Source organism: Lepus europaeus, chromosome 2, assembly GCF_033115175.1.
Source record: "Lepus europaeus isolate LE1 chromosome 2, mLepTim1.pri, whole genome shotgun sequence".
NCBI lineage: Eukaryota > Metazoa > Chordata > Mammalia > Lagomorpha > Leporidae > Lepus > Lepus europaeus.
Window position 1 is genome coordinate 96,246,731 of NC_084828.1, and position 141,621 is coordinate 96,388,351.

General features: G+C 46.1%; 5 protein-coding genes across 7 annotated transcripts in view; 3 read left to right on the plus strand and 2 right to left on the minus strand.

Annotated features, from left to right (window-relative positions):
* Window positions 1-11,376: 11,376 nt before the first annotated feature.
* CRYGS (crystallin gamma S) lies at window positions 11,377-17,542 on the minus strand. The gene is made up of 3 exons (XM_062177671.1): window positions 17,270-17,542; window positions 12,073-12,315; window positions 11,377-11,736 (listed from the first exon to the last, which is right to left on the minus strand). The coding sequence occupies exons 1-3, from the start codon at window positions 17,288-17,290 to the stop codon at window positions 11,461-11,463; spliced, it is 540 nt and encodes a 179-aa protein (XP_062033655.1). The 5' UTR covers window positions 17,291-17,542; the 3' UTR covers window positions 11,377-11,460.
* Window positions 17,543-19,630: 2,088 nt separating this feature from the next.
* Window positions 19,631-57,526, minus strand: TBCCD1 (TBCC domain containing 1). 3 transcript variants are annotated; one of them, XM_062211187.1, is made up of 8 exons: window positions 57,377-57,526; window positions 50,258-50,636; window positions 42,515-42,670; window positions 37,420-37,786; window positions 33,349-33,535; window positions 32,696-33,193; window positions 27,290-27,440; window positions 19,632-20,427 (listed from the first exon to the last, which is right to left on the minus strand). In XM_062211187.1, exons 2-7 carry the CDS (start codon window positions 50,591-50,593, stop codon window positions 27,311-27,313), a joined length of 1,674 nt encoding a protein of 557 aa, XP_062067171.1. In that variant the 5' UTR covers window positions 50,594-50,636; window positions 57,377-57,526; the 3' UTR covers window positions 19,632-20,427; window positions 27,290-27,310. The 3 variants fall into 3 exon arrangements, with proteins under 3 accessions (XP_062067181.1, XP_062067171.1, XP_062067160.1); XM_062211176.1 differs by lacking the exon at window positions 57,377-57,526 and adding an exon at window positions 54,390-54,435; XM_062211197.1 differs by lacking the exons at window positions 42,515-42,670; window positions 57,377-57,526 and adding an exon at window positions 54,390-54,435 and having other exon boundaries at window positions 19,631-20,427.
* Window positions 57,527-57,986: 460 nt separating this feature from the next.
* On the plus strand, window positions 57,987-76,126 carry DNAJB11 (DnaJ heat shock protein family (Hsp40) member B11). The gene is made up of 10 exons (XM_062211212.1): window positions 57,987-58,250; window positions 63,312-63,468; window positions 66,089-66,186; window positions 68,380-68,512; window positions 71,982-72,124; window positions 72,615-72,697; window positions 73,305-73,362; window positions 74,327-74,438; window positions 74,866-75,025; window positions 75,681-76,126. The coding sequence occupies exons 1-10, from the start codon at window positions 58,183-58,185 to the stop codon at window positions 75,743-75,745; spliced, it is 1,077 nt and encodes a 358-aa protein (XP_062067196.1). The 5' UTR covers window positions 57,987-58,182; the 3' UTR covers window positions 75,746-76,126.
* Window positions 76,127-96,016: 19,890 nt separating this feature from the next.
* Window positions 96,017-103,487, plus strand: AHSG (alpha 2-HS glycoprotein). The gene is made up of 7 exons (XM_062211222.1): window positions 96,017-96,323; window positions 98,362-98,472; window positions 99,274-99,358; window positions 99,670-99,833; window positions 100,969-101,070; window positions 102,098-102,181; window positions 102,754-103,487. Exons 1-7 carry the CDS (start codon window positions 96,111-96,113, stop codon window positions 103,138-103,140), a joined length of 1,146 nt encoding a protein of 381 aa, XP_062067206.1. The 5' UTR covers window positions 96,017-96,110; the 3' UTR covers window positions 103,141-103,487.
* Window positions 103,488-119,647: 16,160 nt separating this feature from the next.
* Window positions 119,648-141,621, plus strand: part of FETUB (fetuin B) — a 22,324-nt gene continuing 350 nt past the window's right edge. Inside the window, exons 1-7 of the mRNA XM_062211232.1 lie at window positions 119,648-120,039; window positions 120,381-120,491; window positions 122,251-122,338; window positions 124,607-124,776; window positions 125,504-125,602; window positions 140,664-140,747; window positions 141,481-141,621. The exon at window positions 141,481-141,621 is cut by the window's right edge and continues 350 nt beyond it. Of these exons, the coding sequence (XP_062067216.1) occupies window positions 119,815-120,039; window positions 120,381-120,491; window positions 122,251-122,338; window positions 124,607-124,776; window positions 125,504-125,602; window positions 140,664-140,747; window positions 141,481-141,621 (918 nt within the window). The 5' untranslated portion in view covers window positions 119,648-119,814. The remainder of the gene's footprint in view (window positions 120,040-120,380; window positions 120,492-122,250; window positions 122,339-124,606; window positions 124,777-125,503; window positions 125,603-140,663; window positions 140,748-141,480) is intronic.

Genomic DNA, 141,621 nt, shown 5'->3' on the forward strand with positions numbered 1-141,621 from the left:
ATCTGGGACATGAGCAGAGGCCCCAGGCAGCAGGTGGAAGGGACAAAATGGCTTTGAGAAACCCACAGGGGGTCAATTGGACAGGATTTTGTGAGCAACAGGATAAGGAAAGAGAGGCTGGGGTGGGGAGAGGGCTGGGTCCTGAAGCCGGGACAGAGAGTGGCTCTGGTGGCAGAGATTGGGAAACAGAAGTGGGAGTGAGAGGCCGGATCCCTGGGGCAGGTGAGTGTGAGGACCAGGCGCTCCCTAAGAGGAGCTGAGAATCTGGGCGTGGGCAGGAGGCTGGGCAGACGCTGGCCCTCGGCCTTCATTTTCCTGCTAAATAGGAGGGGGAGGTATCTAGAGACTGGGCTCCGGGAGAGTGAGAAGGAAACGGCGCCAGCGGGAGTGGGCGAGGGAGCTGGGGAGCTGGTGGGGACGCAGGGGAGACTGCCAAGCACGGGCTGTTTTCTCCTGCCCTGACAGCTGCTGTCAGTCAGGGGAGCAGATGGAGTGACGAGGGAAGATGCTCCCAGCACAGCAGCTACACCCTGGGAGCACGAGGCACCTCTAGGGACGGAATGGATTTCTCTGAATCCGCAAAAGGCCACTGGGGCCTGAGGGAGAGCAAAAGAAGAAACTCTTGGGCCCCCCTTCCCCCCGCCCTTGCTAACCCTTGCAAGCCAGGAACAAGAGCACAAAAAAAAAAAAAAAAAAAAAAAGGTGGAGACTGGTATACCAGTTGTCTAAATGTTTATAAACTATAAATTAAGCCATACCCACTGGTGGCCTGCATTCCCAGCCAGGGCCTCAGAACCTATTCCTTGCAAGGATCACCCTTGCAAACCAGAGGCTAAGGGAGCCAGGCTCCCCTAGGGGAACTTCTCCTGGGGGAAGCTGGGGGCAGGATAGGGCAGAAGCTAGCCCTGGGCTCAGGACAACCAGCTGGTGACACTCTGAACCTAGGGTAAAGACCAACACAGTGCAGATCTCCAGGAAGCCACCTCCCATGTGTCATTTTGCCAACTCTGGATTTTCAGGAAGTCTAAACACCTCCCTCAACCACATCATCTGAGAGAGAAACAAGTGCACAGTTATCCTGGGAAAATGGTCTGGGTAGACACTTCGGGCAACTTGAAACAACTACAAACAAAAGCAGTCTTCCTGGAAACAACTAAGCGTCCTTTACATGAGGAATGGTCAGACAAAACAGGCTACATCCATAGGACAGAATACGGCTCAGTAATACAAATAAAGAAAAAAGAATTTGGACCACGGAAACATTCTCTATCTTGATTGTGTTGGTGGTTACCCAGCTGTGTATGTTAGTCAGAAGTTACCAAGCCACACAATCCAGAAAGGGAGAGTTTTAGAGTCTCTAAATGCTATGTTAACAAAGCCAACTCCCCAGACAAGTAGGGACGTCAACGCGTAAAGCCAGCAGGCAATCCGATCTGCTTTCTCTGGTTGCCCAGGGCAGAGGCTGTGATTTCTGCTGCTGAGCATCTGGAGCCAAACCCCTAAGCAAGGGGGTCCAGCCCAACCCAAATGACCCTCTCCTCTAATTTACCTTCACACAAATAGGGAGAGAGAGACAGAGACAGGGGGCTTTCGACAGGAAAGACAGAGACAGGAAAGACAGATAATGCTTTGCAGTTTGGAGTTTGTGGTATGTAGGCTCCTCTTACCTCCCCAAGGCAAGGAAGGGCTTCTCATTCCAGGACAGGTTGAGAATGTCACAGACTGAGGGAATCTATTTTGATAAGTCTGGGCTTTTGTCACCTTCTAACACCCTACACATTTTCTCTCGTGCATCTCTTAGGTAGCAATGTCCTATGGACATGGATTTTTAAAATCTTTGAATTGCATCTAAAATTATTTTTTTAAGCTTTATTTATTTATTTTAAAGGCAGAGCTACAGATAGGCAGAGGCAGAGAGAGAGAGATATCCTCCATCCGCCGACCCACTCCCCAAATGGCCACAACAGCAGGAGCTGGACCAATCCAAATCCAGGCAGGAGCCCGGAGCCTCCTCCCAGGGGTGCAGGGGCCTAAGACTCAGGCTGTTCTCCACTGCTTTCCCAGGCACATTGGTAGGGAGCTGAATTGGAAATGGAGCAGCCAGGACTTGAACATCCCATATGGGATGCTGCCACTGTAGGCCAGGGCTTTACCTGCTATGCCACAGTGCCGGCCCCAATTATGGTTTCTTTCATTGTAAATCATCTAAAATTATTTTAAAGACTTGTTATGTATTTATTTATTTGAAATAGTGACACCAAGGGAGGGGGAGAGAGAGAGAGAAAGAGAAAGAGAGGAAGAGAGAGAGAGCGCTTCCATCTGCTGGTTCACTTCCCAAATAGCAATAGCATCCAGGTCTGGGCCAGGCTGGAGCCAGGAGCCAGGAACTCCATCTGGGTCTCCCACATGGGCGGCAGGGGCCCAAATGTTGGGTCATCATAGGCTTCCTTCCCAGGCACATTAGAAGGGAGCTGGATCTAGAAGCAGCCCCATTGCTCAAACCAGTGCTCCGATATGGGATGCCAGCATCGCAGGCAGACACTTAACCCACTGGACCACAGGGCCGGCCATCCGTGTGTGTTTTCGATAGTCCCCTAGGTAATCATTTTAAAGTTCAATTTTTGCTCTAATTGGCCATGCGCTGGATCTGTTTCAGAGGGAATATACAAAACGGGGTCAGGAAGCCCCCATTTTGCCCGACAGAGCTGCCTCTTCTGTCTCCAGGATGGGGACGGAGGAAAACGGGCGGCAGCGTTTCCGCCTGGCTTTGTGGGGCACACTCTCAGACACGCGTCCCCCGCCCCCAGTCCGCCTCTCCCGCTCCCACCTGTTTCACCAACATGACTTGAATCACAGGGCCACCAACCCTGAAAGTATGACAGACATGGGGGAATGGCAGCCTTAAGATTGTCCTCTTGGGGCCGGCGCTATGGTGCAGTGGATTAAAGCCCTGCCTGCAGTGCCGGCATCCCATATGGATGCCTGTTAGAGTCCCGGCTGCCCCACTTCCGATCCAGCTTCCTGCTAGTGTACCTGGGAAAGCAGTGGAAGATGCCCAAGTGCTTGGGCCCCTGCACCCCCACGGGAGACCTGGAAGAAGCTCCTGGCTCCTGGCTTCTGATGGGCACAACTCCAGCAGTTATGGCCATTTGGGGAGTAAACCAGCAGATGGAATACCTCTATCTCTCTCTCTCTCTCTCTCTCTCTCTCTGCCTCTGCCTCTCTATAACTCTGCCTTCCAAATAAATAAATATTTTTTAAAAAATTGTCACTGTCACAGGGAAGACGTTTGCCACAAACACCTGGTATAGCAGAGGGCTACTCTTGACCATAGGGCCCTAGGAAGTCATATAATAACCCTCCCCCCACCTCCGCCACCGCTGCCGCTGAGTCACACAGCTTTTCCGTAACTCAGTTTATTCATCTGTAAGATGGGCATAATGATAACTTGCTTTTCTCACTTAGCCACAGTGAGGCTCAGACGAGGTGCTGTGTGTGTCCCAGAGCTTTCCAAACTCTGAAATAGCAAATGCAGATGTGAGCCGAATGGCTCTAACACAACGTGACTCCCACAAACACCAACACCCTTGGCCTCCTGAGCATGCCTCCAAAGCGTGTTTGTAACCAACCTGCAGGAAGCCCCCCTTCCTTTCTCTTTCTGGCTTCTCCCTCCTCCTACTCACAAGCACACAGTCTAAAGGGTTTTCTTTCTGTCTTGAGCACTGGCTGGGTCCTGGTGCACAAGTCTGGCCAGGGTCACAGGTCTGCCATGGCTCCAGGCAAACCCCACAGCGAGCCCGCACTGAGAAACCACGGAGGTCAGCACAACGGCCAAGTCCCACCATTGTCGGGCCCACGGTTCAGTGAGCAGGCTAATGGGGCCTGCACAGGGAGAGGGCTGCGAACAATGGCATCCAATCTCTGCCTGCTGCGCTCTGAGAGGTAAAGTGCTGGAAGGATTTCCTCTGAAAGCTAATCAATTCCAGAACCACTCAACCAGGGTGCTGAGTCGCTGTGACTGCTGACTCACAAAGGGGCACCGTGGTGCCGGGAAATGGGACCGGAGCGGGAGGAAATGAGATCGCTCAGCTGACAGGAGCCCTGGGGGCTAGCACAGGGCCTGGCAGGAACACAGAGGGAGATGAACGTCCCCTCTCTGGCCGCAGCCACGCCCCTGGGCTGCACCGAGCTCTCTGGCCCTCCTGCACCCCCCCCCCCATCACCTTCCCTTCACCCACCTGCTCTCCAGGAAGGATCTAGAAGGTCACACATAGGCTTGTAAGTCACCGATCACTACAGCAGGCAGGTACTGGAGAAACCCCAGACCACGGGTGCCCAGTCTTTCACCACCAAGGAACCCTCTTGTGTCTCTTCTTTGGGGATTCCCTGTTTGGAATATCTTATAAAATCTGCCTACTCAGTGCCTACTGCTTTGGGTCATTCACTGAGCTAAGAATTTTCCCCTCGGTATCTCATCTAATACCAACAACACTGCCGGGGAGTAGAGGTACTTCTCTGTTTCACATTTGAGAAGGCTAAGACTAAAAAAAAGTTTGCCCCAAATCCTACAAGAGAAGAGAACTAGAATTCAACCTAGGTTTGTGTGACTTTTAAGTCCCCACGTGCTGCCAGAATTTAAAAGGAAATGGCTTGTGTGTCCAGAGATTACTCTCGCAGGAATACCCCCAAGAGAAATGAAAATATGTGTCCACATAAAAATTCACACACCCATGTTTATGACATTAAAAACGACTCAAATGTCTATCAAGTGATGGATAGACAGACATGCAATTTCCATACGATGGAGAATTAGTTAGCCATAGAAAGCAGCAAAGCAATGACACATGCTACAACTTGGATGAACTCTGCAAAATTATGCTGAGTGAAAGAAGACGATTATAAGAGAGCATCGCTGGGCTGGTGCCATGGCTCACTAGGCTAATCCTCTGCCTGCAGTGCCGGCACCCCGAGTTCTATTCCCGGTTGCTCCTCCTCCAGTCCAGCTCTCTGCTGTGGCCCGGGAAGGCAGTGGAGAATGGCCCAAGTGCTTGGGCCCTGCACCCACATGGGAGACCAGGAGAAGCACCTGGCTCCTGGCTTCGGATCGGCGTGGTGCGCCGGCCATAGCGGCCATTTGGGGGGTGAACCAACAGAAGGAAGACCTCTCTCTGTCTCTCTTACTGTCTAACTCTGCCTGTCAAAAAATAAAAAAAAAATTTAAAAAAGAGACCATTCCTTACATGATTTCATTCACACGGAATGCCCAGGAAAGGCGAATACAGATACAGAAACTAGATGAGGGACTTGCTCAGGACCGAGGAGATGGGGAGCTGTGTAAGGCAGTGATCCCTAGAGGGGGTAGAACTCCCTGCTGAGGTGACGAAATGTCATACATACACTTGGACATGTGATGACTTTGAACAGCCCTTGTCTTGACTATTGAGGAACAGTTTTTTTTTTTTTTTCATACTATTTGTTGAATTCTTAGTATAGTTAGTCTTATATGTATAAAGTTAATTGAAAATAGATCTTAGTAAAAAACGTAAGAATGGGGATAGGAGAGGGAGGAAGAAGGGTAGGAATGCCGGTAGGGTGGGAAAAATCACTATGTTCCTGAAGTTGTATTTATGAAATGCATGAAGTTTGTATACCTTAAATAAAAGGTTTCTGGATAAAAAAAAATCATAAAAATTATCTACGGTAACAGTTGCACAAAACTGTGAATGTTCTACAAACCATTGCCTTTTATCAAGTGGATTGTATGACAATTGAATTATACATCAATAAAGCTATAAAATGAATCATTGGGGCCAATGTTATGGTTCAGCAGATTAAGCCACCACCTGCATCCTATATGGGCATCAGTTTAAGTCCCAGCTGTTCCACTCCCAATCCAGCTCCCGACTAATGCACCTAGGAAAGCAGCAGAAGATGACACAAGTGCTTGGGCCCTGCACCCGCATGGGAGACCCGGAAGAAGCTCCAGGCTCCTGGCTTCAGCCTGACCCAGCCCCAGCTGTTGCGATCATCTGGGGAGTGAACCAGCAGATGAAAGATCGATTTTTTGGTCTCCCCCGCCCCACTCTCTGCAGCTCTGCCTTTCAAATAAATAAAATAAATCTTAGAAAAGACAAAACAAATCACTCATGCTATGGCCGACTAGGTACTGTGACTCTGTCTCTTGATATTTAGGAAACAAGCTGCCTCTCACTGTGGAAGGAGCAAGAGCTTTGGAACCAGAGCCCTGGCTAGAAAGCCCCGTCCCATTAAGCTGGCATGGGATGTGGGAAAACTGCCAGCCCCTCCAGCTCCAAAGGGGCTGGTTTTGCACTCTGCAGTGTGAGTGGCCCGGTAGTGGTGGAAGGTCTCTATGAACAGAGACTTCTCCCCTCTCCCCTGCCTTGAAGCCACACTCAAGGGCCCCTTTCCTCCTGCATGTGCCAGAGGCTGGCCAGCCAAAGGGTGGGGAGGAAGCTTGGTGACAAGCTGAAAGGCCCGGATGAGATAGAGAAACAATAGAAAGAGGTAAGACAGCAAGAGGGATTTGTGTGACCTTAGGGACAGGCCTTCTGCCCATGGAAACTGATGGGTGCTGGAACCAGAGCAGAGGTCTATGGGACAGCTGAGAGAAGACCAAACCCTGTGAAAAGTACAATATGGCTCTGCTAAGATTTTCATTTTATTTGAAAGGCAGAGAGTCAGAGGGAGATGTTCCATCTGCTGGTTCGCCACCCAAATGCCCTCAAAAGCAAGAGCAGGACCGAGCCAAAGTCAAGAGCCAGGAACTCAACCCAAGTCTCCCATGTGGGTGGCAGGGACCCAAGTGCCTGAGCCATCGCCTGCTGCCTCCCAGGGTGTGCATGAGCAGGAAGCTGGAGTCAGGAGGCAGCTGGGACTTGACCCTAGGCACTCTGACATGGGATGTAGGTGTCCCAAGCGATGTCTTAACCACTGAACAAGATGCATGTCCTTGGCTCTTTTTTAAGGTAGTGTTATGGATCGCATCATCCTGGGGTGTTTCTTCCCAACTAAAGTATCTGCCAGAAAAGCAGAGATACTTTTCTGAAGAGACTAGGGAATGGAAAGAGGTATAAAAGAGCTAAACAAGTTTTTTTTTTTTTTAAAAAGGAGAAAGAAAAAGAAAAAAGATCAAGCAGTGTGGTCATATGTTACTTTAGTACCAGGAACTAGTACTAATCTTGAACCACGTAATCCTGGCGGTGAAGTCCGGTGGCTGCTCATTATTTCTTAGACCCCAGAGTGTAGACTCACTCTCCTACTAGAATTTATTTGTAATTCTCAAATCACCGCCTGCGGTGCTTTCGTGATCCAAATGGAGTGGTGAGAAATCCAGGTTGTCCAACGAGCCTGTTCTCAGCTGAGGCTGAACACACACTCCGCCTCCTGGTTACAGCCCCCACCCGGTAAACAAGTGCCTCGTGTGCTCCTGTGTAGCACCAGGTTCTCCATGTTGTTGTGCTGTTGGCTGACTTCGCTGTTTAAAATGGAGGCCGGCTGTGGTGCAGGAGGAAGTGCTGCCCGTGTGCCCGCGCCTCAGAAGGCGGTGGCGTCTCCACCGACGACGCGCATGGAGATGATCTCCTTCAGCACCAGTGTCGGTGCTTTGGCCTGTGAGTGCCATATTAGTGAACCAACAGTCCAGGTGTTGATCGTTTGACAAAATGTTGGGACAGGAGGCTCACAGGAACCCAACCCTCTGTTCCCTGTAGGGGCAATAGTTCAGTATTTGCCATTCAGTGTTTGAGATGTCTGTATAGGGCGTACCTACTGAAAATAACAACAAGAATCGACTGTACATAGGATGTGTGGCTTATTCATCATCTCATTTTAATGCCCGCAAAGTGTTCTATCTTGGCTTTACATTTAAGGAAAATGAGATTATATGTGTTAGATTACATACTTCAGAGCTAAAGAAGGGAACGCCCCAGCCCTTGAACAGGAGCATCAGGTCTTAGGCAAAGGAGGCCGGCCCTATATCAGGGCTGGCAGAAAGACACAGAGAGAGCTGGCCTTAGCTAACGGCGGGATAAATCAAGGACCGCACATGGTCCCTCTGATGTCGTCTGCGCTGGTCAGACTGCCATCAGCACAGGAGAGAGGCCCAGCACCGGGAGGAGTCTGGGAACCGGTGCATCAGGAGAGAAGCAATGGAAGGAATAGGACTTGTTCAGTGAGGAACAGCATGAAGGCAACTGGAGGAGCCAAGGGGCCACCTTGTACTTGAAGAACCAGATGGAAAGCAGAACCAGGACTACAGGTTGAAAGCTGATTGGGAGCAGGTCTTGACTCAACATGAGGAACATTTTCCTACAAGCCGAGACTGGAAATGGGTGGTCTACAGGCCGCGGGCCCTGGACACACATGTCGTTGGCTTGCAGTGGTTTTGTTGTTCTTTGTTTGCAACATGTAATGAAATGCCTATCTGCAGGAAATGCATTCCCGTTCCCACGGCCTGGACCACTCCCTGTGCTCTTAGCTCCATGTCACTTGCCCTGCCTGAAGTAGGCGTGCCGATTTACTAAATGAATAGTTACACTGAATTTTAGGCAAATGACAATTTCTTAGTGATGTCCCATGCATTACCTGGGCTCTAATGATACTGCGTTTGTATTCTAATACTTGGGATTTACTGTATTTAATCCAGCAAAAACCCTACTCTGGAGGCTTTACACGCGGCCCTGGGTGTTTCACTGTGAGGTGGTGATGTTCTCCGACTGGCACATTTCCAGAGAAACACCTGGCATGGCAGCAGGGCTGAAATGACTTTAGGCGCCTGCTCATTGAGATTCCTCCATTTCAGAGCGACAAAAGGTAGGAGGTAACTGAATAGGCAGGTGCTGTTCTGGGTGTGGTTAACAGGTACAATGCTGGCTTCTTGTTCTAACAACAGCAGAAAGAGCTGAGATGGACTGACAGATGAGGACATCAAGTGTTGTTTTGACCTCTCATAACAAATCTCCCAGACGAATTCCTGTAAGTCCAAGTTGATCGGTGTGTGTGTCAGCTGGGGAGGAGGGTGGCGAGCTTTCTGGATGAGCGAATGAAGCAAGAGGCATTTAACACCCCCGAACGATCATTGTTTTTATCTGTCAAAAGCCATCTTCTGTGGTGGTTAGTCATCCTGACACGTGTTTGCCTATCCTGCTGCCAGAATGTTTTTCTGGTTGTTTTGAACAGACTGTGACCAGCTCGCCAAGGAACACAGCGGCAGTTGGTATGAGAGAAGAGGCTGACGCTAACTTTCTCTTTATCACAGCCTCTTTGCTTGGTGGGAAGTGAGGGGCAGGGACCTCTGAGGTCACTTCCAGAAATTGTGCCATTAAAACTAAGTGGCGAGGCCAGCGCTGTGGCACAGTAGGTTAATCCTCTGTCTGAAGCAGCAGCATCCCATATGGACACCAGGTTGAGTCTCAGCTGCTCCTCTTCCCATCCCGCTCTCTGCTATGGCCTGGGAAAGCAGTGGAAGATGGCCCAAGTGCTTGGGCCCCTGCACCCATGTGGGAGACCCGGAAGAAGCTCCTGGCTCCTGGCTTCAGATCGGCCCAGCTCCAGCCATTGTGGTCATTTGGGGAGTGAACCAGTAGATGGAAGACCATTCTCTCTGTCTCTCCCTCTCACTGTCTGTAACTATACCTCTCAAATAAGTAAATAAAATCTTAAAAAAAAAAAAAAAACAACTAAGTGGCAGCAGCCTGTGGTCACTTGGCTTTCAGTGTGCTCCTTCTGTCGGCTAGAGCTTGCAATGGGACTAACGGGACTTGAGAGAGCACCTGGCTCAGTTCTCGTTTTGGACGTAAGGACAGTCAGCTCCGTGGTGGGACGACGAGCTCCAGGCCTGGTGGCTGCAGGCAGCTCGTGGGCTTTGAACTCTGCACAGTTCAACAGCTGGCTTCTGCTCCTCTCCTTGCTTCACTGCGCCTCCCTCCCTCCCTCCCTCCCTCCCTCCCTCGCACCCACTTTTCTCAGACGCTCTCACAAAATACAGGGCATATAACAAATGAAAACATCCGGGGGAGAGTATACACTGCAGTGGAGCACACACAGAGGGAGGTTTAGCAATGCAAATTCGTCCTGGGGAAAAGACCCTAGAAGACTTGGGCTTTGGCGCCTCCTTGAAAGGCAGGTGCATCCAGCATGCGCCCAGGTTTATGCAAATGCTCACTCCAGTGATGCTGTTTGTTCAGCACTCTCCTCTTCATCCAGATTAAGTAATGAAATCTCAGGGTTATTCAAAGCAAGCATCACTCACCTAAGCAACACTTCACCATAGCGAAGTAGGATCAAATTGTCTACCATGCTCTTTCTTTTCACAGAGAACTCGAGCTTACTGTTGAGACGGAACTGACCCAAGTCTCGGAATCTTACACAAAGGACTGCAGGTGACTGAGAGCTGTGCTATCTTCAAGCAATGACCCTGTCCTCACTGGTTATTCTTTTCTTTTTTTTTTTTTAAGATTTATTTATTTATTTGAAAGGCAGAGTTACAGAGGGGCAGAGAGAGAGGGAGAGAGACAGAGAGAGAGTGTGTTAATCTGTCTTCCATCGGTAGGTTAACTTCCCAAATGGCTGCAACAGGCCAGGGCTGGGCCAGGCTGAAACCAGGAACCAGGAGCTTCTCCTGGGTCTCCCACACAGGTGCAGGGGCCCAAGCACTTGGGCCATCTTCCACTGCTTTCCCAGGCCACAGCAGAGAGCTGGACTGGGAGTGGAGCAGCCAGAACTTGAACCGGTGCCCATATGAGATGCCGGCACGGCAGGTGGCAGCTTTACCCACTCTGCCACAGTGCCGGCCCCCTACTGGTTATTCTTGACAGGTATTCTGTTTCCTCAGCTGGACCCTCAGAAGACCCTGTCCTTTCTACTTTTTAAATTTTTCAAGGGCTTTCGCTTACATTCCACACACAGATCTCTACTAACATGCATGGAGCGAATGAGATGGAAATGAAAAGAACAGTGGCCTTTGATGCAGAAGTAGCCTGGACCAAACTCTGACTCCTCCATTCATTCACCAGCTGGTGAACTTGGCCAAGTTTTTAGACCAAGTCTCACTTCCCTGAGAAATCACCTCTCTTCCAGAGCTGCGGAGAGAAAATGGGGTAATGTAGGCACTCAGTGGATGGCAGTCACCATTGCTGTGCCTGTTGCCTTGGTGTCGACCAGAAGGAAAAGGAACTGCCACATAGCACTAGGGGTTTATATCCTTTTAATGCAGCCCCAGTTTGTTTGGCCCAAAGATCTAGACTGGAAATCTGACAAATGAGTTGCTTTATGCAACTGTTTGCTGTAACGGGCGCTGCACGGCAGATCCCAGAAAGCATTTAAGAGAGGTGTGACAATCAGCAGTGGGATGCATGTCAATTATTTTATTTAGGATGTCTATTTGGACCACAAGGCTAGCCAGCATTCAGACCCCAGGAGGAGGCCCACGGCTCCGTCCCATCACGACTCCACGATGCGGCGGAACGACTGCACGGCCGGGGACACCGCACCCCAGTCGACGGGCTTCCGGTACTCCTTCTTGTCCAGCAGGTACTGCCTGCCACGGTAGTTGGGCAGCTCGTAGAAAACCCAGGCCCCGTCAAGCACCTTACAGGAGTGGACCTCTCGCATGTGAAACTGCTCCATGATGGAGGGGCAATCTTCAGTGGTCTCATACATCTGACCGTTAAAATCCCCCTTCTCAAAGATCTGAATCTTATACTGGCCTCCGCTAGACTGGAAACAAAAACCAGGCGGACACAAACAGCAACCATTACGGAAATCACCGGCGGCTCAAGAACTGGGAGCAGTCTGCTTCAGAACTTCTGAGCCCGGAAGCTCCAGGAGCTGAACCCCACCCCCACCTCCCACTGCAACAAAGCCAAGTGTGATTCCGCATAATCCCCAGAGAGGAAGAGAAAGCCCCACCCAAGCAACGAGTGCATTCGGTCTTGCAAAGAACTAATCTAACATTGTATTCAGCAGCCGCCAAAAGCCAGCCAGCCAGCAAGAGGTAGGAAAAGTTGGACGTAAAGGCAAAGAGAGCCAGCCCGTGTGCGCCCCCCGCCTCACCAGGTGGAGGGCTCTGCAGGAGCTGAGGCGGTCGTTGAGGCCCATCCAGCGCTGGTACTCCGGGTAGTCCCCCTGAGGTAAGATGTACATGTACCCGGCAAAGTCGGGCCTCTCGTACACCGCCCAGGTGCCTCCCTCCACCCTGATGGAGTTGCAGCGGCTCAGGAAGGTGTGGAAGTCCGAACAGTCACAATCGCAGTCATAACGGCGGCCCTGAAAATTCTTGTCTTCGTAGAAGGTAATCTGGAATACAGGACAAACGGAACTGAGTGGGGGTGCCTTTAGCCACAGAAGAAACAAATATTCGGAACATACGGCCAGTTGTAGAAATTCCTTTCACCTCAGTTCTGAGAGAATACGTGATCCGACCTGGCCTCATGTTTGCTCTCTCACAGGCAACTTCACTTGTTATCAGTAGGAATGAAGGTTCAACATGAAGCAAAACACGTGAGTGCTTTCATACAAACCAGCAGTTTATTGTCAAGTTCTCGGCTTCTTCCTGGATGGTCCCACAGCCCTCTGTACTTAGCGCATTACATTATAAACAACACGTCTATGTATCTATCCCTCCCGTCAGACTTGTACCAGGCTTCTTCCAAGGGAGGGACCACATCTAATTTAACATGGATCTGCTGTGCCCAGCACTCGACAAACTCTCAACAAGTGCTTGATGCAAATGAGCTCCAAATGCAGAAATCCACGCCAGGTAATATGGAAGATATAATAGAGAAAAAATAAAATTGATTTTTGCTTCAGAGAGCTTATTTCAGATGGACACTATACAGAGCACACACAAAGGAACAACTTCTTATGACTGTATTATTAATGTATGGCCAGCAGAGTAGCTGTGAAGTAGTAGGATAACAAGGCAAGAGGCGTCTGGCTTCAAGCTCTTAGCAAGCTTCTACCACAATGCCTGAGGGGAGCCTCTGATGGCAGCCATGGGAAATAATGAGCCAGAAATAATAATCCTGGACTCCAGAGCTACAGCCTCACAGTCACCCCCACCGCCTTAATCAACTCACCTGTCCGGGTGTCAGCTTCCGGTTTGCCAAATGCAAGGACTAGAGAGCAACTTGGAAGTCCTGACTGTAAAGCAAAACTCAGGAGCTTTTCTGGTTGAAACGGAAGATAGAACTCCCAGGACTCCTAGGTATTCCCAAAGTAACTTCTAAAAACCTCCGAGAAAGCCACAAATGGACTACAAAGTTTGTCCCTTCTTGCTCAGTAGTTCCACAATCTAAGATCAATTCTAAATTATACTTTGAAGCCAAACCGCAAGTGTCATAGGCTGCAGGGGACCAATTTCCTGGCACTATGCCGCCACCTTGTGGATGATTTGCTTTATTGATTTAAAAGAAACAAAAACAGTGTGAGAGCCAGGTAATCAAGCAGGTGTTTTACAGAGGCAAAGAAAACGGGACAAGCATGTTCAAAGGAAGGAGTAAAAGAAAGTGGCCCCTTGTAAGGACAATAAGTAGTCCACCAAGCCTGCATTTGACTAAGGGATGAAGACGTGGGAAATAAAGTCAGAAAAGTGAATCAGGAGCCATGCTCAAATTTCTTCGGTGATTACGTGGGAGTGGTACAGAGTAGTTTGCACCTGGAAGTAGATGTTTGGTATGGGCCAAGGCAAGAGATGATGAGGTCCGACCAAAAGGCACTGCAGTGTGGCTGAGGATGAGGAAGAAGCACGTGTAAGGAAAGGAGGAAGAAACTTTGAAAGACTCACCAAAGGGCACACCCTGGCTGACGTTTTCTAGAGAGTAACACGTAAGAACTTTGTCCTTCCAGCTTCACCTTTCCCTCTTTACTCTTTTGTTTCTCTCCACTCTCTTACTTCTTGTTCCCTGAGTTTCCTTTCCAGGGGCTGGTGTGGCACAGTGGGTTAAGCTGCTGCCTGTGCTACTAGCATCCCACATGAGCACTGGTGTGAGTCCTGGCTGCTGCACCTCCAATCCAGCCCCCTGCTAATATGCCTGGGAAGGCAGCGGAAGATGGCCAGTAACTCTGCCTTTCAAATAAATTTTTAAAAAAGCTTCCTTTCCCTTCCTGTCCTGAATTATCTACTTCATCCCTTTCCCTTTTCCCAAATGTGTTCTTCAGCTTCCTCCCCCATCCTCACATGGCAAAGATGGAGAAGAGTAGAGGACTTCAGTTTATGGATGAAGAACAACAACAACAAAAATCCCAGCACCACTACTTACTGGCTATATGACTGTGGACATTTAGCCTTCCCTAAGGTTTCTACCTGCAAACTGGGATACCAATATCCACTGTGGCGGTACGGCCTGAGGATCCAATGGGATAACGTCCATAGAGCACTCCGTTTAATGAATGACTTGTGATTGCCAGTAAGCTTTTGCTACACTTGTTTCAGGTGAAGTGAAGTGGCTTGCCCAAAGTTCCCAGCAGTTGCAGGTAAGTCAGTGGACCGCAGTGCAAAACTCCTGCCTAGGGGTCTGTGGCTGCCTTCCTGTCTGCACGGCTAGCTCCGCTTAACACGGCATTTACCCTGGTACACACTGAGGCCCCGGGGCTTCTCCCACCGCCTGTGGAGAGGGCTTTAGAAAAATCCAGTAACTTCTCTAAGAACAGATGGATTTGGGGCAGCGCTGTGGCGCAGTGGGTTAACACCCTGGCCTGAGGCGCCAGCATCCCATATGGGTGCCAGTTCTAGTCCTGGCTGCTCCACTTCCAATCAGCTCTCTGCTATGGCCTGGGAAAGCAGAAGATGGCCCAAGTGCTTGGGCCCCTGCACCCACGTGGGAGACCCAGAGGAAGCTCCTGGCTCCTGGCTTTGGATTGGCACAGCTCCGGCCGTTGTGGCCATCTGGGTTGTGAACCAGTGGATGGAAGACCTCTCTCTCTCTCTCTCTCTCTCTGCCTCTCCTCTCTCTGTGTAACTCTGACTTTCAAATAAATAAATAAATCATTAAAAAAAAAAAAGAACAGGTAGATTTGAAATTCTGTAGTCCATATACTTAATTTGCCTTTGGTTTCTGACAAACTGTTCATGCAAACAGAAGCTTGGCCAGGGATGCGCAATGAAGAGTGAGATCAATATCACGCTTCACTTCCTTGTTTCTCACCTTCACTGCCCTCTGCACATTTGCCGGACTGAGATCAATATCCGAGAAGTGGAAATACACACAGCACTCTACAAGGTCACCACCTATTCACCCCCTCACTCCCGCCCCCGCCCGATGGACCAGCAACCACCCCAAGATTGAATCCAGTCGCGCATCATGTTGCTCTGAGATCCAGGACCAAGCTCCCCTTCCAACTCTCAGAGCCAGACAATGTTGCACCTAGATATAATGGATTTCTGAGGAACCACCATGAAATGAAGCCTACTCTATCGTCAGCTGAGAAAATTTGACCTCTGGACCCCTTCCCCAAAAAAAAAATCACAGCGAAGGCTAAGAAATATGTAGATTTTCCTAGAAATTATTACAGAATCCCCAACATTTTCAAACTTTTTAAAAATAGCCTACAAATCCAAAAACAACAGAAAGAAAACTGACTTGAGTATCCCTGAAGTAACAAAAATATGCTTAGTGAAATCCATTCCTTTCACCAAGCTCTGATTAAACTGCTAGCAAGGTAATGGAAAGAGAGAAGCAACAAGAAGTCATTGACTGTGTCCCTCGGCCTATCTAACAGGTTATTTAACCAGATAAGCAGCCCAGCTCCGGGAACTAAAGGAAATACACTGCTCCCACTCCGGAGAGCTTTGCAAGCAGGGCACGTCAGCATCTGCCCGGGCGGGCGGTTAGGCACAGCTTTCCTGCAGGCGTGGGGAGGCTCCTCAAAGGACGCCAAGTGCTTCAGCAGGATGTGCGTGGCAGATTTTCCAGAACCTCAGAGCACTAAAGACACTGCTTCTCTCTCCAGACCTTCCAGACGACAAGGATGGTGATCAGTTCTACTTTCCACGTGGAAAAAAAAAACCACGCATTAACCAATTACATTATGTATTACTAGGTACTTCTTAGCACGATGCCAGGGGAAGTAGACAACTCGGCCTGTGTGGAGTTTTGCAAAGGTGTTTGGTGTGAACCTAAACACGAGGAAGGAATCGGACAAGTGCAGATGCAGCGCTTGCTACAAGACACCTGTTCCAGACTTTGAAAAATGTCAGTGTCTCAAAAACTACAGAAAGTGAGAGGTGGGGGATCATTCCGGATTTAAAAGGCTAAAGAGACAACAAATGCAATGTGTGATCTTTGGCGCTCCCATCAAGAGAAAAGCTGGCCAGCTCCAAGGGTACTTTTGAGAACAACTGGAGAAAATGTGCAGAGTCTGAATATGGCTTATATTTATGATAAATCTTAGGAATCAGGATACCATGTTTACATATAGGGGAATTCCTAATTTTTAGGAGCACACGCCCAAATACTTAAAACAAAAGTATAATAAGTATGCTATTTTTTCAAATGCTGTAGTGAAGAGCCGGAGAAACCAAATATGGCAAAATATTAACCATTGGAATATATATGTGAAGCATATACAAGTATTCATTCCATATTTTCATTTTTATTCTCTCAAGAGTTGATGGATTTGAAAATTTCTAATTTGTTGCCTTAGGCTCACTGGGGAATGGAAGAGCTAAAAATAGAATAAAAGGTCTATTCCCTCATTCCCAAAGCCCTGCGACGTCAATTTCCAGCCCAGCAATTATGAGCCCAGTATTTCAGAGGCAGTTTCCCTAATGTGAACGAGAACTCTGGGGAAAGGGTAAGAATCGCTGTCTGAAGGAGGAACAGGGATGTCATTCACCTTATTTGCCTATCCTGCGTGGTCTATAAGAACACTAGTGGTTGAGACTAAATTTCAGAAACAGTTAAGCGACTGCTGAAAGCTTTCTACTCCACATAATCTTTATCAGCATGTTCCATTCCTGTGGAGGAGATTCAGGGAAGAACAGTGGCTGGAAGGCAGAAATCATAATGCTATTTACACATCATCTGTATAGTATTCCACATAGCACCATATGTAAATCCTTAGTAAAGTCTTTGGAAATTCTATTAAAGTAGGAAATACAATAAATATGTCATTTTCTCTTTACCCCGGTCTCGGATCACTATCATACTCACCTCTGGGCAATGAAGCAAAAGCTTTTCTCCTCACTTCTGTCAACATACCATTAGGTGAAAAGTGGGTAGGCTGAAAGTCAGTATGACTATTGACTTACCTTTGTTCCAGTTTTAGACATTTTCAGTTCATAGATTGGTTTCCCCAGTGCTGAGAAATCCAGGGGTAGCTACAGGGAGTCAGAGGCACACACACATTTATAGTGGGCTGGTTTCAAACCAAACATTTGCTTAGTCATGAGAATTGGATCCAAAAATTGAGTCAGTCATTTGGAGGCTATTGATGGTTTCTAGAAAAACAATTGGGATTATGAAATAAAGCAAAGCTTCACTACCCCCTTTAATGCTTACCAAGCCCTGTGGCACTATAAGCTTTGCTGAGTCAAGATACCAAATCCCAGCCAAAGTTTTGAAAATTAAAAACAAGTTCTCTATACCCTGGGCAATTTGTTTTTTGTTTTTGTTTTTTTTTTTTTTTTTTTGCAAGTGGCCTCTTTGAAATGTCTAGCGTATTTTTTTTCTTCAGCAAAGCTATAAGCTTTAGTAAGTCAAAAGACTACCCTCTACTTCTGGACAAAAGTAAAATGTTCCAAAGGCAAGAACACTTTATGACAACAAAAGGCAATGCATGATCTTGTGTTTGGGGTACAAATCACTATAATGGACATTTCTGGGACAATTAGAAAAAAATTTTAGGGGCAGGTGTTAGGCACAGTCGTTACATTGTTTGGGATGCCAGCGTCCCACAGTGGAGTGCCTGACTTCAAGACCTGGCTCCACTCCTGAATCCACTTTTCCGCCAGTGTACACCCTGGGAAGGCAGTAGGGATAGCTCAAATAGTTAGGTGCATTGTGACCCATGTGAGTTCCTGGCTTCAGTCTGGCCCAGCCCTAGCTTTTGTGGGCATAAAGGGAGTCAATCAGCAGATGGGAGATCTGTCTGTCTCTCTGCCTTTCAAGTAAACTTTAAAAAAAAAAATGTAATATGGTCTATATAGAATCTTATTATACCTATGTTTAATTTCCTGAATTTGATCATCTTGGTATGACTAGGTAAAAGCCTATCTTTGATTTTAGGAGATACATGTTAACATATTTAGGGTAAAGATCCAAAATGTCTGAGACTTACTCTCAAATTGTTAAACAAAAGTAAAATACCATATAGAGGGGGAAGCTTTGTGGTGCAGTAGGTCAGACTACCACTTGTGATGCCAGCATCCCATATCAGAGTGCTGGTTTCTCTGCTTCCAATTAAGCTTCCTGCTAATGTGCCTGGGAAGGCAGTGGATGGTGGCCCAAGTGCTTGGACTTCTGCCACCCATGTGGGAGACCTGGATGGAGTTCCTGGCTCCTGACTTTGACCTGGCCCAGTCCTGGTTGCTGCTGCCATTTGGAGATTGAACTAGCAGATGGAAGATCTCTCGATCATATTTAAAACAACAACAACAACAACTACAGAAGAGTGGTAAAGTATGGCAAAATGTTAACAACTGGTAAATCTACACAAAGGGTATGTGGAAGTTCACTGACCTATTTTTTTTTTTAATTTATTTATTCAAAAGGCAAGAGATAAAGAGATCTTCCATCTTCACTTCCCAAATGGCCACAATGGCTGGAGTTGAGCTGATCCAAAGCCAGGAGCCAAGAACTTCTTCTGGGTCTCCCACTTGGGTGCAGGGGCCCAGGGACTTGAGTCATCTTCTGCTTTCCCAGGCCATAGCAGAGAGCTGGATTGGAAGTGGAGCAGCCAGGACTCGCACCAGCTGGGATGCTAGCACTGCAGGCAGTGGCTATACCAGCTACACCCCAGCGCCAGTCCCAACTGACCTATTCTTACAACTGTTCTTTCACAACACAAATTAAAAAAAAAAAAAAAAAAAAAAAGAGAGAAAAAAAAGAACTCAAATCAACAAGGTTACCACAGTATGCAGAAAGAGAACTACTAAAGAACTCCTGAATTTGCAAAGGGTTAGCTAAGCACAACTTGCTTCCTATTTTGTATTCTTTCCTGCCCTTGATATCATATTGACTCCTGTTCAAAGAACATTTTTTAGACCTTAATACATGTATATCTCTGGGGGTGAGATTACATCTGATATAAACTCAAAGAAACAACAAATCAACTATTCTCCACTTTAATTTTCCTGGTCAAGTATATTCTATTCAAAAGTATCTTCCTCATGTTTTTATTAACAAAAGCTATACAACAAATATATTTACAAATAGGAGATCTGTAAGATGTATTATAGTCAATTCAAAACATGGCAAATATGCCTAGATATGAGGATTCCTAGGAAACAAAACACATATTTAGTTTTCTGAATTTCTAAACTTTAAAAAAAAGCATCTGGTTAATATAATAAATTTCATTAACATACAACAATTTCCAAAACACACATACTATTCCAGTGTTTATTTGGTAAAAACTTCAGTTAGAATTAACAAATATTCTGAGGAATAATTTTCACTTTAGAAGCAGCAGCCCTTTTTTGATATAATTACTAATTAAATGTCCAAGTATACGAATCAATGTTGTTCAACAATCAGATTTCATTTCATTAACTTGATCATATTTCCTTTATCTGAAAGAACAGGCTTACCCAATCAAACATAAACTTTACTTTATATAATGTCACAGAATGACACTGAAAAGTTTTGAGAATTAAAAATATTTTTTATTAAAAGGAGCAAACTACTTTTTCAAGCTTACTGAAAATTTGAAACAGGAAATACAAAATAAAGACCTTACACAATTCCATTAAGTTTCATACTTTAAGATTAAAATATCTTTGTATAAAACTATCTCTGCTATTTTTAAATACCAACAAATCATACTTTCATTCTAAGTATTTTTTCAGAGTAGTAATTTCCTTTTAAGTAGTTACAAAGAACTAAAAAACCCTTTTTGACTCCAGAAAGGAAGTAATCCTTTCATAATACAAATTAAAATATAAATACAACTGTAAACCTATAATTACATTAATATTAACATATATACTATGGGGCTGCCTTCATCAACTTTATCAGTTTAGCATCAGAAAGATGAGTGTTCTGATGTTCTGTAAGCAATATGTTCACTAGAAAGTCAGAAACTGAGCTAAAATTCAACCTGAACAGTAACAACTGAGTAGGGAATGGCAATAAGGAAATGACTTAAACAGAAAAAACCCCTTGAAGTCTCCTGAGCAGGAAGAGCATCTTCCCCATTTAGTTCTCAGATGAGAACACCGTCCTCCATCCATCCTCTGCTTTTAGGGCCCTGAAGATAAAAAAAAAAAAAAAAAAAAAAAGAAAGAAAGAAAAATGAATATTAATCACTTTCTTTTGCCTTCATATAAATAATAAGGAAAAAAACCTTATGTTTACAAATCACATAAACTATCAAGGTCAGATAATAGTTTAGAATGATAACATACAGAAAGTTTAAAGTTAATTTTCTCTTCTTTTTAAGATTCATTTACTTATTTCAAGGTCAGAGTTACAGAGAGAGAGAGAGAGGGAGGGGGAGAGAGAGAGAGACAGAGAGAGAGCTTCCTTCTGCAGGTTCATTCCCTAAATGGCGCAACTGCCGGAGCTGGGCAGGTCCAATGCCAGGAGCCAGGAGTCTCTTCTAGGTCTCCCACATGGGTACAGGAGTCCAAGGAGTTGGGCCACCTTCTGCTGCTTTCCCAGGTGCATTAGTAGGGAGCTGGATCAGAAATAGAGCAGCTTGGATGTGAATTGGTGTCCATATGGGATGCTGGTGCTGCAGGCAGTGGCTTTAACTTGCTATGTCACAGTGCTGACCCAATATACTTCTCTTTTCTAAGCGTCACATTAATTGGCAAGCTAGGAGAATTAAACTTTTTTTTTTTTTTTTTTTTTTTTGACAGGCAGAGTGGACAGTGAGAGAGAGACAGAAAGAAAGGTCTTCCTTTGCCATTGGTTCACCCTTCAATGGCCGCCACGGCTAGCACGCTGCGGCCGGCACACCGCGCTGATCCCAAGGTAGGAGCCAGGTGCTTCTCCTGGTCTCCCATGTGGGTGCAGGGCCCAAGCACTTGGACCATCCTCCACTGCACTCCCGGGCCACAGCAGAGAGCTGGGCTGGAAGAGGGGCAACTGGGACAGAATCTGGTACCCCAACCGGGACTAGAACCCGGTGTGCCGGCGCCGCAAGGCGGAGGATTAGCCTATTGAGCCGCAGCGCCGGCCATAAACTATCTTAAAATTACAATTTTCAGATTTATAATTTTTTTAAGTTTTGTGAGGACACAGCTTTAACATTTTATATATATTTGTTTATTTGAAAGGCAGAGGCAGTCAGTCAGAGAGCTCCCATGTGATGATTCACTCTACAGATGTCCTCAACAGCCAGGGCTGAGCCAGGAGCTGGGAATTCTATCTGGGTCTCTCCTATGGGTGGCAGGAACCTAATTACTTAAGCCACCACATGCTGCCTTCCAAGATGCACATTCGCAGGAATTGGGTTGGGGGCTAGAGCTGGCACTGAAATCCAGGCACTCTGATACGGGAGGTGTATTAATTTCACTCCAGGCTCTTGTCTCGCACCAAGTCAGGCATTCTAAGTACAGACAAATATAAGTTACAAAAACTGAGAACAAATTTTATTTAAAAGATGAGAACGTGAGCACACCTATACATGTGAGCATGGGGTGCCCCACACAGAGAAGTACCCATTGTGAATGGGCAGTGGTCCAGACGGCCTACAATGAGGAGGGGTGGAGAGGGAAGAGGAAGGGCACCTGAGTAGCACCTGCAGCAGTCATCTGCTGCGGAAGAGACGGCCACCTCCCAGTAGCTGGCCACTTCTGTGAAGGGGGGTGGTGCCCGTACAAGCATGAGGCCACCTGGGAGTTACATGGCAGATCCGCAAATCCCACGTGGAGCTAAATATCCATTTGTTCATGGGGTCCCCCTTAGGATCCGAATGAATCAGATGCATCTCGGGAAAGGGGGCATTTTGACTGAGAAGTAGGACAGAACTGCATATGGAGGCTTGCAGCAACTTCTAGCTCAGCAGACCCACACTGCCTACCTGCCTATCCCACATCAGCAGGTGTCGCAGGTGGTATCCTAACTGCTGTGCCAAATGCCTGCCACAGATCCACAATTCTTAGTTTGATTCTTAGTTCTTATACCGACTAGACAATGAAATGCTTTTTTTTTTATTAAAGATACACTTTAAAAATAAACAATATATAAACAAGAATGTCTTTTTGAGAATTTGGAAAACTGAAGCTCCTTAAAATGTTAAACATGTGTCCCTACAGTTCTATCCCTAGGTATATACCCGTGAGAAATGGACATATATGTCTATACAAAACTATGTACACAGGGACTGGTATTGTGGTACAGCAGGTTAAGCTACCGCTTGCGAGGCCAGCATCCCCTATCAGAGCGCCAGTTTGAATCTCAGCTGCCTGACATCCAAACCAGCTCCTGGGCGCCTGGGAAGGCAGTGGAAGATGGCCAGGTGCTTCAGCCGCTGCCATTGGCTGGAGTTCCAGGCTCCTGGCTGCAACCTAGCCCAGCAGTGGATCTTGCAGCCATTTTGGAGTTAACCAGTTAATGAAGTTCTCTCTCTCTCTGTCACTCTGCCCATCAAATACATAAAATGTTGAAAAATAAGTAAAAGCCTGTACACAAATGTACAAAGCAGCAATATTCCTAATAGCTGAAAAATAGAAACAATCCAAATGTCTGTCAGCTGATGAACAGGTAAACCATATAATGGAATATTATCCAGCCATGAAAAAGAATGAAGTCCTGACACACGCTACAACATGGATGAACCTTGAAAACATGCCAAATGAAATAAACTAGTCATAAAACACGACGCTGGAGGATTCATTCCATTTACATGAAATATCTATATTGGGAGTTGGAAGAATGGAGATGGTCTTTATTTTGGGGGTAATGAAAATATTCTGGATTCATTAATGGCAAAGACTACATACACAAACTTGTGAGTTACTAAAAGCCACTAAATCCTTTCCCTTCAAAGGCAAATTTTAGGGTGCGGGAGCTGTGGCACAGCGGGTAAGGCTGCTGCCTGCAGTCCTGCCATCTCATATGGGTGCCAGTTTGCGTCCCGACTGCACTACTTCCGATCCAGCTCTCTGCTATGGCCTGGGTAGAAGATGTTCCAAGTCCTTAGGCCCTTGCACTCGTGTGGGAGACCCGGAAGAAGCTCCTGGCTCCTGGCTTTGGATCAGCCTAGCTCTGGCTGTTGTGGCTATTTGGGAAGTGAACTAGTGGATGGAAGACCTCTCTGTCTCTCTCTTTGCCTCTGCCTCTCTGCAACTCTGCCTTTCAAATAAATACATAAATAAATCTTTTCTTTTTAAAAAGGCAAATTTTATATTATGTGAATATCTAAAAAAAAAAAAAAGAAGTACATTTTCTTCCACCCTACATACCCAATCTCATTCCTCAAAGACAAACTCCATTTACAATTTCTTTATATCCTTTGAGAAATGTTTAGGCACGTAATCGGCACATAAATGTCTATGACGATCCCTATTTTTTCAAAACATAGGCAACATTTAAATTATTCTCCTAAGCTTAGAGATTATTCAGTATCAGCACATACAGATACACTTTATTTTTCTTAAAGGTACATTCTGTGACACAGACGAAATCAGTTCATCAGGCACCTAGCCTGTAGGGAGGAGCATCCGGCTTGTTTTCAGTCTACAGATATTTTAAAAGATGCTACAATGAACAATGTTTAAAAATAGATCTTCACAGGTTATAAAATTCCAGTTAGATAGGAGGAATAAGAGACCTACTGTAGAAAAGGTGACTATAGTTAATAACAGTATGCTGTATTCTTGAAAAATGCTGAGTAGATGTCAAGTGTCCTCACCATTAAAATGACAATTATTTAAGGTAATACATATGTTAATTGGGCATTCTACAGTGTGCATATATTACAAAACATCACATTGTACAGAATAAAGGTACAATTTTATCTATCAATTTAAAAAATTATAAATTAAACAGACCTTTATATTCATAAATATATCTATAAAATAAATTTTAAGAAATAAAACTGCTAAGTCAAAGAGTATTGGGGCCGGCGCCGTGGCTTAACAGGCTAATCCTCCGCCTTGCGGCACTGGCACACCAGGTTCTAGCCCTGGTTGGGGCACTGGATTCTATCCCGGTTGCCCCTCTTCCAGGCCAGCTCTCTGCTATGGCCCGGGAAGGCAGTGGAGGATGGCCCAAGTGCTTGGGCCCTGCACCCGCATGGGAAACCAGGAGAAGCACCTGGTTCCTGGCTTCGGATCAGTGAGATGCACCAGCCGTGGCGGCCATTGGAGGGTGAACCAATGGCAAAAAGGAAGACCTTTCTCTCTGTCTCTCTCTCACTATCCACTCTGCCTCTCAAAAACAAAACAACAACAAAGAGCATTGGTATTTTTAATTTTGATTTTGTCAAACTGGCCCCTAAAGAGGTAACGTACGTTTAAACTTCCCCCAGTGGATGAAATGTCTTGCAAGTGTGTGTACCACCAGTTTTTGATCGCTGCCAATCAAAAAACAGTAACTTTAATTTTAAAATTAAAGTATTTATGTCCATATTTCTCTATGATCTACTACCTATTCATTTCCTTCGTTTTTATTTTATTCAATTTTTAAAGGGACTTTATTTATTTAAAAGGTAGAGCAAGAGAGAGAGAGAGAGAGAGATGGAAAGACACAGAGAGAGATCTTCCATCTACTGGTTCACTCCCAAATGACTATAACAGCCAGGTTTGGGCCAGGCTGAAGCAAGGATTCAGGAAATCCATTCTGGTCTCTTATTTAGGTGGCAGGGATCCAAACACTTGGGCCATCCTAGGCTGCCCTCCCAGACACATTAGCAGGGAGCTGGATTGGAAACAGAGTAGCCAGGATTCAGACTGGCACTCAGATATGGGATACAGGCCTTGCAAGCAGAGGCAACCTGCTGGGTCACAAAGTCAGCCCTATGTCCTTTGTTTTTTGTTTTTTTTTTTTTTTTTTGACAGGCAGAGTGGATAGTGAGAGAGAGAGACAGAGAGAAAGGTCTTCCTTTTTGCCGCTGGTTCACCCTCCAATGGCCGCTGCAGCCGGTGCATTGTGCTGACCCGAAGCCAGGAGCCAGGTGCTTCTCCTGGTCTCCCATGCGGGTGCAGGGCCCAAGGACTTGGGCCATCCTCCACTGCCTTCCCGGGCCACAGCAGAGAGCTGGCCTGGAAGAGGGGCAACCGGGACTAGAACCAGGTGTGCCGGCGCCGCAAGGTGGAGGATTAGCCTGTTAAGCCATGGCGCCAGCCGTCCTTTGTTTTTCAATTGTTAGTCTTTAAAAATACTTTACAACAGCAAAGTAAACAGTTTCTATTTTTAAAAAGACTACCACGGGGCTGGTGCTGTGGCTTAACGGATAAAACTGCTGCCTACAGCGCTGGCATCCCATGTGGGCGCTGGTTCGTGTCCCGGCTGCTCCACTTCCAATCTAGCTCTCTGCTGTGGCCTGGGAAAGCACAGAAGATGGCCCAAGTCCTTGGGTCCTTGCACCCATGTGGGAGACCCTGAAGAAGCTCCTGGCTCCTGGCTTCGGATCAGCACAGCTCTGGCTGTTGCAGCCAACTGGGAGTGAACCAGTGGATAGAAGACCTCTCTCTCTCTTTCTCTCTCTGCCTCTCCTTCTCTGTGTAACTCTTTCAAATAAATCTTTAAAAAAAAATGACTATCACATATTTGGATAAAACTTAAGTAAATGTCTGTTTCTGTGTTCTCATCTGTTTAATACATGGTCTTCTAGTTGAAGTAGCACCTTGACATAGGGACTCCATTTTGGAGAACCTGAGACTCCATTCTGGGAAGGTGCCCCCCCACACCGTGAGACTCTGGTCTGAAACTATGATCTAAAACAGCTGGACAATAGCAGTCCACTACATCACACTTGGCAGAGCATAGAAACCCTCAGCATGATCGCTCAAGCTTGGAAGTGGATGGGCTACACCTGGGTTAATGATAAAAATGTAATTTGTCTATACATATGATTAAAACCAATACCTGGATTAATGTCAAGATTGTAATCGGAATTGTTAAGATTGTAACTGGTGTTGTCAAGATTATAATTGATACTAGTTTTGCATAGGTTTTAGGTCAGCTTGACCCTGGTAACCATGTATTCCACCCTGTTCCTAGCAACCATGAATTCCCCTCCCAATTTTGTGGTTTTGCCTTTATAAACCCTGTTGCTTTGGGCTTCAGGGTCGAGAGTTCTTTAGGGCATGAGCCCGCTCTCCACCACCGGCAATAAAGGACCATCAAATTTTATCAATGTGTGGAGCTCCTTTGTTTGCACTCGCTCAGGCACAACATAGTCTTAACCAATTTAATCAGTTCTACTAATGTATTACACTTACACATGCAATTAACAAAGATCAGTAAATTCACTAATTGTTCCGGGGCAGCTGGGAAAGAAGAAAGATATATTACAGAAGGGGAATAAAATGTAGAGCTATATGAGGGGGAAAGTAGTATCTTTAGACAGTACAACTTACGTCAAGCAAAAAAGCACAAAAGCTAACACTTAGGGGCTGGCACTGTGGTGGAGGTAAGGCACTGCCTGCAGCGTCGGCATCTCATATGAGTCCCGGCTGCTCCACTTCCAACCCAGCTCCCTGCTAATGACCTGGGAAATCAGTGGAACATGGCCCAAGTACTTCTTCCCCTGCACTCATGTGGTAAGCCCAGGGGAAGCACCTGGCTGCTGGCTTCGCCCAGCTCCTCAGTTGCGGTCATTTGTGGAGTAAACCAGCAGATGGAAGACCTCTTTCATCTCTGTCTCCCCTTCTCAGTCTGTAACTCTGCCTCTCAAAGAAATAAATAAATCTTTTAAAAAAGTAACACTTCATATTCATATTTGCTCAAAATTCTATAAACTCTGCCTGAATATTCTTGTTGGTTTCACTATAAAGTATGGTAAATATGAGTATTTAATAATCTGTGTACACTGGCTGGAGTGGTAGAAAGAAATCTAACAATGGTTGGTAACATAATACCGTGTGCACTGGTGTGTACAGGCTTGGAAGGATTCCCCCTAAGAGTCTGGCTGAAGTGGCTACATTAGAAATGCTTACCAGTGTTTCGACATAGGAGTCCTATCCTGCAGCTTGTTTGGAGGCTACTGTAGGGGGCACAAGGCTGTCCAGCTGTTGGCGATGTCCTGTATTAATCAACCATTCATAAAACTTGTTCTCCACAAGAACCTGGAACTGCTTCCTTTGATCCCTAAAATTTCAATGTAGAGCAAAAAGAATATGAAAACACTAATTCATATAAATTTTACTCCAAGTGACTACTCGATGCTTTAATGAGACAATGTTAAATAATTTTTTTCTAGTTATCTTTGTTCTTGCTTTGCTCAGAATACATTGGACTGACACACACACACAAAGAAAATAAATGGGCAGATACAATGCCTTCTTTATAAACTTACTGCCGTATGTTCACTCAGGACCAAGTGAGTGCTGGTTGGGGTTCTGACTGACAGGATAAATGTGTCAAGAAAAGAAATAAGGCTCCTAGTCAAGCAGGTTGATACTGCATGCCTACAGAGGGCACCATTCACACTGTGGATCGGATATTTTAGTAGAGAAAAATGACAAGTAAAATAAACAAAAGATACAAAATAAAGTAGCTCTAAGTGCCTTGGAGAACAACAGAGCAGGGTAAGGGAAAGGGGGATATCTGGATGCTATTTTGGCCAAAGAATGGACAAAAACGTCTCTAAGAAGACGGGTGAACAGAGGTGTATGAATGAAGAGATGGAAGAAGTTAAATGATTATCTGACAAGGATTACTAGCAGAAGAACAAAACTTACAAAGGCTATAAGGGGAGAATATAGAGGTCCTCAAAATGTGTATTATGAAAATATGTATTTCCCTTTTTTTGCACCAACAAATTTACCTTTTAATTCAGCTTCTTCATAAACTTTTTGAAGTTCCAGCATAGTTAGCAAGAGAACAAAGAAGAGTAGCTCCTGACCGCCAGGAATTAGCTTAGCACTACTAACAGGCCTTGGTGTAGTGAGGACGTGGCCTGGAACAATTCATTACAGCACCAACATCAGACAAGGCCATTCTGGGATGATGAGACACCAAGGTAAGAACCAAACCACTCTGCAATGCCACCTCAGTCTGGACAAAGTAATTCTTGTGAGGTCCAAAGCACAAAAACAACCAGTCACCCTTTCCTGGTTAACAAGTGCTGCTTCTGTACATTATAGCTTTAGCTTCACCAGATTCCTCCTGTCCTGAACATTATTAAGCTACTGTATCACAGTTACTTATTCTTGCTTCTGTGTAGCATCTGAATCCACAATGCGCTGCCTCCTACACCTCTCCCCCAAGTCACCTAACACAAACTCAAGTCTAATTATACTCCTGAGTTTTTTTTATTATTATTTAAATCGCTCTCCCTGTTCCTCAACCTTTTACTAAGATGAAACAGTTCTTTCCCTCCTTGGATCCAGTCAATACAATACACCTTTGTTTTACTGATGTCATTGGCCAGAGGCAATGACTAAGTAATAGCAAGAGGAGTGTTTTATCTTGGGATGGAGTGAATGAACAGAAGAATGGATGAAAATGAGGCAGAGAGAACCTGGTAGGTATGGTAAGGGTTTGGGATGTATTATGATGTATTATGAGAAGCTATGAGAAGGGGCAGAGCAGAGAAATGACATGGCCTAATTACTATCTTTTAAAATTTTATTTGAAAGTCAGAGTTACACACAGAGAAGGAGAGGCAGAGAGAGAAAGAGAGAGAGAGAGGGAGGGAGGGAGGCAGGGAGGGATAGGTCTTCCATCCGCTGGTTCACTCCCCAACTGGCCACAAAGGCTGGAGCTGTGCTAATAGGAAGCCAGGAGCCAGGAGCTTCTTCTGAGTCTCCCACAACAGGGCAGGGGCCCAAGGACTTGGGCCACCCTCTACTGCTTTCCCAGGTCATTGCAGAGCTGGATTGGAAGTGGAGCAGCCGGGACTCAAACTAGCGCCCATATGGGATGCCGGCACTGCAGGCGGCGGCTTTATCCACTACATCACAGTGTTGGCCCCCCCCCTAATTACTTTTTAAAGGCACTGGGGCATAACAGGTAAGGCCGTTATCTGTAGTGCCAGCATCCCAAATGGGAGCCGGTTTGAGTCCTGGCTGCTCCACTTCTGATCCAGCTCTTTACTGTGGCTTGGGAAAGCAGTAGAAGATGGCCCAAGTGCTTGGGCCCCTGCACCTTCATGGGAGCCTTGCAAGAAAAGCTCCTGGCTCCTGGCTTTGGATCAGAGCAGTTCCAGCCTTTGCGGCCAACTGGGGAGTGAACTAGCAGATGGAAGACTTCTCTCTGCCTCTCTGTGACTCTGCCTTTCAAATGAATAAATAAATCATACAGTCTCCAACTTATGATTTTTTTACTTTTCCAGGGTATGAAAATCACACACATCCAGTAGAAACCACACTTGGAGTTGGAATTTTGATCTTTTCCTGGACTAGCAATCCGCACTGTGACCCTCCTTTGTGATGTTAGACAGTGGCAGCCAGCAACAGCTCCCGGTAGCCATGCAATTGCGGGGGTAGGTGCTCTACATGGTGCTGTGTGGCTAAGCGCTGATGTTTGGGAGATCAGGTGTATTAAATGTATTTTCGACTTAATATTTTCAATTTCTGATGGGTTTATCAGAATGTGACCCCACCATGAATCAAGGAGCATCTGCATTTCCAGAGTTAAGCTGACGACTTTAATTGTTTCTAGTGTCTTCATGGATCTCACTGCTTGACAGCAATGATGCAGAGGCAACATTTATTATTACTGCTTACCATATTCCACACTCTACACATGTGTGTAAGCTTTTCACATGTGGAAGATGTACGCATCTAAGTACAAAAACCATTGGAACAACAAACTGCTTTAAAATTTTTTCCAATGATCATCTATATAATATTAGAATATTAATGAATTTTTTGACATGATACAACAATAAAGAAATTAAGTTGAAAGAAATTAAGACACTAGATGCATTTAAGGATCAAGCTGAGCAGGTGTGACTCCTGACCCCTGTGCGACTCTGGGTAAAGTATAAGGGAACTTCAAAACGTCTGTGGAAAAATGGAATTAAAAGTTTATTCTGGAACTAAAAATAAATTCATTTTGGTACAAAAACAAATTTGAAAATCATGCATAGATTTTCTTCATAATATGCATTTTCTACAATTTTTTTTTTTTTTTTTTTTGACAGGCAGAGTAGACAGTGAGAGAGAGACAGAGAGAAAGGTCTTCCTTCTCTGTTGGTTCACCCCACAATGGCCACTGCAGCCAGCGTGCTGTGGCCAGCACGCCGCGCTGATCCGAAGCCAGGAGCCAGGTGCTTCTCCTGGTCTCCCATGCGGGTGCAGGGCCCAAGCACTTGGGCCATCCTCCACTGCACTTCCAGGCCACAGCAGAGAGCTGGACAGGAAGAGGAGCGACCAGGACTAGAACCCGGTGTGCCAGCGCCGCAGGCGGAGGATTAGCCTATTGAGCCGCGGCGCCGGCCTACAAAATTTTTTACTTCTGCATTAATCCCTCCATTCTTCACTTCTACATTTGTAACAGGGTATTGTTTTGAAGAATAAATGAGTTAGTACTAGAAGGTATTTAGCAAAGTACTTGGCACATACTAAGTGCTCAGCACCTACTACCTATTATTATCATCATTGTCCTTATGTGACATGCTGGAATGAAAATAACTAATCCATAGCAATAATGTCTTAGTAGCTCAATCCGTGAGATTACAGACCAGGTGGAATGTTTATAACAATACTAGCAGTATTACAACAATGGACTTCCAGGTAAAGCATGTATTATGACTGCTAATGATCTTTATATTTTTTTCCCAAGTAACAACTGTTGCAAGGAATCTAAATGTTATTATTTAACCACATAATACATTTTCATTCCTTAATCTATTTGATGAGAACAAAGCTAAGAAAACACATACAGAAGATAATATGGCTAGATCAAGATATTTTTCAGTTACTATTTCTCTTAAGATGAAGTTAATATTAACAGATCAGGTCTCAAATATTCTGGGTAAACAATCTCATCCAGAAGTCGTGTCTGACACACATCACTAAACAGGGTCTCACTCACATAACTAAATATAGTAGGGTACACACCACATACCACTAAACACACAAACGTGACTACTATGTTATCTTAATTAAATCTTCACATTAATCTAATTGGATAGAAAATATACTTATATGTTAACATATACCACAATGAACAGCCAGAGAGGGTAAACAACATACTCAGGGTCATACAGCAAGTGGCAGGGTCAATATTAATTCCTAAATCTGAGTACTTTCCACTACAATATAGACAAAGCTAGCCAAAGAATAATACTAAACCTAAAATCTAATTAAAAAAAATACTTGTTGAATATTATTGTTAGTGGTGAATTAAGCCTGATTATAGAACAGATTGAAAGCATGTCCTTGTAAAAATTAAAGAAAAAAAGCAAAGGAGGAAGGAGGGAAATTGGGGGGAGGAGATGTGAGGGAGGGAAGTATCTTCTTGGAACTGTACCTATGAAACACATGAAATCTGTTCTCTTTGTAGTAATAATTTTTTTTTTTTTGACAGGCAGAGCGGATAGTGAGAGAGAGAGACAGAGAGAAAGGTCTTCCTTTTTGCCGTTGGTTCACCCTCCAATGGCTGCTGCGGCTGGCGCATCTCGCTGATCCAAAGCCAGGAGCCAGATGCTTCTCCTGGTCTCCCATGTGGGTGCAGGGCCCAAGCACTTGGGCCATCCTCCACTGCCTTCCCGGGCCATAGCAGAGAGCTGGCCTGGAAGAGGGGCAACCGTGATAGACTCCGGCGCCCCAACCGGGACTAGAACCCGGTGTGCCGGCGCCGCAAGGCGGAGGATTAGCCTGTTAAGCCATGGCGCCGGCCAGTAATAAAAAATTTTAAGAAGAAATAAAAACATGAAAAGGATCCAATTAAAATAGATATTTTTCACTCATCATCCATCAAACAGTAGGTTTGGCTCATCAGAAATTCATCGAAGTTTGACATCTGCCAACTAAACTTAAGCTTCTTTAAAGAAGGGAGTCACCCAGGGCAGCCGCCAGCGCGGGAGTGGAGGCGCCACGGCCCCAGGACCCAGTGTCCCCTGCGGGCCCTGCCCCACGGCCCTGTGACCAGCAGTGAGGCCTGGCTCTGGAGGCCCCAGGGCAGGCCTGTTGTTGTGTTTTGTAAACAATAAAGCAGAGGGGAATTGAAAAAAAATAAATAAATAAAGAAGGGAGTCTAATATTTGAGTATCCACTCGTTCCCATCCCCCAAACCAACACTGCCTAGAACACTGGGCTGATATTCAAGTCTTAACAAAAGATACATAATATCTTTTTTATTATTTTAGTACAGCTGCAAAAATGTGCAGATTAATTTCTTTTCCTATAGAATTTCACATAAAATACAAACTACTACTTCTAGACAACACTCACTTTGTCAAACGAGCCTCCTTCACGGTTTTCTGCCAGATTTGAATCTTCTGTTCTCTTAGGTCCAGTGCTTTCTGATATGCAGATGGAAGACCCCCAGGTATCTCTGTTGTGTCCCCTTCCATTTCAAAGGGAGTAATAAATACATAGAATTCAGAAGGTGGTAAGAGTCGGAAGACACTTGTATCACTGTTCTCTTTGCACACGACCATTGGATTATCCCAATAGTTAGGCACTGTAGCAAGGCCAGTCCTGGCCATATGGTCCTCAAGCATCGGGTAATGGGTATGAAAGGGGGCAAATGTTACTCTCTGGTTTCCAGAGAGAATAAGTGGGCGTGTAGGCGTCAGAATGTGAAAGATGCAATCTGTTGTAGAAGAGACGGAAAGACGACGGCAAACAGCAATGACTTTAACATTGTCACAGCTGTAGAGGTGAAGAGCAGTCTCTGTAGGGCCCAAGACAAAGGTGCTATTCCTGCACTTCTCAATTGTCACAGATCTGAAAAATGAAAAGATGAGGTAAATTATTCTGCATAAGAAAAAGACAAAAAAAAAAAAAACTGACTTAAGAAATATTCACTGGTAGCAAAAAAAGCATTCATGCTAGCACAAAGACACGTCGGAGTATCAGAACACTAGGAAGACCGTGCCTACCGTAAGGGAGAAAGCAGATATATAAAAGATTCATTGCAGCGGTGAATCTTCACATGTGCCCCCAGCAGAGTATCTGAGCTCTTGGCCAATGTCTGTTTGCAAACCTGGCTCATCACCACCATGCGGTGCCTCCTAGGGGCCACATGAGTATTGCAGGCAATCTTAGCTCTTCGGGCTGTACCTTCAACTATTTAAGAAAACATGAAAATAAATGAGATCATTTCAAATTAAAGAAAAATAACCATAGAAGGTTACACATGTCTACACTTACCCATGTCTAAAAATGTGATACATGGAGAAATAAAAAGTTAGGCCTAGGCTTTGGGTAAACAGATGTTATATTATTCTCTGTTCCCTTTTTTGTATATTTATAACATTTCATAATCTTTGTTACAAAATAATCTTTAAACCTATAATCCATTAAAGATGGCCTGTAGAGCTAAGAACTGTTTTCAGGGGCCGGCGCTGTGGCGCAGCGGGTTAACGCCCTGGCCTGAAGCACCAGCATACCATATGGGCGCCGGTTCTAGTACCGGCTACTCCTCTTCTGATCCAGCTCTCTGCTATGGCCTGGGAAAGCAGTAGAAGATGGCCCAAGTCCTTGGGCACCTGCACCCACGTGGGAGACCCAGAGGAAGCTCCTGGCTCCTGGCTCCTGGCTCTGGCCGTTGCAGCCAATTGGGGAGTAAACCATCAGATGGAAGACCTCTCTCTCTCTGCCTCTCTTCTCTCTGTGTGACTCTCTGACTTTCAAATAAATAAATAAAATATTTTAAAAAAACACAAAGAATTGTTTTCATATCTATCCCTCAAGTTATGTAATGTGTGTCTGAGGTCCTTTTGCTGGTAAGAGGCAATACTGGCCCATCTCCAAATCTTCTCCAAGATAGCTTACTTTGTCAGTCCAACCATAATAACCTCCCCAGGTCGCCATAATATGAATTTTATACCCCCCTTGCTTACTTCCCAAATCATTCCATGAGCTCTATTTGAGTTCACGTGTTTATTCCAAGGATTATTATTATCCTCCTAATACATTGTCTTACAAAAACCAACATGCAAAAAACATGTACAGGTTGCGCTCCAAGTCTAGTGAACCGGACCCCCTAGTGAACAGTACTGGCCAAATGTGGGGAGGTCACAGAAGTATGCTGTTATCTTTCTTTTAAAATAATTTTACATGTCAAGAGGTGATCATTGACAAAAGTGTTAATTGTTAACAACAGGAGTCACTGTGCACTAACTTCCCATGCAAGACTTCTGTCCTCAAAGAGTTGTATTATGAGAGTTAACAGTAAAACTTGTTCTCAAAGATAATTTTGTTTTAGTGTATTAAGTGGAAGATATTCTTTTTTTTTAAGATTTATTTATTTATTTGAAAATCAGAGTTACACAGAGAAGGAGAGGCAGAGAGCGAGAAAGGTCTTCCATCCACTGGGTCACTCCCCAGTTGGCTGGAGCTGTGCCGATCCAAAGCCAGGAGGCAGGAGATTCCTCTGGGTCTCCCAACACGGGTACAGGAGCCCAAGGACTTGGGTCATCTTCTACTGCTTTCCCAGGCCATAGCAAAGAGCTGGATCGGAAGTGGAGCAGCTGGGACTTGAACCAGCACCCATATGGAATGCCGGCACTGCAGGCGGCGGCTTTACCTGCTATGCTACAGCACTAGCCCTGAGGATACTCTTATGTCTCATAAGTTTTACTTATGCCTAAGTGTCCAAATCCATTCCTTTTTTTCTTAGGTGCTTCCTTAATTAATGATAAAACTTATTCTCAAGGACTAACTTTCTTTTAATATATTAAATGGAGGATATTCTTATGTCTCATAAGTTATAGTTATGTCTAAGTGCTCACATAAGATGTATCATTCTTGGGCACTTCTTTAAAGTTAATTCATTTTCTCAAAAAAAAAAAAAAAAGTGAAATTAACTCTGAGATGCAATGACTATGAACAGCCCTTGTCTCGACTATTGAGGAACGGTTCTTTTTTTCTTCCGTGCAAACTGTTGAACTCAACTTAGTATAGAGTTGGTCTTCTGTGTATACAGTTAATTAAAAATGGATCTTAGAGGAGAATGGGACTGGGAATGGGAGAGCGAGGAGGAGGAGGGGTGGCAGTGTGGGTAGGAGGGCATGTATGGTGGAAGAATCATTATGTTCCTAATGTTGTACTTATAAAATGAATGAAGTTCATATTCCTTAAATAAAAGGTCTCTTTCGGGAAAAAAAATTTAAAAAAAGAAAATAAAAAAATAATTTTGGGGCTGGCACTGTGGCAAAGAGGTAAAGCTACCGCCTGCAGTGCCGGCATCCCTTATGGACACCAGTTCAAGTGCCAGTTGCTCCACTTTCGATCCAGCTCTCTGCGATGGCCTGGGAAAGCAGTAGAAGATGGCCCAAGTGCTTGGGCCCCTGCACCCACGTGGGGGACCCTGAAGAAGCTCCTGGCTCCTGGCTTTGTATTGGCGTGGCCATTTGGGAGAGTGAACCAGTGGATGGAAGACCTCTCTCTCTCTCTCTCTCTCTGCCTCTCCTTCTCTCTCTGTGTAACTCTTTCAAATAAATAAATAAATATTAAAAAATAATTTTAAAATGTTGTTTTCTTTTAAAATGATTATTTCTATTACATAAGTTTATTTTATATAAACTTATATAAAATATATATAAGTTACACAAACGATTATATAGTTAACACATGATTATTATAGGAAATACCAGAAGATAAAAATCATCTGTAATCCTACTACTTATCACTGTTAATATTTTATTATAATCCTTGAGTTTGAATATCCTTTTTTTCTTTTTTTCCCATTAGCACCTACCCTAAGAATGTTCAGAAACTCACTTGGACATATATTCTCTTATTAATACGAAGAATTATGTAGGGACCACTGCTGTGGTGTAGCAGGTAAAGCCACTGCCTAGAGTGCCGGCATCCCATACAGACGCTGGTTCAAGTCCCAGCTGCTCCACTTTCAATCCAGCTCTATGCTTTGTGGCCTGGGAAAGCACTGGAAGATGGTCCAAGTCCTTGGGCCCCTGCATTCTTGTGGGAGACCCGGGAGAAGCTCCTGGGTCCTGGCTTTGAATCGGTGCAGCTTTCAACTCTTGTAGCCATCTGGGGAGTGAACCAGTGGATGGAAGACCTCTCTCTCTCTATGCCTCTGCCTCTTTGTAGCTCTTTCAACTAAATAAATAAATGTTTTTTTTTTAAAAAAAGAGTTATATAATCTTTCCCATATTTTATGGAGTCCTTATATATCTGAGAGTCTTTGACTTCATACTAGAACAACAGTTGGCTGGACATACAATTTTTGGATTATAATCTTTTTAAGATTCTTTAGATGGTGATTCTTGGCATTATAAAATTATGACACAAAACTGATTTCCTTTACATTTATATGGAAGCTTATTTTATCTTTGAAATTCAGAGATTATAGAAATGCATTCTGGTGTAGTATTTTTTTTCTTCACTCATTTTGCCTGACACTTGCCTCAATAGTGTAGGCACCAAAGAAATGTGTGCCCAGTCCTTCCTCTCGTCAAACTTAACATCTGAGCTCACCTATGTAGCCACCACTGGACTCTCAGGAAAGGAACTAACAGGCAACCATGGTCAGATTCCCTCTACTGTGTATTTAAATTTCCAACTTGGAAACATCTACTCTGTGTCTATGTAGCTAAGACCTCATCCCACACCAACTCTCTGAAGTTGCTACTGTGGAATAGCCAAATTCTGCTGTATTGTTTGGAAAACAAGAAATCCTCAAGTGAGTGAGTACCTGGCGGTGAGAAGCAGAGAGTCAGAAAAGTGAAAAGTAAAGCAAAGACAAGACTGACTGCAGTTGGAGTTGTGTTAACTACAACCGGAAGGACCTTGACTAACAAATCAACTCTCATGAGACTGTGGCTGCCTTGGCAGAGAAAGTCACGTAAAAGATATTTTCCTCTTTTATAGCAATAGTGTTTTTAGGTTTCCTATAGAAGACGTATGACCTTTAATACATCAGAAAACCCTAGGTTTCATAACTTGTCATTCAATTTACTATAAGTTAAAATATTTAAAAATACCTTGGTGAGCCCAAGCCAATTTTTTTCCAGACTTGAGGCAAGCAGATGTACCAAATGGATTTTCAGTCAAAGAGGCTCTCAACCAGGCTTCCAGCTTGTAGAAAGAGAAAGTCTTAGAGATCTTTGAGAAGCCACTTTCTGTGTGCAGCGGTTGCCACAGCGCAAGTTCATGAAGTGGATAGATCTTCCTGGCTCCAGTTACTGTACCTTCAATAAGAAAGCTCAGTGCCATGACACCTTCCCGAGAGACTAGACTACTATGGGTCGAATGAAACGATTCACTGAGTTGTTCTGGATCTAAAAGCAGTTCAAGGAGATCTGATAGATGGTAAGAGACAAAAGCTTGGTGACTGTAATCATTCCAATTCTAAAAAAAATCAAAAGAAAGCACTGTTAACAGATCAAAGAGATTCCAAGAGATCTAAAATTTTTACATTTTAATTATTTTGTATTTTTACTCTGCTTCATGCCCAAAATAGAATTTAGGTGGCTATATAAATCTTTCTGTGTGTTAGATAGTATAGATTCTCTTCCCAGTTTAACTCAAAAGTAATAAGTAATTCTTAATGTGTGTCAAGCATTGTTACACATATTTTAACATATTTAATCTTTCTTTTTTTTTTTTTTTTTTTGGCAGGCAGAGTGGACAGTGAGAGAGAGAGACAGAGAGAAAGGTCTTCCTTTGCCGTTGGTTCACCCTCCAATGGCCGCCGCGGCCGGCGCGCTGCGGCCGGCGCACCGCGCTGATCCAATGGCAGGAGCCAGGTGCTTATCCTGGTCTCCCATGGGGTGCAGGGCCCAAGTACTTGGGCCATCCTCCACTGCCCTCCCGGGCCACAGCAGAGAGCTGGCCTGGAAGAGGGGCAACCGGGACAGAATCCGGCACCCCAACCGGGACTAGAACCCGGTGTGCCGGCACCACTAGGCGGAGGATTAGCCTATTGAGCCGCGGCGCTGGCTAACATATTTAATCTTAACAAATATCCTAAAATGGATGTCATTATCATTCCCACTATAAAAATTAGAAAACAAAGACATAGGAAGGTTAATAAACTTGCCACAAAGCTAGCAACTACTCTAAAAGCTTCAAAACAAACATAAAACTAACCATCGTGGACACTCATTCAATGAAGCACTAGATTTCTTAACCTACTTTCTCTAATTACAGAAGGAAGTTTAAATTCTGTGAAATGAAGCAAGTGGTCTTACAGAGACTAGATTTAAGAAAAGCGTAACTTTGGGAATAACTTGGAGTTGACAGATGTTTGAGTGATTTGGCTCACCATTTGACAGCCATTTTCTGAGCACCTCTTATTGGGCATAAGCAATGTTAAGTGATGAATATGCAAACTGAGTGAGAGAGTCTCTGTAGTGAGAAGACAACACAAACAACCACAACACAGTGGGTTAAGACCTGCAGTAGTGATGTGTAAAGATGCTCTATGAGCATGAGAGCAACAACTAACTCCACATGGAAAAATATGTCTGAACAGGTTTTTTTTTTTTTTTTAAGATTTACCTATTCATGTACTTGATAGAATGACAGAATGAGAAGGAAAGAGAGAGAGGGAGAGAGAGGGAATCTTCCACCTGTCAGGTCACTCCTCAAACTGCCGTAACAGCCAGGGCTGTTCCAGGCTGAAGACAGAAGCCAGGAACTCCATCCAGATCTCCCACATGAGAGGCAGGGACTCAAGCAGTTGAGCCATCATCTGCTCCTTCCCAGGCATGTTAGTAGAGAGCTGGATCTGCAGTGGAGTAGTCAGGCTGGTGTTCTGCCGTGGGAGGCAGGCGTCCCAAGTAGTGACCTAATCTGCTGCACTACAACATCGTTCCTGAATAGATTCTTGACAGATGTCGGCAGTCAAGCAGACAAGGAAAAGAGCATCGCAGGCACAGAGGACAGCATATACTACAGTGCACAGGAACAAAAGAGAACTGCAAGTCCCAAGTGGAGTACAGGAAGCGTGCCGGGACATAGCAGCTGAAGTTAAAATGGCAAACTGAAAAACAGAGCAGAACTGGAACTGGAAAGCCATGTGGCACTGGGTTCTCTCTCAGGATCCAGTATCTCTCTGCATGTCTGTTCTGTTCTCTTCTTTTTCTCTGATGACAAGCATCTTAGGCTTTTCTGATTACCTCAGTTTCTAACCCCTCATAATTCCAGGTGACTTACGAGCATAGAAGCAATCCTGGTGCTAACACCACATGAGTTTTCGGCTCAAGGATCCATCACCAACTGGTAACTTGGTTTTCTTGAGGACTGACTGCTCCACATCATTTCAGATCAGACTTCATGTAATTTCAAATACATAGCAATGAACAGGCCACTCTACTAAAGTGTCCATCCCTGATCCAATAAGTTGTTGGGAGAAATCATGCCATAGTACAAACCAGAGTCACCATTTACTGATGCTTACTATGTAGTAAGTCCCCAACTTAATATAGGAGTGAATTATCTGGCCGGCACCGTGGCTTAACAGGCTAATCCTCCGCCTTGCAGCGCCGGCACACCGGGTTCTAGTCCCAGTTGGGGCGCCAGATTCTATCCTGGTTGCCCTCTTCTAGGCCAGCTCTCTGCTATGGCCCGGGAAGGCAGTGGAGGATGGCCCAGGTCCTTGGGCCCTGCACCGGCATGGGAGACCGGGAGAAGTGCCTGGCTCCTGGCTTCGGGTCAGCAAGATGCGCCAGCTGCAGCGGCCATTGGAGGGTGAACCAACGGCAAAAAGGAAGACCTTTCTCTCTGTCTCTCTCTCTCTCACTATCCACTCTGCCTGTCAAAAAAAAAAGGATTGAATTATCATGGCTATTTAAATAGTCTTCACCATTTACACAAGGTTTAGACAAGTTAACAAACTTGCCTAAAGTCATGTGATTATTAAGAGGTAGAACTCTATGTGAATGCAGGCTACCTCAGCTCAAAACACCATCTTCGGGGGCCAGCACTGTAGCATAGCGGGTAAAGCTGCCACTTGTGATGCCAGCATCCTATATGGGCGCCAGTTCAGGTCTCAGCTGCTCTACACCCATCCAGCTCTCTGCTAATGTGTCTGGGAAAGCAGCAAAAGATAGACTAAATCCTTGGGTCCCTATACCCAAGTGGGAGACCCAGCAGAAACTCCTGGTTTCGGATCAACCCAGCTCCAGCTGCTGCAGTAATTTGGAGAGTGAACCAGAAGATGGAAGATATGTGTGTCTTTCTGTAAACTTTGCCTGTCAAATACATAAATAAATCTTAAAAAAATAAAAATAAAAAACCACCATCTCCTAACAGTGCCCATTCAGCAGGAACTATGTGTGGATAAAGTAGGCAGTGATTGACTTCTTTCATCTATCTGGACTGGAACATTCTGAATTTAAGGAATAGTTATGGGCCTCTATATGAAGGGGTGAAAATAAAAGGCAAGATCTCTGGGATGGTGCCAAACTTGGGAGTCACTGAGACAGACGAAGTCATGGGAACAGAAAGAATGATACTGAATGACTACATCAAGCGAGAAGATTGTGACAGGAAAAATCATGGGGCAACAACAGAATTTAAGGGCCAAGGAGAGAAAAACTTATGAAGAAAAGTGAGATGGAAGAATCGGAGACAACACTATAAGTTTAAAAGCATCAAGGACTATAAGGGAAGACATATTTATCTAAAAGGAGATTATAAAAATATCAAAGAGATTTTCTGAATGCCATAACAGTTTTAAGGAGCCAGCACATACTAAAATACTTCCACAAAACAAGTAAACACATTTTGATTTTCTTTACAAAAACAGAAAGAAAAACACAGTAAGGTATTTTTTGAAACTTAAAACGTGAGGCAGTTAAACTGAACTTCTGGATTGTTACAGCATATAAAATTACTTAAGCATGACTAAGTACTATGAGAAGAAATTTTTATAATTTTCAGATTTAAATAAATTTTGCAAATACTACATCTTCCCATTCATACTATCTTCCCATTCATACACTTAAGTAAGTGAATTCAAGTTTATTAATATTTGCAAAAACGGGGATGCTAATACTATGAATGTTTTCCTAAGCAATTTTTATATCAGTGAAGGAACTGAAATCACTTCTCTAATTTGATTAAGATAGTACATATTTTGTTTAATAATTAGGAAAAAATAGTAAAAAACAAAAAAATAAACCATTAAATCACTGGCTTATATAAAGAACCCAAACATAATTGTTTTTTAATTTTTTTTTTAAACTTATATGAAAGGCAGATAGAGAGAGAGTGCAAGAATGGTTCCCATTTGATGGTTCACTCCCCAAATGCCCACAATGGCTAGGGTTGGGCCAGGTTCAAAGATAGGAGCAGGAACTCAATCCAGGTCTCCCTCGTTGGTGGTAAGAACACAATTATTTGGACAATCCATCGGTTCTGCATCAGTAGGAGCCTGGAGTCAAGAACCAGAGCTGGGTATCAAGCCCAGGTACTCCAATGTGCAAGATGGCCATCTTAAGCACTCCAGGAGTGGGGGAACTCTTTTCTACCAAGGACCATTTGGACACTTAAATCATTTGTGGGTCATACAAAATTATCAACTTAAAAATTAGCCTCTGTGACGCAGTGGGTTAAAGCCCCAGCCTGCAGTGCCGGCATCCCATATGGGTCCCAGTTTGAGTCCCGGCTGCTCCACTTCCGATCCAGCTTTCTGCCATGGCCTGGGGAAGCAGTGGAAGATGGCCCAAGTCCTGGGGCCCCTGCACCTGTGTGGGAGACCCGGAAGAGGCTCCTGGCTCTGGATCAGCTCAGCTCTGGTTGTTGCGGTCATTTGGGGAGTGAACCAGCAAATGGAAGACCTCTCTCTCTCTCTCTCTCTCTCTAACTCTGTCTTTCAAATAAATAAAATAAATCTTAAAAAAAAAAAATTAGCCTACTATAGATTTATTGAATTTTGAGTCCAACCTCTGGTTGCTTTGGCAGGGCGAGATCAAATGATTTTGTGAGTCTTATATGGTCTGCAGATTAGACAGTCCTCACCCATGCATTAAGCTAAATGCCTGCCCCCTTCAAAGATAACTTTGAATGAAGGTGAACTATCCCCCTTACAAACTGTCCGTTTCAGACAAAGAGATCAGATACAAATAGTACCTTACTATGACCATTTGATTTTTCAGTCAGATCAGGAGACTGAGATCTATTTCTGGGACTAGGCCACTCTTCTCCAATCAAAGATGTCCTCAGGGAGACCTTGTTTAATTGCTGAATGTATAGGAAGAGCAGAAACTGCAGGGTGTCCACTGATAGCTGTCCACAAAGAAAACAAAGGAGGAATACATATTAAAACAGTATCAATCACTAGTTTACAAGTAAGCGGACATTGTAAACTAAACTCACAAGTTTGCTGGTCTTAAAAAACAAATTTAGAAGCATTGCTAGCTTTTGATACCTGTGTCTCTGCCACCCAGATACAGGAATTACTAAAACTAATCCAACAGGAGCCATTTACCTTCCCAGAAAGCTGTGCTGCCATCTATGACCATAGAAATCCTCTCTCAAAATTTAAGAAAAGGGCTGGCGCTGCAGCTCAATAGGCTAATCCACTGCCTGCAGCACCGGCACACTGGGTTCAAGTCCTGGTTGGGGCGCCGGATTCTGTCCCGGTTACTCCTCTGCCAGTCCAGCTCTCTGCTGTGGCCCAGGAAGGCAGTGGAGGATGGCCCAAGTCCTTGGGCCCTGCACCCCGCATGGGAGACCAGGAGAAGCACCTGGCTCCTGGTTTCGGATCAGCGCAATGCGCCGGCTACGGCGGCCATTTGTGGGGGTGAACCAACAGAAAAAAAAAAGGAAGACCTTTATCTCTGTCTCTCTCTCTCACTGTCCACTCTGCCTGTCAAAATAAATAAATAAATAAATAAAAATTTTAAAAAATTGAAGGACAGGATGAAGTACAAACTTTCTTAAAGTATATTATTTCAGAAGTTAAAAAATAAAAACTGGGGCCGGCACTCTGGCGTAGCAGGTAAAGCTGCCACCTGCAGTGCTGGCAGCTGGTTCTAGTCCTGACTGCTCCACTTCCGATCCAGCTCTCTGCTATGGCCTGGGAAAGCAGTAGAAGATGGCTCAAGTCCTTGGACCCCTGCACCTGTGTGGGAGACCGGGAGGAAGCTCTTGGCTTCTGGCTTTAGATCTGGCACAGCTCCAGCCATTGTGGCCATCTGGGGAATGAACCAGCGGATGGAAGACCTCTCTCTCTCTCTCTGCCTCTCTGTAACTCTTTCAAATAAAATAAATACATCTTTAAAAAGAAAAAAATGAAAACTTTGTAATTTGAGTAGATATATGAATAGGTGTTAGAAAGGAAAAAGGAAATTCAGTGAAGACTTGTAAGTTTAACCCAAGGTTATGAAGTTTATTAAGAAAGTTTAAGACATTAGTGCAACACCTGAAATTGTATATGTAATTTTTTGGTTTATGTGCCTTTTGCTGGTCAGTAGGCCTCAGGTTGTCATAAAATTATTTTAAAAGATTTATTTATTCATTTCAAAGGCAGAGTTACAGAGAAAGAGAGAGAGAGAGAGCGAGAGCGAGCGAGCACAAGAGACAGAAAGGTTGTCCATCTGCTGGTTCACTCCCCAAATGGCCACAATGGTTACGGCTGGTGAGACAGAAGCCAGAAGCCAGGAACTTCTGGGTCTCCCACGTTGGTGCAGGGGTTCAAGTACGGGGTCCAGCTTCTGCTGCTTTCCTGGGCACATTAGCAGGGAGCTGGATCAGAAGTGGAGCAGACAGAATTCAAAATGGCACCCATATAGGATGCTGGTGTCGCAGGTGGCGGCTTTACCCTCTATGCCACAATGCCAGCTCCCATCAAATTCTTAAAGGAGTGTTTGACTTAAAGAAAAAAAAAATCACTACAGCTTGATATACATATAAAATTATTTCTTATTTGAGGAAGGTTGTGGTTTGAAGTTTTTGATTATCCTCATATACCCATTACTATAGAAATACAGGAGAATCAAAGAAAGAGAAGTGATATATCAGTCTACAGCCAGATTTACCCTATTTCCCAAACTAGATAAACATTACTATCATTTAATTTAAAAATATAAATTCTCAGAATAATCTAGACCTATTCACTGTCAATATGGAGCCCCAAATCAATGTATTTTATAGATTCTCACTTCCTTAAACTTTTTGAAATAACTCCAGAAACACATGCAGTTGTATGAAATAATACACAGCCGCCCTGTGCCCTTTACTCAGCTTCCCCCGCTGCAAACACCACAGCACAACGTTACAACCAGGATACCGACACCAACACATTCAAAACAGAACATTTCCATCAACACAAAGATCTCTAGTGTTGCCCTTTACAGCCATACTCTCCCACCACCCACAGCCCTTCCTCAGACTCTTGCAACCACGTATCTGTTCTCCAATTCTCTAATTTTATCTTTTCAAGATTATAGAAATAGAACCAAACAATATGTAATCTTTTGGAATTGACTTTTTTCACTTTAGATAACTCCCTACCTTTATACATACTTCTATTTTAATAGTTATTTGTGGGTTGTTTTTTTTTTTTTTTTTGACAGGCAGAGTGGACAGTGAGAGAGAGAGAGAGACAGAAAGGTCCTCCTTTTGCCGTTGGTTCACCCTCCAATGGCCACCACAGCGAGCGCCAGTGTTCACGTCTCCATCCTTAAAAGAAGCCCTACCCATGGCCAAATGGTCTTCCTTACCTCCTGTGAGGTGGTTTCTTTTCCCCATCTCATTGACTTTAGGCTTCGCCATGTGTCATACATACGTCTAGCCAATGGAATGAAAGCAGTCATAGCTTACATTACATCTGGGCAGAAGTTTTTAGATTACATCTGAGCAAAACTTTTAAGAAGCATCATGAGAACCCAGAAATAAACTCATACATACATGGTCAACTAATTTTTCCCAGGTGGAGTTAGTTATTCCTGTCCTGCTCACAGAACCTCTTCACAGATCTCTGCTGCAGGTCTTATCCCCCTGTGTCGTGGCTGTTTGTTGTTTGTGCTGTCTTCTCACTACAGAGACTCTGAGTTCCCTGAGGACAGGTCCCAGGTCTCACTCAGTTTGCATATTCTTCACTTAACATTGCTTATGCCCAATAAGAGGTGCTCAGAAAATGGCTGTCAAATGGATGAGCCAAATCACTCAAACATCTGTCAACTCCAAGTTATTCCCTAACTTCTCTTAAATCTAGTCTCTGTAAGACCACTTGCCTCATTTCACCCCACAGAATTTTCCTTCTGTAATTAGAGAAGGTAAATTAAGAAACCTATTGCTTCACATAACAAATGTCCACAATGGTTATTTTGACGAATGATATGAAGCTTTTAGAAAAGTTACTAGCTCTGTGACCTTACTAGCTGTGTGACCTTACCATACCTCCATTTTCTTGTGCATAAAATGGGTGTTAGTGATGGTATTTTGGATATCACTCCAAAGCACAGGTGACAAAACCAAAAATAAACAAGTAGGGGGCCAGCACTGTGGCACAGCAGGTAAAGCAGCCAGCTGCAGTGCCGGCATCATATGGGAACTGGTTCGAGTCCTGGCTGCTCCACTTCAACCAGCTCTCTGCTATGGCCTGGGGAAGCATTAGAAGATGGTCCGAGTCCTCAGGCCCCTGCACCCACATGGGAGACCTGGAGGAAGCTCCTGGTTTTGGATCGGTCCAGCTCTAGCTGTTGCAGCCACTTGGGGAGTGAATCAGTAGATGGACGACTTCTCTCTCTGCCTCTCTGTAACTCAGCCTTTCAAATAAATAAATAAATCTTTTAAAAAAAAAAAAAGTGCAGTGTTACATCAAATTAAAAAGCTTCTGTATACAAATAAAACATTCACCCTTTTAAATGACAGGCAGCACTGGCATCCCAAAGGGCGCCAATTCAAGTCCCAGCTGCTCCACTTCTGATCCAGCTCCCTGCTAGTGTTCCTGGTACAGCAGCAGAAGATGGCCCAAGTCCTTGGGCACCTACAACTCATGTGGGAAACCTGAAGGAAGCACCTGGCTCCTGGCTTCAGCCTGGCCAAGCTCTGGCCATTTGGGGAGTGACCAGTGGCCGGAAGAGTGCTTGCTCTCTCTGTCTCTCCCTCTCTCTAACTCCGCTTTTCAAATAAATAAAATCTTTAAAAAAAAAAAAAGAAAGAAAGAAAGAAAGAAAACCAACCTATTGAATGAGAGAAAATATTTGTAAACCATATGGCTAATATGATAATGAGGTTAGTATCCAAAATAAGTAACAAACCCCTACAACTCAAAAGCAAGAAAACTAGTCTAATTTAAAAATGGTCAAAGACTTGAATAGACATTTCTCTAAAGACATGCAAATGGGCAGCAAGTATATGAAAAGACCCTCCATATCACTAATCATCAGGGAAATGCATGTTAGGATGGCTATTATTAGAAAAACAAAAGATTTAACAAAACTGGCAAGGATGTGGAGAAAAGAAAACATGTTATTCTGCTGATTGGAATGTAAATTGGCACAGCTGTTATGAAAGACAGTATGGATGTTCCTCAAAAAGTAAAAATGGAACTAACATGATTCAGCAATCTTACTTCCATTTATATCCAAAGGAACTGAAATCAGGGTCTTGAAGAGATACCTGTACTCACATGTTCGATGCATTGTTATTAATAATAGCCAGTACATGGAAACAACCTAAATGTCCATCAGCTGAAGAATGGGTAAAGAAAATCTGTGTGTGAAGGGGTATCCCCAAAAGAACATTACTCAACCTTTACAAAGAGGGAATTCCTGCCATGTTCAACAACATGGATGAATTGGGAGAACATTATGCTAAGTGAAATGAGCCAGATACAGAAAGATAAATATTGTATGATCTCACTTCCACGTGGAATCAGAAACAGTTAAATTCACAGCAGAGTAGAATGGTGACTGCCAAAGGCTGGGAGAAGGGGCAAATGGAAAGGTCATGGTCAAAGTTTACAAAGTTTCAGTAATATGAGATAATTAAGTCCTGGAGATCTTTAAAGCATAATGATTATAAGTCATAGTTTAGAATTTATATACCGTATGATATACTTGAAATTTTCTAAGAGTGTAGATCATAGTAGGTTAAGAGTTGGTAATCACAAAGGAGACGAGAAATTTGGAGAAGTGATGAATATGTGTATGGCCTTGCTGTTGGTGACGGGTTCACAGTATATACTTATTCCAAAACTCATTGAGTTGCATATGTACATTAAATAAGAAAAAATGAAGCATTACAAAGTTCTGCCTCCTCTGTGACTATTCTTTTCTGTGGCCAGAATAGTCATAACCTACAGAGTTTGCTTCTGCTGGGCTCCCAAAGGAGACTACACAGCCACTCCCCAGCCTGGAAGTGTCACAGCTAAAGAGCAGCATGCATGCAAAATGTGCAAGAAAGCAGCCTTCCTTCCTAAGACACTAGAATGTTTTTTCCTGCAAAGCTGATTAATAATGACTCTAGGGGCCAGCACTGTGGTATAGCAGGTTAAGCTGCCTGCGGTCCCGGCATCCCATACTGGCACCGGTTTGAGTCCTGAATGTTCCACTTCTGACCCAGCTCCCTGCTGATGACCTGGGAAAGCAGCAAAGGATGGCCAAAGTGCTTGGGACCCTGCACCCATGTGGGAGACCCAGAAGAAGCTCCTGGCTTCTGGCTTTGGATAGGTCCAGTTTCGGCCATTGTGGCTACCCGGGGAGTGAACCAGCAGATGGAATAACTCTCTGTCTCTCCCTCTGTCTATAACTTTGTCTCTCAAGTAAATAAATAAATCTTTAAAAATAATAATGATAGGGGTCGGAGCTGTGTTCAGTGGGTTAATCCTCCGCCTGCAGTGCAGGCATCCCATATAGGCACTGGTTTGAGTTCCAGCTGCTCCTCTTCCAATCCAGTTCTCTGCTATGACCTGGGAAAGCAGTAGAAGATGGCCCAAGCGCTTGGGCCCCTGCACTTGTGTGGGAGACCTGGAAGAAGCTCCTGCTCTTGGCTTCAGATAGGCCTAGCTCTGGCCATTGCACCCATTTGGGGAGTGAACCAGTGGATGGAGGACCTTTCTCTCTCTGTCTCTCCCTCTCACTGTCTGTAACTCTACCTCTCAAATAAATGAAATCTTTAAAAAAAAATAATGATAATAATGACTCAAAAATACAGAAGCAAAGGGGCCAGCGCTGTAGTGCATCAGGTAAAGCTGCTGCCTGGAGTGCCAGCATCCCATATGAGTGCTGGTTCGAGTCTCAGCTGCTCCACTTCCAATTCAGCTCTCTGCTATGGCCTGGGAAAGCAGTAGAAGATGGCCCAAGCCCCTGGGCTCCTATACCTACATGGGAGACCAGGAAGAAGCTCCTGGATCCTGACTTTGTATTGGCCTAGCTCCAGCCATGTGGCCATTTGGGAAGTGAACCAGCAGATGGAAGACCTCTCTCTGCCTCTGCCTCTCTGTAACTCTGCCTTTCAAATAAATAAATCTTGTTAAATTTCTTTCTTCTTCTTTTTTTTTTTTTTTTTTTTTTTTTTTGACAAGCAGAGTTAGACAGTGAGAGAGAAAGAGACAGAGAGAAAGGTCTTCCTTCCATTGGTTCACCCCCCAAATGGCCGCTAAGGCCAGTACGCTGCGCTGATCCGAAGCCAGGAGCCAGGTGCTTCTCCTGGTCTCCCACGCGGGTGCAGGGCCCAACCACTTGGGCCATCCTCCACTGCCTTCCCGGGCCACAGCAGAGAGTTGGACTGGCAGAGAAGCAACCGGGACAGAATCCAGCACCCCAACCGGGACTAGAACCTGGGGTGCTGGCGCCGCAGTCGGAGGATTAGCCTAGTGAGCCGTGGCGCTGGCCATTCAAATAAATCTTTAAAACACAGAAGCAAAGATCTGGGAGTCACTGCTTGGGTAACAGCATCCCAGAAATTCATCCAACCAGGTACAACTGTGTTGCACTACTACAAGAATGTGAAAAATAAAGTTACTGTTTTAAGCCCCTGAAACACTTGCTATTGTAATTATCCTACTTATTAATGTACTTCCTAATTAATATACTCTGTGAAGCCTTTTTCTTTTTTTTTTATAATTTATTTATTTTATTTATTTTGACAGGCAGAGTTAGTGAGAGAGAGACAGAGAGAAAGGTCTTCCTTCCGTTGGTTCACCCCCCAAATGGCCATTATGGCCAGCACGCTGCTCTGATCCAAAGCCAGGAGCCAGGTGCTTCTCTGCAGAGAGCTGGACTGGAAGAGGAGCAACCGGGACAGAACCAGCACCCCAACCAGAACTAGAACCCGGGGTGCTAGCACCGCAGGCAGAGGATTAGCCTAGTGAGCCGCGGGGCCGGCCTCTGTAAAGCTTTTTCTAATAACTGATATGAATCATTCTCTGTTTCCGTACTTTATGCCTACCTCTATTGTTTTATTTATTATCACACTAGTAAACAGCACTTTCTTACACACCAGCTTTCCTTCCTGGCCTATGAGGTCTATGAGGGCCAAGATGCCATCCTAATCATCTCTGAATCCCAGCACATAGCAGATGCTCACTTAAAAACAATCAGCTGCTCTGACCATAACATATCAATGGCTCATAACACTCACTCATCCCAAAATATTGTTAAAGTCAATGAAAATATTTCCCTCTTTTAATTACAAGAATCTTATAATGTTACTGCTTTGGGAATAGGTGGATTGGAATTGTTAAGTAAGGATTAATTCACTGAGTACATTAAATACTGCCAAACTGGAACTGCTACAACTCAAACGATACTTTGGGATCACAACAGTCATCAACCTAAAACCTCAAACTACACAGAGCTAGCCGAAAACACCACGGATGCTTTATTTCCCAAATTTAACACACACACATACACCCAACCATACCTGGTTTCTCTGCTTTTCAACTTCATCCTCAGATGTGCAGTTGGACAGAAGCTCAGACCATTCCAGGCGCTCCTCAGGGGTCTTCACCGAAAGACCCTCAAATATTTCAAAGTAAAGCCATGCCACGTCCTTAGCCAACTGCAGCTTCCCGCATGCGATGTGCCTCCATGTGGACCAGTAGAGGCGTGGGTACGCTCCCTCGCTGGCCCGCGTGCGCACGTAGGTGGAGATCTTCCTGAGGTAGTGAAGGCTGAACTTGGAGGGAGGGGGGATCTGCAAGGCACCCACTATAAAGGGTTCCGCTTTTACCCAGAGGAGAACTCGGGACTGATCCATACTAGCTCTGAGGACATCTGGGTGAAAAGGCTTCTTTGCATACCTAGGAAACAAAGTTTCTTCACTGATATGAAACAAGTATCCCTCACACATTTTCTTGGAAGATGACCCCCTCCCTTAACTGCTTTTAAATGTACTACATCATCAGTTTAAAAAGCAGCTCGGAAAAGAACAGATCTCATTACAACCTATTTGAGGAAAAAAATGATCTTACTTGAATTGTTAGAAATGGTTGTTTTAGGAAAGATGTGTAAATGCTTTCAGTCTGAGGGGGACCCCCAGCTTAGGACAGGAAGATGGAACAGAGGGTGGAGGGAGCCATCCTATCACAGGAAACCTTGCTGTACCCTGAGTAGAAGCACTGGTCAAAACGGGAATACAATGTCGCAGAACGCAATCACTTACACATAGAGAATGGTTTAAGACTTGAATGTTAGCAAACCATACAAGATCAACAGGGAAGGGGCCAGCACTGTGGCTTAACAGGCAAATCTGGTGCCCATATGGGCGCTGGTTCATGTCCTGGCTACTCTTCTTCTGATCCAGCTCTCTGCTGTGGCTTGGGAAAGCAGTGGAAGATGGCCCAAGTGCTTGGGCCCCTGCACCCACATGGGAGACCTGAAGGAAGCACCTAGCTCCTGGCTTCAGATCAGCTCAGCTCTGGCCATTGCAGCCATTTGGGGAGTGAACCGGCAGATGGAAGACCTTTCTGTCTCTCCCTTTCTCTGTAACTCTGCCTCTCAAATAAATAATAAAAAACTTAAAAAAAAAAAAAAGGTTCAATAGGAAGCCTTAATATAAGGTATAAACACAAGCATCAAAGATAGATCAAGGGGCCGGCGCCGTGGCTTAACAGGCTAATCCTCCACCTTGCGGCGCTGGCACACCAGGATCTAGTCCCGGTTGGGGCGCCGGATTCTATCCCAATTGCCCCTCTTCCAGGCCAGCTCTCTGCTATGGCCCAGGAAGGCAGTGGAGGATGGCCCAAGTGCTTGGGCCCTGCACCCGCATGGGAGACCAGGAGAAGCACCTGGCTCCTGCCTTCGGATCAGCGCGATGCGCAGGCCGCAGCGGCCATTGGAGGGTGAACCAACGGCAAAAAGGAAGACCTTCCTCTCTGTCTCTCTCTCTCTCTCACTATCCACTTTGCCTGTCAAAAAAGAAAAGAAAAAAAAAAAAATAGAACAAGGGCAATTAAGGCATCTACATTCCCTGTTTCAGTGACACATCTCTTCTGCAATATTTTATCATGCTCAGTTCAGGTGTAATATTTTTAATTTTGTTTGTTGTTTTGTTTTTGCTATACCTATGATACACAATTTTTATGGAATATTCATAAAATTAAAAATAAGGGAACCAGGGGCTGGTGCTGTGGCCTAGCAGGTAAAGCTGTCACCCGCAGTGTCAGCATCCTAAATGGGCACCAGTTCAAGTCCTGGCTGCTCCACTTCCAATCCAGCTCTCTGCAGTGGCCTGGGAAAGCAGTAGAAACTGGCCCACATGCTTGGGCCCCTGCACCCGGGTAGGCGACAGAGAATAAGCTCCTGGCTCCTGGCTTTAGATAAGCCCAGCTCTAGCCGTTGCTGCCAACTGGTGAGTGAACCAGCAGATGGAAGACCTCTCTCTTTTTCTGCCTCTCCTTCTCTAACTCTTTCAAATAAATAAATAAATCTTAAAAAAAATAAATAAGGGAATCGGCCAGCGCCGTGGCTTAACAGGCTAATCCTCCGCCTTGCGGCGCTGACACACCGGGTTCTAGTCCTGGTTGGGGAGCCGGATTCTATCCCGGTTGCCTCTCTTCCAGGCCAGCTCTCTGCTATGGCCCGGGAAGGCAGTGGAGGATGGCCCAAGTGCTTGGGCCCTGCACCCGCATGGGAGACCAGGAGAAGCTCCTGGCTCCTGGCTTCGGATCAGCGCAATGCGCCGGCCGCAGCGGCCATTGGAGGGTGAATCAACGGCAAAAGGGAAGACCTTTCTCTCTGTCTCTCTCTCTCTCTCACTATCCACTCTGCCTGTCAAAAATAAAAATAAAAAAAATAAGGGAATCATCAGTCTCAGCACTAACCATTTTATTATGCTTCCTTTTTGTCTTTTCCTAAGCATTGATGTGTTTTTAAATTTTTACGAGGATTCTTTTACCTATTCTACTTTAGTGTATGTCAAATTTTCTATCAACTGTTTTCACCATTATAAATAATGCTATGACCACTACTTTTCTTAATATTTCCTGCATTAGGAATTACTTCCTAGAGAAAATTTGCAGAAGTGCATTTGTGAAGTATCTGATATTTCTGAAGCTCGTGATATTTAGTCCCATTACTTTCCAAATGATTTTTATCAAACTCCACCATCTCCACTTCATTGAGCACCCTCAGCAGTAAGTAACATCAATAAAAAAAAAACCTCTCTGGGGCCGGCGTTGTACAGCCAGGGGAGTAAAGCCACCAGCTGCCACAGTGGCATCCCACATGGGCTGCTCCACTTTTGTTACAGCTCCCCCATTAAGGCCTGGGAAAAGCTGGGGGAAGATGACTCAAGTCTTTGGAAACCCGAAGAAGTCTTGGCTTTGGCCTGGCCCAGCCCTGGCCATTGTGGCCATCTGGAGAGTGAACCAGCAGATGGAAGATCGATCTCTCTCTCTCTCTGACCCTCCCTCTCTGTAACTCTTTCAAATGTTTTTTAAAAAAACTTTTCTTATGACTGATGCAAAATGTTTTATTGCTATAATTTTGGCATTTGATTCTAATAATATTGTGCTTCTCTTGAGAATGATCTGTTCAAAAAATTACCATTGGATACTTTCTACGGGCCAGGTAGCACAATAAATATTTTGCAAACCTCATATCCCCCTGGAGATACCTATGATGGTCCTCATTTTCAGATGAGAAAACCGAGGCATAGAGAAGTTAAGGGATTTCCTCAGCTGGCACACCCCTGGATTAGAATTTAGGCCAGCGGATTCTATCCCAGTCGCCCCTCTTCCAGGCCAGCTCTCTGCTATGGCCCGGGAGTGCAGTGGAGGATGGCCCAAGTGCTTGGGCCCTGCACCCCATGGGAGACCAGGAGAAGCACCTGGTTCCTGGCTTCAGATCAGCGCGGTGCGCCGGCCGCAGCGGCCATTGGAGGGTGAACCAACGGCAAAGGAAGACCTTTCTCTCTGTCTCTCTCACTATCCACTCTGCCTGTCAAAAAAAAAAAAGAGAGAGAGAGAGAGAGAGAGAGAGAGAATTTAGGCCGGACTTCGCGATGCTTTGCTGCGGACCTCCTCTGGGCACCCAGCGTTGGGAGAATCGGTGGCGTGAACTCGCGGGAGGGCAGCTGGCAGCCGCCTCCGATGACAGCAGTGGCTTGGAGTCTTTCCGATCAACCTGGACGAAATTACGTGAGGGAGACCCGAGCTCTAGTACGGGAAGCAGGCTGGCTGCTCCGTGAGGGACTGAGCTCCGGTCCCTGAGGGCGCAACCCTCCATCTAACTCGGAGCCTGGCGGTGGGGGCGCGGTGCGTTTAAATTCGTGATCAAAACCTGGGGCTCCTGCCCACAGGGAGGAGAGCTTTTTCTAGACCGGAGATCCGCGGTGCGGCTGAGGCTTCGCCGCCCCCTCGGATGCGGTCCGGGGCAGGACCCGCCTAGTGCCGCCGAGCGCCTCGACCGAACTTGGGGAACACGGACGTCCCAGCTGACAGGTTAGGTCGCCGACCCGAGACCCGCCGAGCGCCAAGGCAGCCTCCCCGGCCCGAGCTTGGAGTCTAACCCGCCCAGCCCGCTCTCCCCGGCGTCAGCCCACGCGCGGTTACCTGCAAAGGCCGGCGCCGCTCCGCCGACCCGCGCGTCCCGCTCGCCGGCCCGCCCGGCGTCTGCCGCCGCGCCCATCGCGCAAGCGTGAGGCCTCGTACCATCGAGACCCGGCGGACCTTGTTGCTAGAGCGGCGCCTGCTTCTGCGTCTGCGCAAGACAGGGGCCGCCAAGTCCTGGAGGCTAGACGTGGAGTCAGCCCCCCCCCTTCCCCAGTCTTTGCTGTCGCGTCTTTGAATCCAGGGCGGAGGTGGATTCCCATTGTCCCACAGAACTGTGGCCAGCGAGTAGCGGCTGGGAGGTTTACGCGCTTTGATCAGCAGTAATGGCGGTTGGACTTTCAAAGCGCTTTCTATCGGACGCGCACTGTGTAAATCACCTTTATGTGTACCTCAGGCTGCCTTAAGTACACTTGTTCACTGCTGGTGCAGCTAGGGCGTAGGGAGGGGAGAGTAACGCATCCCTAAGGTCACACAGCAAAAAACGGAGCCGAGGTCAAAGCCGGCGTCTAAAGCCGGACGCACTCTCGCGGCTTTCCCGCTGTGCCTGCCTCCCTGAGGCTCTTTAGGATTCCACCCAGCAGAAGGCACCACTCCTGCCTTTACCCCTCCATTTCGTGACGTCAGACTTTTCCCGCTGGCTTAATTCGTGTTAGCCTCTCTAGGTGTGAGAGATGCAAAGGTAAATCAGACCCTAAAATGCAATTCCGTTCCCCTTTTATGTGGCCTCTCTTCCTGAAAGCAGAGACCTCAGATTTAAACAGAGCAGGTTTGCGATGCAGGCGGCATCATGCACTAGCTCCGAGACCCTGAGCAATTCACCACTTGTCTACACCTTGATTTTCTGCAACAGTTATTGTTTGTGGAGCACCAGCCACTGTGTGTCTGGCATAGCGCTGGCGCACAAAACACACAAAACCCCTGCCTTCCTGGTGTGTATAACAGAATAGACAATACTGTACATATTAAGGAATAAAAAGGGATAATTTTGGATAGTAATAAACCTGTGAAGGCTGAGGGCAGGGGTACAGGATATGTCCCTTTGCGGTGCCAATTGAAGCTGAGGCCTGAATAAGAAGGTAGCCACACAGAGTCAAGCAACTTTTACTCAAGACTATTTGAGCATGAACTCTGTGCCAGGCACTACTCCACGGTACTTTATATAACTATTAACAGAACAGCCTAGCTTCAGGCTTTCATAAAACTACCGCTTCACTGTCACAGGATGGGGGGCAGGGATGAAAATAAAAGGGAGCGGGCCCGGCGCTGTGGTGCATTGGGTTAAAGCCCTGGCCTGCAGTGTTGGCATCCCATATGGGCGCAGGTTCAAGACCTGGCTGCTCCACTTCTGATTCAGCTCTCTGCTGTGGCCTGGGAAAGCAGTAGAAGATGGCTCAAGTGCTTGGGCCCCTGCACCCATTGGGAGACCCAGAGGAAGCTCCTGGCTTCAGATTGGCACAGCTCCGGCCGTTGGGGTCATCTGGTGAGTGAACCAGCGGCTGGAAGACCTCTCTCTCTCTCTCTCTCTCTCTCTCTGCCTCTCCTTCTCTCTCTGTGTAACTCTGACTTTCAAGTAAATAAATAAATCTTTAAAAAGGAAAAAAAAAAAAAAGGAGCAATGTATGAGTAAGGAACTCAGTAAGGACTAATTTTAATTGGTTGATCAGGGCAGCCTTAGGTGGCAACAGCTGATCTAATATCCAATTTTTTAAGCGGAGTTACCCATGTTAAGGTCACGGTGAAAGGTATTTCAGATAGAGGGAAGAGCTAGTACAAAAGTACTAATGTGCTTGGTGTGTTCAAAAAGAAAAAGGAAGCCAGTTTTGTGGGGATAAAGTAAAGAGTATAATAGGTAAGGGGTACAGATCATATAAGGGTTTGTAAACCAGCATAGAGTTAGGGTTTCATTTGAAGCGCAAAGAAAAGTCATTCAAGAATTTTAAGCAGGTTAATGACATGACTTGACATAATTTTTAAAAACATGGAGTAAAGAACATAAGCCGGTGCCGTGGCTCAATAGGCTAATCCTCCGCCTAGCGGCACCAGCACACCAGGTTCTAGTCCCGGTCGGGGCACTGGATTCTGTCCCGGTTGCCCCTCTTCCAGGCCAGATCTCTGCTATGGCCCAGGAGTGCTGTGGAGGATGGCCCAAGTGCTTGGTCCCTGCACCTGCATGGGAGACCAGGAGAAGCACCTGGCTCCTGGCTTCGGATCAGCGCGGTGTGCCAGCCACAGCGTGCCGGCCGCGGAGGCCATTGGAGGGTGAACCAACGGCAAAGGAAGACTTTTCTCTCTGTCTCTCTCTCTCACTGTCCACTCTGCGTGTCAAAAAATAAAAAAAAAAAAATTTAAAAATTAAAAAAAGAAAGAAATTATAAAGAGGCCGGTGTTCTGGTGCAGTGGGTTAAGCCGCGGCCTGCGACACCAGCAACCCTTAGGGGCGCCAGGCCAATCCAGCTTCCTGCTAGCAAGCCTGGGAAAGCAGTGGAAGATAGCCCAAGTTCTTGAGCCCCTGCATCCACGTGAGAAACCCTGATGGAGTTCCAGGTTCCTGGCTCGGGCCTGGCCCATCCTGGGCCACAGCCATTTGGGTGCAAATAGAGTGGCTGCAAGGAGACTTGCTAGGAGGCCCCTGCCACGTGAGAGATGCTGAGTGGGCCCAGAGGCGTATTCATGGAGATGCAGAGGAGTGGACAGGTTCAAGATCTGGATCAGTTATGCAAGAAAGGGATCAAGGACGGCACTCTGCCGGTGCTTCTGTTTGTTTTGCCTGAACAAGGTGGTGCGTTTATTGTGATGACCAAACCTGGGAGGAAGGCGGGGAAGGCAAAGAATTCTCCTTAAGACTGTTCTAAGTTTTGATTGGTTGCATGCTAGACGTCTTACAAAAACATTTCCCGTTAAAAATTCCCAACACTGCCAGTACGTGTTTTGTCTCCGCTGTGTTAATTAAGAGACTTGGGCTCAGACTGGGGCGGGGGGTGTCTCACCGCTACGGCGTAATGGAAGACGAATCCAAGCTTAAATTAAGTCGGTCTGTCTCCACGGCCGCTGCTCTGTCCCATGCCTCTTGTCTATGTAACCGAGACGATTTTCGGGGTTGTTAGGAGAACCTACAGTGAGATCTGCCAAGCAGCGAGTCCTGTGTACTGTTGGCTTGGAGTCCCCGTCCCCGCCCATTCCGCCGCAGTCCCGCAGCTCTGGCCTGCAGCGCGGAGTTCCCTATGAATGAAATTCCGAGAGTTCGAACCGAGATAAAATCTCCCTCCCACAATTGGCCAGTGCTGCTGGAGGAGCCTCGTGATTGGTGGGAAGTCCGAGGAGGCGGGCGGTTGGGTCCTGTATCGCAGGTGCCCTCTCTAGGTCCCACCCTACGCCTTTTACGTGGTTTCTACGACCCCGGGGAGCCGGGGCTGAGCGGATTCCTGCGGCGGCGCGGTCCTCTGACGTTTCCTCTTCTAATTGGCCGGGAGCTGAGGCTGCAGTTCTGAAGCGTAACTGGCTGTGCGCGCCGCCTCGGAGGTGAAGTGTACTGTGCTGATTGGCCCTGAGGTGCCGGCCGCGTGTGATGTCCTGGCCAGTGATTGGCTCTCGCTTGCTGGGGGCTTCTCTCGCCGGGACTCGGACTCCCGGGAAGTGGTCTGGCCGGGAGGGGGCCAGCCAGCTGTCTCTGCGGGCCGAGCGAGAGGGCCCCCGGCGTGAGACGGCCTCACAGGGCCGGGTGGGCTGGTGAGCGGACGCGGCGGCCGAGGAAGCTGTGAGGAGGGCTTGGGCCACGGTCCGGCGTGGAGGAACCATGGCCCCGCAGAACCTGGGCACCTTCTGCCTGTTGCTGCTGTACCTCATCGGGGCCGTGATCGCCGGGTGAGGAACCGGCACCCGCGGGCCCGGGCTTGGAGCGTCAGCGTTTGCTGGGAAGCGGCGGGGTGGGCACTGAGGGGGCGGTAGGAGAAACGACTTTCCCCGATGAGGGAGTGGCGAGAGGGCATCGCAGCGGGGCGGCCGTGAGTTGGCAGCGTGGGACAGGCTGGTGGGTCGGGGGGAGAGCTGTGCGTGATCCCCGTGGGAGGCTTTAGATCCCAAGGCTCCGTAAAGCTAAATTTGCCCGGAGGAGTGGGAGTTGGATGCAGTGCCAAAGACGGCGTTTGGGGGCGGAGTGAGTTTGCGGGGGAGAAGGGGGCTGTGAGCGGAAGCAGGGTCGCCGGGTGCTAGGGAGCGAAGGGGCGCCCGGCGGTGACTGCCAGGCAGAGATTTGAGAGTCGCTGTGCCCTACTGAACCGAAAAACGGAGCCTGCGAGGAACCACGGGGAGGCTGGCATTAAAGTGAGAGGGTGGTCATGCCGGGCCAGGTGAGCAGAGCAGTGGCAAAGCCATGCAGGGGCTGAAGGAATTGGGGTCGAGGAAGCAGACAGAACCGCTGGAGAGCCTTGTAGTTCCCAGCTTCCGGAGCCGTTGAGTCTAAGCCGTCCTCATGCGCCGCTGTCTCTCTCCATGGTACATCCTGGAGAAGCTGACTTGGCTTTTGAGCGGGAAGCGAAGTTCTCCAACAGGTAGTAAACTGGGATTCTAGCCCACACTTGTGAACTCTGTAACCTCGAAGGACCCAGCTAAGTCCTCATCTCTAACATGAGAATAATAATGTGCTACCCTTAGGCATGCAGTAGGAACAGGTGAGCTCTTGAGGGTCCTCCCAGGCTTTAACAGGACCCTAAAAACCTGGCAACCCAGGAAGTGGTGTGCCAGGGTCATATTTTGGGATGCAAGGAAGAGCAGACCTCAGTTTCTAGCAATTTAGAGGTTATTCTAAATGGGAAGGTACTACCTAGTAGGACTTTAAGTGCTTCTTACTCTCTTAAAAGATTTTAAAATGACTTTGTTGTCATTTTTCCTTTTAAACATCTAAAGTTTCTGAGAAGTTAACTTCTAGATAATGTTTCTGATTTTTTTCCTTGGTATGTTTTTGTTAGTAATTTTTACACTTAAAGTAGCAAGTAAGGTGTTTAATAAAACATCAGTATAAATATTGTTAATAGTGGAGCTTTGAATTTTGGTTATTCATACAGACAGCTCTTAAGAACTGTAATGTTATAACTACCGTTGCTACTGGTGCTTTACATCGTGGTTCTTGGTAAGGGCTTCTCCTAACTATAATTTTGACACTGAGCCATACCAGCCATCTTTTTCCTGCATTTTTTGAGCTGTCATTTAACCATTTTCATATCAAGTACCTTCTAAGTAAGCCCCACTCATTATACTGTTAGCCCTTTTGCTATGAATTTTAGCATTTCTTTTGTTTGTTTGGTTCTTATCTCTAGAGATGCAAAGTATACATTCTGAGATTGGAGGAAGAACACCCATAATTAAGACTCCACGGAATCCCTTTGGGTGATCATTTTAAAAACTAACGCATGAAATAATTAAATGACTTTATTTCCTAAAGTGTAACCAAGAACTGTTGAAATTTTTTTTTAAAATATTCTGTCATGTATCGTCAGGAGCTTGACATCCTGAGCATTTTTCCCTGGTGTACTTTCTTTTTTTTTTTTTTTTGTTTTTTTTTTTGTTTTTTTTTTTGTTTTTTTTGACAGGCAGAGTTAGACAGTGAGAGAGAGACAGAGTGACAGGTCTTCTTTCTGTTGGTTCACCCCCGAAATGGCTGCTACGGCCGGTGCGCTGCGCCAATCCAAAGCCAGGAGCCAGGTGCTTCCTCCTGGTCTCCCATGCAGGTGCAGGGCCCAAGCACTTGGGCCATCCTCCACTGCCTTCCTGGGCCACAGCAGAGAGCTGGACTGGAAAAGGAGCAACCAGGACAGAATCTGGTACCCCAACTGGGACTAGAACCCGGGGTGCCGGTGCCGCAGGTGGAGGATTAGCCTAATTAGAGCCATGGCGCCAGCCTCCCTGGTGCATTTTTAAATTATCATTTAAAAACAGGTAGTTATTCACGTGAACGGCAGTGTTAGATTTTCCATCTGCTGGCTCACTCCCCAAGTGGCCACAGCAGCCCAGGCTGGTCAGGTGGAAACCAGGAGCCTGGAACTCCATCCAGGTTTCCCATGTGGGCACTCCGATATGGGATACCAGTTTCGCTCCTGGCAGCTTACTCTGCTGCACCAAAATGCTGGCCCCTAAAATTCTTAGTTGAGAGCGGGCATTTGACTTAGCAGTTAAGAAGGCCCCATCTACCATTGCAGTGCCTGAGTTTAATGTGTGGCTCCAGATCCCAGTTCTAACCTCCCATCAGTGTGGACCCTGGAAGGCAGTAGAGGATGCCTCAAATTATTGGTCCTTGCCACTCACATGGGAGACTAGATTGAGTTCCCAGCACCTAGCTGCAGCCCTGCCCCAACTTCAGCTGTTGGCAAGCCTTCGAACAGTGACCCAGCAAATGGAAACACTTGCTCTCTCTCACTCTCTTTCTCTTTCTTTCAAATACAGATTTTAAATAAAACAATAAAATGACTGTTACTGCTAAATCTTTATGGCTGTTGTGAATAACTTTGCCATCCCTGTTACTGAGAAAATATTTTTAGAGTAAATTCTGATGGCTCAAATGACTCTGGCAGAAGGAGCAGACTTTTGTGAGCATTATTATTATTTTTTTAATTTACAACATGATTTTAGGATTTATTTTGTTTGAAAGAGTTATAGAGGCCGGTGCCGCGGCTCAATAGGCTAATCCTCCGCCTTGCGGCGCCGGCACACCGGGTTCTAGTCCCGGTCAGGGTGCCGGATTCTGTCCCGGTTGCTCCTCTTGCAGGCCAGCTCTCTGCTGTGGCCCGGGAGTGCAGTGGAGGATGGCCCAAGTGCTTGGGCCCTGCAACCCATGGGAGACCAGGATAAGCACCTGGCTCCTGCCATCGGATCAGCGCAGTGGGCCGGCCGCAGCACACCAGCCGCAGTGGCCAGTGGAGGGTGAACCAACGGCAAAGGAAGACCTTTCTCTCTGTCTCTCTCTCTCTCTCACTGTCCACTCTGCCTGTCAAAAAAAAAGAAAGAGTTACAGAGAGAGAAAGTGAGAGAGTTCTTCATCTGCTGGCTCACTCCCCCAAATGACTGCTATGGCCAGGGCTGGGCTAAATCGAAGCCAGCAGCCAGGGGATTATTCTGGGGCTCCCATATGAGTATAAGGTCCCAACAACTTGGGCCATCTTCTGATGCTTTTCCAGGTACATAAGCAGGAAGCTAGATGGGAAGTGGGGCAGCCAGGACTTGAACCAGCACCTTTATGGCTTGCCAGTGTCACAGACAGTGGCTTTACCCACTACACCAGAACACCAGCGCCAAGCATTCTTATTTCATTCAAGGAATATTTGTTGATCTTTTCAATAGGCCAGGTATGATCCCTGAAAGTTTATTATAGTCTGACTCAATCTTTCCGTTACCACTACTTACAAAGTTCCCTTTTACAATTGATTGGATTCTAGCACAGTCCCTAGCAATAAGTTCAGTAGATCTCCATCTTTTGTACCACTTCATATTATATGCGTGGCACAGCTGCAGAGACATACTGGTTTCTGTATATGGGCTTTAGCCATGTCTGTAATAAAGGCTTAACTTAGACAAACTGCAGTAACTACTAGGAATAAATGCAAGATTGATAGTCTTTTCCCTTTCAGCAAAACACACCACAACTCATGCATCCAGATGAGTGTTATTCTCTCTTTAGATTTGTATTTGGACTTGGCATAACCTCTCTGTTTTAACCTCTAAAGGTAACTTCAATCACTTTAACAATTCCAAGAGCAATACTTTTAGGACATTTATGTGACATCATCTTTTTGAATAATGAAAATCATACTTGGAGGTTATTTGAGTTTTAGAAATAGTCAAAAGTCATTTGGAACCACAATAGGGACAAAAGGGAGAGTTAATTTAATATATGGTTATCATCCCAAAACAATGTCTGATCATAAAATAAGAAAATTGTTTTCTTATCTGAATTGCTTTAAAAAAAAAAAAAAAAAGGTTTATTTAGAAGTCAGAGTTACGCAGAGAGAGTTCATTCCCCGATTGGCCACAACGGCTGGAGCTGTGTTGATCCGAAGCCAGGAGCTTTTTCCAGGTCTCCCAAGTCCTTGGGCTCCTGCAGGACTTGGGCCATCTTCTGCTTTCGCAGGCCATAGCAGAGAGCTGGATTGGAAGTAGAGCAGCCAGGACTCGAACCTGCGCCCATAAGGGATGCCAGCACTGCAGGTGGTGGCTTTACCGCTACACCACAGCACCAGCCCCACTCTTGTCTGAATTTCTAAAAGGGGAGTGAGTACCGCAAATGTTTCAGATAATCTAACATTGCCCAAAAAGTCCATAGCATACCATTGTGATCATTTCAAAATGTAAGACTCCTTGCACATTCTGATGTGTTCTATTTGAGTCATTCTTTTTGTGTATAGAGTATGTGTGTGTCACATATACCTTCATTTTTGTACTTTGCTCAGAAACAAACCTAAATGTAATGGGGGTGGGTGCAGGGAGGAGCTGTTCACTTCTGAAAACTGTAAGGAATAGGGACAACCATTTAGCCTAATGGTAAAAATGCCCACATCCCACATCAGAGTACCTGGGTTCAATTCCCAGCTGCACTCCTGGCTCCAGCTTCTTGCCCATGCTGACCCTGGGAAGCAACAGTGATGGCTCAGTTGAATTCTTGGCCACCCATGTGGGAGACCCGGATTGCAATCCCAGATCCTGGCTTAGCTGTGACTCAGCCCAGCTATTGTGGGCATTTAGGGAGTGAACCAACAAATGGGAGTGTGCTCGCTCGCTCTCTTTCTGCCTCTATAATAAACAAATAAAAATATTTTAAAAATAAGACAATAAGTTTGTGATGGATTAAAAATTAATTTAAAAATTAGAGAATAATTTTTAAAATTACAAATGTAAGACATAACTCTTTAATGAAATATTCTCTTCCACCCTTCTCAGGCGTGATTTCTATAAGATTTTGGGGGTACCTCGAAGTGCCTCAATAAAGGATATTAAGAAGGCCTATAGGAAACTAGCCCTGCAGCTTCATCCTGATCGGAACCCTGATGATCCACGAGCCCAGGAGAAATTCCAGGATCTGGGTGCTGCTTATGAGGTAAGTCAGGAAAAAAGATAACACATAACAGAGAAACACTCTCTTTTGGTCACTTCTGGTTTTAAAAATAAGCAATAGGTGAAAGTGATATTTGATGCTACTTTTAGTAGATTTTACATTCATGTTAGTGGATACCATCTCCTGCCTTTTTCATGTTATTTATTTTAATAAGGAGAATAACGTTTAAAAAGAATGAATAAATGTGAGTAAAGTTGAGACATTGATAAGTAGACTAACTGATTGATCTGTTGATCAATGAATTGGGAGCTAGAGCCAGATTGAAACAACTCTTAAGTGAGAGTTGCAAATGCCCATGCGCATTTGAACCAGAAGGACGTAACGCCGGGCAGGGGTAAGATGACACAGGACAATGGATGGTCTGCGTCCATTGGGAGCAGTAGGAATTGATGAGGACTAACTAAAGCCCTTTTCTCCCATTTCAAGGGAGAAGTTACTCAGCCCAGCCAGTTTTTGCCATATACACATGCAAACACTGTTGCCAGATCTAATTTTTTTAAAAGAAATTGTACATATAGGTTTTGTATAAATTCTCCAGATTGTAAAAATTTTGGCAGCTTGATCAATTCCTTTTTTTTTTTTTTTTTTTTTTAAGATTCATTCTTTGAAAAGCAAAGTGACAGAGTGAGTAGAGACGGAGAGAAATCTTGCATATGCTGGTTCACTCCAAAATGGCTGCAACAGCTAGGACTGGTCCAAGCTGAAGCCAGAAACCAGAAACTACATCCCAGTCTCCCCCACAGGTGGTAGGGGCCAAGGTACTTGGACTGTCACCTGCTGTTGTCCCAGACACATTAGCAGGGAATTGGATCAGAAATGAAGCAGCTGGGGCTCAAAACAGGCGCTCTGTTGTAGGATACAGGTGTTGCAGGTGGTGGCTTACCACTGCACGACAATGCCAGCCCCTAAATTTCTTTCTTATGCAGATCAAATAAAATGCATAGTTTGACTTTTCAACCTCTAATCTAGAGGTCAAAACATTTTCATGTGTTTCATCTTATTTAATCATCACTAGAACACCGTGAAATATAGTAGAGCTGGGTCTACTTTTATTCTTGTTTTTTTTTTTTTAAAAAAAGCCACACAAGGGGCTGGCGCTGTGGCACAGTGGGTTAACACCCTGGCCTGAAGCGCCAGTTGAAGACCCAGCTGCTCCACTTCCGATCCAGCTCTCTGCTATGGCCCAGGAAGGCAGTGGAGGATGGCCCAAGCCCTTGGGCCCCTGTATCCATGTGGGAGACCTGGAAGAAGCTCTGGCCATTGCGGCTAATTGGGGAGTGAACCATCGGATGGAAGACCACTGTCTCTCTGCCTCTCTTCTCTCTGTGTAACTCTGACTTTCATATAAATAAATCTTTAAAAAAAAAAAAGTCACACAAAAAAATTAACTCCAGAAGTCATCAAGATAAAACTTTTGTTGTTGTTGTTAGAGAGAGAGAGACAGAGAGAAGGGTCTTCCTTTTCCGTTGGTTCACCCCCCAAATGGCTGCTACTGTCGGCGCACTTCGCCAATCCGAAGCCATGAGCCAGGCGCTTCCTCCTGGTCTCCCACTCGGGTGCAGGGCCCAACACTTGGGCCATCCTCCACTGCATTCCTGGGCCACAGCAGAGAGCTGGACTGGAAGAGGGGCAACCGGGACAGAACCGGCACCCCAACTGGGACTAGAACCCGGGGTGCCGGCGCCTCAGGCAGAGGATTAGCAAGTTTATGTATATTAAAGAACGATTTAAAAATTTTTATTTTCAAAGGTATATATGTGCAAATTTTAAAGAGTATGGAAACTTCCTTTGTTTTTACATTCTTTAGTATCATAGAAATAGTAGACTCAATGCGAAGGCTTCTAGCCATCAATGTGAATATAGTTTTCTAAAACCATTAAAACTTAGAAAATTCTTCTTCTTCAGTGAAACTGACCTTGAGCAACTTTCATAGAGCAGCGTCCCTTACTCATCTCTCTCTGGTTCAGCCTTAAGATATTGTGAATTTAATACACGTGAAAAAGGCAGATAACATTCTTTGAAAATGGGCTTCTACATATACCAGAATGTGGAAATACAGAATATAGACCTGCTCTGGAAGGCCCGGCATCTGACTCCTTGACGTGCCAGTCCCCTCACGTGTGCCGGGGGTTGTGGATGGTGCGGACATGTGGGATCTGTTCTGATTTACTGCTCTGTCACTGGTGACAATCTGTCATGGGCGTGTCCTGGTTTATAGTTTAGAAAGATAATACAGCTTGCTGGTTAACAGCTTAAGCACTGGATTCAAACTGCATGGGAAGAGGAATCCATCTACCTGTTTCCACCTGGACTTTCACAGCCACATCCCTAATCTCAGATACGATTGTTAAGTGAGTCTGAGGTTTGATAATATTAAACTAAAAACATGAATCGGACAATGTGGAATGGACAATATATCAATAATTTAGTCTGTTAGGAAAAATAACGTATAAATAGGCTTTAAAAGCATGCATAATGAAAACTACATTTCCCTAATATCTTAGTTACAATGTCAGAGTCAAAAAACAAAAAACATACATGTGAACCAACCTTAGCTAAATATTAACTCATGATCTTTTCCTCTGCCGGCTTTTATCCCCAGGTTCTGTCAGACAGTGAAAAACGGAAACAGTATGACACCTATGGTGAGGAAGGACTAAAAGATGGTCATCAGAGCTCCCATGGAGACATATTTTCACAGTGAGTGATTTGCCCATTTGCCAAGCAATCGTGTCTGAGAGTGGATCACTTAGTGTTTATTAAAAAAGAGTTATCTGTACTCCCTAGTTCAAAAGCTTTTGAAGATGAGTAATCCCCCTTGGGAGAAGAGAGTTGTTTCACAAACTTGAGGAAGAGAGATGGCACCAAGAAGGCTGTCCATATAGCTAACCATATCAGTTAAATCAACCCTGACAGTTTTGGGTGATAGATGCCTGAAACCAATGCATCATCACCTGTTTGCTAGCTTTGAATCTCTGAACATTAAGCAAAAATTTTTCTCATAAGCAGAAAGAATAAAAGAAAAAATTCCCACTGCCGTACCCAGAGCTGCCTTTTTCATCCTGTCAATCAGAAGGGGATGCTGCTGATAACAAGCGTTGTGGGAAGGAATTAGGGTAGAGGTTGTTCATCTCCTGGCGTGCACAGGTTTCTGGGAGTCCTGATGGCTGGAATAATAAACACTTCTAACCACTTTTTGAACTCTGTTTGATGATGCCTGTACCAGGAGATCTTAATCTTGGGTTTCAGATCTGAAGTTATAAAAAAAGATGTTTGAATCTGCATTTTTATGGAGAGAAATTTCATTGCTTTCTTCAGATTCTCAAAGGGTTCTGTGAAACCTTTTCTAAAAGAAGTAAGATCCTTGTTGCATACAATAGCTTCTCCCATTTAGTATTTGGGGAGGACAGTAGATTTGAGGACTGATAAAGATGTGTATGTGTAAGAAATGTGATTAGGATGACTTTCTCTCCACCAGGACTGACATGATTGTTGTGTCCTACTAAGCAAATGCTTGCTCCCATTGGCTATTCATAGTGGTACCAAGGGATGCCAGGAAGAAAAAACTCCTGCCATCACCACCCTGTCCTCCCTCCTTGCTGTCTAAGATTTAGGGACTCTATTTACCAGGGTTGGTTGGTGAAGAAAGAAGCTATATAGTTGTCATCATCACCGTGCTAATATCTGAATCTTCTGTGTAACCACCTGTATTGGTCAGTGTTTTGTTAGTATAACAAAAACTGTGAGGCAGCCTAATTTATAAAGATTTATTTTGGCTACTGTTATGGAGGTTCACAGTCTGAGCTCAAGCTGTCCCCATTGGTTCAGCCTCCCATGATGGTGCTCTTACATTTGGAGCTCAGGACTCAGTGGCAAGAAGCCTGTGTATCTGTCACATTGGTGTGGTCTTTTTTTTTTTTTTTTTTTAATATTTATTTATTTGAAAGGTAGAGTTATAGAGAGGCAGAGGCAGAGAGAGAGGTCTTCCATCCGCTGGTTCACTCCCCAAATGGCCATAATGACTGGAGCTGGGCTGATCCAAAACCAGAAGCCTGTAGCTTCTTCCAGGTCTCCCACGTGGGTGCAGGGGCCCAAGCACTTGGACCATCTTCTACTGCTTTCCCAGGCCATTAGCAGGGAGCTGGATCAGATGTGGAGCAGCTGGGTTTTGAACCTGCACCCATATGGGATGCCAGTACTGCAGGCAGCAGTTTTACCTGCTGTGCCCACAGCACCAGCCCCTGTGTGGTCTCTTACAAAGTCACCAGGGTTTAATCATGAGGGCTCTACTGTAATGACCCAACTCAGTCACTTCCCAAAGGTCCTGCCTCTGAACATCACAACTGGTATATTAACTCAAGACTTGAGGGACTCAACCCCTAAGCTCAGGGGGATAAATATTCAAGCCATACCAACACCAAAAATTAACATTAAGATTAGAGCACCTGTACAACTAAAGTTCACTGTATCAATCTCAAAGTGGTGCTTTTGTTAGAAAAATTAATTTTGATCTTATAAAGAGGCCAGCATTTTCTTTTCCTCAAGGACTACGATTTTACTAAGAGTGATAATTTTTAAGCTTATTTAACTGCGTACCCAAGATTTAATGAGTACTTAGTACTAGTAATCATTTCATCAATTGAGTTCAACATTGAATTCATTGACAGTGTATGCTGTGCCGAGTGTAGGGGCCAGATTGTATTAAAACCTAAGTTTTTTTGTGGTGAGGAGGGCATTGAAGCTGATACTGTGTAAATTAAAAATTGTATGACTGCAGTGTTTTGAAAATGTTGAAAATTTTGCATTGGTAGGAAACAAAACGTGAAGAAACCTGAATAATTTTGAGACTCAAACTCTGAGTACTTTTCCTGATGATTTCACATTTTTCTCTAGCTTCTTTGGAGATTTTGGTTTCATGTTTGGAGGAACCCCTCGTCAACAAGACAGAAATATTCCAAGAGGAAGCGATATCATTGTCGATCTGGAAGTCACTTTGGAAGAAGTATATGCTGGGAATTTTGTGGAAGTAAGTTCATGATGACTCACATAACTCGTTTTTTCCTGAATCTAATAAGTTTCTATATACCTTCTCTGTCTTCTTTTTAACTTTTTTTTTAAAAGATTTATTTATTTATTTGAAAAGCAGAAGCAGAGAGAGAGAAAGAGGTCTTCCATCTGCTGACTCACTCCCCAAATGATCACAACAGCCAGAGCTGGGCCAATCCAAAGCCTGGAGTTTCATCCAGGTCTCCCACACAGGTGCAGGGGCCCAGGGGCTTGGGTGATCTTCCACTGCTTTCCCAGGCCATAGCAGAGAGCTAGATTGGAAGTAGAGCAGCTGGGACTCGAACTGTTGCCCATATGAAATGCCAGCACTGCAGGCAGCAGCTTTACCGACTACGCCACAGTGCTGGCCCCTATGTTCTCTGTCTTGTAAAAGGTGAAGAAGAGTGATCAGATGCCCAGAATTGAGTTAATCATAATCCTTGGATCATGATACACTGTTATCATTGTTTAACAACTCATGACCCAGACCAAAAACTAAAACAAGATCCATGACTTAATCGCCCTATCCTGTTCCTTTTCCTTTCTTCTGACATAATTGCTATCCTGAATTTTGTCCTTATTGTTCCTTTGCAATTCTTGTTTGTTCTATTGTATATATATGTATTTTATATATATATATATATATATATATATATATATATATATACACACACACACACACATACATGCATGCATGCTTGAATAATACCATTTGGGTTTTTATTTTGTTGAAGAGGGATATCATTCATTATTTTCTGGGCCTGGCTCTATTATTTCTTACTGTTTCATGTTGTTTTTGTCTTCCTTACCTCCTTATGTATTGTCATGCTTGTTTAGGTTCTTGATCTGTTTTCTCTAGTACGTTTGCTTAAAATATATGTGTAACCCAGTTTTTTGTCTTTTGGGGGACAGAGTTTAGTTATTCTGGCCTATGAGCTCATTCCCATATGGATATCAACAGTATCTTTCCCTGTAGAGCATGTTGGGGTGAGCCTTTGCTCAGTGGTTTTGACTGTGTTTTGTCTGTCTGTTTCCTTGCAGTATTTTGCTTGGTGTCTAGGGTTTTCTGTGGAGTGGTGCAAATAGTACTTGTGCCAAGGCAGTTCAGAAGAGGCCAGTACAGAACTTCAACTGCTTTTTGCTAGTATCGTCTTGCTGCCCTGACTGGGGTGTAGGCACTACCCGACCCACATACTAACTCTGGGATGTTCTCGTGACGTCTCTGTTACTGTTTCCTGGAATCTGTGTTTTCTTGTAGTTTTTCTAGGATTCTGGAAGAGCTGGCAGCCTAGCTTCTGTGCCAACTTGACAAGAAACATCATCTTAGTTGTGACTGTTGCTCTGAACATTTGAAAGAAGAGAGCTAGCTAGTCAAAGAAGATGTGACTAGCTCATAATACTGTTGTTCAGACTGCAGGATAGAAGAAAGGGGCATTACAATTTCCTAGGTCATCTCCACACATTGAAGAGGTTGTTTAGGTAGGAGAAACAGTGGAGCCTAATTAACTCCCACCTTCCTTCCCTAACCTGCTGTTCTTCAGTTATTGTTAATACACAAAATACAAAGATCCTTCAGAAAGTTGTGGAGGGGTGGACGTTTGGCCTAGTGGTTAAGACACTCGTGTCCCATAGAGCAGTACCTGAGTTGGAGCCCCAGCTCTTTGCCTGATTCCAGCTTCTTCCTGATGCAGACTCTGGGAGGCAGCAGTGATGGCTCAGGTAGTTCCTGCCACCCACGTGAAAGGCCGCTCCTGCCTTCAGTTTGGCCCAGTTCCGGCCACTGTGGAGAGTGAACCAGTGGATGGGACCTCTCTCTTCTGTCTCTATCACCATCTTCCTCCCTTTCTCTAGCTCTTTGTGTCTCTGTCTGCTTCTCAAAGAAAAAAAATTAAAAGTTCTTGAAAAATTGTATGAAAAGATAAGTGTATTCTGGTATAAAATATTTTAAAGCCATCCATCCATACAAAAGGTCTTAAAAAGTTCATGGAGAATTTATATTATGAAAAAAGCTATGCATGAATTTAAAAAAAATTTTTTTCAGCAAAAAACTTAACTTTTAGTTCCATTTTTCCATGGACTTTTTAAAATACCCATGTATATCACTTTTCACAAACAAAGTCCTCTGTAGTCTAATCATGGTAAAAAATGTGAATACCCTCACTATTTAAAAATGTTTTAAGAAAAGATTACCTTAAGAGATAGGGTATGATTAGAAGCATGAACTTTGCAAGTAGTCTGCTTTGTTTAGAACTGTGTCCTGCCATGTATTAGTTATGTGACCTTGGACCTGTCACCTGGTCTGTAAAATGGAGATAACAGTACCTACCTCACAAGGTTGCCGGAAGATTAGGTGAATATGTAAAAGTTTTTAGAGCATTGCTTGGTATGTAAGAAGTGCTATAAAGTATTTGCTCTAATTCCTATCATTGTTAGGCTTTATTCTGCTGACCCGGGCTCTCATACACTGGTAATCCTTAAGGGACTGTTCCAAGCGTTGGTGTCATGCTGCTGCGTGAGTATGCGTGCACCTCGTGATTAGGGGTTTGACTAATTAAACAGGCAAAAACAGGGATGTATTTCTTCGTATATATTTCTTTTTTTAAAAAAATTATTTATTTAATTATTTGAAAGGCAGAGTTACAGAGAGGCAGAGGCAGAGAGAGAAAAAGATGTCTTCCATCTGCTGGTTTACTCCCTAAATGGCTGCAACGGCTGGAGTTGGGCCCATCCGAAGCCAGGAGCCAGGAGCTTCTTCTGGGTCTCCCACGTAGGTGCAGGGCCATCTTCTATTGCTTTCCCAGGCCATAGCAGAGAGCTGGATGCGAAGTGGAGCAGCCGGGACTCAAACTGGCGCCCATATGGGATTCCGGCCCTGCAGGCCACTGTGTCACGGCATCAGTCCCTATATTAATTTCACATACTTCGAGAGATCAGAGTGTTTGATTCCAGTCAGCTACAAAGAGATGGCAGCTATGTGTTTTGCTATGTGTTAAGGTATCTGAATGGAGATAGCACTGGAAAACAGTCCAGGGTCGGGTTACCTAGAACAAGGAGCTGTCTTCATTGGGATTAGACTGCAGCCGCACACCAGCTCTGAAGGCTGTGGTTGTTCTTCAGGGGTTGTGCTTTACACGGCCTCGATTTCAGCAGATGTAATTCTGTAACTACCTCAGCCGGGCTCACAAATGCTGATGTTATAAACCTTACTTTGGGTCTCTTCTTTCCTACTCCGCTCTCTCTTTACCTCTCAAACTTTAGAATTTGAGTCGTTTAAATATGTGTTTGCCTCATTCCTGTTTGTGCTCCCCAGGGAGTCCTGTGAGCTCTTGGTCTCCCCGAGGGATGGCTTGTCTGGGAAGGGGCAGCTCCAGGTCCAGCCAGTGGCCAGAGCCCTGGTTGGCTGAGGTCCCCAAAGACAGAGAAGCTGACGTTGTTTATGCACTTCTTAGGTAGTTAGAAACAAACCTGTGGCAAGGCAGGCCCCCGGCAAACGGAAGTGCAACTGTCGGCAAGAGATGCGGACCACCCAGCTGGGCCCAGGGCGCTTCCAGATGACCCAGGAGGTGGTCTGCGATGAGTGCCCTAACGTCAAGTAAGTGAAGCATCTTCTTGGTTCCGCCAAGAAACACTCGAGTAATCGCTTTTGTCTCATGAGGCGTCAGTGGTCCATCCCCCGCTCTTCCTCCCTCCCCTCACCGCGTTCTGCCGAAGGATAGAGCAGGAATGGACGTTTTAACTTTTTCCAGAAGTGTTTCCTCAGAATATGCGTATCTTCTTTAATGTTTCTGAAACAGTGAGCAGCGCTGGCTATTTCTGAGTAGACTTACCAAGTGCTAAGGGTTCCTTTTCTTCCTGCGTGCCTGGCAGAGCGGCCTATGTGTTTGTCTACTACCTAGTAGTTCTGCCCTAAGTTTGGACCTTTAGAAGGTGTGAGTGCATTTCAGAGATCTTTGCAGAGGAGAGGTACATGTAGTCTTCCAAGAAAAAGCTCTGATAACAAAGATAACACTTGAATCATCTGTATCTTGGGTTTTCATTTGTATCTTCATTTTGTTTTTCTTTTTAAATTCTCTTTGTCTTAGACTAGTGAATGAAGAACGAACTCTGGAAGTAGAAATAGAACCTGGAGTGAGAGATGGCATGGAGTACCCCTTTATTGGAGAAGGTGGGATATTGATATTGATGTTTTATGATTATAACTTTCTGCTCTCCACTTACGAATATTTGTCTCACCCCATTTCCTAATGGCCTCGTAGGAAATGCATATAAAATTCGCCACACATGGAGAATCTTTTCTGACCATCATGGTTAGTCACCTGAAGCGGTGTCATTACTATTTGTCCTTCAAATATCATGACCAAAAGTTACTATCAGGTGGCCTCAATTTCACCAGAATTTAAAGTGTCCGGACCTTTATGGATTAATTTTTAACTTGACAGTGAAAGAAGATTCGCTGCCAGACTGTACCTTTGGGCTCAAATTGAAAACTCTAAAAGGATAAAAGCTTTCAGACTTCAGGTTCAGGACATCAATGAATCATTCTTTGTTTGAGAAATAGGTCAAGTTATTTATTACCGTGCCCGAGGCACAAAGTGATCTTATCTTCACTAGTAATCTGAAACGCTGTAACCAGGCAGAGACACTTCCTTCACAGATAAACTTGACAGAATCAGTGCCAAGGTAGTGGCTTAAAAGAATTCTCTCAGCTGCCAAATAGATTTGTGGTATCCGACGTGTGTGACTTACGATATGCTGTCATCTGTTCTGACTAGGCGAGCCTCATGTGGACGGGGAGCCTGGAGACTTACGGTTCCGAATCAAGGTTGTCAAGTAAGTGGCCTAGTTCCAGAGGCTTCTCTACCCCCTGCTTTCCACAGGCATCAGAGCATCCGGTGTTCTTCTCTGTTCCATGCCCTGAACGAGTATTTGTAATTCTTGAACAGTACTGAAAATGGGGGGTTGGACCCCAGGATTGAGCCCCCATTATTATTTACTTAGGACTTACAAGTCCAAAAGATGTCTTAAGGAAAAAAATTGATAGAACAAGTAAGGGCTTGTAAAAGAGAAGCAGACAAGAATAAGAGTCAAGGAGAACTGAAATTTTAGCTGAGGAACTCCGGCACTGTGAAAGAACGGGGGACTTTTCCATAAGCACAAAGTACTGCTTCCTGGGCCTCGGGCTGTCTTGTTTATCCTCTCTTGTTACCACTTTGGAATCAGTGAAGCCTCTGATCTAAAGATTCGCTGGAACAGGGTTCCCACTGGCATCTGGAGGAACAGCCTTCCACTGCCTGAGACTGTCCCTCACCACCATCCTTAGCCCCTGTGATCTCTCCCCCAGCCTTCCTTCCCGACCTTGTCTTTTTCATCACTTCCCAGAGACACTGGCCCATGCGCTGCTCCCAGAATAAGCCTGGTAACTTCTCAAGTCCTTGGCTCTGCAGAATTTCCCTCACCTTGCACTCACCTCATCTGCCTCTCTAAGCAGCTCAGAAACCACCACAGCCACCATTCCTGTTGCCCATCCCCCAGCCGCCATTGCCAGGAGTTGTCTCTCTTTTCCATTTTCTAATGACAGTCCTTCCAGTTGTACACTTTGACTTCTGATTGTAAGCACCTAACTAGCATCTGATATGTGACTTCATTGTCTCGGTTAATACTACACAAAGCCATCTCCAATAAATGCTTATTGTTTGAGAGAGCAATGTTCATCTTTCTCTAAGACATTTCTAACAACTTGTTCAGTGTTCCTGGAGAAAAATGGAAGTTAATCACTTTTACCTTGTGTTTTTAGGCACCCAATATTTGAAAGGAGAGGAGACGATTTGTACACAAACGTGACAGTCTCACTGGTCGAGTCTCTGGTCGGCTTTGAGATGGATATCACTCACTTGGATGGTCACAAGGTAAACGGACCAACCTTCCCGTTTTCTGTTCTTGCAAAGCCTGCCCTGGGTGGCTCTTGAGACGCTTTTGGCCATTTCAGTTATTTAGAACCACAGGGAATCCTTTGAAGCTTTTGCTCTGCCTTCCTGCCTTAGGTCACTGCTGCCCGCCAAGCAGCGACAGCCACAGGCCTTCAGCTGCTCTGCAGTCTTGTCCTTACGGTTTCCATTGATGAAAGCATGACTTTTTTACTTGTTCATGTGTTGATTTTTTTTCTTTGTGTTTTTTAAAACCTCCTTTCTTTGACTCTCATGTCCCGTTTCACTTCCCTTCATTCTGTCTTTGCTGAGCTATAACACTAGCCTGTGCACAAGCGCCCGCTAGAAGCTGTGTGATGTATCCCAAGTGGACCCGTCCTCCTCTAGTCCATTCCCTTTTGCTTTCCAGGTGCATATTTCCCGGGATAAGATCACCAGGCCAGGAGCCAAACTGTGGAAGAAAGGGGAAGGCCTTCCCAACTTCGACAACAACAACATCAAGGGCTCTTTGATAATCACTTTTGATGTAGATTTTCCAAAAGAACAGTTAACACAGGAAACGAGAGAAGGTACGGGGTGTAATGAGTGCATGTGTGTGTATGAGAATAAGGTGGCCATAAACCCTGCAGTGACGTGAGGCATCAACCATTAGCACTAACGGAACACAAGAATAGGAATGGACTTGACCGTCTTTGTAAAGGCAGTGTTTAAAATCTCCTGTTGCTGTGTTACAAAGGCCGTGTTAAACTAGACTTGGAAACCTAGGAAGTGGTATGGTGTATGGAGTGAGACAGAATCACTTGTAACAAACGAGATGGACCCAACTTAAAGCGAAGATGCGCTACACAGCAGCAGCACGAGAGCCATGGGGGAGATGCCTGTGAGGACTTTTCACTTAAATAGTGAAAGAAACGAGTGTGGTAAACGCTGAAAAGAGAACAAGGAAGAAGGAGTGGAAGACTTACCTGAAGAGTTTTCTTTTTGGATCCCACAGGCTTTGTGGGTTTGTGGGCCAGAGGCACAGAAAGCCACAGGGATCCTGTTGGCCACACGTGGGAATGTGTGGGATAGCCCGTGAAGTTGGAGACTGGTAGTTTTTGTTTGTTTAATTCAGATCCATGGTTGTCAGAAGGTCCTTTGTGAGTCTCTTCATGAAACATGTTCTCCAAATGCCACAGAAGCCACATGTTTTCTAATGTGGTCATTTGTCCATTCTTTCTTCAGGTATCAAACAGCTACTGAAACAAGCATCGGTGCAGAAGGTATATAACGGACTCCAAGGATATTAAGAGTGAATAAAATTGGACTTTGTTAAAAATAAGCGAATCAGCGATATTTATTATCAGCAGGGTTTTTTTGTGTGTGTTTATTTGCATTATTCAAGTTTGTCCTAATTTTTTTTCTAATGATCATCATGAAATGAGTAAGAGGGTATAAGAAATTTGTCCGTTTGCATTCAGACAAGAATGACCAGCATAAGGTTTACTAATACCTCTCCCTTTGGGGATTTGATGTCTGGTGCTGCCGCCTGAGTTTCAAGAATTAAAGCTGCAAGAGGACCCCAGAAACAAAAGAAACTCAATATAGAGGGTTGGAGTTCACTGTTAGCGATTCCATTTAAAATGCCAACTGGAGAAGTCTGTTTTTAAATACATGTTATTGTTATTTTTTTCTTGACTCCTGTTTTTTCTCCTGTGAGTTGGGTTTTCCTCCTCCCATCAAGCAGGCTGGATGCACAGCATACAAAAGAATGGTAAAGATCCAACCCCCCTACAAGTAAACACACATGGCGTCTCCTGCAGAGGAGCTGGAGGAAACCGAATAGAAATTGGGGTACACAAGGGGCCGGCGCTGTGGCGCAGCGGGGAAAGCTGCCGCCTGTGATGCCCATATCCCATGTGGGCGTTGGTTTGCAGCCCAGCTGCTCCACTTATCTGAATCCCTGCTAATGGCCTGGGAAAGCAGTAGAAGATGGCCCAAGCACTTGGGCCCATGCGACCCATGTGGGAGACCTGGAAGAAGCTCCTGGCTCCTGGCTTTGGCCTGGCTCAGCCCTGGCCATTGTGGCTGTCTGGGGAGTAAACCAGTGGATGAAAGATCTGTCTCTTTGTCTTCCTCTCTCTATGTAACTCTGACTTTCAAATAAATAAATAAATAAATCTTTTTTAAAAAATGAAATTGGGATATAGGATTCAAGGTTATACAAAGATCTGATTGTCCTTGAGAAAATGTATTTCCCCATTTATTTTGGGAATAATAAAATTGATAGGAGTACTTTAGAAAACCACTGTTCATGTGTCTCAGCTGATTTCAAGATTAGAAAACCTTGGTTTTTGTGTCTTTTAGAAGTAGGATTACCACTGGTTCTAGAAAGGAAATTTAGAAAGTAGCTGCAGCTTGCATTTTCTACTGTCAGAATCTAAATCCATGATTTGGGGACATTTGGCTTTTGGACCACCTTCACTGTGTTACATTATACAGTCACATCACACTCTACTTTTCCTGCATCTTGAACTTTGACCTCAGCTTACACTTCAATGCTGGTGAACTGTTGTTGCAGTGTGTAGAACTGCCTTCCAACCATCTGCATGGTTCCCACCGTGTCCTTGCCTTTGGCCATGCAGTATGCAGTACTATTTAAAAGTATTTTAGAAAGTAAACAAAATATATATACATATGTGAGTTTAGTAGGCCTTTATTTAATGTTTTAAGATTTATTTATTTGAAAAGTGGAGTGACTGAGAAAAAGACCTTCTGTCTGCTGATCCACTCCCCAGATGGCCTCAGCAGCAATGGCTGGACCAAGCCCAAGCCAGGAGCCTAGAACTCCATCATGGGTCTCTCACATGGATGCAGGGCCCAAGCACCTGGGCCATACTCGGCTGCTTTCCCAGCTGCATTATCAAGGAACTGGGTCAGAAGTGGAGCAGCTAGGTCTTGAACCTGCTCTCCAATATGGGATGCTGACATTGCAGGTGGCAGCTTAACTAACCACAGTGTCACAATGCTGGCCCCATTTAGTAGGTTCGTTGTACATTGACTATTCATTATGTATTAAACATCTCCTAGTGGATCGTTTCTTAGAAATGATCATTACTGTTTCCCTAACATGTACTTAGCCCCGGAAACTCTTGATGATTATATGTACTGGCTGATCCCCATTTTTCCAAGATGTATATTCAATTCAGTCATGACACTACGCTAGAGGAAGCTAGAGTTACTAATGTTGGCTAGAAAGACCTAACAGAGCTGGTCCTCTTCCTGCAAAGGAGAATTAATGGGGCGTTGGCATTCCTTTTTACCCCTGTTCTAGACTGCCATGCTTTAATTAGTTAAAAAAAATATATATATATACTTTCATGTTTGGACTCTGAGCCTTGGTTTGCACTGGAGTGCTTTGTCTGCAGCATGTTGTAACTTGGAAAGATAGGAAAGTTTCATTGATTTTGTTGTAATGAACCCTCGTGGCAGGAGCATGGATGATAAGAGGACCATAAAAACAGACTCCAAAGTCCAAGTTTTCTGCACTGTGGTACAAATGCCTTCCCAAAAGTTAGTGCTGTCCAAAAATGGAGTGGTGGTGAGCAAGTACACTGGAGATAACCTCTGTCCAGGAGTGTTGCAGGAAGTGCTCCGAGGTTTAGGGGGATGTAGGAATCCACATTTACGTCCTCTACAAGCTGGAAGCTTTCGTATGTAACAGACTGCCGGTGAGCAGCCGTGAGAACTTGTTGGCTCACTCACTGAGTGAGACAGTATCACTGCGTGTCTGTTAGAAGCTGGGTTCTCAGGGCTTTATCCAGATGGACTTATCTGTGGATGAGGGACTCATCATCCCCAGTTGACAGATGGGGAAGTGGGGTTATGTCTTGCAGCTTACAAGGCGGCCCAGCGTTTGACCACAAGCAGCCTGCTGTAGAGAAAGCGCTCTCTCCTGCCACAAGTTTGTCAGTAGAGAAAACACGCACTCTGGAAAAGGGATGCTAGGTAATTATGGGGGAAAACAGTGTCTTCCGTCCCGCAGGGAAAATAATCCGCGGAGCTATGTGATGAGGCAGAGTGGATACCTGGCCTGGAATCGATGTAATCTGACATTGAGGAAACGAGTGCCCCTCTGAACCTGTTTTCTCACCTGCAAAATGGAGGTGATGCAAGGTGACATTTTTAACATCTGTATTGGTTGGTCAGACATTTTATGCACACGTGTACTTCCTGCCCCTCAGCGGTGTTAGCTATTGATTGGGTTGCTAGATTCATAAACCCTAAATGGTTGCTAGCACTTTGTAATCACTAGGGAAAAAGAACAGGATGTGGGAACTATTTGAAAAGTTGCATCGGGTGTTATTAGGAATGGGAATGGAAAGAAATTGTATCCTATTCCTCAAAAATGAGAAGCTGCTGCTGCTAGCCCTAGTAACATCCTCCGCCCTGAACAACCGTCTGTTCCCTCTGGGGCTTCCGGTGCCTGTTGCTGTTCACTCGACCTTTGGTGTGTCAAACATCCTTCAAAATTAGAGGTGTTATGTGCCAAAGTGGTTACAATGTTGATGCTCTACAATTAGGTTCAGATTCTAATTCTACCACTTACTAGCTGTGCCTCTATCTCACCATTTAGAAATGGTGGTAATGGGCTGGCGCCGTGGCTCAACAGGCTAATCCTCCGCCTTGCGGCGCCGGCACACCGGGTTCTAGTCCCGGTTGGGGCACCGATCCTGTCCCGGTTGCCCCTCTTCCAGGCCAGCTCTCTGCTGTGGCTAGGGAGTGCAGTGGAGGATGGCCCAAGTCCTTGGGTCCTGCACCCCATGGGAGACCAGGATAAGCACCTGGCTCCTGCCATCGGAACAGCACTGTGCGCCGGCCGCAGCGCGCTACCGCGGCGGCCATTGGAGGGTGAACCAACGGCAAAAGGAAGACCTTTCTCTCTGTCTCTCTCTCACTGTCCACTCTGCCTGTCAAAAAAAAAAAAAAAAGAGAGAGAGAGAAATGGTGGTAATGGTACCTGTCTCATAGGCTTATTGGATCATGGGACATTTACAACCGGAAGGTGTGTCTTAGGACACACCAGCGAAAAGGAGCCAGTTAGTACCTCTTATGTTGCTTAACTGAGGTTTGCACGGTTTCTGATTTTTTTTTTTCCTCTGCTATTTATTGCCTCCCCTCTGCAATGCACAATGTTTGTCTCCAGATGGTGCTAAAATAATGCTGTGAGAGATATAAAATCAGCCCTGAAACTCCAGACTTCTTTTTTTTTTTTTTAAGTTATCTTTGGTTATGCCACTAGAAATCGAGCTATTAAGCAAAACAACAATTCAGATCATTTTCAAAACAAATCCTAGTAAGCAATGCACCTTGGCCGTGTCTGCCCTCCTCTCTTAGACTCCCATAAGCCCAACGTAGAGAAGGCAGATTCCAAGTGGGTTGGGTTTGATTTGGTGCTTGATTCTGCCAAAAAGAATAACATAGTTAAAAGTAGAAGATGGCTCCTAGGAACTGATTACAGCTGTGGAAACCATCTCTGGGAGCAAGAAATTGTGATCGGGAATATGCCAGGAACTTCAAGCTTCTGCCTCCCCTACCAGTTAAATCATTGAGCTGGGAGACGAGGACCTGTGATACACAAGGTTTCTAGCAAGGTGTTTGATGGTGCACGTTGTGATATCCTTGGGGACAATCTGAAGGTGGGTGGCAGGATTCGAACCTCACTGAGGATGGCTGAACATGCTGTTGAATCATGGACCAAGGCCAGCCTGGAAGGGAGAGATGCTCTGCTGGCATAAAGGGGAGCTCCGTGCTCAGTCCTGATCTGGTCAATGCTTTTATTGCTGGTGAGCATCCCAAGAAGGGAGACTAGAGCGCCAGCTGCCCTCCTGAGTGTGCAAGTCACTCAGGGCCAGGACACCATAAAGCTGGCCAGACCTGCTTCTGACTCTTGCCTGATGCTTGCTCTGGAGGGTCAGGGGTGGGGTGCACCAGCTTTGTTCACAGCTTCCATAGGGAAGCATGATGGACAGCAATGCTGTCAATGCCACTTGGATCGATGTCTCCCAACACAGTGCTAACTTTTGTGGGCAGAGGGACCATAATTGCAATGGTTGAATAAAAGATATAAACCTCATGGCTGTTGTAAGAAACTCTAAGGTTTCATATCATGAGTGTGAGATGCCTCTGTGCTTTGTGGTTTAGGGAAGGAACCTCCCCCGCAGTGAAGAGAAGGGAGGGTCTCAGGAGAGAGCCTCATGATACCGTAAGGGGGACGGCCCAGTTACGCTGGCCATGGACAAACTACCCCGCACTTAGTGGCTGAAAACAGCTACACTGATTTTTTTTCCTCAGGACTCTGCAGTATGGGCCAGGCTCAGTGGAGATGGCTCCTGGGCTCCCCTGGGCTGTCCTTGGGACAGCTCAAAGGCTGGGGTTGGGATCATGTGAAGATGTCCGGCAGGTGGCTCTGGGAGGATATGGGAGCTGGGCGCTGCTCAAGCAGGGCTCCTTGGCCATTTTTGTCTCAAGGTGGCCCCTGCAACATGCGGCGTTGGCATTACTGGATTTCCTACAGGGAAGCTCAGGGGTCCTGAGTCACATGTCCCCAAAGGAAGAGGGGACATAAATCAAGCCTCTTAAATCAAGGGGCATCTTTTCCGCTGCATTTCTGTTCACAGGACAGCCACGAAGGCACCCGTATTCTTGAGCAGGGGATGGATTAGACTCAATGTTTCAGCAAAAGAACATCTTCAGGGTTCTGAAGGAGTGTGTAAGCATCCAATACGCCCCTGGCTGATTCTGGAAAATCCGATTTGCTCCAGGTGATCACATGAGATGCCCACACAGGCAGCATCTGTGAGGCCGTGAGATGTCCGAACCGCAGTGGAGGAACCACAGGATGCTCATAAGGCCTGAGGGGGTCAGAGGAACTCGCTAAGAGTGAAGGGCTCTCCGTAGTCCACAAGCCCAGCCTCCGTGCCCGCCATCAAGGGAGGAAAGGATTCTGACAGCTGGGATTTCGGGCATGGGCCCTGAGCAATTGTCACGGCGCTCCAGCCTCTGGGGTTGGCCCTCTTTCAGCTGGAGGATCTGGGAAATAGACAGACATCAGTGATCTGCATGAGAACAGGAGGGTGCAGACCAAAGCCGTGGACGCTCAAACCTGAGAAGGACCTCAAATGACAGATCGGGTTCCTGAAGCCTCTCGGGAATGCCTCTGCTGAAGAACATCTGTAGAGAACGGACAGAAGCCCACTCTACGTTCTCAGCCTGCACCCTGCCCAGAAAGGCAGGAACTGCTAGGAGGGACATACACTAAATGGTAGACAAACCGACCCCAGCGCTCTCAGGAGCTGGCTCGAGATGTGCTGTCCGGCAGGTGTGCGTGCAGTGCAAAGCCTCAGACTTCTTCCCTTCTGCTGTTGTGTAGGCAGTAAAGTCATAGCACTTGATGTGGCTCTCCCTGCAGCCCAGCACTGGGGGAATTCATCCCTATTTGCCCAGGACTTTTCCCACTTTGGAAGTGAAAGTCCCATACCCTGGGAACCCCTCCACCCCAGGCAGTCCATGGCAGTTGGCCACCCTAAGCGCCAGCACTGCCAGAGCTGTTTGCACAGAAGTCCCTGCAGCTTACGTCACTCATAACTGCCATGGGCAAGTGCAGAGCGATGGTTGAAGAGATAGGAGGAGCTAGAGCTGGGTTGAGTCCTGAAAACGTTCCGTGAAGGAGGAAGCCACAGGAACCTAGAAACATAGGACCAGACCTTCGGACCAGCTGTCAGAGGTGACTGGGGGGTGCAGGGTCAGGCCAAGGGAGTCCTTCCCAGGCTAGTTCACAGATTGGCATGTGCTGAAAATAGCATACTTTAGGGCCAGGTTGTAGCACAGTAGGTTAAGCTGCCAACGGGGCTGGGTCCCACATCAGAGTACCAGTTGGAATCTGACTGATCTGCTTCCAATCCAGCTCCCTGAAAATGTGTCTGGGAAGGCAGCAGGTGATGGCCCAAGTACTAGGACCCTATTACCCATGTGGGAGACCCGGATGGAGTTCCTGGCTCTTGGCTTCAGCCTGGCCCAGCGCTGACCATTGCAGCCATCTGGGGAGTGAACCAGCAGATGGAAGATCTCTTTTTCTCTGTCTCTCCTTCTCTCTCTGTAACTCTGCCTTTCAAATAAGTAAGTTTTTATAAAATAACATCCCACAATGGACAGAGAAAAAATTTTCTTTGTTAAATGTTGTACATGCATTTCATCCTTTATATGGAAAATAAGGGATTTTTTGCATGTATTGACTATATTATAAAAATATAAACTTAATTGGAATTTAATTTCAAAGTTTTCCATTGATTTTAAAATTATTTTATACAAGTTTTTAAAATTTTTTAGCTTTCAAATTATTTTTTTTCTGACTGTATGTTCTCAAAATTTCCCCACTTTTGTCTGTGTTCTTTATTTTTGTCTCTCTTTGCTTGGGTTTGTGTGTGGTTATTCATTTTAGGAGTCTTGAGCCAAGCATCTTCCTAAGATACTCATTAAGGCGATTTTACAATTTAGGTAAGAAAATGCATTTGTTGCTACAGTGGTGTTTCAGAATTTTAGCCTCCTCTGACTGACAGCACCCAACAGCCAACTGGCTATCCTCAGAGACCTTATCACAGTCTGAGCTTGCTAGAGCCCTCCGCCCACAAGGAACATTTTGTTAATGCATCTTTATTTCCATGAGAGGGCGCTGTCTACTAGGAGGGGGTCAGGGTTGATGCACATTCTGCCAACCACATGGCTATTTCAAAAAGTTCATGGGAAATGGAATAAGAAGTTAATTTTGATGCGAAAAAAATTTTGGAATTCATGCATAATTTTTTAATAATACGTATTTTCCATGAACTTTTGGATGTTCTTTGTATGCATGGATTTCAATTATATTTTATACCAAAATAAACTTACTTTGACTTCCGTTTTCCACAAACTTTAGAAGTCACTATGGGGGCCGGCATTGTGGCATGGTGGGCTAAGAAACTGTTTGGAATCCCAGCATCTCATATCAGAGGGACAGTTTAAGCAAAACTCAGCTAATCTGCTTCCGACCCAGCTTCCTACTACTGCACGCCCTGGGAGGCAGTAGGTAGCGCAGTTCAAGTACTTGGGCCCCTGCCATCTACATGAGGGACCCAGATGGTGTTCTGGGCTCCTGGCTTGGGCAATAAACCAGTGGATGAATTCTCTCTCTCTCTCTCTCTCTCTCTCTCTCTCTCTCTCTCTCTCTCGCCTTGCAGATAGATGAAAATGAATACACTTTTTTTTTTTTTTTTAAGAAGTCATTATAGAATCTTTGACAGCTGCTTGGCTTCTAATTGATTCTGGTGTCATCTTAGCTCCCCACACGGCTTGGCTTCCAGGCCTATGAGTGCTGCCCTTCCCCTGATTCAGGGAGGGGCTCCTCGTACTCTCAGCCAGAGAAGCACACGGTACATGATGCAGAGAGGAAGTGGGCAAGATTACATCAAGGGACAGAAAACCAGCTTGACTGGGAAAGCTTTTACAACTTTAATTTGGTAAAACAAAACAAGTGGGAGCAAGTGTAGGTTTTTCCAATGGGAAATATAAGATGGAAAATATACTCTATTGATTCATTAAATGCAGATTAAGCAGTTGCTATGTGCATGAACTTTGTGGGAACTGGGGATGTCTAAGCCAAACTCAGTGTGGAAGAGCCCAGCAGGTGCAGGGCAGGGGCAGGGCAGGTGCAGACTGTGCCTCACCCAGCATTGGCTACTGATCCTTGAGCTCAGACCCCTTTCCAACACACAGCTCCTGGGGGACCCACCCTGAGCCAGTGTTTGCTGAAGATGGTTCTGGTTCATGGGCAGATGGCTCCTAATGGCTCCCGGGGTCCAGTGCTGAGGCATTAGTTTCCACTTCCAGAGTGGAGCCTCCACCCTTCTCTGCCTCCTCCTTCACCCATGCTCTTGTTTGCCAGTGTCATTGTCTCTCCCCCATCAGTGGCACAGAGGGCTAGAGCCCTGCGTGTTCATAACACACAAGCCAGCCACGGCAGAAGAGTCGCCGTGAAGACAGGGTGGCAGGCCAGCTGTGGCTGCGGCAAACATGGTCTCTGTGCCCTAAGAGGCGATCTCCCCTAGTGCAAGAACATAGCTGAGTGGACAGTGTCAGACAACATGAACTTAACACCACACTTAGCCAAATGCTTCTGGTGGGGACAAAACTAAGCACTTGAGATACTCTGGTTGCAAAATATCCCTGTCCGACTGAGGCCCCATTTCCAGAGTAGCTGGCAGGCTCCCTGGCCCTACCCTTCTGCCCCACAAAGCAGTCTGGCCCGCAAGTGGAAAAGAGAGAGAGGGGGAGAACTGAGGCCAGGAGACAAGGGGGCTCAAAGTAGCTGCCTGGAAGTTGGGAGGCGTGGGGGCAGCTGACGTGCCATAAAGCAGTGCTCACGCAGCACTTCATGTTCCGTGGAGGAAGCATCAGTCATTCTTGGCAAAGGCAGGGAAGTGATGATGAGAATTAGGGGGGCCAAGCCCCCCTCCACTCACTCCAGGTTACACTGCGCCCTCCTCTCCCATGTTCCCTTCTCAGGTTCCCTGGCCAACAGCTCTACCCTGGACTATTCTTTGAGTTTGTGGACAGCGGACATAGGAATAACAACCTACCTTTGAACTTGCCAGTTGATTACATCAGAAAGTAAACCAACCTTGAGCTGTTAGTTTTGGGTTTTCTACAAAGAGCTCATGTTCCCACCCCTCTCCACAATCTCACTACATGCATTTTCTGTTGGTCTAGCCTTTCCCGAGTAACCACTTCCTGACCTTTCTTAAGTGGAATGATCCTAAATTTCTTTTGATTAAATCTCACATTCTCTGTTAACTTCTCGAAATGTGGCATGTGTTAGCTATTTACAAGGAGTGGACATGATCTCCAACAGTGAACAAATGACGTAGGGACTGTGAGAGCACCAACGCTTTCTTTAGCACACTGCTGCCTGTCCCTGGACGTGGCTGCCTGCTCCTGGGCACCATTGGTTCTTTCCCTGAGCGCTACCACCCTGACTGAGACAGCAGAATCCCCAGTACCAGAGTCTGGCTGTGTGTCTGTACTCACTCTGAATGTAGGGCTCCTAACCAAGGTGAGCCTCTCCCATGCACCTGTCCCCACGCTTCCAGCCTCTCTCCGTATCACCCTTGTCTTCCCACTAGTTCCATTAGAACCTGAGGCCTGGAGCTTCAATCTGTTGCTTAACCCAGAACGTGATGGGACTGGCTGTTGTACAATTCCAGCACAAAAGAAACTGCTCACATCGCAGGGCTGGCTCTTTGATCTGCACTCACAAGTTGACACAGGAACACCAGCAGCGAAGATTTCCCATGTCCTGAAGTGTGTTCAAGGGGTCAGACAACAAAGAGTGAAGAAAATGCTCCCTGCGGAGAGCCTCGCCAGATTCGGGACAAGCAGGAGGCTTAGTTCCCTTGTCCAGGTCTTGCATTAGCTCCCAGCCCTCTCTCCTCATGCCCGAAGCCCAGTCAGAGAGGAGAACGACCCACTTTCTGATTTCATTCTTAATCCTTTTAAGGGTCCAGATAAGCCTCTGGAAACCAGGACATCAGCAGTTGGCCAACCTCCGTCTCGTGATTCTCGAATTGTCTGCTCATCCACACCTGTGTACCCAAGTTCTCACCCACTGGGAGAACTACCTACGTAAGGAATTGGACTCCTGATCGCAAGATGGTTCATGCTATTGCTGAACCAGTGCTGTACCTCTTGGCTATTCAATAGAATGATGAGGTTGACTCAAAGCTACCTCATCTGGCCAGCGCCGCGGCTCAATAGGCTAATCCTCCGCCTGCGGCGCCAGCACACTGGGTTCTAATCCCGGTTGCCCCTCTTCCAGGCCAGCTCTCTGCTGTGGCCAGGGAGTGCAGTGGAGGATGGCCCAAGTGCTTGGGCCCTGCACCTGCATGGGAGACCAGGAGAAGCACCTGGCTCCTGCCATCGGATCAGCGCGGTGCACTGGCCATTGGAGGGTGAACCAACAGCAAAGGAAGACCTTTCTCTCTGTCTCTCTCTCTCACTGTCCACTCTGCCTGTCAAAAAAAAACAAAGCTACCTCATCTGAGAACAGAAGGAACACAGAAGGGCAACAGAACACAATAGAGCTCTTTCTAAATCCCTGGGTCCCAACATGGAAATCAGGGGTTCAGTCTGTAGTGCAGTTCCTGGGGTCGAATCTGGGTCCATCTGGGAGGTTACAGGGCAGGCAGGTGTTGCTTCCACAGGAAGAGAACATTCCTAGTAACCTGAGTCATTCAACAATGGAATGGAATTCCAGAGTAGAGAGGTTCCTGGATTTGGACACCCTCAAACTCACTGCAGGGGGTTCCTGCACTGAGTGGAGGCTGGTCCGGAAGCCCTCAGTGAGGGAGCCTGTTTGGGTGGGAGGCAGGAGTCGGGGATACAAGATTGAGTGTGACATCGACCCTGCTTTCCGATGAGGGCCCTCCCAAGTAGGAGAATTGTTCTGCTGGATTTAATGCAGGCAGAGGGCAAGAACCACCGCTTACACTTTTCTCGTGTGTTCCTACAACTACTAGAGTGAGCATCTGGCTGACAAGAATGATACCTTCCCTCTGTGTTTCCTTAACACCTAGCACAGTGGAATGTCTAGGAAATAGTATGGAAGTTAAGGAATATGTGTCAGAGAAGACTCAACACATGCCAATAAGTGGGTCCACAGAATCTTCACAATTGGGTTGAAAGGACCCTTTGCAACCCCCATAGTCCACAGGCTGGATACAGAAGTGCCCGAATGTAATAAGGTTCGAGTTACTTGACTCAAGCAGCCCCAGGACAAACTTCAACGTCAAGGCCATGGCTATCCTGAACATCTCCCTGTCCAAGGCCCCAGCAAGTGCATATGGGGCTCACTGGGAGACAACAGGTCCACCTCTCCTCTTCCTTCCTGTCTGAAGAGTGCCACTCATTCACCTGGCTTTGGAGCTGCAGTCGGAACCCAGCCGAAGTAGTGGATGTACGTCTCTGCCCTGACTGGCAGTTCCCTGAAAAACAGCTAACTAAAAGCAGGGTAATCATTTACCACTTATTTACCTTCTAAACCTGCATTTGACATCACTTCACCATGGCTGAGTCAGCACTAAAGTCAACAGGTGAAAGTTTTTTCTGAAAAATTGATTGCCCCAGATATTCTCAACTGATATTATGTGGGCAAACTCCTTTTTGTAGCTCTTCGATTATTAACCAAACTCAATATATTTTTCTATTTCTTTAGTTTTTCTTTTCAAATATAGGAAACAGCCATGTTTTCTATTGTGAGAATGATTTGCTGGCTTTTACTAAGTATTGGAAGAAACCCAGGCTCGACCAATTCCTTGGAATGTGATGTGGAGAAGTTCTAGAACCTGCACCTCTGTTTTCTTTTCTTTGGGGTAAAGGAGGGAGGATGAAAAGGCTCTGTGGCTTTTCAGAACTGAGTCCACAACATTCGCTATGACAGACGCCGATTTCCCGGGGAAGACAGCTCCCCTGGGAAAGCTCAGCTCTCCCCATCTCTTTCACCTATCTGTGATGCTCTCGAGTGGGTGTCAAGGCCACCATGAACAGCACACAGAAGGAAGTCTTCTTTCAAACCAGAGCAAGTGAGAGGTTTCCCACCATGTCTTTGTGGTCTCGAAAAGCCCACGACGAGGACCACCGGGTCCTCGAGTCCCAGCGCACACACGGGATCGCCAGCCCAAATGGCAAAGGAACGCCCCTTGGAAGGGCAGAGTCGATGAAGTACACGCTGCTCGTTCCACGCAAGGCTTGGACTCTGCCTTTTCCCCAGGGATGCACTGGGATGCAGCATGGGAAGGGCCTCGGCCACAAAACTGAGTGAGCCGTGTCCCTGCAGGTGCACCTTCCTAAGCACTGCACCCCTCCCTTTTTCCTGGCCCCCCTCGAATCCGCACCTTTCTCTGCCTCTCCTCTTACATGCACTCCAGTGTCGTTCTTTTGGGGATCTGGATTTGCAGAGCCGGGTCATGGTTATGGGGGCAAATTTGGGGGGGAGGCTTTTCCCACTCCCAGAAAAGAAGCAATCACCTCAGGTCACTGTGGTTTAACCATATTTGCCGTGCCGTGGTCAGGCCCACGTCTTCCAGCTGCGATGCCTTGGCACTGAGTACACAGGGCTCTTCCAAATGACTGTTGAGGCCTTCCAGGGCAACTGGTGCTAAGCTTCCTTCACCAGAAGCCTGATAGGTGCTTGGACAAGGGTAATTTGCATTCCACGGATCGATGTTTTCCATTGGAGAAATAAACCCCAGTCTGTCTTCTCAGGACAGACGCGCTGATGACTTTGTATAATGACTTAATGCAGGTTGCTCTTCGCTGGGCCAAACGAGCAGGGGGGTGAACTCCTTTCCCGGCAGGATGGGGTCTTCTCTTCACTCTGTGTCCAGGCGCCTAACACTTCAGGCAGGAGGTGCGCCATCACTGTTTGTCCACTGAACCTAAGAATGAAGAAACCAGGCTTCGCAGAAGTTTATAGCCAGGCCTCCCAGGGCCTAGGCCCTTTAAGTAACAGAAAGGGCAGAACCAGGAATCTGGTCCAAAGACTCACACACCAACCACGGCTACTTCCTCCCGGCACAACCAATCATTCTTCCGCCGTTTGCTGGCAAGCACTTGCTCCTGCTGTGTTTTGGAAGGGAGGCTGGGTGTCGAGTTTTCACCTCCGCTCTCCTTGCAGGAGGTGATGTTCCAGCCCCTTCTGGCTCAAGCCTTCTCCTCCTAGACCGGTGTCTGCTTTCAGGGCCACGGACAGAACCAACCTGCAAGAAATCCTGCACTTCGCTGGTCCTTTCTGTCCAGGCTCCTGCAATCTTCCTCGGGACAGTCGTCCGCCCCCGTGCCTCCTTGCTGAAGAGCTTTTAATTTTTAAGATTGATTTTCTTTATTTGAAAGAGTTAGAGAGAGAGTGAAGAGCCCCTTTGCGAAGTGCAGAAGCTTGACGCCTTCCCCGGCCGCCATCCTGAGCCCGCCACCGCCAGCCCCAGGGCAGGCTCCACCCCGCCGGCGCTGCCGGAGCCCTGCTGCCCGCACCGGAGCTGACCCGGCCTCCGCTGCTCCCTGGACTTCCCCACAGCCCGCGGCCACGAGCCCCTGAGAGCCAGCGCGCACGGCCACAGAGCACTTAGTGTGCAAGCCCAGGAACGTGCGCAGCTAAGGAATAAACACGACGAAGCACATGGAGGACTAGAGTTACCTCCCTGTCTGGGATTGGCGGGCAGCTGGCTGAAGCTGACCCAAGATGGCTCATGGGTCAGTCCGCTGACACGCATTCGGCGTGTGACAATCTCCTCAAGGGTGGAATCGGTGTCTTCAGGCGCAGGGGAAACACCCAGAGCTCCCTGGGGGGGCCAAGGCTACGTCTGTCTCGGAAAACCCCAAAATCTCATCGGTGTTCCCCCTTCAATGGCAGTGAGTAAATGGCAATGTTTCTTTCTAAGGAAACAAAAACCAAAACCCCCCAAGTCAGGGATTGTTTTGTTCAGCTTGACACCAAAGCTGTTTTAGGATGTTGCATGTTGGGCATATGGAGTGGTGGCAATAAAGCCAATTCATAAAATGCACTGTTAACAAACTGCTGGTGAGTTTCCCGTGTCTGAGTTCCCACCACAGTTAGCATGGAAGCAGTAGCAAAGGAAAAGAGAAACCAGCTGAGCTGATTTAATATGCCAATTAAATAGCAGGTGTATACATTTGCATAGCCTTTCTGATGGGCAATTTAATGACAGAAATGAACAGCTTTGAGCCTGGCACTGTGGCGCAGCAGGTAAAGCCATTGCCTGCAATGCTGACCTCCCATATAGCCACCGGTTCGAGTCCCAGCTGCTCCACTTCGGATCCAGCTTGTTGCTAATGGCCTGGAAAAGCAGCAGAGGATGGCTCAAGTGCTTGGGCCCCTGAACCCATGTGGGAGACCTGGAAGAAGCCCCTGGCTCCTGGCTTTGGCCTGGTCTAGCCCTGGCCATTGTGGCCATCTGGGGAGTGAACCAAAAGGTAGAAGAGCTCTTCCCCTCTTTCTCTGTCTCCTTCTCTTTCTCTCTGTAACTATGACTTTTGAATAAGCAAATATTCTTTTAAAAAAGAAATGAACAGCTTTAACAATGTTCATATTGGGAGGGCACTGTGGCACAGAAGGTTAAAAGTTGCCACCTGCAATGCTGGCATCCCATACAGGAGCGCTGATTTGAGTCCTGGTTGCTCCACTTCCGACTCAGCTCCCTTCTGATGTGCCTAGGAAAGCAGCGGAGGTTGACCCAAGTGCTTGGACCCTTGTCAACCATGTGGGAGGCCCAGATGCAGTCCAGGTTCCTGGCTTTGGAATGGCCCAGCCCTGGATGTGGTGGCCGTTTGCGGAGTGAACCAGCACATGGAGGATTCTGTGTGTGTGTGTGTGTCTTCCTCTCTCTCTGCCTTTCAAATAAATAAAATTTTTTTTTAAAGTCCATATCTGGGGCCAGCACTGTGGCATAGAGGGTAAAGCTGCCGCCTGCAGTGCCAGCATCCCATGTGGGTGCCGGGTCGAGTGCAGGCTGCTCCACTTCTGATCCAGCTCTCTGCTATGGCCTGAGAAAGCAGTAAAAGATGGCCCAAGTCCTTGGGTCACTGTGCCTTTATGGGAGGCTGGAAGAAGCTCCTGGCTCTTGGCATCTGAAAGGCCCAGCTCTGGCCATTGCGGCCATTTGGGAAGTGAACCAGCGAATGGAAGATTTCTTTCTCTCTCTCTCTCTCTCTCTGCTTCTGCCTCTTTGTAACTGCCTTTCAAATTTAAAAAAAAAAATCAGTATTTTAAAAGAAATGTCCATATCATTTAAATAAAGAATTTCACTTCTAAGAATCTATCCTGGAGAAAAAACTATAAAGCCATGGATTCCGGAATAAAAGAATTCAATGCAGCTTTAAAAATTTTTGTGTTTGTTTAAATTTATTTGAGAGAGAGACAGAGTGAGAGACAAACACAGAAAGAGAAAGCTCCCACTGGTTCACTGTCGAGTTGCCCACAATGGCTGGGGCTAGGTCAGATCCAAGCCAGGTATCCAAGCTGGGTGTCCCACACAGGTGGGAAGTATCAAAGTACTTGAGAGCCACCTCCTGCCCTCTCAAGGTATGCATTAGCAAGAAGCAGAAATCGGGAGCTGGGACTCAAACCCAGGTACTGCAGTAGGAGGTGCAGGGGTCCCAACCCTGAGAGTACCACTAGGCCAAAAGCTTTGTAGCTTTCTATAGGATAATGAGCAATTGAGAACAAACTGCCCAACATGGAGAATGACATGAAGTCATTATAAGCTTGCTTTGTTGGTTTTGAGAGGCAGAGACAGAATCTGCTGGTTCATTTCCTAAGTGGCAGAGCAATGGAAGGCCAGGGCGTAAGGCAGAACCCAGAAGCCTGGAATGCACCCACCTGGGTGACAGGAACCCAATTACTTGAGCCACCACCACTTCCTCCCAGTCTGTATCAGCAGGAAGTTGGAGTCAGAAGCCAGAGGCAGGTATCAACCCCAGGTACCAAAACCAATATGGGACATGGCATCTTTTTTTTTTTTTTTTAAAGATTGGTTTTATTTATTTGAAGGGCAGAGTTAGAGAGAGAGAGAAGGAAAGGGAGAGAGATTGATCTTCCATCTACTGGGTCACTCTCCAAATAGGTTCAATGGCCTGGGCTGGGTCAGGCCAAAGGCAGGAGCCAGGAGCTTCATGCGTGTCTCCCAAGTGGGTACAGGGGTCCAAGCACTTGGGCTGTCTTCTGCTGCCCTCCCAGGCTCATCAGCAGAGAGCTGGATTAAAAGTGGAGCAGCCGGGATTCAAACCAGTGATGGGATGTTGGCGTTGCAGGCAGTGACTTAACCTGTTACACTGCAATGCTGGCCCTGACATGGGCATCTTAACTGCCAGGTATAAGCACATTTTTAATTTAATGACATGGGAAAACAGTCAAGTGATAAAGATTAAATTAAAAAAGAATATATATGTATATATGCAGAATGAGCTAAATCATAGTAAAACAATACAAGTCTTTGGCATAGAAAAAAGGACAAGATGCAAACGCACCGAGGTGGGAAGGCCAGCTCTGCAGAGATGGTTTTTACTCCTGTTTGTGTGTGGGTCAGATCTGTCAGATAGGCAGGTGCCAGCTTCGTCGCTTTTTACGTGTGCCTTGGTTGTCTCGCTTCAGACAAACACCTAACCAGCCCAGCATCTAGCATCAGCTATATACCGAATGATTTGCAGATCGTCACTGATGAGTGATCCAAAAATGATGGTACCAAAAACGGCTCCAAGTGTAAGACAGCAAAAACTGAGAGGAACCAGACGGAAATTCTTCCTCCCCGTGCCCTCTGGCTGCGATGCAACAGCACCACCCCAGACGTGGTGGAGGAGACCCTAGGTCACTTCTGGGGAGGAGTAGTGCTGGAGACGCCTCAGTCTCATCATCTCATCACCTCCTCGCAGGCAGCAGGCCGGCGGCACCAGGACAGTGGAGTGGCCGCGACAGCATGGAATGCCCGGGCCGCGGCCTTGAAGGCAGCTTCGTGGAGCCCCTCCCCATCGTGCGGGTCTGGCAGTCACATTTTCACAGGCTCTAAAGAAGGGGCTGTGGTCTAGCAGGGCTCTCAGAGCTGGATGAGGGACCCCAATCGTCTCGCTGTGGATTGGGTGGGACAAGCAGGACCCTGGCTGGCAGGTGGCCCTGCTGGGGGACATGGGACATGGGACACGTCAGCGTCAGCCTGCAGAAGACACCAGGGAGGCCCTGACAGCACAAGGCAAGGACACCCCTTTCCGCCCTGGACTAAAGAGGCAGTGGCATAAAATGACCCCTTTGGCTGCGCAGGCTTATTTTTAGCTCCAGGGGACGAGGCAGGAAGGGAAGACAGGCCTAAGTGGGAGTGGCCTTCATCCTGAGTGTTGGGGCAATCAGGTCACCTGGAAGTGATGAGATTAACTTCTCACAAAAGAAATTCGAGAGGCCGTCGACGTGGCTTAAAAGGCTAAGCCTCTGCCTACCTTGCTGGCATCCCATATGGGTGCCGGTGCAAGTACTGGCTGCTCCACTTCCTGATCCAGCTCTCTGCTGTGGCCTGGGAAAGCAGTGGAAGATGGCCCAAGTGCTTGGGTCCCTGCACCACACGAGAGATCCAGAAGAAGCTCTTGGCTTCCTATTGGCCCAGGCACACCCCCACACCCCTACACATACCCCCACACACCCCACACACCCCAACCCCCACCCCGTGTGGCCATTTGGGAGTGAACCAGCAGATGGAAGACCTTTCTCTCTGTCTCTTCCTCTCTCTGTCTGTAACTCTACCTCTCAAATAAATAAAAATCTTTTTTTTTAAAAAAGACATTCCATAGGGATATAGAAAATAAAAGACTCTTGAGCCTGTGACTTAGGAAATATGCCCTCACTGAATGCTCTGCATGTTTTGTTTTTGTTTTTAAAGATTCATTTGCTGGTTCACTCCCCAAGTGGCCTCAATGGCCAGAGCTGGTCTAAAGCCAGGAGCCAGGAGGTCTCCCACAAGGGTGCAGGGCCCAAGCTCTTCGGCCATCTTTTGCTGCTTTATCAGGTGCATTAGCAGGGTGCTGGATCAGAAGTAGAAAACAGCCAGGGCTCGAACCAGTGCCCATATGGGATGCCAGCATTGCAGGTGGTGGCTTAACCCATTATGCCACAGCGCTGGCCCCATGTTTTCATAATATTAAAATATTCAGTTGTGCTGCTGGCATTGTGGTGCAGCAGGTTAAGCTACAGCCCGAGATGCTGGCATTCCATATAAAGGACGATTTGAGTCCTGGCTGCTCTGCTTCCGATCCAGCTCCCTGCCAATACAGCTGAGAAGGCAGTGGAAGGTGGCCCAAGTCTTGGGCCCCTGCCAGCCACTTGGGAGACCAGGAGACAATTCTAGGCTCTCGGCTTCGGCCTGGCCCAGCCCTGGCTATTGTGGTCATTTGGGGAGTGAATCAGAGTATAGAAGCTCTCCTCCCCCTGCCACTCCCCGCCCTGGCCCCTGCTATCCCATAACTCTGCCTTTCAAATAAGTAAATCTTTTTATAAAAAATGAAAACCCCAAATATTCAATCATGACTGTAGTTAGTACTTCTCCAGATTATTTCAGAGCAAAACACATCCTCCTTAGCACAGGCATGAAGACAGCGGGGTGGAAGGCTGATGGCAGGAGACTGGTCCGATTTTGAGGATCACCTTGGTCCCCTTGCTAGATGACCAGAGCCTGTTTTGTGTTGCTAAGAGCCACAGCGCATCTCAGAGAGAGTCTGGAGTCCGGCTGCACCTGCTGAGCCCTGTCGCTGTGGTTCTGGGTGAGAGTGAGCCCCTGGAAGAAATGCGGAAGCTGCTCTTGGCGCTGTCTTGTCTGCACCCCAGTTGCACCCCAGCCAGTCAGCACCACTCAGCCTCCCCTTAGGGCCACCCTCTTTCTCTGCTCCTGTGTTTCAACCAGGTGTTGTTCTCTGAAGCAAAATCCAACCGCTATGCAATGAGGACCTGCGAGAATCAGAAGAACACATGGGTCCCCATGTCGGAGCCTCCTTGCCCTCACTCCTCTGGTCTTCCCCAGGGCCTCCCACTGTCCCATCTGGCCTCCTTGGGAGCCACAGCTGGGAGGGGCAAGGGCCCCTTAAAAGGCTCCGTGGCCCTGCATTCTGTCCAGAAAGACATGCTATCTCCCTCTGCCAAGGCTGCAGAGGGTGTTGGGGTGTTTGGATTCCTACCTGCCCCTACAGCATCTCAGCCTGCAGAGTGGGACTCGAACCCAGAGCTTTGCCAAATGAGCGGCTATTAGGCCAGGACTGCACCTGGGCACTGGCTGGGGGTTGGGACTACGGGCGCCAATCACTCTTGGCCACCCAGGATGCCAAGGTTAGTGGCTGCTTGTGTTGTCACTGCAGGGCCCCGGCAATGAGGGGGTGGGGACCTCTACACTGCTCTGTTGGCCCTGCCACAGGGACCCCCTCCTTTCACCTCCATTCCCCACTTTAGGCAGAAACCTCTCCTTCCCTTTCTTCTTCTCGCAAAGGCCCTTTCGCAGGATCTTGGCATCTCCCAGAGCTCACCTGCACCTTTGCTATACCTGTGGGCCATGTTCCACCTGCAGGACCCCTCTCAGAGGGGATAATCCCCCTGACATCAGAGAATTTCATCAAATTGCTCATCATCCCCTTCCCCCTCCCAGAGCCCCTGGCGTGCTCAGATCACCATGGAGGACCCTGCTGCTGCCCCCCGCACCGCACTGGGGGCTGGTCGTGTCCCCCTACCCCCTCAGCCGCCTCTGCTGCTCCCATGTTCCAAGCAGACTTTGGAGCCTCTCCCACGCAGCGGCGTTGACTTTGGCAGATTTCTTGGAGTCTAGCGATGTCCTAACCTGTTTGCTTTTCTGGAGCTGATGTTTGCAGGATTTTTTTTTTTTTTTGGAACCAGAACAGAAATCATCCCATGTCTTTATGCAATTCCTCTGACATGCTCCAACAGATAAATAAAGCCTTCCGCCCCTCCATCGGCCCACCTTGCCCAGCACAGGGTTGGTTCTGAAGCCTCCAGCCACTTGCCCACCTGCCAGGGACTCTCTGAGGGCAGCCATGAAGTCCCTCGTTCTACTCCTTTCCCTCGCTCAGCTCTGGAGCTGCCACTTGGTCGCAGGTGTCCCACTGCTGGGTTACAGGGAACCAAACTGCGATGACCCAGAAGCAGAGCAGGTGGCCCTGCTGGCTGTGGACCACATCAACAATCACCTTCAGCAGGGGTACAAGCACATCCTGAACCGGATCGACAAGGTGAAGGTGTGGCCCCGGGTAAGTGGACCTGCTGTGCGTGTGCTGGAAGAACCCCTACTTGGAGCTCAACCCAGTGCGCCCAAGGATCAGCACCGGTGAACCCAGAGGGGTAAACTCTCCTCGCTTGCTGGGAGTGACGGAAGGGCCAGATGGAAGGTGGGAGAGGGACCCTCTGTGTGGCAGTCACAGGCCTCAGGGAAGGTGCGGGGTGAGGAGTGGGGCCAGGTGCAGGAGATCCAGCATTCTGCAGATTCCAAGTGGACAGTGTGCCTTGCTGGAAAAGCCAGGGCTCAAGGGACCGGCTGAGTTAGAACTGCCAAGTTATAACTGCCCCAAATCACTGACCAGGAATTTTTTTGTTTTTGTCTTCCATTCCTCTCTGATGAAGACTGCAAGTGAACGAAATGAGCATTTGACAAGTGCCTCCTGTGTGCCAGGCCTTTTCCCATAGCTCAGCTCACGCCCCTCCCCCAACTCAGGTGCAGGAGATACATTGTCCTTGTCTTACATAAGTGGAAGCAAAGCTTCCATGCATTAAGCCATTCTTTGCCCAAGGCCATGGTCATAGAATTAGTAAGCATCCAGCAGGGGATTCGATCTCAGACCTGTGTTCTTCCCTCTATACAAGCTGCCTCTGAGAGAGGGAAGAGAGGGAGAGGGAGAGAGACAGAGAGAGAGAGGTTCCCTCATCCCCTACAGAAGCATTGGTGTGAAGAGAATTCACTTCCTCACACACTGGACAAGAGACCCATGCAGCCTAAAGCTAGTGACAATACACACCAAGGTGGAACGAAGCCTGGGGGGTCAGTGGAGAGACCTGGAGAGGGAGGAAGAAGGCACCTGTTACTGCCTGTTTAGAAGTTACATTTTATATCTGACGAAGGCAGAGTCTGTCAGTGTGCAGTTATTGCAAGCATTCTTTGGGCATGAGCTGGTGGTGGCAGGTGCTGGGCGCTACTAGGTTGAACCACGTAAGATTGTCATTTCTTACATCAAAGCAACCAGCCATTGGCACTTTCAGGGGTTCGAGCTGATGCAAAGATGTGAAGACACAGTGCCTGCAAGGGATCTATAGACTGGGAAGGAGAACAAGGCACACGGCAGGGTGTCTCACCGACGGCAGGTGTTTGAAGAATGGGTTGCCCCGGGTGGGTTTAAGAGTGCTGCAGCCAGGCCCCCAGTGTGAACAGTGGTTGGGAGAAAACACCCACCGATTCTGGGAAAATTTACACACGAGGGAGGGAGAAGAGGATGAGCGGGCACCATGATTTTCACTAAAGGCATCCCTTGAGAAACCCCCATCCTCTGCAGCTCGGAGTGTTTCCAGGAAGTGACTTTGGCATCGAAATTGCGAGCTTCCTGCAGCAGGGGCCAGTCTGACCCTCACCTTCAGGTGCCCGTAGGTCAGCACAGCCACCCAGGAGGCAAGCAGAGCTGGGCTGGCAGGGAAAAGGCAGACTTGTGCCCTCCAGACTTTCCAAGATTTGAAGAAATGATAGGTGAATAGGTGAACTGGCAAGAACAACCCCAAGAAGCTTCTCCCTAAGTCCCCCGCTGTCCCTGTGAGCATGGTTTTTCCTGTCTAGTGGTTGACTTGCGCTTCCCCTCTCATCACCAGCAGGCGGCAGCAGAGAGCAGCATCTTTGCATCCAAAACAAAAACCCCTTTCATGAAGGGAAACAGCCAAAAGAAAGATAGTAGAGGGAGGAATGAAGATAAAAGAAAGACAGGAAGGTATTATGCTACACCACCTTACTTTGCAGCTTAACTAAGGGTAAAATTTTAAAGACTAAAAAATCCGTGTTAACACTCATTTCTATAGAGCAGCTCCATCAGCTTGTCCAAGCCTACTCTCCTTCCCAGCCAACAGAAGAAAATGCGAGAAGCCCCGGGCATTGCCCTGTGTATGGGCTGGTTCAGAGTCAGACACAGCCGCAGACTACAGCATGGATGACTTGCGCTTCGCCTCTCTGAAATTGGGGAGGGTCCATGCCCACCGGGACTTCCCCTCCATCTGCAGAACAGGATCAGGCTCATCTCTGCTCTGTCTCCACAGCGACCCACCGGAGAGGTGTATGAGTTTGAAATAGACACGCTGGAGACCACCTGCCACGCACTGGACCCCACCCCCTTGGCAAACTGCAGCGTGAGGCAGGTGACACAGCATGTGAGTATCCCTCTGCAGGTGCCATGCTTCCTCTGTGGGTCAGGGAAGAGCTGGCCCATGTTTTTAAACCGTTGTATTTTTTCTTTCACTATATTCAGTATTTTTAGCTGACAATTTATTTTAATAATGTACACATTTGTTGGGCACAGGGTGAAAACATGATATGTATATGCAGCATGGAATGCTGAAGTCCCAGTCATTAGCATTTCCCTCTGCTTCAGCATGGATAGTTTTTGAATTTCAAAATTTCCAACTCCTGGAGCAGTCCTGCTTTATATATATATATATATATATATATATATATATATAGAGAGAGAGAGAGAGAGAGAGAGAGAGAGAATTACTTTATTTGAAAGAGTTACAGAGAGAGAGTTAGAGCCAGAGAGAGAGAGAGAGAGAGGTCTTCCATTCCACTGGTTCACTCCCCAATTGACTGCAACAGCCAGAGCTGAGCTGATCCGAAGCCAGGAGCCAGGAGCTTCCTAGGGGTCTCCCACACGGGTGCAGGGGCCCAAGCACTTGGGCCATCTTGTACTGCTTTCCCAGGCCATAGCAGAGAGCTGGATCAGAAGTAGAGGAGCTGGGTCTCGAACCAGGGCCTATATGGGATGCCGGCACTGCAGGCAGCGCCTTTACCCACTATACCACAGCGCGGACACTGGGCCTGAGTTTTGCAACAGCCCAACATTCTTGCTGTAGCAGTCCCAGAAACCGGAGGGTGTCAGTGCCGGTGCTTTGGGGCCCAGTGGTGCCGGGCTGGTGAACCTCCACCGGGTTCTCACGGTGGGGTTCTCTCTCCAGGCTGTGGAAGGAGACTGTGACTTCCACGTGCTGAAGCAGGACGGCCAGTTCACCGTGTTGTCTGCGAAGTGTGACTCCACTCCAGGTAGAGTCGGTTTACCCTTCCGTTTCGAGAGCATGGGGGAAGAACTATCTGGATAGTTTTCAACCTAAGCAGTCGTAGGCACTGGGTCAGTGAGTCAATGAGAAGCCCCATGTCCCGGGTGCTGGGACCTGACACCTGTTTTGAAGGCGCTGCGCTCACTGCAGGTGAGAATTACTTCCTGGTGACAGCATGAGCGCGCCACATGACCGCGCCTCACGAAGGGTTAGCAAGATGCAGAGAAAAATGCCAGAAGTCAACATGGCTAGGGCACACCCAGGGAGAGTCGGGTAGACTCCTGTCTCGGTCCGCAGACTCGGCAGAGGACGTGCTCAGGCTGTGCCCAGACTGCCCCCTGCTGGCCCCGCTGAACGACACCAGAGTGGCTCACGCCGCCGAAGCCGCCCTGACCGCCTTCAACGCGCAGAACAACGGCGCCTATCTGCAGCTGGTGGAGATCGCCCGGGCTCAGCTTGTGGTAAAGACCGAGACCCTCTGGACAGCTTGGGCAGTTTGGTGACACTCGGGAAAAGCGTGTGGCAAAGCAGGGGTGGCAGCAGAACAGGTGTCGGGGCAACAACCGGAAGGCAAGAAGGGTCCTGGTTGGAAAGGGGACAAAAAGGGTCCCTGGGTCCCCGGATGTCATTAGGATCCCCTAGCTCTCTGCAGCCAGGAATATCCCACTCCCCTGGCTCCTGCTAAAACCGGGGCTCCGTGTTCAGCAGGTGGAGATTCCCCCGTTATCCAGTGGTGCTGCCTGCTGGTACACTGGTCTCCACACCTGTGTCACCCATCGCTGCTGATCATCTGTGACAGCCTTGAAATTAATACTTGCAAAGGCATGAACCTACTTACCCTTCTAGACATGCAATGGCAGGATCCCGAAATGCCTTTGGAATCACTGAGGGGGAAAAAGCTGTTTGTACTGCAGGTGGCTTGGGCACCTGAAAGCAACAGCATTCTAACTCTTCAGACTTCTGGTGCTCGGGACACCAGCCATGGCATACTTGGACATATGTTAGTATAGGTGGCAAAAAATCCCCATTGCAGACTGCACCAAATAACCGATAGTTTATTTTTGCGAGTGTCCGCATACTGTAAATATTATAAGCAAGAAAAGCACAAGTGTTAGCGTGCGTCCTTTTGTCCGATGGTTCTGTGTGATCCTGCTCTATGAAATTAGGTGGGAGCGGTGTGAATTCACTTTCGCACCCCAACAGGAGTAACCTCCGTCTTGGATCTCCAAGTGCAGCCCCAAGAGTGAAGGCCAGGGGCAGGCACGGTTCTCATTCATGTCAGTCTAAGACTGACCTCCTGATTTCCTGTTTCCTGTCTGAAAGCTCACCTGCACCCTACATGGTGGGCAGCTAGAGCCCCAGCTCCTACCTCTGTAGGACTAGCTGCTGTTAGAACGCAATTCCCCGACAACTGCCCGTTGCCAGCCATTCAGAGGCACGTGTCCTGGGCCACACGACGTGGTCTACGTGGATGGTGCTCCCAGAAGTTGTGCAAAGCCAGCCATGGCCCCGGCTGCTTCCCTGCAGCCTCTCCCTCCCCGCCGCTTTCATTCAAAGCCGCAATGCCTCACGTGCATCTTCATTTACTTTCATCAGCCTCTCCCAGTTTCCACCTATGTGGAGTTCGCCGTGGCCGCCACTGACTGTGTTGCTAAAGAGGTCACTGATCCGGCCAAATGCAACCTGCTGGCGGACAAGGTGAGTGGGGGGACCTGGGGCTGCCGCCACGCAGGCGGAGCTGGCTGCAGGACACCGCAGCCTTTCAGAGGCTGCATCTTGGGACTATGGGAAAAGAACAACAGTGTAAAATGCCCCCTCCCTGGGGACCAGGTCATGCCAGGCCTTCCTCCGGGTGTCACCTCCCCCCCCCCCCCCTTAGAGCTGTCACCACTTGAACTTGTACACTGGAGGCACATGGATTCAGGCCAGAGAGAAAGAGGCCGCTTCTTAATGAAGCCAAGTCGTGCCCGGCTACTGGGAGTGCAAAATGTAGATTTCCTAGACAAATCTGTACCTCGGATACAAAAGCTTTCAAGTCTGTAGGCCAATAATGTCCACTTCTAGTCTAAAAAAATCATCAGAGATGTTTGACAGAAATATATTTATAAAAATGATTTATCTATTCATTAAATAAGATTAAAAAATGATTTATCACAGATACAAATGACCAAAAAAAATCAAGTATCTAACAAGTGAGCACCACAGCTCTCTATATAGCATGGCAGTAAATAGAAAGGGATGTAGGCACTAAAAATTATGTTTTCAAAGAATGATGAATGATGTGAGAAGATGCTGTAAGACACAGAATGGTTTATTTGCTCAATCTCAATTTTTAAATTATACAAGGATACTGAAAAACATTCATGAGAAATGGAGTTCAAAGATGAGCTTATATTGGTGCACAAAAGGTTGAAATTCATGAGTAGTTCTTTCATACGCTGCATTTTCCACAAAATTTTTTATGAAAAAAATCTGCATAAATTTAAAAGCATAAGGTTGCACCAAACCATACTTTTTAGTTCCGTTTCCCGTGGAATTATGGGTGATCTCTGTCACTCTCAAAGTATTTCTGCATTTTCTTTGTATGTACGGTGACAAGTTGTAGACTGTCTAGAAGCAAAAACCATAAACTTTAAGAGCAAGTTACATTTGGATTTAAGTGAGCGGGGGGAGGGGAATCTGTTTGGTAAGCCCATTAAAAGCGCCGCTGTTTTTCTGTGGACAGCAATATGGCTTCTGTAAGGCAACGGTCGCTGAGAAGGTTGCTGGGGAAGAGGTGGAGGTGACCTGCACCGTATTCCCAGCCCAGGTAACAGCTACATGGATATTCTTGCCTGCACCTTCCTGAGTGCTGTGACCCCTCACATTTATGCAATGCATCGTATTTATGGTACTTTGCTGTCCCGTTCTGAACCTCACCATGTCATCATTGGAATCATCTCCAAACGCAAGGCTGTTTGAGCCTCCCCCTCCCCCATGAAGCTGTCGCTGTAGGACAGACCCGTTCTCCTATGGAGCTGACAAGGCTACCTCTTCACTTGTGGGAGGTGGGAGTGGTTTTCCAAGGGGTGGAAAGTACAGATGGTTGCAGGTACAGATGACCAAGGCTGACGTCTGGACATAGGTGGGGTGCTTTTACTCATGGGACATGGGTATGTAAACCCACTGTCACCAAGACAATCCTGGGGAGACTGGGGCAAAAAAGAATTACTCAGGCACAAAGGATTCTTGTCGGGTTTATAGGTGGTTCCTTTATTGCCCGATGCCTTGCAAATAAAAACCATTGCTATGAGGAAGTTGGTCAGGGGGGTGCCCAGACCCATAGGTGGATTGTCTGGGAGGAGCCAGCGAGCTAACCTGTGGAAATGGTCCTCTCTCCAGCTTGCGGTCCCACAGCCCCAACCAGACGTCGCTGGCGCAGCAGCAGTGGACCCAGCCCCGGCAGTGGACCAAGCCCCGGCAGTAGACCCAGCCCTGGCAGTGGATCCAGCCCCGGCAGTGGATCCAGCTTCACCTGTGTCCCCTCCAGATGGCCCACCTGCATCTTCCCTGGTGGTGGGGCCCGTGTTGGTGGTACAACCCCCGGTCCCGCCCCGGGCGCACTACGACCTGCGCCAAACCTTTGCAGGGGTGCCCTCGATGGAGTCAGGCTCGGGAGAAGCCTTCCACCCTGGGAAAGCGCCCGTGGTGGTGCAGCCTAGCATTGCCGCTGCCCCTGGCCCTGTGATCACCCCGTGCCCAGGGAAGGTCAGATACTTCAAGATCTAAGCTAGACACAGCAGAGATGAGAAAATTTGGCACAAAGAACGCGTGCACTGTTGTGTCCAAGCCTGCACGTGGGTGGCCGCTTTGTCTGCTGTCAAAATCGGTGCTGCATGAGGTCTACATTAGTGTCACGTCTCCAATCCCTCCTTCAAAGGGGGAAGTAGAGGAGGCGGGGCGAGGTCCAGCAGCAAGGATAAGGCCGACAAGTTGATTGCCATCTCTGTCTTCCAATCGACCTCACATAAGCAACTGAGCTGTGACTTTGAAAGGTGCTCTTGCCAATCTTGTATCTGCCTGTTAACAAAAGTGCCTGTTGGACTTTCCTTAATAAAGAAGATTCTAAGCTGAAATGTGGTCTGATTATTGCCCACTTCAGCCAGGTTTTGTTCCCGTGTGTGGTCTGTCATCTCGACAACCACACCGTGTCCCTGATTAAAATTCACCTGAGGGCTAGCACCGCGGCTCAATAGGCTAATCCTCCGCCTAGCGGCGCTGGCACACCGGGTTCTAGTCCCGGTCAGGGCGCCGGATTCTGTCCCGGTTGCCCCTCTTCCAGGCCAGCTCTCTGCTGTAGCCCAGGAGTGCAGTGGAGGATGGCCCAAGTTCTTGGGCCCTGCACCTGCATGGGAGACCAGGAGAAGCACCTGGCTCCTGACTTCGGATCAGCGTGGTACACCAGCTGCAGCAGCCATTGAGGGGTGAACCAATGGAAAAGGAAGACCTATCTCCCTGTCTCTCTCTCTCTCACTGTCCACTCTGCCTGTAAAAAAAAAAAAAAAAAAAAAAAAAAAAAAAAAAATTCACCTGAAAATAGAACCGAAAGAAAACAAAAGCCTACTGGGGTGCTGTATACAGGAAAAAGCGAGGCTAGAATCTGCTCCCAGCCCGCAGAAAATGATCTTTCCCTATGAGAAAATAAGGGACGGAAAATATTGCTGAAATAGAATCAGGTACCTGAACTCGGAATATGAAAGCCACCGGTTTCCCCCAATACCCACACAAGAAGGGATTGGTAGTTAACACAGCAGCCTCGAGGCTGGCACTGTAGCGCAGTGGGTAAAGCCACCCCCTGTGATGCTGGCAGGGTGCTGGTTCTTGTCCTGGCTGTTCTACTTCCAATCCAGCTCCCTGATAATGATCTGGGTGTGCTGGGCCCCATGTGGGAGACCCAGATGAGATCGCTCTCTCTCTCTCTCTTTCATCTCTCTCTTCTGCAACTCTGGCTTTCAAATAAATAAATAGATCTTCAAAACATACACATACACAGACCTCATTTTATGTCTGTTCATTGTTCATGTTTAAAATTCCTAGAGCTCTCTGTATACACTTCACTTTATACTTCATGAGGCGGATCTTTCTAGAAGATCTATTTCAAGGACCCCAATGCAAGCTTTGGTTTCTAATACAATCAGAGAGGGTTTACTCAGACAGATAAATCCATAGGCACCCTCCAAGTTCCCAGATAGTACGTAGGAATAAGCAGTCCCCATTATAAATGGTGCCCAGGTAATTTCAATTTTTGCCTGTCAGAGTTAGGTTTTCCTGATCAACCTGGTGACGAGTCGTTCTGGGTGGAATTTTACAGATTCTTTTTTTTTATTTTCTTTTTTTTTTATTTTTGACAGGCAGAGTGGACAGTGAGAGAGAGAGTGACAGAGAGGAAGGTCTTCCTTTGCCGTTGGTTCACCCTCCAATGGCCACCGCGGCCAGCGCACCGCGCTGATCCGAAGGCAGGAGCCAGGTGCTTATCCTGGCCTCCCATAAGGTGCAGGGCCCAAGCCCTTGGCCATCCTCCACTGCACTCCCGGGCCATAGCAGAGAGCTGGCCTGGAAGAGGAGCAACCAGGACAGAATCCAGCGCCCCAACCGGGACTAGAACCCGGTGTGGCGGTGCCGCTAGGCGGAGGATTAGCCTGTTGAGCCACGGAGCCAGCCTGCGGGTGGAATTTTAAAGAGGTGGATCTCACAGCCAGCTGAGTGGCTTCACCTAACCAGGGACACTAAGCAGGGACTCTCACCTTATCACTCTATTTCAGAGGTTTTATCAACATCCCAGTGACGAGCGAGCAGGAATGGCCAAGAAGTTGGGAAAACTGGGCATCGCAGGAGCTGAGAAGGGCAGGAAGGCAGGGGCGGGGCTAAGGGTGCTGGAAGAGAATGAGGATGAGGTTTGGGACAAGGCCACGGAGGCCGGCAGCTGGCACAGAGGCGCTGGAGGACACCCAGGGCTGGCTGGGGGTAAGGATGGGGCGGAGGGCGCGCGGACGCTCCTCTCCCCAGCAGTTTGATGGTGAAGGGTAGAACAGGTAGGACATAAACTATATAGGATAACAAGGTGGAGAAAATGTTTCATTTTTTAGGGGAGGGTTTTGAGTGTATTTAGGGCAAAAGATAGGAAGAAGAGCAAGAGAAAAGAGATGACAGAAAGCTGGAGTGTTGAGCTGGAAAGGGGGTTCCTGTCCTTCCTTGAGGGGCCTTTTTTTTTTAAGATTTATTTATTTATTTGAAAGCCAGAGTTACACAAAGAGAGGAGAGACTGAGAGAGGAAGGGAAGGAGAGGGAGAGAGAGAGGGAGAGAGAAAGAGAAAGAGAAAGAGAGAGAGAGGTCTTCCATCCACTGGTTCACTCCCCAAATGGCCTGAATGGCCAGAGCTGGACTGATCTGAAGCCAGGAGCCAGAAGCTTCTTCTGGGTCTCCAATGAAAGTGCAGGGGCCCAGGGACCTGGGCCATCCTCCACTGCCTTCCCAGGCCATAGCTGGAATTGAGAGCAGAGCCAGTATTCAAACCAGGCACTCCAGTTTGGGATATGGTATCTCAAACAGTGTGTTACTGCTATGCCAAATGCTTACTCCTAATCTTGCCTTCATATTTGCTTTCTGTTATTCTTATTTTTCTATAATGCATGAAAACCTCTTTAATAATATTCTTTTAATAAGAAGAAAGCTTCAATAATTTGTAGTGGTTCTTAAAGCCCTCCACCAAGTTCCATTCATAGCCACAAATATTTTAGGACCAAAAGAAAGAGGAAGAAAATTATTTAGACTCACTACTGATGGAGATTGAATCACATGCATGACCCCCTCTAGTCCTGTGAACCTGCATGTATGTCCATTTTTACTGATGAGAAAACTGAATCCCAAGAAAACATTATGTTAGCTGAAGTCACACAGCTAGTGACAGATTCCATCCAACTGGTCAACCAACCAGAAAAGCTATCCCTTTCCATCACAGCACCCTGAAGAGGTGCACTGGAGAGTGCCCCCCTCTGAGGCCAGAGCCCACAGTGAGAAGGCAGAAGGTCACTGTCCTCTCCTACAACGCACTCCAGAGGCCGGGACCCCTGCCCTTACAGAGGCCAGATCAATGCTGCGGGGGTATACGCGGGTTCTCCCCTGCTGTTAATGGATAATGGTATATTTGAGTATTGATCCAACCCGATCCATGATGAACAAGAACAATAAACATCACACACTCACTGAGAAGAGCAGCAGCTTGGGGGGGCTTGGGGTCAGTCCTTGGGTGGATGTGCGGTTGGGAGCAGGTCATCCCGTTTCTCATGACGTCACTCACAGAGTCTCAAGTGGGCGGGGCGTGGCCGCCTGTCTCGCCAAGGACCCCTCTGCCTCTCCCCACTTTAGGACTCTGGTAAATACGTGAGCGTCGCACCACGTGTCGGAAGGGCACTGTCTCACACAAACACTGGGCAGAACCAGCGTTCCCAGTGTCTCGAAGGCCCCGTTGGCAGCCGCTCTCAGTGCACGCGAGACAATGCAAGGTTTTCTCGTTCTCAAGATGACAGTGGCTCTCAGAAAAGGTTCAGGGACAGCTTCCCAACCTTCGGGGCAGCCTCGTGCACGGCGTCGCCCACTCTCTCTCCACCCGGCACCCTTATGCTTTTGACCCAGGTGAATTTAACCTCCACGTTTTCGAGAGCACCCGTGAATCCCACCGAGCGGCAGAGGACCGGCAGGGCTGTGGCTGCTCAGCCCGGCCGCAGGCCCTTGCTCCTGGCTCCAGGGAGGCCAGACGAATCTTTCACTCCATAATTTATTTTTATTATTTTTTTTATTTTTGACAGGCAGAGTGGACAGTGAGAGAGAGACAGAGAGAAAGGTCTTCCTTTTGCCGTTGGTTCACCCTCCAATGGCCGCCGCGGTGCGGCCGACGCACCGCGCTGTTCCAATGGCAGGAGCCAGGTGCCTATCCTGGTCTCCCATGGGGTGCAGAGCCCAAGCACTTGGGCCATCCTCCACTGCCTTCCCGGGCCATAGCAGAGAGCTGGCCTGGAAGAGGGGCAACCGGGACAGAATCAGTGCCCCGACCGGGACTAGAACCCGTTGTGCCAGCGCCGCAAGGTGGAGGATTAGCCTGTTGAGCCACAGTGCCGGCCTCACTCCATAATTTTAATAGACAATGATAATTCCTGCTTAGATTAGTTTTTACAGTGGTGGTTGCAAAATGGTGATGTTTATAATTCCAGTCTTTCTTCTAGATTTAGTAACTGGCATTTGATTGTAAGTTTGTTCAGTCAGTGTCAATGCAAACCTATGGGTTGCTGCTTTGTTGAGAGAATGGTAATTTTACCCCTGTCAGTATTTTGGTGGTCAACTTGTCCCAGACTTGGCAACAGATTCCCTTCAAGTGATTTCTTTAAAAAAAAAAAAAAAAAAAAATTGCCGGCGCCACGGCTCAATAGGCTAATCCTCCGCCTAGTGGCGCCGGCACACCGGGTTCTAGTCCTGGTCAGGGTGCCGGATTCTGTCCCGGTTGCCCCTCTTCCAGGCCAGCTCTCTGCTATGGCCCGGGAGTGCAGTGGAGGATGGCCCAAGTCCTTGGGCTCTGCATCCACATGGGAGACCAGGAGAAGCACCTGGCTCCTGGCTTCGGATTGGCGCAGCGCCGGCCACAGTGGCCATTTGGGGGGTGAACCAATGGAAGGAAGAGCTTTTTCTCTGTCTCTCTCTCTCTCACTGTCCACTCTGCCTGTCAAAAAAATTTTTTTTATTTATTTATTTGAGAGGTAGAGTTACAGTGAGAGGGAGAGACAGAGAGACTGGTTGGTTCACTCCCCAGTGGCCACAATGACCGGAGATATGCCGATCCAAAGCCAGGAATCAAGTACTTCTTCCTGGTCTCCCATGTGGGTAGGGGCCCAAGGACTTGAGCCATCCTCCACTGCCTTCCTGGGCCACAGCAGAGAGTTGGACTGGAAGAGGAGCAGCCAGGACTGGAACCAGTGCCCATACGGAATGCTGGCACCACAGGCGGGGTATTAACCCACTGTGCCACGGCGCTGGCCCCATCAAGTGATTTGTTAACACAACTTATTCTGTGAGTGATTCCTCACTTTCTGCCCAAGTTTGCTCATTTCCTTTCCCTGGAATCAGTCACTTCCTCAAGGGGCCTTGGTTGCTTGGATTGGAGAATAAGATTTGGAAAGTTGGGCACATTGGAGGGTCCTTGCTGCTAGGCTTCCTCAGTGGGTATGGTTGGAAGAAATAGCAGTTTCACATGGTCCCATGGAAAATTACGAACGCATTCTGCTACCTCGAGCAGTCCAAGGCCCCAGGGTGTCCTGGCTTTCCCTCCTTCTCACTCTCTCCTGCAGTGAGAATCCTGCTTCCTAACAACAACACAGTTTGACCAATATTGCAACATACACAGACTAGTTCTAGAAATGACTATGCCCATTTCACTATAGAAAGCAAACCTGCTAAGCAGATTCTAAGATTCGTTTGCCTTTCTTACCCCCCCCCCTTTATTAGATTAATGATATGTAATCAAAGAACTGTGTTCACAAGTTCCTTGGATTAGTTCTCTTCTCCTGCTTTCACTATGTCCAGAATCCATTTGAAACCCAGTTAAGCTCATTTGTTTGTTTCTGTTTAGTTTTAGTTCCTCCCTCTCCATTTGGCTGAATAAATTATTGCTCTGAACAATGCATGGTCATGATTCCAAAAGTCAAAGCTATAAGGAATAAAAATATTACTGGCACTTTTGAGTAACATTGTTGTCTTTTCCTTTTTTTTTTTTTTTTGACAGGAAGAGTGGATAGTGAGAGAGAGAGAGACAGAGAGAAAGGTCTTCCTTTTTGCCGTTGGTTCACCCTCCAATGGCCGCTGCAGCCAGCGCATCTCACTGATCCGAAGCCAGGAGCCAGGTGCTTCTCCCGGTCTCCCATGCAGGTGCAGGGCCCAAGGACTTGGGCCATCCTCCACTGCCTTCCCGGGCCATAGCAGAGAGCTGGCCTGGAAGAGGGGCAACCGGGATAGAATCCGGCACCCCAACCGGGACTAGAACCCGGTGTGCCGGCGCCACAAGGCGGAGGATTAGCCTGTTAAGCCACGGCGCCAGCCGTCTTTTCTTTATATTTAGAATTCTCATTTAATTATTATTGGCTACACCTCCCTCTAGTTGGACCCGGTGAGCTCTCCATGGAGCACACCCCCTCCCAGCTTCACTCAAATTGATTGTCCCCAGATACTTTTATTTCTCTATCAGGATCTTATTATCCCCTGACATTCAGGCCACATCCAGAAAAGAAGCAATGAATCAAAGCGGAGCATCCGTCGAGAGAAAGCCTGCCCGAACGGTGGCCCCTGAAGCAGAACTTCTGTTGCAACTGGATCCTGGTTCTGTTGTTCTGGATGAAGCTGCGTCCTAGCCCAGCCTCAGGAGACTAGGGACACACCTCACACTCAGCACAGCGCGTGGAACGCAGTAGGCCCTCTGTAGAGGCAATCCCTCAGCCCTTCCGGGGCCGTGTGGGCAGTGCTGGTTAGGGTGCACCTTAGCAAGAAAGCTACCCAGTGAGAGTGAAAGCCCTGAGAAGCAGCCCCTCTGGGGGATGGAAGTTGTGTGCACGTGGCCGTGCCCTTGAGGTCAAGTTCGTTGCTTGTAAAGATGGTGAAGGAACTCAGGAAGTTTGAGCAAGGTGCTGGGCGGCTCCTCGGAAAGCACCTGTCCCTAATTAAAGTCTCTGCGTAGGACCCCGCCTCCAACTCAGGAGCCCGGGCCGTACACCTGGCACTGGAGTCCGGCTCTGAAATGGCCAGGCAGTCTGTGTAAGAGGCTGAGCAAAGAAGACAGACTGAGTGTGTGCTCAGCCCTGCTGGGACTCGCTGGGAGCGGCGACCTCTGGCGTGGATTACTTAACAAGTTTCTAGCTTAGGTAACAGACGGTGGGTGTGAGCTGGCCTCCAGGTCTAGGTGACTCTGGGTCCCTGGGAAACTCTAAGTGCAAGAAAGTCTAAGTGCAAGACCCACCACCCTGCGGCCCTGCCTCGGGTGCTGCTGTCTTGAGAGTATTGTGGCCCAAAACATCCTCCACGTCTCTTGGCATAAACCAGCTCAACCATGAGTGTGAGCTGTGGATTATAGATCCTACCTGCCTCCCTCACCCTTGTTTTCTTTAAAGGGAGAGCGGGAGAGAGAAAGAGATATCTCCCATCCACCCTATACTCCCCAAATGCTTGCAATAGCCAGGGCTGGGCCAGGTTGAAGCCAGGAACCCAGAGAAGAGTCCTGGTCTCCTGCTGCCTCCCGGGGTGGGCACGCACAGGAAGCTGGGACAGGTTCAGAGGCAGGACTCAAATGCCAGCCCTGTGATATGAGACACAGCATTCCTAAGCTGCGGCTTCATGCCTGCAGCAAACCTGCCGCCAGTGCCTGCCTTTCTGAGTGCCCTGCTGGGCGCAGGGGTGCAAGCTGTGTGCCAGGTGCCCTCAAACTCCTGCTCGGTCACGGCTGGTGAGTGGTAGAACCGGGATGTGAACCAGGCTTGCTTGTGCCCAGAGTCTGTGCACCTGGCCCTGCAGGGATTCTTGGAGGAAATGCTCTAAGGCAGATTTGCCCCCAAGAACAGTTTTGATACTGGGAGATGGACTGTAAACATTCTGAAGGTTTCAGACATTCCCTAAATATGACTGTGAAGTGGAGGGGGGGGTGGCCTCCAAACTTAGGGACTTCAGGAAGGGGCTGGGGACAGACTACCAGGGGGTGGCCTGAGGCCACTGGGTGGGGTCACAGTAACAGACACCGCCCAGTTTATGGTGGGGACAACTGGAAGGCCACAAGAAGTAAACAATGTCATTCACCTCTTTTCCCTCTCTTGCTCTTGCTCCCTGCCCTCGGACACTCACCCTATCTTTCCCATCAGGCCCGCTCCCATTCATTCTGCAAGCCCCAAACTCACGCTGCTTCCTCCAGGAAGCCTTTCTTGACTTCCTCATTAGAACCAGTTTCTGCCCCTGTTGCTTTCTTAGTATCTACTCTTTAAAGGTGAGAACTGCGCCTTCCTCTCTGAAGCCAAAAAGGTTGGATGTAAATCCCTGGCTGTGAGACCTTGGGCAAGCGATTTAACCTCTCTGTTCCTCTCTGGGAAGCAACAGTGGTACCTACAGCTCTCGGTTAGCTATGGGCTTAAATGAAGAAGGAACACAGTCGTTAGCACGAAGCAGGGCGTGTCCTGAGAATCCATACATAATGCTGGGCCCTAGCAGTGGCTGGTGTAGATGCCCACTCAGTATTTATGGAAGGAAGAAAAGATAAAGGTGGGAGAGAGAGAGAGAGAGAGAGAGAGAAGCATCAGAAGTGGAACAGAGACGATCTCTAACCAGGCAGCTCCAGCTTGATGCTTGGGAGCTGGGGCCGCTGCAATTTTCCTAAGCACAAATCCTAGTCAAGGTGGAGACCTGCTGCCTATATTTCTAACTCCCCAGAGACCCAGTTCCACACACTGCCCCTCCCAGCTCTGCAATGCTCTACCTGGCTGACCTCGCCCTGTTCAAACACACTTGCGTCAGGAGGATGGGGAAACTCCCGCTCAAGGAAAACGCGCTGGTTTCTCCCGTCCTGGCTCACCTGGTGGGGAAGCTGTTCAGGTGCGGCCACTGCAGAGTCACAGGGGAATCCATGCTACTGTGGGAAAAGTGAGCGCCGCAAGCGCTGTGCACTGAGCACTGACAGCAGACATTGCCGCCACCGGCCCGGCCTTCGGGGCCAGGCTAAGCACAGCATCTCCCAGCCACTTCTGCTGTCATCACTTCGTCCCCCTTCCCTTTCACTCTGAGGCTCCTGAAGACTGGACCAGGACTGGCTAATCAGGTGGTGGCATCTGCCTCCTGAGCGTCTTTTTTATTTTAAAAATATTGATTTTATTTATTTGTAAGACAGAGTTACAGAAAGAGGTAGAGACAGAGAGAGAGAGAGAGAGAGGTCTTCCATCCGCTGGTTCACTCCCCAAATGGCTACAATAGCTGGAGCTGGGTGGATCAGAAGCCAGGGGTCAGGAGCTTCCTCCAGGTCTCCCACGTGGGCGCAGGGGCCCAAGCACTTGGTCCATCTTCTGCTGCTTTCCCAGGCGCATTAGCAGGGAGCTGGATCAAAAGTGGAGCATCTGGGACTTGAACCAGTGCCCCTGTGGGATGCCAGTGTTGCAGGCAGTGGCTTCACCAGCTACACCACAGTGCCAGCCCCCTCCTGAGCATCTTGAATGATGCATGTAGCATGTGAAGCAAAGGAAGTAAACTGTCATTCATAATTTTTTAAAGATTTTTATTTATTTATCTATCTGAAAGGCAGAGTTACACAGAGAGGAGAGACACTTAGAGAGAGCTTCCATCCACTGATTCACTCCCTAGATGGCCACAACAACCCGGACTGGGCCAGGCAGAAGCCAGGAGCCAAAAACTTCCTCCAGGTCTCCCGCATGGGATCAGGAGCCCAAGGACTTGAGCCATCCTCTGCTGTTTCCCCAGGTCATTAGCAGGGAGCTGGATCAGAAGTGGAGCAGCCAGGACTTGAACCAGCACCCCTATGGAATGTCAGCACAGCAGGTGGAGGCTTAATATGCTGTGCCACAGCTCCAGCCCCATTATTTATAACTTTATATGTAAATCTCCTATCAAAAGGATTATATTTTGATTAGATTGGGTTAAACAAAAAAATTGTTAGATTGGGCATTTGGTACAGTGGTTAAGATGCTACTTGGGGGCTAGCATTGTGGCATAGCAGGTCAAGCCATGCAAGTTCGAGTCCCTGCTACTCCTCTTCTGATCCAGCTCTCTGCTATGACTTGGGAAAGCAGTCAAGATGGCCGAAGTGCTTGGGCACCTGCACCCACATAGGAGACCCAGAAGAAGCTCCTGGCTCCTGACTTCGGATCAGCCCAGCTCCAGCTATTGTGGCCATTTGGGGAGTGAACCAGCAGATGGAAGACCTCTCCATCTCTCCCCCCTCTCTGTCTACAACTCTGCCTGTCATATAAATGAGTAAATTTAAATCAATCAATAAATAAAAAAAACCTCTACCTGTGACGCTGGCATCCCATACAGGTGCTGGTTGGAGTCCTGGCTGCTCTACTTCCAATCCAGCTCCCTGCTAATGGCCTTGGAAAAAGCAGCAGAAGATGGCCTAAGTGCTTGGGCCCCTGCTACCCACGTGGGAGACCTGAAGGAAGCTCCTGGCTTCAACCTGGCCCAGCCCCGCCATCGTGGCCATGGAGGGGGGAGTGAAGCAGCCGATGGAAGATCTCTCTCCACACCCCCAGCCTGCCTTACCCAGAACTCCGACTTTCAATCATTAAACAAATCTTAAAAAAAAAAAAAAGTTGGAGTTACGAAAGAGTTGGAGTTTCTAATAGTGAAGAGAGACTCTTATTTATAAATGTGCGTAATTAAACCTTATGTTTCCATTGAAGAAAAAAATAGCCCCATTATTCACTCTTCTGTTGAAACTTCACTTCCACGCTGATGATAAAGTCGCGGCATGGGAGGAGGGCCAGACATCAGGGTCGCTGGGGCGGGGCCTCTGGAGCAGGAGGAAGGGCTCTCCACGCTTTCTCCCCGCGGGAGCCAACTGTGTGTGCACACCTGCATGTTGTGGGTGTGAAAAAAATGCTAGATCTTCCGGCACGCCCACAGTGTGGCAGGCCCCTCCCAGGCTGTGGCAGAGGTAGAACTTGCACCCAGGACTGTCCGACTCCCAGGATGGTCTCCACCCGGTGCGACCTCCAGGGAGGCTGGGCTCCGGAGGGTGATCGCCGTGTTCCAGCTCAGCAGAGCTGAGCAGCCATGGCTTCTGGGAGTGGAACGCCGCTGCGGCTGGGCCCAGGCCAGGGCAGGGCCACCTTCCCATGGCAGCCGACAGGGGTCTAGCAGTTGGGTGGTTGTAGAACTAACGTCACAGCCAAGGACACTGGGCCAAGGGCCGAACCAAAGCACGCTGCACTGTCCTCCGGCCTCTAATGCCCGTCAGTCTGCGTGCTGCAGTCCTGCTGTCGCCCTCCCTGATGCCGGTCCGTGCCCTGCCTTTCCTCCGGCCCCCACCAGCCTCCTCCTGTTCCCCCACCCTCTCAGTTCCTCTGTCTCTGCCTCTTCTGCTCCCAGCCTCTTCCTGATTGTACTCAGGCTCAGTGAATGGTCCCACTCTGGCTGAAGCTCCATCTTTGTCCTACCCCAGATTTTGGACATCTGGTTTCCACGGCGATACAGGAAACACTTCCAGGGTGGGCGTGTGGAGCAACAGTTAAGTCCTCAATGTGCACACCTCCTCTGCTTCAGATCCAGCTTCCTGCTAACGTGCACCTGGGAAGCGGGAGATGATGGCTTAAGTGCTTGGGTCCCTGCTACCCACATGGGAGAACTGGATGGAGTTCCAAATTCCTGGCTTCGGACTGGCCCAACCCTGTGGGAATTTGGGAAGTGAGCTAGTACGTGCAAGATGTCTCTATCTTCCTTTCAAATAATACGAAAACAAAGAATTTAAAAATAATTTAAAATACAAAAACATTATGCATATCTAAATTTTAAAGAGTGCAAGCATTCAGTGATTCATAAATCAGGGTAGCACCCAGAGAGGAGGGACGAGAGGGGAAATTTTTTTTTAAGATTTTATTTATTGTCCGGCGCTGTGGCTTAACAGGCTAATCCTCCGCCTTGCAGCACCAGCACACCGGGTTCTAGCCCTGGTTGGGGCGCCGGATTCTGTCCCGGTTGCCCCTCTTCCAGGCCAGCTCTCTGCTATGGCCCGGGAAGGCAGTGGAGGATGGCCCAAGTGCTTGGGCCCTGCACCCGCATGGGAGACCAGGAGAAGCACCTGGCTCCTGGCTTCGGATCAGCGAGATGCGCTGGCCGCAGCGGCCATTGGAGGGTGAACCAACGGCAAAAAGGAAGACCTTTCTCTCTGTCTCTCTCTCTCTCTCACTATCCACTCTGCCTGTCCAAAAAAACAAAAAAAAGATTTTATTTATTTATTTGAGAGGCAGAGTTAACAGATAGAGGGGTAGAGAGAGAGAGAGGTCTCCCATCCACTGGTTCACTCCCCAAATGGCCCCAGCAGCTGGAGCTAGACTGAAACCAGGAACCAGGAGTTTCTTCTGGATCTGCAGGCAGGTACAGGGACCCAAGGACTTGGGCCATCTTCTACTGCTTCCCCCGACCATAGCAGAGAGCTGGATCAGAAGAGGAGCAGCCGGAACACGAAGCCGCACTCAAATGGCATGTGGGCTCTGCAGGCGGAGTCTTGGCCCACTGAGCCACAGCACTGGCCCCGAGGGGGAACTTATATAAAGTTATTTGCAAAAATAAAACAAAGAAAACAAGTTTGATCCATTGGTGTGCAAAGTTCCTCCCTGGAGGTTAGGGGGCGGTTGCTGATGGGTACAGTTTCTAGCTTCAATCTGCTTTTACTTTGTTCTGGTAAGAATTTAAAGTGCCGTAGCCACCCCAGTCCAATGGCCGCCCAATTAGAAATATCACTAACAATATCCACTTCTGGTTTCCATACTCGTTTTTCTAATTTCCTTCCTGCCTGTGAACACCGGCCTGCAGTCCACCATTAAGAAGCTGGGACCATTAGATCTGAGGCTGTAAAGCAATCCTCGAAATCTGTTTATTTACTTCCAGAGATCAGTTACGGCTGTGTCTTATTCACCTCGCCTCCGGAAGTCCTCAGCTCAGTCTGTGCTGTGCTGCTCTAACAGGAGACCACCTGAGACTGGGTCACCTATGCAGAACAGAGGCTTATTTCCTTCAGTTCCGGGGGCTGGGAAGTCCAACACTGAGGGGTCTGCGGAAGGTGGGGGTCTCCTTGTCACATCCTCCTGGGGCAGAAGGTGGAAGATGGGATTGAAAGACAGAGGGTGCTGGTCGGCGCCGCAGCTCACTTGACTAATCCTCCGCCTGCAGCACCGGCACCCCGGGTTCTAGTCCCGGCTGGGGCGCCGAATTCTGTTCCGGCTGCCCCTCTTCCAGTCCAGCTCTCTGCTGTGGCCCGGGAAGGCAGTGGAGGATGGCCCAGGTCCTTGGGCCCTGCACCCGCATGGGAGACCAGGAGGAGGCACCTAGCTCCTGGCTTTGGATCAGTGCAGCGCGCCGACCATAGTGGCCATTTTGGGGGGTGAACCAATGGAAGGAAGACCTTTCTCTCTGTCTCTCTGTCTCTCACTAACTCTGCCTGTCCAAGGGGGAAAAAAAGAAAGACAGAAGGTGCTGAACCTGCTCTTCCAGCAAACCGACACTCTTGATAACAGCATCAATCCATTCATGAAGGCAGGGCCTCCAGACCTACTCATCTCTTAAAGGTTCCCTTCTCAGCACTGCTGCTGTGAGAGCTAAGCTTCTAATACAGGAACTTTTGGGAACATATTCAAAGAATACCAGTGTTGATGTGGATTGGTTCTGGGAGGAGGAGTGCGGTGGGGGCAAGAGGTGCGGAGTCACCACACAGACCCTGGGAGTCGGGTGAAAGCAGGTCTGAGGCAAGCAGCCCACAGACTTCATTTATTTCAGTTGGTGCAGCAGCTTATATAGCCAAGGCAGCCAATCTGGTCAATGGGGCAGTTTATGCCATAACCAATCACTGCCTGTTGCCAGATGGGCTCCTTTGCCATTCCTGAGTAACTGACACTTGCTTGCCAGTGGCCATCTTGGCATGGCCTTCTCATTCTACCACATACCAGTCTTAGTAACCCTTGACTCCTGAGAGCCTACGTTGGTTCCCGGCATTGTGGACTTGCTCAACAAGGGCATGTTGGGTTACAAGAAATTGCCATGATTACACAATGGCTACCATGTGTGCCAGGCACTGGTCTGGCCCTCCACATTGGTAATCTCTAAAGCAACTGCCATGATTAGCCCATTTTACAGATATGACTACTGAGTCTTGCAGCAATTACATGACTTCCCAAATCCATTTAGGTGGTAATTAGAAGAACTACAATTAGGCTATTGATGAGAAGAATTCTAAACCAGGTTTCTGCACTCACTGGTCTTTGCCACTAAGTCCTTTCTGATTTCTGTGTTAACACTCCACCTTCCCAAGTCTCAGTTTTCTTACCTGGGAAATCTGTTGGGTTAGAATTAGTAGATTATCTTCAATAGTACTTTTCAGTGGGTTTATGCGCTGTCACCGAGTGACCCACAATGCCAAGCCTTAGCTAGCTGTTTATGAGCATGGCTACCAAATGAGAAATAACAGGGTGGGCATTTGGTGTAATGGTTAAGCTGCCACTTGGCACACCTGCATCTCCGAGTGCCTGGGTTCGAGTCTTGGTTCTGCTGTCAATTCTAGCTTCCTTCTAAGGTGCATTCTGGGAGGCAGCAGGTGATGGCTCAAGTACATGGGTCTTTGCCACCCACTTAGGAGACCTGGCCTGAGTTCCCAGCTCCTGGCTTCAGCCTGGGCCAGTCGCTCAGCTGCTGTGGGCATTTGGGGAGTGATCCCCCAGATGGATGTTCTCTGTCTGTCTCTCTGCCTTTCAACTAAAAAAGAACAAATCCCCCAAACTCTCCATTTTAAAAAAATGAGAAAAAAAATTTCCACTCAACTTTTTAATGAAAATTTAAATTTTCTCATAGTAGAAAATCACAGTGCTACTAGTAACATAAATCATCATATTTAATTTTAACATGAAGTGGTAGTTAAAGTCTTAGATACAGTAGAGGCATTATTTGCTTTGCTTGGGGTTGGCTCACAGTCACCAACCAGGGATGGCTCCACCCTGCCTTTCTGTTCAGGCCAGAGGGTCATTTATTTCAATTCATTTTGAAGATTTTTCTAGAAGTAAAATCTTCAGTCCTTCTGACCAGTTTGTCATAAAAAAAAGAAGAAAACCCTCATAGACAATTATTCTTATCTCCCAGCACAGTAGGTCCAAAAGTATATTTGTGAGTTAAAAACAAACCAAAAGCTCTCTTATAGCACAATAAGTGTAGGAAAATGTGATCTAAATGGGTTTCTTCACCCTAAAACACCTGCCAGCGCGTGCTGAGTCTCCACGAGAGGCTGCATTCCTGCGTGCAGCCGTTCCTACACGTGTTTGAACACAGAACACTTGGAGAGGGTGGGAGATGAGCGTGGGCGGGCTGGAGCTGCTCTCACCTCCAGGTCCAGGGTTTCGTGGAATGCCTTCGCTGACAAGCTTGTCTCGGTGCTGTCTCCACACCCCGACTCTTTTCTCCTGATAAACGACGGCGTGTTTTTTTAAATAGAAAGTTTTTAAAGGCCATTTCTTTCATACAGTCCCAATGGTAGAATTTTCCTGAACCCCAAACAGAAGAGGAAAAAGGAAAGCCAGAATCCCAACCAATGTGTCTCTGGTGCGCACCTGCCCATCATTGTCTTCCTTTATTAAAAAATATTTATTTTGTATTTATTTGAAAAGCAGAGTTACAGAGAGAGAGAAAGAGAGAGAGAGAGAGAGAGAGAGGAAAAGATGGAGAGAGAGGTCTTCCTTCTGCTGGGTCACTCTCCAAATGGCCACAACAACCAGAGTTGGGCCAGGCCAAAGCCAGGAGCCAGGAGCTTCATCCAGGTCTCCCACATGGGTACAGGGGCCCAAGTACATTAGTAGCGAGCTGGATTGGAAGTGGAGCAGCCAGGACACGAACCAGCACCTAGATGGGATGCTGGTGTTGTAGGCAGCGACTTTCCCATGACACTAGCCTTAGTATCTTCCTCTTGTCTGATGAGGTGTCAGTCTCTTCATGAATTTGCTTCCCTAGAGCTCCGTAGAAGGGAGAATAGACTTGGAGCATGATGTGAGAACTCTTGATGTCCCATTAACTGCGTTTCCGTCCCATGAAATCCTCTCTTCAAAAGAACGAAGTGAGGCTGAACGGGACAGTCTCTCGGCCCCATGCCCGAGATGCGTTGGGAAGCCCACTGGTGCTTCTGGGAGGTGGCTGAGGGGTTCAGCCTCCTTCCTGATCTAGGTGAGGCGTGAGTTCACCGGGCACCACTGTAAGCCTTGGCCCCGTGCTCCTGCCTGAGATCACCAGTGTGGCCAAGGAGAGCAGTCAGAGGCACTTGGGGAGAAGGTGATTACCCCACCACCACCACCATTTTGCTCCTGGTGTACACTGGACACAAGCCAGAATCATGACCTCCTAAGAGCCTTGACTAAATATTTGTTAGGATTTACTGAAAACTGTTGGGAAACTTGATTTTGTTTACATGTCCACCCGTATATGAGATTACTCAGGGGTTGATGGTTACACACATTGACAGATCCCATCCAAAGTACTAACTCCAGGAAATCCTTGTTTAGAATTCAAGGTAATAAAATGGGACAACCTGGCAGCCATTCTGATAAGGATCACAGGACCACTCAAGCCTGACCTTGAGGCACTCCACAAGCCAGCCCGTCTCTCTCTGCAGCTCCACACCCCACGGAATGGGTCTGCTCCGAATCCTGGGGCTCTGCGCCCTGGCCGCATGCTGCGGGGCTGTGTCTGTACCCAAGCCGGTCCTCCAGGACACACCTCTGCTCTCCCGGGACTGCAATGACTCAGATGTGCTGTCGGTCTCAGGCTTCGCCCTGCAGGACATCAACAGAGACCAAAAGGACGGCTACGTGCTGAGCCTCAACCGAGTGAGCCGCGTCTGGGAGCACACACAGGCAAGTGACGCTGTCCGCACTCGGGCAGTCATTTGGACAGCTGCAGAGGTTGGCCGGTGGCTGGAAACCCTCAGACAGGTTGGCAGGTACTTTCAAAATTGGGAACTTGGCCGAGAACCCGACAACATTCTATTCTCCTCCGCCAGGGGTGCTACCATTCTCTTGTTGTGATCAAGAGCCAGCACAGAGATCCTACTCTGACATTTGTCTAGGGGCCATAACTTTCAAAGTGTCGCCACAAACATCACATCCTTTGGCTGTCTCAAAAAGCAGAGACTTGGCCAGTCGTTGAGTTCCAGCTCCATGTGGGATGTGATGTGTTTCTCTACCCCTTCCCACAGGATCACCTAGGGTCTGTGTTCTATCTCGTGTTGGACGTGTTGCAGACTGGCTGTCACGTGCTCAGCAAGAAGGCGTGGCAGGACTGTGCGGTGAGGACCTTGCACACCTCAGTAAGTACTCATTCTCGGGGCTCCCGCAAAGAGACGAGGTGCCCTCTTTCTCCGGGTGCAGGTGGCTTGCTGCCTGCATGCTTTGTCCCTCCTTATAGCCTGAAGAGAGGGTGCCCACATGCTTATTCTCATGCTGGAGACAGAATCAAGTCTAACCCATCAGAGGGGTTTCTAGAAAGTTCCACCGGGGTCATGCTGCTCAGAATTGAAAAGGTGTCCCCAAATTGGTTTTGCTTTATTTTTTATTTTTATATACTAGTTTTGTTATTTATTAGCATGTAATGCCGTGCACTGTTACAGGGTATAGTGCATTATTTCCACACATGCATATAGTGTAAATAGAGCAGATCAGGCATTTATCCCCTCCTCTCACCCTTTCCAGCCTGTAGTAATCACCATTCTAAGGTCAGAATAACTTTTTAAACTCCCACGTATGGGAGAGAAATGCAATAATTTGTATTTCTGTGTCTAACTTTTTTCACTTAACATAACCCCCTCCAATTCTATCCATTTTGCTATGTCAAGGTTTAATTTAATTTAATTTAATTTTAGAGCAAATTTAATTTTAGAGCACTTGTCATCTAGTAATTTATTCCCCAAATGCTCCCAGTGGCCCCAGGCTGGATGCCAGGTCTGGGAGCCAGGAACTCAATCCAGGTCTCCCGCGAGGTCTCCCACGAGGTCTCCCACTACTGGCAGGAACCCAGTCACTTGAGTCCTCACCACTGGCCCTCAGGGTCTGCGAAGGATTTCATTCTTTTCCCCAAATTGCTTTCTACCTCAAGACCCTCCAGTAGCTCTAAGCCATTTGTTTACACTGGAAGCAAAAAAAAAACAGAGGCAAAGATTCTGGATGTGGAGTTAAGGATTGCAGAAATTATGGAAGGAGAAATTATGGAAGAAATTATATTTGCTTTGTTTTGTCTTAATGAATGCTAATGCGAGGTCTGTGGCTAGAGAAAGGGATGGCTTACGGTGTAGGAGCCCTTAGGGGTACCGTGGAAGGATTTCCTCAATCATAGACTCTCAGTGGCCTCAGAATTGATCCTTTTAAAGATGAATAGAAAAATAATAGTTTTTGTTTGATTCTCAGTTATCCTGGGATTAACATTAATCGACATGAACTGTATAACACGAGTACCTGATAATGTCTTTGAAAGAAAACTTTTCAAATCATGTAACCAAATTTGTTAAATTGCATGGACTGATTTTGAAAAGCAAATAGTCGATTTTCCCTGCTGTGGATTTCATTAAGATGACGCTAACTGCTGGAGCACACGCATGGACAGGGACGCACTCACATCACGTGGTAGAAGTTTGCTTCCCACGCATGAGAAGTTCGTGTCCAAGACACTGCCACCTGTAACTCATGGCTTCCACAGTGCTCTGCCTCATTATGGAAAGAGAATTTAAAAATCCATGCACAGTGTTTTCACAATAAATGTTTTCCATAAACATTTTGAAGACCCCTTGAATGCATGGATTTCAAAATTTTTTGCATCCAAATAAACTTAATTGTTAGTTCTGTTTCTTCACAAACTTTTTTGATGTTCCTTTTTATACTCACTCTTAATCATGGGGGAGGCTTAGAAATGTGTGTGCCCAAGAAGAGGTCAAATAGCTGGGTGTGATCCACTGCAGCTCCTCCCACTCCAAACCCCTTAACGTCATCTTAAATTTCTCATTACTTAAAGTGTACGAGTTTCATTGCAGGGGTAGTTCATTCTACAATGTCACATAATGTATTTCTTGGTTACAGGTTTATGGACAGTGCAAAGCACTGTTTTACATTAACAAGCCAAGAAGAATCCTCTATTCAATTGCTTATAACTGTACTCTTCGCCCAGGTAAGAAATGTTAATTTTAATAAAAGAGGGAAAAGAGCATTTAACCAGAGTTTTGTCAAGCGTGGCTAGGGTTTCTGCCATGTTTATTTCATCTTCATTCCAATACCAGTTGCTTAATCGTTCTAGGACTTGCCTTCCCGCTAAATGTCAACATACACCTCTCATCTCTCAGTTAATCTTCCTAAATCATCTCCAATAGCTCTCCATTGTGTCCTACATTAAATCCTAAGTGTTCAGTCTTCCATAAGTGGCCAGACCTCTAGGACTGATCCCTCGGCTCGCTTCCTACTGTCTCTGCTGTTACTGCCTTGGCATCATCACCTCTATGCTCCATTCAGCTGGATGCCTGTTCTCTGAACACATATTGTACTTTGCAACTTCTGCTTCTTGCTGCCGTCTCTCCCTCCACTGAGCATGCCCTCTCCCCCAATGACCTCTACCCTTCGAACTCATACCCACTCTTGAGGGACCATTGCCATGCCGGTTTTTCCACAATGTCCTCTGTTTAAGACAAGAAGAACGCTCTCCTGTCATAGTCACATTCCTATAAAACTGGCCAAACCACTCAGGGAGCACAGAGCCTGTACTCCCTTGATTTGGAGTCTTTTTTTTTTTTTTTTTTTTTGGACAGGCAGAGTGGACAATGAGAGAGAGAGACAGAGAGAAAGGTCTTCCTTTTGCTGTTGGTTCACCCCCCAATGGCCACTGCGACCTGCGCATCGCGCTGATCCGAAGCCAGGAGCCAGGTGCTTCTCCTGGTCTCCCATGCGGGTGCAGGGCCCAAGCACTTGGGCCATCCTTCACTGCACTCCTGGGCCATAGCAGAGAGCTGGTCTGGAAGAGGAGCAACTGGGACAGAATCCGGCGCCCTGACCGGGACTAGAACCCAGTGTGCTGGCGCCGCAGGCGGAGGATTAGCCTATTGAGCTGCAGCACCGGCCTAGTCATATGTCTTATGTTGCCCAGAATATTTTATTCCTGATACGTGTCCCCCTAGTCCCTTTCATGTGTAAGGAGTCATTAATTTTGTTAAATAAATGAGTTAATGGCCTAAGGATGAAGCTGAAGCTAAGGACATTTGAAAGAGGCACATGCATTCAATCTGGATCCTCCTTTTCCAAGGGAAAGTCCTTGGAAAGCAAGCTTCTGTCAACATAGAGAAGCATAGGAAGACAGAGGATGGCTACTTCAACTACTATCTGCCTGTCAGTCCCTTGGTGAGTCTAGTTAAAGTGCAGGTTCTGGTCCTTGAGACCTGCATCTCTACCCAGCTCCAGGTTAAACCACTACCAACTCCTTTGAATAACCAGACAAAGGAGCAAACATTTCAGCAGCCACAGCTTAAGGCTCCTGGCTGTGAAGTCCAAGACTCAGCTAAAACAGATTAGGGACCAGCAGCTGGAGGTAGTCTCAGTGCCTAAATGGAAGTCCTAGGCACCTGGACTGCGGGAGCTCAGGCAGGGACACGTGACGAGGAGGCGGAGTCCCAAGCCTCGGATGTAGCCCCCCTCTACCTCCCTCAGTCCCCAGAAGCACACAAATAAACACAGTTAATCAAAGCAATGTGTTTTCTCTGCACAAAACCGCTTCAAATACAAGTTCTCTCCCCTTTCACACTAGGTTTGTCAGCTCAGCAGCTCTCCTCCCAGAGGTTCCAGCTGTGCCATTAGGATGATCATTCTGTCTGATCACACAAAGATTCAATGATTTGCTGTTTTCTGGATCACTTGCTTTTTGTGACCAAAGAGGGTGTGCTTCTGCCTTCTATCATATCCTTCACTTAGCCATTCGTTCTATAAGTATCTTCTAGGCGCTTACGATGTGTTAGGTATTAGGCTGCATGTTAGGGACTGAAGGGTGAAGACCTGGCAATAAGGAATCCCAACCTTGTAGGTCACTCAATCTACTTTACAGAGGCAATGATGAGAAAAGATATTGAACTAATTGGGAGGAGAAAGTCTTATATCTATATACAATACTATGTGTCTTTGAATAAAATCCCTAGAGTAAATACATTTGTGTGAAGTGAAAAATATCTAGCTTTGATTTGATTTTTAAGTATGAAAGTGAAATGGCCCATTATAGAAAATTCACTTCCAACAGCTAACTTTCTTACCAGAAAATTTCTTCCTTACCCCATCTTTGCCAACACTAATGTAATATCTTTTCTTATTCAACCTTTGCCTCGGTTACAGTCATACGATGTATGACTGTTTGTAGGGTCGATAGTGGATAATATTTTAAAACTACTTTCATTGTCACCAACAGTTTCTCGAAGAAAGGTTCATTCTATATGCCCTGACTGTCCGAGCCCCAGCCCCATTGATACGTCAGATCCTAGGGTCTTGGAAGCTGCCGTTGAGTCCCTTGCAAAATTCAACCGTGAGAGCACTTCGAAGCAGTATTCTCTTGTTAAGGTCACCAAAGCTACTAGCCAGGTAAGGTTAAAATGTCTGAGCCAGTTACACAAGCAAGGTGTCTCATAATTGCTGCTAGAGGTTCCCAGGCTGAGAAGAGTGTATCAAGGCACTGCTTTTGATTGGAACCCAATAGCCTTTCTCTGGATTCTCGATTTTGATAGACCTGACGCACCTTCAGTCATGTTTCAGTTTCTGAATGATTTCATGGCATTTCCACAAGAGTCATGTGACTCAGTTTTGCCTCATCAACCCTAAGGCAAGAAGAGGAATTGACTCACAATGTCTTTGAGGGATTCTATATTGGTTTACTTCTTACTGCTACTATTTTCCTTTCTAATGACCATGGTCCATTCAGCAAGACAATTCTCACACCATACCAAGGCCTGGAGTTGATATTGAGTCTTATGGGTTAGGCAAAATGGAAACTCATTTGTAACTGGATTGATATCTCTCTCATACAAAAAAAAAACTAATCTAAAAGATGAATGTATAAGAGGAAAAATAAGTTCACCAATGAAAGGTAAGTAGGGCCCATTCAAATCTTTAAGAAAGTAAGAAGGATATGATAATTGTGTTTCCTAAATAAAAACGCACGGTTTGATCAGTGTGGGGATTGGCAGGAACGATGGGTGTGGAATGACAATGCCTGTGGGAAGGGATCGTTTCTGTGATGTGATGCTGCCAAATCTGAGGCTTCCCCGATGTGAGATTCGGTTTTCATGTCTTGACTCTTGTCTCCTAACAGTGGGTGGTCGGCCCGGCTTACTTTGTGGAGTATTTAATCCAAGAGTCACCATGCACCAAATCCCAGGCCGGCAGCTGCTCCCTTCACTCTTCTGACTCTGTGAGTATTCTTGAATTTCTTCATAATGTAAGATGTATGTTCAGACATTATTTCTAAGTATTTGTTGACAGTAAGTTATGTATGAGGTATTCTAAAGCAAGAGGTATTCTAAAACAATAAGTTATGTATGAGATATTCTAAAGCAAGAGGTATGCTTGTAGAACTGTATAGAAAATGAAGGCCAGGTATGATAATATGGCTTTATTCTGTTGTAAGGACAATTTTCATTATCAGTGTGATTTAATTGCAAAAAGTGATCATGGGGACTACAAAAACACAGATAATTCTCCTGGTGGTTGGTGATGAACCTGCTTGATCTGAATAAATCTGGTTACATTTGGAATACATCACTCTTTTTATTATTATTATTATTACTATTATTTTAACTGAAAAGTGTTGTAATCATCTTTATTTTTTTCTGTGTCCCCCTATCCAGGAACCTTTTATTTAAGGAATACAAATTTCATGCATTTTATAAGTACAACTTTTGAAACATAGGGATTCTTCCCACCGTACCCACCCTCCCACCTCTCTTCCTCCTCTCTCTCCTATCCTATTCTTATTTTTTACTAACATCTATTTTAACTAATTTTATACATATATGATTAACTCTATACTATGTAAAGGGTTCAACAAATAATATGAAAAAAAAAACTTTTCCTCAACAATCGAGACAAGAGCTATTCAAAGTCATTGCATCTCAAAGTGTCAATTTCACTTCTACAGATTACCTTTTAGGTGCTATATTAGTTATCATAGATCAGGGAGAACAAATGGTATTTGCCCTTTTGGGACTGGCTTATTTCACTAAGTATGATGCTTTCCGGTTTCATCCATTTGTTGCAAACAACAGGATTTCATTTTTTTTTTACTGACATGTAGTATTCCATGGTGTACATATCCCATAATTTCTTTATCCAGTCTTCAGTTGATGGGCATTTGGTTTGATTCCATATCATAGCTATTGTGAATTGAACTTCAATCAACATGGAGATATAGATAATTCTTTTATATGCTGATTTCATTTCCTTTGGGTAAATTCCCAGGACTGGGATGACTGGGTCTTATGGTAGGTCTATATTCAAATTTATTGATTTCTGTATGAAAGCCATTCTAAAGGGGGTGAGGTGAAACCTCTTTGTGGCTTTGATTTGCATTTCCCTGATAGCCAGTGATCCTGAGCATTTATTCATGTGTCTGCTGGCCATCTGAATTTTCTCTTCTTAAAAATGTTTAAATTCTTTGCCCATTTCTTAACTGGTGGTATTTTTTTTATGGTTGTTGAATTTCTTGATCTCTTTATATATTCTGGTTATTAAGCTTTTATCAGTTAGATATTTAGCAAACAACTTCACCTAATCTGTTGGTTGCCTCTTCACCTTTTCTTTTGCAGTGCAGAAGCTTCTCAATTTGATGTAATCCCATGTGTCAATTTTGGCTTTGATTTTCTGTGCCTCTGGGGTCTTTTCCAAGAACTCTTTTCCTATGCCAATGTCTTGCAGGGTTTCCCCAATGTTTTCTAATAATTTGATGGTATCAGGCTGTAGATTTAGGTTCTTGATCCATTTTGAGTGGATTTTGGTGTAAGAAGTCTTGCCTCATAGTTCTGCACCTGCAGATCCAGTTTTCTCAGCACCATTTGTTGAAGAGACTATCCTTGTTCAAAGGATTGATTTTAGCTCCTCTGTCAAAGATAAGTTGGTTGTAAATGTGTGGGTTGATTTCTTGTGTTTTATTCCATTTCACTGGTCTATTTATCTATTTTTGTACCAAAAGAAGGCAGTTTTGATTATAACTGCCCTGTATTATACCTTGAAATCTGGTATTGTGGTGCCTCTGGATTTGTTTTTGTTGTATAAGATTGCTTTAGCTATTTGGGGTCCTCTGTGTTTCCATATGAATTTCAGCATCACTTTTCCTATATCTGAGAAGAATGTCCTTAGTATTTTGATTGGTATCACACTGAATCTGTAAATTGCTATTAGTAGTATGGACATTTTGATGATACTGATACTTCCAATCCATGAACATGAAGATTTTTTCATTTTTTCATGTCTTCTTTTTTTTTTAATGTTTTGTAATTCTCATCATAGAGATCTTTGACATTCTTGGTTAAATTTATTCCAGGGTATTTGATTTTTTTTTGTAGCTATTATGAATGGGATTGATCTAAGAAGTTCTTTCTCAGTCGTGGCATTGTCTGTATACAAAGGCTATTGATTTTTGTGTGTTGATTTTATATCCTGCCACTTTACCAAACTCTTCTATGAGTTCCAATAGTCTGTTAACGGAGTCTTTTGGATCCCCTATGTATGGAATCATGTCATCTGCAAGTAGGGATAATTTGACTTCTTCCTTCCCAATTTGTATCCACTTGATTTATTTTTCTTGCCTAATGTATCTGGCTAAAACGCCCAGGTCTATATTGAATAGCAATGGTGAGAGTGGGCATCCTTTTCTGGATCCAGATATCAGTGGAAATGTCTTCAACTTTTCTTCATTTAATAAAACATTGGCCATGGGTTTGTTTAAATTGCCTTGATTATGTTGAGGACTATTTCTTCTATACCAAATTGCTTAAGATTTTCATCATGAAAGGGTCTTGTATTTTATCAAATGCTATATCTGCATCTATTGAGATAATCATAGTTTTTGTTCTCCAGTTTGTTAATGTGATATATCACATTGATTGATTTGTGAATGTTGAACCATCCATGCATACCAGGGATAAACCCCACTTAGTACAGGTGAATGATCTTTCTGATGTTTGTTGGATTTGATTGGCTAGTATTTTGTTGAGGATTTTTGGGTCTATATTCATTGGAGGAAATTGACCTGCAGTTCTCTTTCTCTGTTGTATCTTTTTCAGGTTTAGGAATTAAAGTGATGCTGGCTCCATAGAAGAGTTTGGGAGGATTCTCTCCATTTCAATAGTTTTGAATAGCTTGAGAAGAATTAGAGTTAGTTCTTCTTTAAATGTCTGGTAGAATTCAGCAGTGAAACCATCTCATCCTGGGCTTTTCTTTGTTGGGAGTGTCTTTATTACTGATTCAATTTCTGTCTTGGTTATTGATCTGTTTAGATTTTCTTTATGGTTTAGGTTTAGGTGTCTTCATGGCTCAATTTAGGTAGGTTGTATGTGTACAAGAATCTATCCATTTCTTCCAGGTTTCCTGATTTGTTGGTACAGAGCTCTTTTTGTTTATAAAGATTTATTTATTCTATTAGAAAGTCAGATTTACAGAGAGATAAGGAGAGGCAGAGAGAGAGAGAGAGGTCTTTCATCTGCTGGTTCACTGCCCAGTTGGCCACAATAGTCGGAGCTGCACTGATCCAAAGCCAGGTGCCAGGAGTTTCTTCTGGGTCTCCCATGTAGGTGCAGGGGCCCAAGGACTTAGGCCATCTTCTAGTGCTTTCCCAGGCTATAGCAGAGAACTGGATAGGAAGTGGAGCAGCTGGGACTCAAACTGGAGCCTATATGGGATGCTGGCTCTTCAAGCGGCAGCTTTACCCACTACACCACTGTGCCAGCCCCAGCATACAGCTCTTTGTAGTAATTTCTGATGATTGTTTTTATTTCTGTGGTGTCTGTTGTTACATTGATTTTTCATCTCTAATTTTATTGATTTGGGTCTTCCCCCTCCTTTTTTTGGTTCGTTGGGCCAATGGTGTGTCAATTGTATTTTTTCAAAAAACCATTCTTCATTTTGCTGATCTTTTGCATTGATTTTTTGTTTCAGTTTTGTTTATTTCTTCCCTAATTTTAATTATTTCTTTTCTCATTCTAGTTTTGGGTTTGGTTTGCATTGATAGCTCATTTATTTAGTGCCTTTCCAATTTCTTTCTTATTTATTTATTTATTTATTTATTTATTTATTTATTTTGACAGGCAGAGTGGACAGTGAGAGAGAGAGAGACAGAAAAAGTTCTTCCTTTGCCGTTGGTTCACCCTCCAATGGCCACCGCGGCCAGCGCACTTTGGCCAGCGCATCGTGCTGATCCGAAGCCAGGAGCCAGGTGCTTCTCCTGGTCTCCCATGCTGGTGCAGGGCCCAAGCACTTGGGCCATTCTCCACTGCACTCCCGGGCCATAGCAGAGAGCTGGCCTGGAAGAGGGGCAACTGGGACAGAATCCGGGGCCCCGATCGGGACTAGAACCCAGTATGCCGGCGCCGCAGGCAGAGGATTAGCCTATTGAGCCCCGGCGCCGGCTCCAATTTCTTGATGTAGGTACCAATTGTTATAAACTTTCCTCTTAATACTGCTTTTGCTGTATCCTGTAAGTTTTGATATGCTGTATTGTTGTCTTCATTCATTTCCAGATTTTTTTTTCTTTCTCTTAAGATTTTCTAAATGACCCAGTATTCATTCAGGAGCATATTGTTCAGTCTTCATGTGTTTGCATATGATCTAGAAATTCTTGAATTGTTGATTTCTAGCTTCATTACATTGTGGTCAGAAAAGATGCATGATATGATTTTGATTTTTTTGAATTTGCTGAGACTTGCTTTATGGCCTGGCCTATCTTAAAGAAAGTTCCAAGCACTGGTGAGAAGAACATGTGTTCTTCAACTGTAGGATGGAAAGTTTTGTAGATATCTGTTAGATATATTTTGTCTATAGTATCAATTATCTCTGTTGTTTCCTTGCTGATTTTCTCTGGTTGATCTGTCCATTGCTGAAGGTGGGGTATTGAAGTCTGCCATTACTATTGTGTTAGAGTCTATGTCTCCCTTTGGATCCATTAACATTTCTTTTAAATAGCCAGGTGCCCTGAAATTAGTTGCATATGCATTTATAATAGTCACATCTTCCTGTTGAATTGATCCCTTAATCATTACATAGTGCTCTTCTTTGTCTCTTTTACCAGTTTTTGTGTTAAAGTCTATTTTGTCTGATATTAAGATGGCTACACCAGCTCTTTTTTTGGTTTCTGCTAGCATGGAATATTTTTTTCCATCCTTTCACTTTCAGTCTGCATGCATCTTTGTTGGTGAGATGTGTTTCTTGTTAGCAGCAAATAGATGGGTTTTGTTTTTTAATTCATTTAACCAGTTTGTATCTTTTAACTGGAGAGTTGAGGCCATTTACATTCAAGGTGACTATTATTTTTTTTCTAGTTTAATTTTAATTCTTTTTTTTAAACTTTTATTTAGTAGATATAATTTTCCAAAGTACAGTTTATGGATTACAATGGCTTTTCCCCCCCATAACTTCCCTCCCACCGCACCCCTCCCGTCTCCCACTCCCATTCCATTCACATCAAGATTCATTTTCAATTATCTTTATATACAGAAGATCGATTTAGTATAAATTAAGTAAAGATTTCATCAGTTTGCACCCACACAGAACATAAAGTGTAAAATACTGTTTGAGTACTAGTTATAGCATTAATTCACATTGGACAACACATTAAGGACAGAGATCCCACATGAGGAGTAAGTACACAGTGACTCCTGTTGTTGACTTAACAATTTGACACTCTTGTTTATGGCGTCAGAAATCTCCCTAGGCTCTAGTCATAAGTTTCCAAGGCTATGGAAGCCTCTTGAGTTCACTGACTTCAATCTTATTTAGACAAGGTCATAGTCAAAGTGGAAGTTCTCTCCTCCCTTCAGAGAAAGGTACCTCCTTCTTTGATGGTCCCTTCTTTCCGCTGGGATCTCACTCACAGAGATCTTTCATTTAGTTTAGGTTTTGATTTTTGTTTTGTTTTGTTTTGTTTTGCCAGAGTGTCTTGGCTTTCCATGCCTGAAATACTCTCATGGGCTCTTCAGCCAGATCCGAATACCTTAAGGGCTGATTCTGAGGCCAGAGTGCTATTTAGGACATCTGCCATTCTATGAGTCTGCTGTGTATCCCACTTCCCACGTTGGATCGTTCTCTCCCTTTTTTATTCTATCAGTTAGTATTCGCAAACACTAGTCTTGTTTGTGTGATCCCTTTGACTCTTAGACCTATCAGTGTGACCAATTGTGAACTGAATTTGATCACTTTGACTAGTGAGATGGCATTGGTACATGCCACCTTGATGGGATTGTATTGGAATCCCCTGGCACGCTTCTAACTCTACTGTTTGGAGCAAGTCCGATTGAGCATGTCCCAAACTGTACATCTCCTCCCTCTCTTATTCCCACTCTTATATTTAACAGGGATCACTTTTCAGTTAAATTTCAACACCTAAGAATAAATGTGTGTTAATAACAGGGTTCAACCAATAGTATTAAGTAGAATAAAAAAAATACTAAAAGGGATAAAGTATTAAGTTGTTCCTTGACAGTCAGGACAAGGGCTGATCAAGTCACTGTTTCTCATAGTGTCCCTTTCACTTCAACAGGTTTCCTTTTTTTTTTTTTTTTGGTTGATTGGTTAGTTGTCACCAATCAGGGAGAACATATTATATTTGTCCCTTTGGGACTGGCTTAATTCACTCAGTATGATGTTTTCCAGATTCCTCCATTTTGTTGCAAATGACCGAGTTTTATTGTTTTTGACTGCTGTATAGTATTCTGTAGAGTACATGTCCCATAATTTCTTTATCCAGTCTGCTGTTGATGGGCATTTGGGTTGATTCCAGGTCTTAGCTATTATGAATTGAGCTGCAATAAACATTAAGGTGCAGACAGTTTTTTGTTTGCCAATTTAATTTCCTTTGGGTAAATTCCAAGGAATGGGATGGCTGGGTTGTATGGTAGGGTTATATTCAGGTTACTGAGGAATCTCCAGACTGACTTCCATAGAGGCTTAACCAGTTTGCATTCCCACCAACAGTGGGTTAGTGTCCCTTTTTTCCCATATCCTCGCCAACATCTGTTGTTGGTAGATTTTTTTATGTGAGCCATTCTAACCAGGGTGAAGTGAAACCTCATTGTGGTTTTGATTTGCATTTCCCTGATGGCTAGTGATCTTGAACATTTTTTCATGTGCCTGTTGGCCATTTGAATTTCCTCTTTTGAAAAATGTCTACTGAGGTGCTTGGCCCATCTCTCAAGTGGGTTGTTTGTTTTGTTGTTGTGCAGTTTCTTGATCTCATTGTAGATTCTGGTTATTAATCCTTTATCTGTAGCATAGTTTGCAAATATTTTTTTCCATTCTGTCAGTTGCCTCTTCACTTTCTTGACTGTTTCTTTTGAAGTACAGAAACTTCTCAATTTGATGCAATCCCAAATGTTAAGTTTGGTTTTTACTGCCTGTGCTCCTTTGGTCTTTTCCAAGAAGTCTTTGCCTGTACCTATATCTTGCAGGGTTTCTCCAATGCTCTCTAATAATTTGATGGTTTCGGGTCATAGATTTAGATCTTTAATCCATGTTGAGTGGATTTTTGTGTAAGGTGCAAGGTAGGGGTCTTGCTTCATGCTTCTGCATGTGGAAATTCAGTTTTCCCAGCACCATTTATTGAATAGACTGTCCTTGCTCCAGGAATTGGTTTTAGAACCTTGATCAAATATAAGCTGGCTGTAGATGTTTGGGTTGATTTCTGGTGTTTCTATTCTGTTCCCTTGGTCTATCCATCTGTTTCTGTACAAGGTGACTATTATTAAGTAATGACTTGGCCCTGCCATGTTCCCATAAATATTCCTATTGTTTATTTTGGATTTCCTTTGTACTTTTACTGGGAGAGTTTCTGCTCTCACTTTTCACAGTGATGACTATGTTTCTGCGTTTCTGTGTGTTGCACATCCTTAAGCATCTTTTGTAAGGCTGAATGAGTGATGACAAATCCAATTTCTGTTTGTTATGGAAGTTCTTTATTTCACCTTCATTCATAAAAGAGAGCTTTGCAGGGTACAATATTCTGGGATGACAGTTGTTTTCTCTTAAGACTTGGAATATGTCTCACCATTCTCACCTAGCTCTCAGGGTTTCAGATGAGAAGTCCACTGTGAGTCTAATTGAGATCCTCTGGAAGTAATCTGGTGTTGCTCTTGTGCACGCTTTAGAATCTTTTCTTTATGTTTTATTGTGGAGAGTTTGACTACAACGCATCATGGTGAAGATCTTTTCTGGTCATAACTATTAGTAGTTCTATGTGCTTCCTGTACTTGGATGTCCCTTTCTTTCCCCAAATTAGGGAAGTTTTCTGTAATTATTTCACTAACAAGGCCTTCTAATCCATTCTCTCTTTCCACTCCTTCAGGAACTCCTAAGACCCATATGTTGGGTCATTTGATAGTATCCTGTAGCTCTCTAACAGTGTTTTTTAGTTTTCTGATTTCTTCTTGTGTTTGGTCTAATTTTCTGCACATTGTCATCTAAGTCAGATATTCTTTCTTCTGCTTCACTGAATCTGTTAAGACTTTCCACTGCATTTTTTATTTGTTCTATTGAATTCTTCATCTCCAAGATTTCATTTTGATTTCTCTTTTAAGATCTCAATTTCATGGGAGAAATTTTCTTTCGTGTCATGTATGGATTTCATTTGTTCATGGATTTGCTTCTGATTATTTCTAAGTAATCCTATGATCAATTTTTTAAAAATTTCATTTCTGTCATTTCTTTAATCTCTTTATCTTCATATTCTAGTATTGAAGTATGTTCTTTTAGTGGGGGTTGGGGTGAGGTGGGTCATGTTGTCTTCCATATTCTTGTTTCTTGAATTGCTGCATTTACTATTCAACACTTGTAGAGATTCTTGTTGGTTTCTTTTTTGTTTTGTTTTGTTTTTTCCCTGTGATGGTTTTTATCTTTGGACTATCCCTCTGTGGCTTAATGGAGTGTATGCTTTTCCAGTGAATACCCAGAGGCATGTGGTGAGTGTGGTCAGGGAGCTCTGTTTAGTGCTCTAGTATGAAAGGAGTGTCCAAGGTGACACTTAGGTTGGGCTTGGTAAATCTCCTCTTTTTTTTTTAACCAGAGGGGAGGCTTGTTTTGTTCTGTTGGCATAGTCTCACACTCACCTCCTTTCCTCAAGAGACCAGTGCCTGGGCACTAGCCTCAGTGGGTACGATATTCACCCACATGTCCCCAGGAACCACACAAAGGATCTATGCAATGCTTGGTGTGCACACAGATCCCACTGCAATGACCCTCACTAGGGAATTTGGAGCCCCGAGCATGTGGAGCCACCCACAGTGACTTCCCAAAGTCCCAGCTATACCTTGCACCCTTCTGCGCAGCCACAGTGTTTTCACAGTCCAGGTACACAAGCTCCCCACAGTCATGAGCACTCAGCCCCCTGTTAGATATCCCAGCTAGAGTCAGACGTCTCCATTTGGCTGGTTGTTGAGTACATGGACACAAGCTGGTGCAGCTGTTATGTATGTCCAAAATGGCACCCACCCTCTCTAGGCTTGTTACAGGACACTGGTGCAGGGTGGTTGGGGAGAGAAAAATGCCCCCCCCTTTTTCCTCTAGTTTGACAGGTTCATTGTCCCCCACAGGGCTCCAAGCTGGGCCCATGCCAGGCTCTTCCTGCAGCTTTATCGCCCATGGCTTGGGCTGGTGCAGTCTGGTCTCACCTCACTCCAAAGCTGGTTCTGAGGCTCTTGGCTGCTGGGGTTCTGAGTTGTGTGCATCCGCACCCTCCACATAGGTCCACAGTGTCCCTCTAATTTGCGTGGAGTTTCCTCTGGAGTTTTCTCCCTAACTCTTCCTTGAGATTGAACTCTCTCCACTCTTTTTAAACTATCTTCCCCCTAGACTAGAACAATAAGCTCCCTCCCTGTTCTGCCATCTTGAAAACCCTCTTGGATCACTCTTTAATAAGGACAGAGCCATGGGGCTGGCGCTGTAGCACAGTGGGTTAACACCTTGGCCTTCAGTGCTGGCATCCCATGTGGGTGCCGGTTCTAGTCCCGGCTACTCCTCTTCCAATCCTGCTCTCTGCTATGGCCTGGGAAAGCACTAGAAGATGGCCCAAGTCCTTGGGCCCCTGCACCCACACAAGAGACCTAGAAGAAGCTCCAGGTTCCTGGCTTCAGATTGGTGCAGCTCTGGCCGTTCGGCCAACTAGGGAGTGAACCATTGGATAGAGGAACTCTCTCCCTCTCTCTCTCTCTAACTCTGACTTTCAAATAAAGAAATAAATCTTAAAAAAAAAAAGGACAGAGCCAAACAAGCCTTTGTTCAAAGAATGCTTCCAAGATGGGGATAGTTCTTTGAAACCACATGACAGTTCTTGATAAAAATACAAATTGGCACAATGTGTTGGAGTACCATTGGGCAAAATTCACCATTTCTTTTTTCTCCCTATTTACTGTTAAATATTAACAGTTTATTATGATGTAATTCACACACCAATAAATTCATCCTTTTAAGGAACACAATTCAGTGATTTTTATTATATTCACAATTATGCCACAATCAGTACTTTCTTATTTTAATGTATTTTCATCAGTCTCCAAAAAGAATTCCCATACTTAATAACAGTTATTCCTCATTGTTGCCTCCTACAAGCCCTTCTAAATCATTAATCAGTTTTTTGTCTCTATGACTTTGCCTATTCTGGACAGTTCATATAAATGGAATCCTACAATATGTGACCTTTTGTGTGGCTTCTTTCATGTAGCATGACATTTGTAATGTTTCTTCTTTACATAGAAATAATTGTACTTCTTCCTTGGCCAAATAAGATTTTATTGCATGAATATTGCTTATTCTTTATCCACGCATTCATGAATGGATGTTTGGGTTGTTTCTTGCTATAAAGTATGTATTTTGGCAGACACATATTTTCATTTCTCTTGGGTTTATACCTCAAAGTAGGGTTATTGTGTCTTGTGGGAGCTCTGTTTTACTCTTTGACGGACTGTCATACTATTTTCCAGAGTGATTGCACCAGTTTCTCATCCTGTCAGCAGTGCTTGAGGGCTTCAATTTCTTCATGTCCTTGCCAACATTTACTATTATCTTAATTTTTGGTTATATACATCTTACTAGATATGAATTGGTATTTCATTGTGGCTTTTACTTGTATTTTCCTGATAGCTAATGCTGTTGAGCCTCATACTTTTGATCATCTTTTTACTGGCCACTTGTACGTATTCTTTGGAGAATTATCTACACAAATACTTTGCCAGTTTTGAAACTGATCTACTTATCTTTTAATTGTTGAATTTTAAGAGTTTTTAATGGATGCAATGTCCTTGTCAGATATATAATTTTTAAAAATTTTCTTCATTCTCTGGGTTGTATTTTCACTTTTTGTTGATATTCTTTGAAGTACCAAAATTTTAAAGTTTATTAATTTCTATTTGTACATATTTCTTTCTTTTTTTTTTTGAATATGTTTTTTGGGGAGTATCATACCTAAGAAACCATTGCCTAATCCAATGTCACTAAGATTTACAGGTATGAAAATGTGATACTCAAAATAATATTCAACAAGAAAAGCAAATTGCAGAACTCTTAATTCCCAACCTCAAAACCTACATCAGTGCTACAATATTCAAGATGGTGAGGTCCTGGTATAAGAATCTATAGATCAACAGAAATTGAGAGTAAAGAAATAAATCCTTATAGTGAGTCTATGACTCATTTTGCCTTAATTTTTATATGTGGTGTGAGGTAGGATTTCAACTTCATTCTTCTGCATGTGGTGATCCAGGTGTTCCAAGACTATTTGTTGAAGAATATCTTTCCCCAGTCTAACTGTCTTGGCATGCTTATTGAAGGTCTGGTAACCTTTAATGTAACTTATACCAATACTGATACTGCTTTGAAATTGGGAAATGTGAGTCCTATTTAGTTCTTCCTGTTCAAGAGTGTTTGGAACATTCTGGATTCTTTGCATTTCCATAAATATTTGAGGATATGCTCACCAATTTCTGTTTTAGAAAGGCAGTTGGAAATTTAATCCATTTGACTGCATTGAATCTGTAGAACAACATGGGAATACTGTCATCTTAACAACATTAAGTCTTCAAATCAATGCATATGTGGTGTTCTTCCATTTGTTTAGAGCCTATTTAATTTCTTTCAATGATAGTTTATAGTTTTAAATGTATAATAGTTCCCCCTTGTTTGCAGGGGATAAGTTCTAAGACCACCAGTGCATTCCTGAAACTGCAGACAGCTCCAAACCCTACATATACTGTTTTTCCTGTATATACATAACTATAAAAAAGTTTAGTTTATAAATTAGGCACAGTAGTAGATCAACAGTAACAGCTAATAATCAAATAGAATAATTATAATGTATACTATAATAAAAGTTATATGAATACGGTCTCTCTATATATGTTATTATATTATATTCACTCTTTACCTTCTTTTTATAAATAACACAATGCTTACATGATGAGATGAAGTGGGGTAAATTATGTAGGCATTGTTGCATAAGGTTAGACTACTAGTGATCTTATTTAAACTCTTAAGCACTATACTACTGCAACAGTCAATATGATAACAAACATGGCTACTAGGTGACTAATGGCAAGTAACTTACACAGTATGGATATATTACATTGCGGAAAGGAATGATTAGTGTCCCAGAGGGGACGGGACAGGATAGTGGAGATTTCATCATAGTAATCAGAATGCTGCATAATTTAAAACTATGAGTTATTCATCTCTGGAGCTTTCTATTTAATATTTTGAGTGCAGCTGATTTCAGGCACTTGAAATCACAGAAAGCAAAACCATGGATAAGGGGAGACTTCTGTACAAGCCTTGGACTCATCTTGGTGAATTTATTTCTTGACTATTTTATTCTCTTCAATATTAATGTAATGAGATTGTCTTGATTTCATTACAAGTATAAATAAATGCAACTGGTATTTTAGAATGAATAACATTGTATCCTGTAAACTTAATGAACTTGTTTATTAATTCTGATAGCTTTCTAGTGGATTCCTTAGAATGTTCTATTTATCAGATTAAGCCATCTGCAAATAGAAACCCTTTTACTTCTTCCTTTCCAATCTGCGTGTCACACCCTCTGAGGTTTGCCTGTTAGGTGCACACACAAGCTCCCCTTTGTGCTCCAGTCTGGTGTCAGCACAGCTGGGCCTGTGAGTCTGGGGAGGTGAGCAAATGCCAGCCAGGGTCCAAGTGCCCCGGCTGTACTTGGTGCATGCACCTAGTGTCCAGAAGGTTCTCTTACAAACTCTCCCTTTGTGACCTGGTGATGGGAAAGGAAAGGCTGGAGCACCATTCCCCAAGGACTTCATGCGTAACAGACTTTCCCACCTTAAGGAGTTTCTAGTATTGTTTAATATGTTCTGGAAACAGGCGATAAAGTAATATTCAGGCTATCTGTTTAGACACAATTTTAGTAAATTTTATGTGAATACACTTAAGAGCTCTTCTTCAGAAATTGAGACAATTTTTTATTTTTTTTTTATTTTTATTTTTTTTATTTTTTTTTATTTTTTGACAGGCAGAGTGGACAGTGAGAGAGAGACAGAGAGAAAGGTCTTCCCTTTTGCCGTTGGTTCACCCTCCAATGGCTGCCGCGGTTGGCACGCTGCGACCAGCGCACCGCGCTGACCTGATGGCAGGAGCCAGGTGCTTCTCCTGGTCTCCCATGGGGTGCAGGGCCCAAGGACTTGGGCCATCCTCCACTGCACTCCCTGGCCACAGCAGAGAGCTGGCCTGGAAGAGGGGCAACCGGGATAGGATCGGTGCCCTGACCGGGACTAGAACCCGGTGTGCTTAAATGTTATGTAAGGTATACAAACTTCATGTATTTCATATATACAGATTCAGGAACAAAGCTTGAAGAAACTATTCCTCAATAGTAGAGACAAAGGCTGTAAACAGTCATCGAATGTCAAAATGTCCATTTCACTCCAATACATTACATTTTAGGTACTCCATTAGTTACTGCAAATCAGGGAAAACATATGATATCTGTCTTTGAATATGAGGCAATATTTTATTATAATATTGTATTTACACTTGAAAATATACATATGCTGTGATCCTAAAATTTCTCTTTTAGAAATCTACCCAAGGAAGTAACTAGGACTATCTGGAAAGATAGAGCTTTGAAATCTAAACAACAGCAACAAAAATAGATTCAATCTGGCTGGCCAACAAAAGAGAGTTTGTTAAACAATACAGAGAAATGCTAGGTAGCCGTTATAAAGAAAATCATAGAAGTTTATTCAATATCACAAAAGGATTTACAAAACACATTAAGTGACAAAATAGGTTATAAAATAATATTGCAGGGCCGGTGCCGCAGCTCACTAGGCTAATCCTCCGCCTGCAGCGCCGGCACACTGGGTTCTAGTCCCAGTTGGGGCGCCAGATTCTGTCCCGGTTGCCCCTCTTCCAGTCCAGCTCTCTGCTGTGGTCCAGGAAGGCAGTGGAGGATGGCCCAAGTCCTTGGGCCCTGCACCCACATGGGGGACCAGGAGGAAGCGCCTGGCTCCTGGCTTCGGATCAGCGCAGCACACTGGCCATAGTGGCCTTTTGAGGGGTGAACCAATGGAAGGAAGACCTTTCTCTCTGTCTCTCTCTCTCTCACTGTCTAACTCTGCCTGTCCAAAATAATAATAACAATAATAATATTGTGATAAAATTGTATTTTGTATAAAAAATGTATAGGAATGGGACAAAAGCATGGAAGAAAAGAAATCAAAACGTTGCACATCATAAGTGTTTTTCATGCAATCATAGGTCTTTATTTTCTTCTTGCTTATAGTCTAGACAACTGTCTTATTACATTTGGAATAAAATGAATTTATTTTATTTCCAAATAGAACATGAATGAGCTGAGAGTGGTTTTGTAGGAGCAGACACAGCTCAAGTGGAACATACACAAAAAAGCGCTGTTTCATGAAAGATGGAAACAAATTTCCAACTGACCCAAGGATAGAACCAAGGCCAAGAAGTAGAAATACTACAGAAACAACTTTCTACTCAATACAAATAGCTTCCCAGTGATCAGAGTTTTGTTCCTGAAGGAACAATGAGGTGCACCGGGAGCAAGTTAGCCTATTTTGTGTGATTTCATGGTAGGGATGACTAGAGAGAATTAGATCAAAGCCTATCTATCCCATCATCATAAAAAACATTGATTGGCTGTGGGTCTACACTAGCAGGAAGCAAGCTGATTTCCATGTATGATCATTGATAGTCTTAATCCATGACAGTGAATTTTCTCTTTTGTTTAGCCCGTTGGTCTTTGCAAAGGTTCTCTGACTCGAAGTCCATCAGAGAAGCATGTCACGGTGACTTGTGACTTCTTTGAACAACAGGTACTTTTTAATCTAATTATTTGTCAGCCCCCTCCACCCCACTTCTTCCTTTGATTTTCCCAAGACCAATAATCACTGCTTTACTCAGGCTAAGGCCACACCCCCACAGCAACTCGTCCAAGGCCCATTCCACTTTTCTCTGAGGCATTAAATTCCATGTTCCAAAGAAGCCTTACCCCAAACCACAGAGGGGGAGTCGTTTCCAGAAGTGCTTATTGAGCACTTTCTGTGAGGCAGCTTGCTGTCGCTGGGAGCATGGTTGAGGCCGGGTACCTGGGCTCCAGTCCTGCTCTGTCACCTGTGAGCTGTGTGATCATGGACTGTCTGAGTCCTAGAGGAAGATGTTGCAACTCCACCTCATTCAGACCCTTAAGAAACAAGTGCTGATGGGTACTATACAAACCCTAGCACAACACACACAGCCAAAAGGAGGCAGCTGCTGGTGCCACAGTTGAGAACAGGGAGACAGCTTTCTGGGGACTTGCAGCAAGTTGTTGAACTTCTCTGGACATTGTCCAGCTCTGGCATCATGAGACTTGCAGCCAAGCTTCAACAGGACTCGGTTGCCCTGGCCATTACCTGATTGCTTGTCAAGCTTTTCACCAGGAAGCCCATCCCTTTAGCTAGTCTTCCTTTGGAACCTCCTACCAGGACACAGACCAGCTCATCCTGGTACCTAGCATGACAGAGCTTTCCTTACAGAACTCTGCATTGGAAACCATTCTTATTTCAGGCTCCTGCCCCTGGAACTGAAAGCCCTGCTGGTGACCAGGGACCTTCAAACCTCCCCAAGGTGGAAGAGCTCCAGCAGAAAATCACACCACCTACTGACACCCCCTCCAAAGTGCTGTCAGCAGGACTTGTCCGGTACCTC

Coding starts and splice junctions, on each gene's coding strand:
- CRYGS (XM_062177671.1), bottom strand. CDS start 17,290: ATGTCTAAAACTGGAACAAAG. Junction 12,316..17,269: donor TGTCTAAAACTGGAACAAAG/GTAAGTCAATAG, acceptor CCTGTATTCCAG/ATTACCTTCTACGAAGACAA. Junction 11,737..12,072: donor CCTGCAGAGCCCTCCACCTG/GTGAGGCGGGGG, acceptor TTTTGTTTCCAG/TCTAGCGGAGGCCAGTATAA.
- TBCCD1 (XM_062211187.1), bottom strand. CDS start 50,593: ATGGATCAGTCCCGAGTTCTCCTCTGGGTAAAAGCGGAACCCTTTATA. Junction 42,671..50,257: donor TTGAAAAGCAGAGAAACCAG/GTATGGTTGGGT, acceptor CTTTGTGGACAG/CTATCAGTGGACACCCTGCA. Junction 33,194..33,348: donor TATCTGCTTTCTCCCTTACG/GTAGGCACGGTC, acceptor TTCATTTTTCAG/ATCTGTGACAATTGAGAAGT.
- DNAJB11 (XM_062211212.1), top strand. CDS start 58,183: ATGGCCCCGCAGAACCTGGGCACCTTCTGCCTGTTGCTGCTGTACCTC. Junction 63,469..66,088: donor ATCTGGGTGCTGCTTATGAG/GTAAGTCAGGAA, acceptor TTTTATCCCCAG/GTTCTGTCAGACAGTGAAAA. Junction 68,513..71,981: donor ATGCTGGGAATTTTGTGGAA/GTAAGTTCATGA, acceptor TGCACTTCTTAG/GTAGTTAGAAACAAACCTGT.
- AHSG (XM_062211222.1), top strand. CDS start 96,111: ATGAAGTCCCTCGTTCTACTCCTTTCCCTCGCTCAGCTCTGGAGCTGC. Junction 98,473..99,273: donor TGAGGCAGGTGACACAGCAT/GTGAGTATCCCT, acceptor TTCTCTCTCCAG/GCTGTGGAAGGAGACTGTGA. Junction 99,359..99,669: donor GAAGTGTGACTCCACTCCAG/GTAGAGTCGGTT, acceptor CTCGGTCCGCAG/ACTCGGCAGAGGACGTGCTC.